The sequence below is a fragment of the Diospyros lotus genome, chromosome 4, assembly GCF_014633365.1.
Source record: "Diospyros lotus cultivar Yz01 chromosome 4, ASM1463336v1, whole genome shotgun sequence".
Classification (NCBI taxonomy): Eukaryota; Viridiplantae; Streptophyta; class Magnoliopsida; order Ericales; family Ebenaceae; genus Diospyros; species Diospyros lotus.
In genome coordinates this window covers 16275045-16389580 of record NC_068341.1, presented here as the reverse complement: position 1 = coordinate 16389580, position 114536 = coordinate 16275045, and the positions used below count along the sequence as shown (strand labels likewise).

The following is a 114536-nucleotide window of genomic DNA, read 5'->3' as shown; positions in this document are numbered from 1 at the left end:
ATTTTTTCTTTGTAGGCGTTGCTACATTTTTATTACAGATAATTTTATTTTTGATTTTGTATTTCTGAATAACTTTGCCATGTACTTCCCTTATAATCAATCTATTCTACCTTCAATTTTTGAACAACATTCTTTAAGATTCTAAAAAAATCGCATCATTGCTACATTTTAGTAATATTATTATTATAAAAGTAATATATATATTTTTAATTTTTTTTTATAAAAATCACATTCTTTAATATTGAGTTCTCATATTTTAAAAGCATTATAAAATCGCATCATTATAAATATTATTGAATACATAATCAAACACTTTTATTCACCGAAGTGTCTCTCTTCCCATTCAATTTCACAATCTATTCTTTGATTATTTTTATCCAACTAGTAGTAAAATCAAAGTCATTAAGCAATAGATATTATTTTTCTAAGAATGGTAAAAAGCTATAAGCTATGGCTATCTTACTTATAACCCAAGTAACAACCTCTCTCTCTCTCTCTCTCTCACACTGTATACAATAACATAATACAATTCAACTTCATACTTCAAAGGAATGCAAAGTGAAGAAGAAAGAAACCTCTACTAAGAAATGATATTTTCCCCCCAAAGTCCTTTTAGCAGTTTATTCGTAATTCTAAATTCTAAGCATATTTTTAAAAAAATATTAAATACAAACTCAAATGATTGAACCAATTGCAAATGTCAATTTTACTTAAACCACTTTTTTTTTTTTTTCTAATTCTCAATTTAGAAGCGTCAATTAGAGATTTTTATTTTTTAAAAGAATAAACTATAGTTTATCTCTAATTTTGTATATAAATTATAAACTCAAAATAAAAAAGGATAATTTATATTGTCTCCCAATGTTCCACTTCCTAATAAACTGATAACTATACTTTAATTTTTGTTATCATAATTATAAAAACTTTGGGTTTTTTTTTTTTAAAAATTAATTTTTCGTCAAATTTTGTTAATTTAAAATTAACGTTGTATAAATTAATATAAATTTCAAATTTACTTGATTGTAAGGTTTAGGTTAATTTTAACACTAAGTGATTTTGAAATTTATATTAATATATATCATGTCAGTTTGAAAAAATTAAATTTTAACAAAACTAGAGTTTAATAACAGTTGTGATAAAATTTAAAGTATAATAAATAATTATTATAAAATATGAAATTTAGAGACAATCTAATTTATCCGAAAATAATATATATTATAGATCTGGCCCTCTTTAATCCAGAAATTTATAAGCAATTCTTTTTTTATTCTCCAAAATCATTGACATGATTTCTTTTGACTTTTTCCAAATTTCTAAACATTATATACAAAATTATAAATGCTTTTAATTATTGCGAATAAAGTTTTAATTATAAATGTTTAGTTGTGGAAAATATTTTTTAATTTTTACTTTTAATTTTATAATTAAACAGACTCTAATATTTTATTTTTCTAAAATTAATAACATTCATTTTTAAAAAATTTAGAAAATACCTTTTTGATATTTTTAATTTATAGTATAAAGATAAAAAAATAAAAAAACTAAATCTTCTGAACTAAATAAGACAAAAATATATAGAAAATTAGAAGGCATTTTTCGAATTTGGCCTTTCTATAACTTTATGAAGATTTCTTTATTTTATATAATTAGACGTTAAGAGTGTAAGATATTGTGATGAACATGTAACGTAATTTAATTTGCCAACAGAGCCCGATTCTCATTATCCGCCCAAGCCCAAGCCCAAGCCCAACTGTAACCTTCAAACCAACCCCCCGAGCCCAAGAGAAAATATGAGCCCGACAAGACAACGATCCCAAGCCCAGAGAAAATCTGGATTTTCCGGGAAAAGGAAAAAAGGGTGTGCCGACCCAACACCGTAATATAACAGGTTTAAGAAGTCGTATTATGAAATCAATTTGCAGCGACCCCACGCACAAATAGTTGATGAAAATGACAAAGAAAGTCGCTCAGTCAAAACATTCACATTTTGTCAGTCGAGAGGGACCACCCATTTCTTCCAAACTCTTTTTTTTTTTTTTTGAATTACCACACTTATGCGATCCCAATCGCTCGTACCCTCAATTTTGACAGAATAAATATATTACAGGTAGAGATTTTGACTCACTGCGTAAAATAAAAAATCAAACTTACAACTTATTAGTGCGAATCTCAACTTATCGTGACCCAACCACTTGACATGTATCTTGTAGACAAATTCTTTCTTTTCTTGGTTTATGCTAAATTATTATATGGGTAAAAGTGATTATAATTTATACATTTTTTAACTTTTTTCATTTATTCTTTATATTTTAAAGTTTATCTAATTAATTTTTTTAATTTTTCAAAATTAACTTTGACCTTTAAAGAAGTATTATGGTTAATTTTAAAAAAATTAAGGATTGACTGATGAATTTTAAAATTTGGAAAGTATTTTAAACAATAAAGATAATTTTATATAAATAAAAAGTTTAGTTTAAACAACATTGCATATATTTATTATTCAAATTCAAAATAAAAGTAAGTGCCAGTCTTAAAGATTTTAAATATTTAATAATTAAAAATATAGAAAATAATCAAAAGATACTATGAATGTGTAAAAAAATATAGAAAAAAGAAACATGATCATTGAATCAACATAAAATGCATGCATATAAGGTAAAAAAAAAAAACAAAAAACAAAGAGAGATTAATTATATGAAGGTTGTTGGGTTTGTGTTTTCTATTGAGGCTCAAGGCGATGACGATGGTTCGAGTTAGCTTCATGAATTTCGGTCTAAAATTAAAGCGACAATTTAACACTCTTTATTGACAGCTCAAAATTTGAAGTCGGCCCATAAGCCATTAATCTTCTCCTTGGAAGAGAAATAAGCCTTGGCCCATTTGCTTAAGAGAGGGGGAAGCCCTTGAAGCTCAAGCCCATTACCTTAGCCCATTTCTTTAGTGCTCTAGGCCCTCAATATAAAAAGGATTATTCTTTTCCTTTTTGTGCCCTATGTGTGTGGTGGTCGATTCTCTTCCCTTGGGCGCCCTTGCTTTGGCCAATTGCTCATTCCTTGTATGGCTGATCCTTCTCAGGTTTTTTCTTTCTTGGTCCGATGCTCATTTCCTTGTTAGATGTCGCACCTTCCTTGTGCGTTATGGTTGTCCATCAATGGCGTTTGCAATGCCTATTTAGTCTGAGTTGCTGTCTTCTCTTAAGGAAGTGTTCTCGGCTATTATTAAACCCATATCCTCGTGATTACTCTCTGTTCTTTGGTGGATCCTACTATGTGTGGAAGCTTGTGTGACTTGGGTGAGGGGTATTGATTGGTTGAGAGGCTTGGGTGTTTGAGGGTTTCGGTTCTTGGGAGAAGAGGGGTTTGGGCTCCTTTGTGGCTTGGTATCCCTATTTTTGGTTGTTGCCTAAGTGGTGATTGGACGAGCCTAGATCCGAGTCTTGGAGTAGTCTTCGTGACTGGTATTGTTGCCAAAACAGGGAGTTTTACTTTGTGTTCATCTTCTTGTTATTTTTGATCCATTCTATTAGTTTTGATTTTCTGCACTAATTTTGATTTGCAGCGTTTTCGCCCCCAACAAAGGTTATATTGTTCATCAAGGAGATTGTTTTTTCTTGTTTGAATTAACAAATAACAATGATTTACTAAAGTTTTAGTAATAAGAATACAACAAATTTATTAAATTTTGAATGTTTATTGGGCACATGTCTACTAAATTGAGTGTGAAAATAGGGTGATTTCAAACATTTGATAAGTGGAATACCTAATCTAATTAAGGCATTAGTGTTAGGATCTCAAGTCTCAACCCTTGAGGCTCAGGCCGCACCCGGCTCGGACAGCAGCACGGGAGTTGGCGCAACTGGCAAGAGTTCTCAGCGACCCGATAGCAGTGACAAGCATGCTGCACCAAGTGAGGCCCCAACCTACCAAGTAGTGCACCAGCAGGCGCCATCTGGGGCCCCAGCCCAGCACCAGCATGCACAATCAACCCACAGTGCAGCCACAAGGGGCCAGCCTAGCCCAGCATGATGAAGCCCACCAGACCTGGCCCATCACAAGCCCAGTCCAGCAGGCCCATCAGCCCATTTCGTCCAGCCATCAGATGAAGACCAAGAGCCAAGTCAGTTCACTTGATCTGGCTCTTTTAATAGATACATAATTGCATACATTATATACTTCCTTTAATTGCTCTTTTATTTTCAGCATTCATGTATCTCTTTATTTCTAGCATTATTGCTTGCATTCATGTAGCTGCTTAAGTTACATTCTCTGCATTCATGTACTTAGGCATCTAAGGGGTCATTGCCAGCCACTATATAAGGCTTTGATCTCCTTTCATTTGAGGCTAATGAGAAATCAAAAACGTAACTAGTGAAGTGTTCTTCACAATCCCGATTTCTACCTTCTATCCTGTGATAGTTAGGCAAAAATCACCCTTCCGGGAACCAGGGCATCCATCAATTAGTCCAAGAAGACTTGTGCTTTAATTCTACAAATGTCCTCAAAATTCGGACACAACAAATAATACTGGTTTTTATATGTTTTTATGATGGGCATTTTGTATGTGAAGTTTATTTTAATTAAAATATATATTTGGCGATGCTAAATTGTACATCACTAAGACTTTGGAGCATTGAAAGTCATTATAGTTATGTTGACATTATTACGAATGCGTTTTCTTGATATTTCACAAATGTTAGAAAAAGTCTTGAAAATTTTGAGAATTTTATTTTTGACATTTGTCTCGACATTTGCACTAACTAATATTTTTATAAATATCGATAAATTCAATTATAGGGCATTTAGAAAAATGCCACTACACTTTTAAGTTGACGCTTGAGCTTCGCAAACGCTAGGGATGTCAAAAACAAATGTAATTGATCTCACAACATTTGCCTTTTGTTCCTTACATTTTGGAAAGCATTGTTAATTGTAGGAGTTCATGCACTTTTTGAAACGTGGGAAGAATACTAAAATGCTAAGATTGCATTTTCTTTACTGTTTTTAAGTTATTTTTAGTTTTTAATTTTTTAAAATAATAAAAACACGTTCTCTTTATTATTTTTAAAAATATATTTTTGAAAATAAAAAAAAATTATAAAAAAAACTCAAAACAACCAAAAATTATTTTCATCCAAAATAAACTCTAAACTCAAAACACATTTATTTATGTATTTATTCATATTTTACTATTGTAATGGGAAAAAATATTACAAAATTCATTAACTTTAAAATGTATATATATTTTTAATAATATATTAACATTAAATATTTTTTAATTTATTGAATAATTAAATTTTTTTGTATAAAATATTATTAAAAAATTATTTTTAAAATAATAAAGAGAACGTGTTTTTAATTTTCTAAAAATAGACTATCAAAATGAAAAATTGAAAATGAATTCATCAAAAGTTAAAACTAAAAATTAAAAAGTAAAAAAAAACGCAACTTAAGATTTTTCGAATCCTCAAGTTCAAAAATGCCGGAGATAAAAAGAAAAAAAACACTAGGAAAACTTGAATACCAGGGTTTTAAAATGCTACAAAATGATTATATAAATGTTGGAAAAGTAAGAGTTAAACAGCATTTTTCATAGGACAGGAAGTGGCTCCAAATTAATCGACATTTTACAAACATTATTATTGCTAAGAGTTACAAATGCCAACAATGTGAATCCCTGTGGGTTTCCATATTATCATTATGCACGTACGTGTTCCCGCCCGCATTTATAAAATGCCATGAATTCATTCTGAGAAAACTCCAAGAATTATTATAAGAAAATACCAACAATACTTGTATACTTTTATATATTACCATCCCAACAAATCAAATCTAAAGAAAAATAACCTTCAATTAATTAAGAATGTCCAATTCACCAAAAACAACTACAGTCAACACAACCTATATATGTTCAACACACTTACATTCACTGATGACATGAAGAAACTAAACAAAACTATTGAGTTTATTGCATCATCAAAAGGTTAATATTACATAGTCTTTTCGCCTTGTAGGGTCTACATTATTTGCTAGAAAATACTTTGTATACATATTTTAAAATAAGAGTAAAAGTTCTACATTAATGAATATATATATACATTGTGAGAGTTGCAATTGTTTTTCAAAAAAAAAAGTAACCTATACACATTCAATTTAGTATCGACATTGTAATTGTTATATCTCTAAGTGTTTTCACCAAAAAAAAAGAGTACAAGACGGATATATCTATGCTTATATTTTGTTTTCAAATGAAAATGAATTTTCAAAAAATATGGCATTAACCACCAAAAAGTAACGCTGACATGTGCAACATCATCTGCGCCTAATTCTGTTCGTTAACTCTCCCTAAAATAAGACTATCTTATGTGAGATAAACTACAACAATAACAACATACATACCCATTAGAAATTAATGAATTTATTAGACTCGTTACTAGCAAAATAAAAATGAGAAAAAATGAAATAACAAAGAAGACGACATACAATGCAAGTGGTATTCACCTAATATATAGGTTAATTATTGATGCAAATGTTGTATGTATATATAAATGAATGGAACAATCATGAAAGCTTACTATTTTAATAATTTTTACCCATAATTTATTGCCTCAAAGACTAGCATTTACCTATCATCTATAGTGTTATGGGGGAGAAGAACCCCGAAAGAGAACTTGTGCAGCGCAAACGTATCTATAATGAGGCTCAATTAATAATACAAGTACCAAGATGTTGGTGAACTATACTTGTTTCCCAGCAACAATAAAAGGTCCCACAAAAGAGAAAGGATAAGAAAATGATGAAAAAGAAGGGGGTGGCGAGAAAGAGGGCAAATGTGAGCACATTTTGAGTCCTCATTTGGTGAAAAGGGACCATAAATAGCTAACAATAAAGTATGAAAAAACATTAAATCCATACTTGAATTATTTGGATAATTAGTCTACTTAAAAAAAAAGCTTGAATCTTCCATAATTACTCAATCCCTATCGTTGACACAATAAATGTGATGAACTGAGCTAAGTTGTTTTGGAGAATCATTTTGAAGATCGAGGTTGGTGATGACAATATGTACATAGATGAATCTTAAGAATGAAGAGAACTAATTAGAAATTTTAGTGATTAATTAAGCATATTTAATTGGAATGAGGAAGATGAATTTTAAATAAAACGATATGAAAGAGGTCATAATTTTTCAAGTTGTAATCTCATGACTTGTCAGAGTTAGATATTTATAAATTTAAACTACCAGTCTTAAACCATTTATATATTATGCAATGTTTAATTAAATGTAGTATTGTATTTGCTCATGGTTGTATTTTGCCTAAAAAATAAGTTAAGTAATGACTTGGGCCATTTTGGGACAAATTCTCCTATCCTTATGTATGGGAGCCTAAAATAATAACAAGTGAAAAGAGAGAGTTTAGAAATTGTTGAAGAGAGACTTCATTTATATCTGATCGGATCCTTGATTTTATCAATTTATACAATTTTTTTTTAATATGGGAGTTAAAATGTCTGACATGATAACTTTATCAATATAATAATTAATTGTATGATAATATATTCAAAATAATACTCTATATTGTTCAATATATATTAATAAAATATATGCAATATTTTGTGTAATTTAATTAAGATTTGTTTAATTTCATAAATTTTTAAAATACAACTATTTTTACCACCGTGGTGGTACCCTAGTGCCTTAGGAATTTTTTCGTGTCTTCTAAATTTTGGGGTTTAATACAACTATTTTAAACATGTCCCCCCCTACGTACAAGATGACTCAAATCATATAAGATCTAAAAAAAAGCGATAAATATAGGATTTGATATTGTGTATTGCAATTAAGGCAGGGTGATAGATTTATTTTTTTAATAATAGTTAATACTCAAATTGAATATTTTTTAACGAGATGAAAGACTCTCTTGGTCACGTGGTCACGGTTTATTTTTTATTTAAGTTTTTTAAAAAATACTGTTTTTTTTTCAAAAACAGGTTTTTTTTTTTTTTTTAAATACAGTTGAAATTGCTCCAAAAAAAAAATAGGTTAAGTTGCTTTACATCAAAAGTAAAGAACTGTTATTTTGAATTAAAAGTAGAGTAGTTTACAATGTGACTCGTTATTTTAAAAAAGGAATACATAATATTAAAATATTAATCCCACACTACTTGTACTTTTAATAATAATAAACGAAATATTGAATTTAGCAGTCAATTTCATTAATATTATTTTTATGACACATCCACGACATTGCCTTAGTTCGCAAAACATTGACCGACCATTGGAGCATTCTTTTTTTTTTTTTTTTTTTTTAAATTCAGCCTTCAATTAATTTAGCCGTGACTTGGATCGCCAACCACGCTCATGGGGCAAATATTGGCCTATTTTGGCTCCGTCCGACACGGCCCCACCAATTCTTCAATTGCGGATCGTCAACCGCATCAACGCGCTCGTGCTCTTCCAGAAAGAATGCTTCCTTTGATTTCAAGTACAACAGTAATACTTAGCTTAAATGAAAGTTATAGAGTTTATTTTTAATATTTTTAGATATAATTTTAATTAAAATAAATTTGTTGTGGTAGTTAAATTATATAAGAAATTAGTTATTATTTAAGTATCATAAATTAAATTTTGTTAACGTAATTAAATTTATTTTTAAAAATAAAATATATAAAGAGTTTCATATTCTTAAAATTCTCTATTTGGTTATATAATAGAATAGATAGATATTTAAATTTTATTTATTCATTTTAAAATTTTAAAACAATTCCTCACGAATTAAACTCAAAAAGGGTCCTTTTGTCATTTTTGGCGTGCCCCTTTACGTCATATTGTTCTTGTATTTTAAAAATTGATGTATAAATTCTCATATGTATTATATTAAAATGAAATTTAAATAATTTTATCATAGGTATTTAATTAATCACTGTTTGTTTTAACATAAGATGTTTTACCTTGAAAAATAATTTTCAATGAATATGTTTTATACAAAAAAAATATTATCCCTAAAGTAAGACTAAATTGAACGGACATTCTCCCCATTTGGACAAATTATAATGATCTCCAATGATGTTATATAAATCATATATAAAATAATTTTTTAAAAGTATATTTTTGGTATAACTAAAAATATTTAGCATTAAATATCTATCCAATTCGATTTTACTAAATCTTTCTCTCTTTTTGTACTTATGTTTAATATAATTTTTTTAAAAAAAAAATATACACACATACAATGATTCAAACTTAGAGGTATAACAAGCAAAACAACAAACCTATCATTTGCATCACAAGTAACCACAGAGCCACTTTGAATTAACAACTATGCAATGCTGGACCAAGCTTGATAGCAACAAACTAATTGTGTAACACGTTTTTCCATCCAAACAGAAATTAAAAAGTCTCGGCCGCATGGGCAGCTCAGCTGGGGGCACAAAGTGCCTCCAAGATGAAGTTTGGGACAAAAAATTAAAAAGTGTCGCCCCTGCGAGCGATTGAGGGCAAACATGATTGGAGAATTTTATACTATAATCGCTATATAGTCGGTGAGAGGTCTCGTATTTGATAATTGGTTGTTAGATTTCGTGATTTACCTCTTCTTTCTCTGTGGGACCGGCGAGGAGAGAGCCCTTAAGGTGAGAGATTTCATCTTTTGAAAAAATTAAAAAGTATTACTCCTAAGCATAGGTCAAATGGTGAACAAGTGATACGTTAAGATTAGTACTAATGTTTGATACTTAATTTAGGCAAGGCTTAAGACTCGTCTATAATTTATCTCTTATGTCAAAATTAAGAGTATGATCGACTAAAAACTGTACAAGAATAATAATCCTAGAAAATCAAAAAGTGCTAACAAGCTCTATTTTTCACCATCAAGCACCCAAAATCAAATGCTAGCGTCAAATTTCGTCTAGTATTAAAATTTAAGTAGTCTTGAAGAAATTGTGAGAAATAAAAATTATGATGACTTTCAATGGTTTGTAACAAAAAAAATTTGATATTTTCTTGTCATATTAAATAGATAGTGCAAATAGAATAAATTACACCCTAAAATTTTATTAATAGTAAATTTCTTATACACTAATGTATTTTGACGAGTTTTCGATTATATCTCCGATGCTTAAAAATTAGTTTTAAAAACTATGTATATATGGTAGATGTTGTCTTTAGCATCATTAACAATGTTAATGTTTCAACTCCATTAACCTTTTTCTTAAGCAAATCCGCTTCAATCGTGATGATGAAGAGTTGCAATCACTCATATCAAAACCAAATCTAAATTCAACGAACCTACATAGTCATAAAATTTCAAATCCAAATTTGAAAAAAACCCCCCCCACATAATCAAAGCAACTCACAACCAAAAAATCTTAGATTGCAATCACAAAATTCTCTTTTTGCCTAGTGCGTTTGAAGTCTGATTTTGGATTCAATTTTCAAATTAAGGTTTGATTGAGATAAAGTTAAAGTTATTAATAAAATTAAAAAAATATTCATGATATTAAGATGACATCAATTACAATGACTAACAGGGCACAAATTTAAAAATATAATAATTTATTTAAAATTTTTAAAATGTAATAATTAATTTCACTTCAAAGCTAAAAATTATTGTTCATCTCATACTTTAGCGGAAAGTGAAATAGAAAGACAAAAATTTATTAAAAAATTTACATATTTTTAAAGTTAATACATATTCCGTGTAGAGAAATGAAACTGTTCAGAATAATTTGATATAATTTGTTAATAATAGTTTCTGAAGAAAAAACTTTTCTACTCACCGGATGGAGCGTGGGTTTGTTGGGAGGCGGAGGAGGCGCCGCAATTAAACAGCTGTCCGGTGGGCGCGGCAATCACTTGAGTATTTGTCGTTATGCCGTAGGACTCACCCCCCACGTGACGACCTCTCCTTTCTTTCACGCTTCGCCGCCGTAACCTCCGCCGTAATCAAACCCCCGGTTGACTACAAAAACTATTCCAAGTGGGGGAAGGATTGCACGTGACACATTCTCTCCACTTACATTTTCCATCGTCTTTGTACAACTTATCTATATTTTTTAATTTAGACAAATATTACGTACCCTCGTGTAAGTTAATATAAAAAAATGATATTTACACATTCAATTATAATATTTTTAACAATATTTATATACTATTTAAAATTCAATATATGTTGAAATATATAAATATAAAATTTTGACATAAACAAACATAAAATCAAGTTTAAAGTGATGTTTAGATTTAGGGCTTCTGAAAAATTTCTAATTAGTCCAGTTTTGGCTAAGATCTAATAAAATTATAAATAATCAAGCTTTTACCTTAATTTTAAACCCAATTCAAGCTTGAGTGCACAAACAAACTTAGACAAAGAGCCAAATAAATGAGTTTGAGACTTTGTCAGGTCAATTTAGTATAACTCAATTTGAATCATTTATATTATTAAAAATCATATTATGTAAGGAAGGTTATAAATGAATTGAACTGTTTGTGCTCGGTTTGATGTTTGACTCGATAAAAATTCGTTCGAATTTGTTTATTGAGGTACATGAGTTAAGTTTAAGTTTAATTACTACAAGTATGTTCTTCATTATTATTCAATCAAAAGTTAATTTTGTAATTCTTTCATTAGAAATTAGCAAATGAAAATCTTCTTCTTTGTTATAGACTGTACACACATATAAATAGATAGACATGGAGAGGGAGCCAAATTTGGATTCGATCGTCACCATTTTTACCATTTTTGTTAAAATATATATGCAAAGAGAGAGATAAGATTCGAGAAAGTTGAATCCAAATGATTTGTGTTCGAGCCCTTGCGAATTTCTTGATGAGCTAAGATCAAACTAAGCTTAAACTTAATCCCATATCCTTACTCACTTAGTCGAGTCTGAATGTAGCGAAGTTTGATTCTTCTAGACTTGATTATAACTTTATATGTAAACTTTCTATAATTTTGATTGAAGTTACTGTACTACTAGAAAAAAAAATTAAAAGAAATATTATGTATTTTTTAAAATAATAGATGCCAAATAAAAATACATTTTTTCTTATAATTTGCTCCGTCTTATCACCTAATCATATACGATCCTTAACAAATTTAACGGTCATTAAAATAATCGTCTCCTGCCTTGTCATTTATAATTATTCTAAAATTTAATGAATTCTTTTAAAGTTTATAACTTAAGATATTAATTTTTTTATAATTTTATCTTTGATAAATAATTTTATTTGACATCTTTTTTCAGTTAGAAAGTTAAATTTACACGTAAAAAAAAAAAAAAAAAACTATAATGTCCCAATTAATCCAAGTGAAAGAAAGTGGTATCAATTGATAATTTGAGAAATAGATAGATAAAAAAGTAAAAAAGATTATATTATATTATTTTTTGTTTTTTCTTTCATTAATTAACACCATTATTCTCAACTTAAGAAAAAAAATGGTATTTTTATTTAATCAACAATAGAATTATATGTAGACATTGTGATTTTTTTTTTTTTTTTTTTTTTTTTATCATGTAATCTAATTCTTTTAGTTGAGAAATGATATCCAAGAGAACTCCCGATCAAAACAAAACTATATCAGGATTAAATATTCTAAATTATAAATTTTATCCTCATAATTATTTATGCATTGATTAATTAGCTGTCCATTAGATCATGGAAGGGATTGGACTTTTTTTTTTTTTTTAACTAAAAAATTAAATAAATGTCAAAAGACTCTAAGCCTCTATATAAAATGAGTCTTTTCCAACTTTGCTTGTAGATGAGATTATATTTTAGGATGATAGTTTAATATTTTATGATTCATGTTATATAAAAAATTTATTTAGATCATTAAATGGATAATATTCAATTAATTAATAGTGATAATATCATTAACTTACTTATTTTTAAAATTTATAATCAGAGTACAACATATGCAAATGATATTGCAAACAATTTAAGAATTTCATGACTTTTAGCTTACCACAAGACAAGACCACCTTCATTCCAACTTTTTAGCATAAGGGATTCAAATTAGACCTTAGTTTGATTTAAAGAGGTTATGATCGATGATGAATTAATCATGATCGATCATCGACGCCAAACAATCATAGAAATTGGGGAGTGATATATCCAGTGTCCATCCATCCTCCCTCGAAACAATTCACTAATAATTGCTCATCGATCGTCTACTTCTTAAAAATCAAAGCAATAATTGAAAGAATGGGTCAAAGTCAAACTCTTGCAAGAGAAAGAACTTGAAACTATTAATTTAATTTTAATTCAATTAATCACCCAACTGCCTATTTATCTTCCGGGTCCCTTGCAACTTGCAAGTTGGCAACCACTTTCGATTTTCAACCTTTAAGTTTCAGACATATCTGAGCTTTGCTTGTATGCCCATGCCTTTATTATTGTGAAGCCGAAATAGTATTTAGGTTTAAGACAGTTGATGACATTTTTGAGCAACCAAGTCATTAGCTTAGGCTAGCAATTGGGGTTTGGTATTGTCCTTTCGAGAATTTTGAAGAGATCTACATAAGATATTGTCTAAAGGGTCTAAGTCAATTGTGATGTAGCAAAATAGTAATGCTGCTGGAAGAAGTTAAAAACTCAAAAAGAAATTAGACTAATTGTGGCATGCATTTTGTCACTATCCTTCGTATTTAACATGAACTGACAGCTTGTTGATATTTGGGTCTCAATATTGACATAAGGGTATTTAACTTGATTTTTTGCTTATCATCTACCCTTATTCTGAATTAAATTAGATTATCTTTCTCAATTATGATTATCATTAGTTTGTGTTCCTTCTTGGCCAACGGGACCGAACACTGGAGCTCGTCGTTTGCCGATTGCAGCCCCGCCTTCGATTGCCCCCTTTAATCTGGAAGGAACGGTTTCTATATTTAGGGTTTGATTCATTTGCTTAAATACCTTAACTATTGTTTATTTATGGGTTTCCCTACAGGCTTTGGAAGGAAGAATTTTACCATAAAAATGTTAGCAATCGTTTCTTATTTAACAACTATATATTTTTTTAATTTCAATATTCTCCTAAATAAAAAAGAAAAATAAATTACATTCTTTGTACCACTTCTGATCTCATACCTTTTAAATCAAATGAAATTCTCTAGTTACCAATATATATGTACATATATATATATATAAATAATTTACTAAATAAATTATTATAACTATTATTGAGGTTGCCTTAATTGCAGAAATACCTTGACATTTTAAAAATAGGATTTAAAAATGAGATAAAAAAGACCATTTACCCTTGCTTTTCTCTCTTGTTCCTTTCTTACCAAAGCATATTTTCTTAATTAATATTTTTTCTGATAGTAAAACATACATTTTAGTGGCAAAAATATATTTTTCTACATTTATATAGAATATATATAATGTAGAAATTAACAAATATAGGCCATTTCCGTGAAAAAAACCCCATAGCCAAGAGGGATTTTGACCATTCTAAGAGGTAATTACAACTTAGTTTGCTTAATTAATGATTTTTACAATCTGTTTTAAAGAATGTATTTTTTTTTGTATTTTATTTAAATTACGTTAATTTCCAATCAAATAGTGATATTGATTAAAAATTGAGAAACCGTACAAACAAAGCAGCCATTTTCATTTTCACACTAGATCACCATCCATCCACTCCATTCCATTTATCTCTCTCCCTCTCCCTGTCAAAGTCAAACACAGCCTACGAGCCAGGCAATACAAAGACGTAAAAAGATATTTTTTTTATGATAATATTTATTAAAATAAATATATAAAAATAAAATTATAATATTTTTTAAATTAAAATATAAAATAATTAAAATATGATTGAAACGTATTTCAAGATTTATATTAGATTATTTATTAAAATTTTAAAATTTATTAATTTTTTTTTCATATGTTTGTTATATACATATGATAAATACTAAGATAGGAATTTTTTTATTAAAATATTTTTATTGTCAAATTTATTTAAAATTATATCCTAACATCAATAATAAATTTAGATTAAATAGTATTTTATGATTAATGTGAATTGTAAAAAAAAAAATTAAAAAAGAGTTTTATTTTCTAAATTCATATTCAAAAATACATTCTAAAAAGACTCAGTACGTAGAAATAATTATTGATGGAATTATAATAATTTCACATAGATAATTAAAAATTATCAAAATATATTTTCATAATAGATAATAAAATATAAAATTAAATAAAATAATTTTAAAAATTAATGAAAGAAATTTTTATTAAATAATAAAATATAGATATAAAGAGAGATTTAAATTTTAAAAATCGATAAAAGGAATAATTTTATTTAAATTTTAAAAATTGTCAAAATATATGGTAATTTAAAAATATATTAAATGACATTAATTATCCTATAAAGGGTATATGGGTAATTTATGTTTATTTATAAAATATCAAATAAATTTATTTGGAAGAGATCCAAATAAATTTATCTGTAAAAAGTGAGATAAGAAATTACATGAGAATTTTTTCGAGAAAGATTAGATATGTTTAACAAATGCGTTGAAAAGGATAAACATTTAGAATGCTTTTCATATTTGACATTTTCCACCCTATATATTGGTTAACAAACATTACTTAAAAAGATAAGAAAAGGAAATGCAAAGTAAAAATATATATAAAAAAAATATAAGAGTATTTTTGTAAATATAATTTTAATATAAAAATTATAAAAAATAGTTATTCAGTTTAAAAGTAAACATAAATTCCTTCCATAATGTATTTAAACAAACATAAATATAAATTTTATAATGCATTCAAACAAACATAATTATAAATTATATAATACATTCAAACATAAACTATGAACTTATCCCAAGTAGATTCAGAGTGAACAATTCAGTAATGCACAGTGTGATAGAGTAATCGAGCATGAATACATAACATAGAACGATTGGGATGAGATGGAACAACTATAAATAGCGTGAAAATAAAATCGACAACAACACAAGTACTGAACATTGAGCAATTGGCAACGAGAGGAAATGATGACAATCAATATAGGGCGTGAGAATGATGATGGAATGATTGAGTCGAATTTCAAATTTTAGACAAGAAATTAGGACTAAAACATCAGTGAAGAGAAAGAAAATTAGAAAAGAAAAAATAGATAAATATATATTTATTAGTTAGAGATGAAATTGATTTAGTTTCTAATTAGTTTTGGTTCTACAAAACTTGTTTCCAATAATTTAGTTTAATTAAAAAGCATATCTCGAAATATTTTTAAAATGATAAAAATAACCTAAAAAATATTTCACTTTCAATGTTTTCAAAATGAGAGAAGTCTAAAACACGTCGAAACGGGCCCCGAATAAATATCGTGCATCACAGCCCAGGAGTGTTTACCTCGTGGGAAGACTTCCAGAGGCCAACCAGGAAATCGATTCGTTATTGGCTAGTTGAGGAAGGACAGCTGGCGGTAAAAGGGACACGTGTCTGTGGGAAAGCCGTTCAAGCGTTCTGGTTTGACGCAGAGACTTAAAGCTGCTGATCGGTCACCCAAAATAATGCAGAAATAAATGAAAATTAGAGAGAAACCTAAAGAGGCTTCATAATTACTCAACACCCACATTCTCTCTATAAATTTCCAGGTGGGCTGCCTCCTTCCTCAATCAGCTCCACGCTAGCGAGCGAGAGAGAGAGAGAGAGTGGTGTGTCGACAGCTTTCTTAGTCTGCAAGTCTTCGTCTTCTCCCCTGCTTCCCCCCCGCCCCCCCCCCCCACACACACATTGAAATCCCGCTTCTCTGTATCCCTTTCTGTAAATCATCGGTTTTCAAAAAGTTCTGGTTTTTGGGTTTGTTTTTCAAAAACAAAAGAAATGGATCGAAAGCAAACTTAAACTGAGGATCTCTCGAAAGCCAGGTGTTTTCCAGAATACAGTAGATCCACTTTTCTGTTTACACATGTGTTCTCCGTTGTATTCGTTTTCTTTTTCTTTCTTGGAATTTAATTGACATCTCTTTTTCTTTCTTTCTCCTGATCAGCCGGGTGGGTTAATTTTTGTGTACCCAAAGGTTGGTCGACCAAAGAGGCTACTTTTTTTTCCCAAACCTCTTTGTTAATTTCCTTGCAAAAAGTGAAAACATTAATGAATTGTAGTTGTGTTTCTATGTTGCTGTGTTTTGTTTAGGATTATTAGCACCTGGGTCTTAGAATTTTGGTTAAGAAACAGGTGGGTTTTTTGTTATATAATTTTTATTGGATTTCTGTGACGTTGAATGGCAGCTACAATGGAGTTTTGGAGTAGCGAAACAGATTTCCTAGAAGAGTCCCATCCGGTTATGGCCGGTGGTGAGCTCATGGAAGCACTCGAACCTTTTTTCAAAAGTGCTTCCCCTTCTTCTTTTCCTTCTTCTCCTCCTCCTCCTCTTCCTAATTTTGCTTTTCCGAATTCTGCTTCTTCTTCTTATTCTACAGTTCAATCTCTCCCTCCTCCTCCTACTTCCCCTTACTTTACTCCTCTCTACAGTTCTGGCAATTCGTATTCCTCCATGGCTATGTCAAGCCAGCCCATGCCAGGCCCAGACGGTTGCTCTTCATCGCCGGCCCATATGTTTTTTCAAGGGTTTTCGGTCCATGAGCAATCAGGCCCGTTTGGGCTTGGCGGGCTTGGTCCAAATCATGCCCAACAGAATCATAATCAAATCAGCTTCCAGCAACAGCAACCGGTAGCGCTGGGCCCAAGGCCCGTTACAATGAAGCAAGTTGGCTGTCCTCCAAAGCCCATAAAACTCTACAGAGGGGTTAGGCAAAGGCACTGGGGCAAATGGGTCGCCGAGATCCGGCTGCCCAGGAACCGGACCCGACTCTGGCTGGGCACCTTCGACACAGCCGAGGAGGCCGCGCTGGCGTACGATACCGCCGCGTACAAGCTCCGGGGCGAATCCGCCAAGCTCAACTTCCCCAATTTCCGCCACTCCGGCGAGCACAACCCGCTGCACGCCACCGTCGCAGCGAAGCTCGAAGATGCCTGCCGGAGCTTGGCCGAAGGGAAGAGCCTCGACGCCAAGAAGAAGCCGCCGTCGTGGTCAAAGCTCCCTCCGGAAGCAGCACCGGCGAGGGCGGTGGTGGAAGGCGGCGAGAATGCAAACTCGTCTGAGTGTGAAGAGTCGTCGAACGGGTCGGACCTCGGGCTCCCGGATTTTACGGATGAGGACCCGGCTTGGAATTCGTCGCTAGTATTGCAGAAGTGCCCATCTTCGGAGATTGATTGGGCTTCTTTATAGAATTCTCTTATCTTATGGCCGATGCAATGAAATTTTTGACAATTGCAGGGCTTATCATTCTCCATGTTTTTTTTTTTTTTTTTTGTGCAAATTTAAATGTAATTTAATTGTGGGTAGTTTTAGTTTTGATGCTTAGGAATTTATTATTATGTTATTAATATATAATAATAATTGATATGAGGATAGTATCGTAATAATCTCCACCAAGGTCAGCTGGTTTTTTCTTTGCTAGGCCAGGGTGTGGGTCATATTGTCTAGGTTCTATTTTTTGTGTAATTGATTTTTATTAATGCTATTTATTATTTTACTTGTAAGAATTTACAATGTATTGTCTACTCCATTTTGTATGGTGTTCTCGTTGTTAGTTGCAATTAATAGCAATACACACCGTGGGATAATAAGTTTTAATTTCTAAACAAAAATGTAAATTCCATTCAAAATATAATAATAGGTGTGATAAATCATAAGTACAATCATGGCAAAGCAAAATAATGTAATATGTTAAAAAAATTCATAATATAACATGGTTTTTTTTTTTTAAAATAAGAATTTCATTAAGAACAATCAAAAGTGTATATAACATTAAGGTAAGACATATTCGGAGGCCTAATAAAAAATTACATTAAAAGATCAAAATAATTAATAAAAATATACAAATGTACAAGTCTTCTAACATCAAAAGAAATATACAATTATCATTTATAGACACCCTTTGAACACATTTAGAAAAATAAGTTTCTTAAAATTATGTTAGTTTTGATTATTCAAAATTAACAATTATACTGTCGATCGCCAACCTTAAGACACAAAAATAATCACTTAGTTTGCATAAATATACTCATAACTCAAGTGGTCATTTAACGTGAATGTTAGCATTTGTGATATTAACCCTGTAACGATCTAAATTTTCATCTCAATTTTTATTTACATCAACAGAAGTAAATTGATTAAAATTATACATCTAATATGCAAAAACGCATTGGCAATTGTCACCAGACAAAGTGGTCGGTGGTTTTCGACAATCAGAGGCAATCACCGAACACCCTTATCCTCATCGATCAATATACTCAAAATTCATAATTTTTTAAAAATTCAAGATGAACATTTAGAAAAAAAATATTAAATTATTATATATAATATATATATTTTTTTAAATTCAGGGTGGGAAACTGCCCGCCCACCCTTGACTGTATGTGGCTCCGCCACCGGTCACAACCATAGTAAGCCCGTAAGCATAGGCCATTGGTCTTGTGTGTGCCTATCCACAAGGGGAGTAACATCTTCAAGCTGTAAACTAGCCGAATGAGCATTATTACTTCATAGGAGATGCTGATAGTAGGAGCTAGGACAACAAATAATTAGATGCATGATAAAGAAGAAGGGATTCTCTTGAGCGGTGAGAGAGAGAACAGAGACTATCGTGTGGCGGAGGAACAAAGGAAGTAGAACGAATTAAACAGAGGCGAGAGACTGTGCGGCGGAAGAAGATGAACAGATCGGCAGAGAGAGAGAGAGAGAGAGAGAGAGAGAGAGAGAGAGTCGTGGATTCATATGATTCACATGTTAGAAGAATTACTTAAGGAAATAGTCTAAAGGGTAAGAAAAATAAGGAATAAAGATAGAACTTTCTCAGAGGACTCGTGGATTGCATGCGCTGTTGCGTTTGGTCAAATTAATATGCATGGAAGGAAGGAAGGAATAGAAACCATTCGAGGTCTTGTCGTCGTCATATCGAATGTCAAAGAAGATAAATTCTGACTCTTTGAGGGCCTCACGCTGTGTCAGAGTTCACACCAGCAAGGAAGAAAGAAGCCCCCACTGGGAATAGCATTCTTCTTCTTTTTAAGGTTGAGTTGATGGCACTTGTAAAAAGTTGCTGCTGACGTTACGCTTTTATGTTTTTATTGTGTTTGGTTGTTGAGCATGTGGGCCCCGGTGTTGTTATTAATGTTAAAAGTAAGTCGCAGTTAATTGGTTATTATTATTATTATTATGTTATAAATTTATAAAATGTTCGAAAAAAGATATTAAATATTTATTTTTAAAAAATAACATAATTATGAAAAATATAATAATTAAAAAATAAATAATCTATTAATGATTGCAAATCTCATTAAAAAATTTATTGTGTTTCTATAAAAGAGCATGAGATCACTCACTTTTGTTTAAATGTAGCTTAATCTATTTTTTTTTTTTAGAAGAAGAAGAAGCAACTCTACTTTAAAAGTAAGGTTATACATTACCAGATATTATTTTTTTTTTTTCAAAAAATTGATAAAACTCTTGTGTTTTAAAAGGAGGACAATATTAAGCTAATTCGAAATATTAAAAACACAGCTACTTGTGCTGGTGAGCATGTACTTATTATATTGTGTTGTTAAGTTACATATTTTTTAACATTTTTTTCTAATAGCAACCGCCGAGAGGGTGAAGTAAAAACTAAGAACCAGTACACAAAATAGTTCAATCATCCATAACCATAACCATAACTATAATCCTGTGTCTCCCCTCTCAACATGTCCCAAGGGCCATCTGTTTAAACAAATTTTAGGCCCAGTTTGATTGACTATTTTTTTCATGAAAAATGACTATCTTTCACTTAAAATTCAGATTTTCATGTGTTTAATTATCTAAATTTTTCATGAGAAATAATTTTCATCTTTTGGTCATGTGAGTATTTTTTTCCACTTTTGTTGGAAAAGAAATTTCTAAGGAAAGGAGGAGGGAGGAGAGAAATTATATTCTAGGCAATTAGACGCTCATTCCCAACCCTCATTCATCCTTGAAAACTCTCAATCTCTCTGTTTCACCAATAACAATAACAACGAGGAAGGAGATCAGATAAATGGATCATCCCCAATCTCCACATAGCACGCATGTGTGCAGTGACACATACACACCGACAGTTGCAGTGGCTATCGACGACAGTGAGCAGCGTGCTCAACCTCGTCTTCGTCGTCACTCGTTGCACCTGGATTTGCCGCCTCGTCGGCCATTCCCCACCTACGATGCTGAAGAACAAAGTGTAACATCCTGAAATTTGCAGGCAAGTAATTAATTTTGATATTTGATGATATTTTAGAATATTTGGGTATTTTGGAGAAAATATTTATTTATGATATTTTGAGAAAATGAGAAATTAAGGTAATTAAGTAAATTATTTGATGTAAATAATGATAAAATTAAATTGGTGGATTTTGGGGAATATTTGGTGTATGGGTGTAATAAGAGAAAATGAGGTGTGGGGCGTGTGTGATTTTCGAAAGTTCTGGGGCATTAGTGTAATTCCGAAAAAAAGTTTGGAAGATTGATTAAATACAATGGGATGCATATATAGGGTGAAGGTGAGCGCAGGCGCGAGTGGTCGCGTGCGAGGGCGAGGCGTGCGCGCTGGGAGGAAAAAGAATGATTTTTAATCAGCCAAAGTGCCCCAAAACGACGTCGTTTTGGGAAGGCCAGCTGCTGGCCTTGCGCGGCCCAGCCGCCCCACCTGGCGCGCTAGTGCTTCCCTCGCCACTCGTCCATTTTAGCCTCAATTTGGCTTCAATTACTTGCTAAATTGCAGCCACGTAAAGGGGCAGTGGCCAAGGCATTAAATTAACTAAAAATCTGTGGATTAAACCATGGTTTGTGGGAAAAATTATGGGGTGGTTGAGCCTATAAATAGGCAACTCGAGCAAATAGAGAGGATATAAGTGAGTGAGCAGTTCTCAGGGAAGAAGAGCTTCAAAAAGGTACGAATTCTGATTAATTGAATTTAAGTTTATTTTGTTTAATCAATTAATTAGTTAGTTAAATTAAATTAGTAGTTAAATTGAAGTTTATTTTAATTAATTAATAAGTTAATTAGTTAAGATGATTAGTGGGATTGGTAAATTAGTTAAACTAATGAATTTAGAGAGTGACTAATTAATTAATTACTTAGCCTCATGTGGTAAGGGCATTGGGGGTACGCTACCAGTCTATACAACGAAATAGAGTTGGTCATCGAGTAGCAAATAAATGAAGGTAAGGGTTAATATGCTTTGTGTGTAAATTTCTTTTGTCATGACTTATATAAGATGTTGAGGAAGTGCCTAGGCATGGGGCAATGGGTTTCGAACCGTGAAAGTCCTAGGACGGGGTCATAGATGAAACTACTAGAGGCCACCTAAAGCTTGAGATAGGTGCGGTGAACAGACTTACATGCACGCTGCACTTCATTATTATTTATGATGTTATGCTAATTAATTTATTGCATTGCATATTGTCTTTATTGAGTCATCGGACTCACTCCCCCTCACTCCCACTAACCCAACAGATGGCTCGGGGACTAAGAAAGGGAAAACGGTAGTGGTGGAAGAGTCGCCAGTTAACAGTAATGGCGAGCAATGAGAATGTGAGTCATGTACGTGTCATTAATGTAAATTATGTGTGTCTGTACTTTGTTTCAGAAGATGGTTGTGATTTAAATAAAACTTGTTTTGGACCAAGTTAAGGTTCCCACTATGAGTAACTCAGTGTGAACTAGTTGTGCTTGACCATTGGAGTATTGTATTGAGCATGTCGGTATTTATTTGTTTTATTTGAAATTGAATTTATATTTTAAGGGCCTAATTGGTTTTGAGAATTGAGTATGTACTCATTGCTTAAACATTATGAACCCGAATTTTCGATAATCAAAGACAGCGAAACCTGGACCCCACCCAGGGTGCCCGATATTATTTTAATATTTTATGTTGGTAGGGCATAGCTGACCTTCGAGACAGACCATGGTGGTAACCGTAGATTACGGTGGCACTCGATAATGGGACTGGGGTGTCACACAAAGGCCTCAAGAAGAAAACGCTCTTTGCTTGGCCGATTATGTTGCCAGAGATGAGGTCTGAGTGCTGTCGTAGTGTGGCCATGGCTTCCATGTTACTTGTATTGACACTTGGCTCAGATCTCATTGGTTGTGGTTGGGCGACGACTTGCAATGGCTGGGTGTATGTATGTATATTTATTTATGTATATTTGATTTATTTTTTGAATATTTTGTGTATATTTGATTTATTTTTTGAATATATGTATATTTAATTATTTTATGTAATTAATTATTAATTTGTGTATTTAATTATTGATTATCAATGTGTGTATGTGATTATTTTCATGAAAAATAATAACAATTAAATATCAAAAATTAGAAAAATACAACAATTTCTAAGCAAAAAGTTAAGTAAACCAAACACTTACAATTGATATTTTTTCTGAAATTTAATTCTAGGCAATTCAATAGTCTAGAAAATATTTTTTTTTTATACAAATTCCATATTTATAATCAAACACACCTTTAGAAGAATAAAAGTTACCATCAAATTCATACAAATGCTATTTTGGCATTTGAATATATAATACATAATTCAATAATATGTTTCACCAGCGTTTGGGAAAAATATATTTGTTACAAAAAATTTATATAAAAAGTTGATTTTATCTTATTGTTTACATAAAACATGCTTTTATGTAAACAATAGAAATTATTGCAATATTTTATAAGTACGTGTAATTTCATGAAAAATGAGTTACCAAAACTTTTTGGTAAGTTATTTTTTATGTTTTTTGCATAAAGAATATTTTCTTCAATTTTTATTATTCAAACACCAAAAAATAAGTACAATATTTAAACAATGACTTCAAAAAAGAAAACAAAGACTTAAACTTGACATCAGATAAACATTTGTTCAACTAGTGTTCAAAATTGTTTGTAAAAAAATTGTTTCAGAACTCCTAATTGGAAAAAAAAAAAGGTTTAAAAGCATCATAGTTTGAATTAAAAAAAAAAAAATCTTTTTATTAGTTGCCAAACTCATTGTCATGCAAGAAGAAAAACTATATTAAAACAGTGAATAAAAAACCATAGCTGAGAGTAAGGATATAAATGGATCCCAACAGGTTACAATTAAATCTATTTAAAATAAAAACAAATATAAAAATAAGAATTATTTAAAAATTTATTAAAACAAATATGCAAATGAAGTAATTAGAACTATTCAAATCCCTAGCAGAGAGTTTGTGTAAAATTGGCTGACTGGTTGAATTTAGTGTAAAACGGGGTTTAAAATCTTGTCCATAATTTCAAGAATCGAAATCATTCAATTACCTAATAAAAGAAGAAAAATGAGCCCAAACCAAATTAATCCACGATTTGTTCAATGTCTCCTCCAGTCGCCTAACAGGACATAAGCCAAATTACTCAGGCAATTTAAACAACCTTGTGATATTGCCAAATCTATTCCAACATTTTCCTTCCTTGAAATTATGGGGTTCCTTTTTGACGTTCCAAACCTAATAAATTTCTAGAAGTTTTAAGATTAGCAATGAGAAAGCCCACAACGACGTGAATACTAAAAAAACAGATCAATGATAAGTTCTGCACCATAGTAATTGTAAAACAATAAAAAGAGAATCAATTATCTAATTCATTGATGAAACAGAAGATGACAAAATATGTGTCCAAAGCAGCCCACCAACCCCCCACCCCCCACCATGGAGAGCCCGTTTTCTCAGTTCTCCTGCGACATTGATTCTTTCCAGAAACCATTTTTGCTGGGGAACCCACTAAAACAAAGTAGCAGTTGGTACATACCAGGCGGGCAATCTCTCAGCTAAACTTGCCAATTTCCATTTTCTTCTTGATTGCCCTTTGTCCGTGATATATGAAGGAATCTAATATCCCTGAAACTGTGAAAACACCTGAACAAAGTAGCCAGCATAAAATTTCATTGTACCAAAATGCAAAGACCACGGAAACAATGTAAGTAATGCATGGTACAGAATAACGCATAAATGTTTGAACATAGAAGGAATAAAACAATAAAAAAAAAAAAAAATCCAGCCTTAATCTCACTATGTGATGTTGGCTACATGAATTCTAGCTCTCCCATCAAGTTTTTCTTGGTTTTTCTCTACCTCTTACTTGTTCCATTCCATCTACTCTCTTTGCAACAGCTTATTAATCTACTTCTCATGTGACTGAACTACCTTAATTGTGTCTCCTTCATCAATCTCTGGAAGAAGTCAATTTGACCTTATTACTTGTAACACCATTTCTAGTTTTACCTCATCTTAATCTTTGCTCAACCACAACCACCCAATGTTTAATAGCTTGATTCCTCTATAATTTTCAATACTTTGAATATCTCCCTCATTCTTCTAAATGGACACTAAAGTGATCTTTCTCCTCTTGCTCAACATCCTTTTTTTTATATAAGCATCATATTAAATAATTTTTTTATTTGAAAAATGTCATATTCTTCCATGCATTTCCATGCTTCTAGAAGGATATTATCTGGTCCAACTGTTATACGATTCTTCATTTTCTTTTTCAATGCTTTATTTTATTTGGACACATGCATCTATTGAACATGTAATTCATGTCATCTTCAAGATTACTAAGATGCACCAATATAACGCTTGTTTCCCTCTTTCTTTGAATAACTTCAAGAAATAATATTTTCATCCGTTTTTCATAGACGATCTCCCCTCATTTACAAATACTTTTTAATTTTTGTCTTTTAGGCTTTTTTTTTTTTTTGGCTAAATTCTTTTATGCGTTTCACTTTGCTCAATTTTTTTGTTTTTCTTTCTATTGCTTTAGCTAGTTTATATGTATCTCTCTTCCCCATCTTTGGTATCAAATCTTGGTATAAATAATTTTTCATAAGCCTTTGACTTTGCTTCACTATCTTCTTTGCTTCTTTTTTGGCCAAACATACCTCTAGCTTTTTTTTTTTTTTTCATTATGACATTTATGTAAGGTAGTGTAGTAAGCTCTCTTAGTTTTTATTTTTTCTTGTTCCTCTTCATTTCACCAATAAGACTTTGATTTTGGACTTTTCCCTTTTGACTTTCCTAGGAACATTTTTTTGCCATATTTTGAATAGCAGTAACCATTTCAATCTACATTTCATTAGTCTTTCCTTCTACAGTCTGATCTCTTTTGGCACACTTTTTCCTTGAAAACACTTTGTTTTTCACCATTTAAATCACATAATCTCTTGGGTTTTTGTCTCCATTTTTGGATATGAACATTGATGACCATAAGTCTATGTTGAGTGTTTGGGCATTCTCTCAATATAACTTTTGAATCCTTACAGCATAAGCAGTCCTCTTGTCTCATAAAAAAAGTTTATTTGGGTAGTTGATAAATTATTTTTATGTGTGATCAAGTGTTCATCCTGTTCTTAAACTTTGTGTTGGCTATGCTAATCTGATACGCCATGGCAAATTCAAACTAGCTTCACCCTTGTCATTTCTTTCTCCAAATCCATATTCTCCATGGACATCCCCTTTCCTTCTCTACTCAAATGATCATTTAAGTTACCTCCTATAACAATCTTCCCTTGTCCAGGTATTTCTTGTACCAACCCCCTAAAATCTCCCCAAAATTGTCTTTTATCTCCTCTCTTAATCAACTTGGGCGCATAGATGCTAAAGTTCATAGTCAGATTTTGTCAATATTTTATCCTTCTCTCCAACCCATCTAGTCTTTTGGAGACACAAAATATTATTCTTTCTTGTAATCATCACATCCACCTCTTCCGTGGATCTCCCTGTTAAAGTTCTGATATTCCATGATCTAATCTTTAAGCGATAATCCTAGGCTAACTTCTTTAATCATATCCATCCATGAAAATGTGGGAATCCTTGCAATTTAACTACATTCATCAATGCAACCCTAGCTCATTTTTCACTATACTCAAGCAACACAGTGGATCATTAAGAAAGTTATGCCCCAACATTTTGCTCATTTGTTTAAGATTCATATTTTTTTATCTGACCAGTTTTATGTTGACTGTTGGCTACCTGTAAATAGGAATCTACAGGCGGATTTTTCAAAATTGCAGGAATACATTCCATTTTTCTATGTCAATACAACAACAAAAATGAAAACTTCTAGGAATTTGTATGTAAAGCCAAGGTGTTCTTGGCTAGCTGTTAGCTTCCAGCCATGGTGTTACCATAGAAAAACCTTGTCTCTTTCTATGTAAAACCATGGACTTGCAAGCAACAAAAAAGAATCCACAAAAAAAAACCCCACAAATCACAAATGTTTGTTTCCAACTATGATGGAAAAGATAAAGTAGTTAACCCTACATGGTGGAATTAAAGCTTGATATTCATATATTATTGTTTTATGGTGGAAATGATAATGGGATTTATTTGTTCAAGGCAGGTATACATTATTAATTAATTTTTCAATTGGGAAAAACATTGCCCCAGAATAATAACTGATCTAAATGAAGACAATATAAAAAATATAACCTAGTGTGCAACAATACGGAAAACTTATTTATCATTCATTACTTTATTTATTTATTTTGGGGAGTAGGGGAAGAGGTACGGTGAAAGAAATGTTACCTCCAATTATGGCACAGACATTTGTCAAGAAGTGTAAAAATGAAACGTGTTCCTCAGTGAAAGTCACCTGTACCATGAATTATAAATAATTGAGAATAATTATGGCATGCAAGGTATTTACACAACAATACCCCAAAAAGAAAAAAGGGAAAGGAAAGGAAAGGTTGATATAATAAAATCCTTATCATTTTATGTTCTAAGTTATCATAACTCCCATTCTCTCCTGGCTTTTTGGCATGGTCACTCTTTTGGTCAGTAAATAAGCTGTATTAAATAAAATTATGGCATAAAAATAATGAGCCAAAATGAATGCCTTTGGATAAACTTTAATCACCCAAGGATGTGTCATATAAGATTGCCCAAAAATTGGGAGATGTCCAGCACATGCAACCCCAAAAGAAAAAAAAAAGAAAGAAATGGTGGCCAGAGGAAACCAACCTTGATAGGAGAAAGGTCATAAAAGAAGAAAATTCCTGGAAGGGACTGAAGCTGGCCAATTCGTGCACCCTTAAAATGTTCTGTTACAGAGAACTGTGGAACAAATGCTAATGATGTCAACCCAATATTATTAAATACATGATAGAAGCCAAGAACCAAAAATAGGCGATAACCAAACCTGATTTGACTGGATAGTGTGTCCGTTGACATCTGTGTACACAGTAGGTACCACCTGTAGAGCAAAATGTCGTACATAACCACTATACCTGAAGCTAAGTGTGAAATTACTTTCTTTCATATCCAAATTAAAAAACATGCTAAAAGCTCAAATGCCAATGTCAGGTTCTAGTCCCACCCCATTATTGCGATAACCTTTCAAAGCCATTTTCTATGCAAGTTGTTACCATTTGACAAATGAATTCTACATTATTACAAAAATTGTTGTAATGCAGCTCTTGTTTTTACCCTTTAATCTTAGTTAACGGTATCCTAAGAAATCACCATTTGAGTTAGTAGGATACTCTGATGTCGATTTTGTTGGTTCCAAAATGGATAAAAGGAGTACACTGGGAATATGTCAAGTACTAGTCTTGTGGTTTTCAAAGAAGCAAAATTCAGTAATACTATCAACTACCAGAGATAAATATATGGCAACAAATAATTGTTCTGTAGATTTTGCGGATGAGACAACTAAAAGATTTTTGGAATCAATTTCAATGATGTTTGCCCAGAGGGTACAACCCAAGATTTTCATTATAACAAAACAACTCCAAGGACTAATAATTCTACTTGAGTGCATGAGCAGCTTAAAAGAGTAATTTAAGTGATGTTTGCACAAACTCAAGTGGATAAGCTTCAACAATGCATCAAAGATTAAGGTTCATTGAGGTTTTGGAAATGAGAAACATTGAGCTCAAATGACATATCTTATCAAATCTCTCATCTTAAAATCTTGTTAAAAAAGGAATCATTTCATGAGCTTAACAAGACACATTTTTTCTTTTCAAATGAAAAAGCCTTTTTTACTCGAAGAAGAATTCAACATTTTTTGCAATTCAAACATATAAACGAATGAACTTTTTCTCAAATTCTTTCAACTCTTGTTTTCGAGCTTAAAATGAAAATAACTTTTCTGTTGAAGGCAGGAAATACAAAATATCTACTGCTCTACTGCCGTGTGGTGATAAGAAGAGATTGGAAGGTGGTAAAGGAGATAAGATGATAAGAAGATATTGGAAAAGTTTTTAAATTAAAGATGGTTGAGATGATAAAGAAGGGATAAGAAGTTAGAGATAAAATAGTTCCATAAAGATAGGATAGAACTATCACTTAAGTTTGAATCCTATCTCATCTATTGTATCATATTTGAATTTGTATTTTGTATTCCTATATTCTAGGAGCAAACCGGGCCTGCTCATGTATAAATACCTCATCTAAGTTCAAATACAAGTGTGAAAACAGTTTGTTTTGTTCACCTCCAATTATACTTTGAGTTTACCTACTTTAGGTCTTCTATTTGTTCATGGTATTAGAGCCACCAATCTAGTGGCCGAATATCCTATTTTTATTTCACCAAACAGTAGTTTTTAAGATGGCTAGCAATCCACCAACAAGTGAAACCTCCACTACTGGTCCTGCACCCACCAGAACCACACAAACTCCAGCTGCTCCTATTTCTCTAGACAGCCATACCCTTCAAATTACACAGCATAAGCTAAATGGGACTAATTTTCGGGAATGGTCTCAATTAGTTTTGTTAGTCGTTAAAGGGAAGGGAAAAGTGGGATATCTGACTGGTGGTACTCCTATGCCAGATCATGAAGCTGCTAATTATGAAGTCTGGGATGCTGAAAATTCAATTGTTATGGGTTGGCTCATTAATTCAAAGGAGCCAAATCTAGGCAAAACCTATCTTTTCTATAAAACAACCAAGGAAGTATGGGAAGCACTGCAAGCACTCTATTTAGATATAGAGAATACAACTCAATGTTTTGAAATCCAGTTGACCATTTGAACAACTAGACAAGGTGATCATTCAGTCACTGAGTACTATAACATGTTGATTGAATTATGGTAGGAAATGGATTTGTTTTATGATATTTGAAGAATTTCGGTAGAAACTTGAATGAAAACTACCATGATTTAATTCATTCAATGGTAATCGAACTTTATACACAAAGAGTCCTAAAAATAGTTAACTTTATCTCCTAGATACCAGCCCATCTATCTCCTAAATATTAGCTAACTTATCTCCTAGATATTCTCCTATAAAATAGAGAAAGATTACAACTCAATTTACAGCTAACATGATAATCTACAACTTTTAAATTCTGGAAACCTTCTTCTTCCATGAGATTATCTTCCAAGACTCCTAATGGATTACAACTTCTTCCAACATCCTCCCTCAAGCTGTGGAATAGATGCTCATCATTCCCAGCTTGCTTCTAAGGATTTCAAATCCTTGTTTTTGCATGGCTTTAGTTAAGATATTTGCCTCCTGATTTGCTGTAGGGATATACATCAGTTTTATGCCTCCTTCTTCTATCTCTTGCTTGACAAAGTGCCTGTCAATTCTGACATGTTTCATTCGGTCATGGTGAACCGGGTTGTTCACAATGTTATGGCTGATTGGCTATCACTATATAACACCTTAGATGATGACATAGGCATAGACAGGTCACTCATTAATTTTTCTAACCAAATTACCTCACAAATTCCTTGAGAAATGGCCCGGTATTCCGCTTCCGCACTGCTCCTCGCTACAATTGGCTGTTTTTTGCTCCTTCAGGTTACTAAATTGCCCCAAACTTTGGTGCAATACCCGGATATTGATCTACTATCTTCAATTGATCCGACCCAATTTGAGTCAGCAAAGCCAACAATCCTCCTGTCTTGATTTTTCTTGAATAACAGCCCTATCCCAGGTGTCCCTTTGAGGTATCTAAGAATGTGATAGACTGCCTCAAGATGTCTCTTGCTCGGTTGGTGCATATACTGACTGATAATGCTCATAGCATAGGCTATATCTGGCCTAGTGTGAGATAAATAAATCAGCTTTCCTACCAACCTTTGATACCTCTCTTTATCTACCAAATAGTCTCCATTCTTTTCCTTATTTTTCCAGTTTGGCTCTAGGGGAGTACTTGTTGGTTTGCAACCCATTTTTCCAGTTTCTTGTAGCAGGTCTAGAGTGTATTTTCTCTGAGATATAAATATGCCTTCACTGCTCCTAGCTACTTCCAATCCAAGGAAGTATCTTAATTCCCTTAAGTTCTTTACTTCAAACACTTGCCATAGCTGTTGCTTCAACCTCTCAATCTCCTGCAAATTGTCCCCTGTAATGATAATATCATCCACATATACTATCAAGATAGTTCTTTTTCCATTTTCTTCGACTTTAGTAAAGAGAGTGTGGTCAGCTTGGCCTTGCTTGTACCCGAGTGTGTATAAAGTATCACTAAACCTTTTGAACCAAGCTCTAGGAGATTGTTTAAGCCCATAGAGTGATTTCTTCAATTTACATACCTTTCCTTTAGTGCTGCCTTCTTCAAAACCTGGTGGAAGTCTCATGTAAATCTCTTCTTCCAGCTCTCCATTTAAAAACGCATTTTTTACATCTAGCTGGTGTAATCTCCAGTCTAGATTTACAGCCCAGGACAGTAACACCCGTATGGAGTTCAATTTCGCCACTGGTGCGAAGGTTTCATCATAATCTAGGCCATGGGTTTGGGTAAACCCTTGTGCAACAAGCCTTGCCTTGTATCGGTCAATTGACTCAATTGTTCCATCAGATCTATACTTTATAGTGAAGACCCACTTGCTTCCCACTGTTTTCTTTCCCTCTGGTAGCTTGGTCACTTCCCAGGTATTATTTTTCTCCAAAGCTGTCATTTCTTCCATAACAGCTCCCTTCCAGTTCTTATTTTGTAGAGCCTGATTAATATTTGTAGGAATAACCTCCTGATCTAGACTTGCAGTAAATGCTCGGTATAGAGGAGACAATTTTGAGTATCCCAAGTGATTTGAGATGGGATATTTTGTACAGGCTCTTACCCCTTTTCTTAGGGCAATTGGAATTCTAAGGTCATCTTCACCTCTGCTCTCGGTTGCCACCCTGCCTTCTTCAACATTTTCTGGACTTATTCCCAAGTCAAATGAATGTGTAGGCTGAGGATTCTGAGGTCTTCTTGAGTAAACCTGGAGAGGAGGTTTATTTTTAGCTTGATCTTCCCTACAGGTCTCAGTATTTTCTCCTTCCCTCCTTGGATGATTTGAGAGCGGATTGATAGAGTCAGTCTTTAGATTAGGATCATCCTGAGAATTCTCAGGTTTTTTGGATAGCTCACGAAGAGAATTGGGATAAGGATGACCAGATATAGGCAATAGAGTACTCCATATATCTTCTGGGTTGTTGGTACTTTCTTGAGGCTGATGGTGTTTGAAGAAAGGCTGAGACTCTAAGAAGGAGACATCACAGGAAACAATGAACTTTCTGTTAGTAGGATCATAACATTTATATCCTTGTTGAGTGGGAGAATACCCAACAAACACACATCTCGAAGCTTTAGGGTTTAGCTTAGATTGGTTTGGTTGTTTTTGGTGTATAAAGGCTGTACATCCAAACACTTTTAGAGACAGAGAATTGAGGACTCTAGAATGGTGAGGAAAGAAATCAATAAGGACGCTCAAGGGGGTTTGGAACTTCAGAATTTTTGAGGGTAGCCTATTGATGAGATAGGCGGATGTCAGGACAGCTTCCCCCCAATAGTTGTTAGGAACTGATCTAGAAAACATCAAAGCCCTGGCTGTTTCAAGAAGATGCCGGTTTTTTCTTTCTGCAATCCCATTTTGCTGAGGATTGTAAGGACATGAGCTTTGGTGAATAATACCATGCTCGTTTAGGTATTAATTGAATTCGTTTGAAAAATATTCTCGGCCATTGTCTGTTCTTAGAACATGAATGAAGGTTTGGAAAACATTTAAGACCATTTGATGAAACCTTTTGAATACAAGATAGGTTTTAGATTTGTCTTTCATAAGGAAAACCCAATACATTATTGTATAATCATCAATAAAAGTGATGAACCACTGGGTATTTGTTATGTTGGATATCCTAGTTGGTCCCCAAATGTCACTATGAATCAAGTGAAATGGTTTAGATGGTTTGTAAGCATGTTTAGGATGAGAACTCTTAGTTTGCTTTGCAAGGATACAATCCTCACAATTGAAGTCTGAAGTTTATTTCTGGGAAGATCTGGATACAAAAACTTGAGATATTCTAAGCTAGGATGCCCTAATCTTTGATGCAATAACATCAATTCTGACTCTGAAACTGAAGCTAACATGTTTTGAAAAAATAACCTAGACTCTGTAGGAGATTCAAGCTGATTTATTTGATATAATCCCCTTCTTTCCTCAGCCTTGCCAATCATCATCCCCGAGGATATGTCCTGAAAAACACAATAAGAGGAGAAAAAGGTTACTGAGCAATTCCTTTCTGAAGTTAATTTGCTTACTGATATCAGGTTGCATCTCAAATTTGGTACATAGAGTACCGTATCTAAGCTTAAGCCTGATATGTAAGCCTTTCCCTTTCCTTGGGCTGAGGATTTCGGACCGTCAGCTAGCAGAACTATTATTTCTTGTTCCACAGGTTCAAAATTAGATAAGGTTTCTAGGGATCCTGTCATATGGTCAGTAGCTCCCGTATCTACAATCCAACAATTAGTATACGATCTTTTAGATGGGAGAGAGTAGCATATATTACCTTGCCTTGCCAAAGGCATCTCAAGATTATTTGTTACTTTCGAACACCCTTTTCCTTTAGAATGATTCAGTAATTGCCGAAGAGCCTCTAACTGATCGTCTGTAAAAGTAGGCATATTTGAGTTACTTTTCTCTGTTTCTGCAACATATGCAGATTGACCACCTTTCCGTTGATTCTTTGGTTTCCACGAAGCTGGCTTTCCATGTATCTTCCAACAGGTTTCCCTAGTATGATAGGGTTTATTGCAATGGTCACACCACTGTTTTTCTCTCTGTATTTCACCTTTTGTGGAGGTAGATGCCTTTCCTCGTGACATACTCAATGCTGAGTATCCTTCGTTTCCTGCATGTCCAGCATAAGGTAGCATCACTCGTTTCCTACTTTCTTCTCTTCTTACTTCAGCAAACACTTCTTTTAGAGATGGGAATGGTTTAGTACCAAGCAACCTGCCCCTTACTTCATTTAGATCCGAATTTAGGCCATATAGAAAATCAAATACTCTCTCTTTTTCCATCATTTTATCATACTTCATTCCATTAGTTGGACACTCCCAAATGATCTCATAAAAGAGATCCATCTCTTGCCACAATTCAACTAAGGTATTATAATACTCAGTGACCGAGTTATAACCTTGCTTTGTGGTTCGGATAGTGGATCGGACTTGAAAACTTTGTGCTGTGTTCTCAAGATCCGAATATATCTCCTTGACAACCTTCCAAATCTCGCTCGCCGTCTTATAGAACAAGTATGTCCTACCAATCTTTGGCTCCATGGAGTTTATTAGCCATGCTATGACTATGGCATTTTCTGCTTCCTAGACTCCATAAGTTGTTGCTCCTGCACTCGGTTTTTCTATCCTTCCGGTCAGATAGCCCATCTTACCTTTCCCTTTAACCATAAGCATAACTGATTGGGACCATTCATGAAAATTGGTTCCATTGAGCTTATGCACGGTTATTTGGAGAGTATGGTTATCGAGAGCGGTTGTAGAGACTGGAATCTGATGATTCCTAACTTGGGAGGGAGAATCAGAGGCTGAACTCTCACTTGGTGTAGAGTTCTCGGCCATCGTGATGATAGATGAGTTCTAGTTGAAGTAGAACTTCTGATATAATGCCACAAATCGTGGCTCTGATACCATGAAGAATTTCAGTAGAAACTTGAATGAAAACTACCATGATTTAATTCATTCAATAGTAATCGAACTTTATACACAAAGAGTCCTAAAAATAGTTAACTTTATCTCCTAGATACCAGCCCATCTATCTCCTAAATATTAGCTAACTTATCTCCTAGATATTCTCCTATAAAATAGGGAAAGATTACAACTCAATTTACAGCTAACATGATAATCTACAACTTTTAAATTCTGGAAACCTTCTTCTTCCGTGAGATTACCTTCCAAGACTCCTAATGGATTACAACTTCTTCCAACAATATTCAATGGGAGTGCATTGAAAATGGAGTTAAATATAATAAAATAGTGGAGAAAGAACGAGTGTTCGATTTTCTTCACGGCCTCAATTTTGACCTAGATGAAGTTAGAGGAAGACTATTGGGAACTAAACCATTCCCATCGATCCAGCAGGCATTTGTAGAGGTAAGAAGGGAGGAAAGCTACAAGAAGGTAATGATGAACTCTTTTTCTACAAGTGAAATAACACTTAGAATTCAGCCCTTGCTACTTCTAAACTAAAAACAGTACCAATGCGTGGTGAATCACAATGTGAGAAACAGTGGTGTGATCATTGTCATAAACCCTATCATACTAGAGATACTTGTTGGAAAATTAATGGGAAACCAGCACACTGGAAGGGAAAAAATCAAAAGAAGATGACTCAGGCAGCCTATGCAGTAGAGGCTAAAGGGTAAAATTATGAACCTCACCCTAACAATGGATCAATTGGAGCTACTCCAGCAGGTATTGAATTAGACAAAGGTCACTAAGCCATCTGATTTAGCTAAATCTCCTAAACCAACCATGTCACTTGCCAAACAAGGTACTTCCTATCAATGTTTCTACTCAAAAACATCCACAAATGATTGGATTGTAGATACAAGAGCTTTAGATCATATGACAGGTTTATTACATGAATTATCAACCTATAAAATGTGTGATAGGGCTATAACTATGACAATGGCAGATAGGGCAGTATCCTATGCTAGGAGAAGGATCAGTATATATAGCCGACTTGCATTTAAAATCTGTTTTATATGTGCCTAATTTGAAGTGTAATTTATTGTCCATTAGTAAGCTAACAAAGGATATGCACTGTAAAGTGACATTTCTTCCATCTCACTGTGTTTTTCAGGACCTTCAGGACCTAACTTCGAGGAAGATGATTGGCAATGCTGAGGGAAATGAAGGTCTTTATTATGTTCACGGAGCAGCCTATACTCCCACCTCATCTAGGTTTGTGAGAATGAAATAATTTCATTCATATCTTACACAACAATATAGCCCTAGTTATAGGGTTGAGGAATTACAACATATGAAAGATCACAATAGTTAAAATTAGAAAAGATTGCCTATACTAAGTTGAGGAAAGTATCCTAAACTGATTTTAACAATTTATAAAAACCAAAGACGAGTGTAGCGGATATGAGGATGCTAAGATGGATGTGCGGCCATACAAGAAACGATAAAATTAGAAATGAGGTTATTCGTAAAAAGGTAGGAGTAGTGCCAATCGAGGAGAAGATGAGAGAGACTAGACTAAGATGGTTTGGTCATGTGAGAAGGAGATCAAGAGACGCTCTTGTGAGGAGAGTTGGTGAAATAGAATAATTAGTCAAAAAAAGAGGTAGAGGCAGACCCAAGAAAACTTTGAGAGAGACATTAAAGTTTGATATGAAGTGTATAGATCTAAATGAAGATATGACAAAAGACAGAAATACATGGAAGCCTAGAATTCATGTAGCCGACCCCACATAGTGGGATAAAGGCTAGATATGTTGTATAAAAACCAAAAATTAGATCACCTTCAAATCCTAGAATGGATAATTAGTCAACCTTCCATATGATTTCCTTTGTGTATCCTACGGGAATCAACACTCCCCCTCAAGCTAGTGAATGGATATCTATCATTCCCAGCTTACATACCAAGTCTTCAAACCTTCTAACAGTCAGCCCCTTTGCCAATAGATTAGCTAATTGTTTTTCCGAAGGAATATAGGATATATGAATCAGACTTGCTTACAACTTCTCCTTTATAAAATGTCAGCCTATCTTTATATGTTTTGTCATGTCATGTTACACAGGATTATGCCAATATAATGGTCAATTGATTATCACAAAATAACTTGATTGGTCCATTGGTGATAACTCTTAGATCCTCTAGAACAATCTTTAGCTATAACAATTCACATAGACCGAGTGCCATGGCCCTAAATTCTTCTTCAACACTAGATCTAGCCGTAATACTCTACTTCTTACTTCGCCAAAATACCGAATTCCCTCCTAGGAACACATAATAACCAGTTGTAGACTGTCTACCAGCTAGGGAGCCTGCATAGGCAGCATCTGTGTACCTTCTAATATCCAAATCATTTTCTAACTTGAACAAAATTCCCTTGCCCGGTGTTGTTTTTAGATAGCATAGGATCCTCCTCACTGCCTGCATGTGTTCCTTAGTTGAACTATATATGAATTGACTTACCAGGCTAACAAGAAATGCAATGTTTGGTCTGGTATGTGAGAGATAGATCAAACGACCTACCAATCTCTGATATCTCCCCCTGTCCATCGACTAACTGTTAGGATTTTCTCCCAACTTGATGTTAGGCTCTATAGGGGTGCTAGCTCCTTTGCCTCCTAGCAAGCCTGTTTCCTTTAACAAATCTAGGATATACTTGCATTGGGACAAAAAATACCCACCTTAGAATATGCCACTTCTATTCCCATAAAGTACTTAACTATACAAAGATCCTTAATCTCAAAAATTCTGGCCAGACTTAAGGACTTTCTGTTATTCAATATATATCATCCACATAAACCACTAAAGCTGTCACCTTCTCCTTCATTGAGTTCTTAATGAATAGTGCATGATCTCCCCTGCTTTGGTGATATCCCAACAATCTTGTTGAGGCTTAATGATGTTGGAGGTCTTCGATGGTTGAAGATGATGTTGTTATCGCTTCTGATAGTCTGCATATTGTTGTTTTAATGATTTTCTGAAAGTTTCTAGGGCAGCGAAGATTTCTAACAGCTTTTAATTTCTGTCAGAAATTCTCAACTCCAAGAACTCAAGAAAACTGATGGTTGCTACTAGGAAACTAGATGCTCTGATGAATTCGTTGGCTTTGTTGAGGATGATTTGGTGATGTGGAACTGACGAAAGTCAATGAAAACTCAGAATCAAGTTTTGTTTTGATACCAAATTTGATGCAGGATAGTGGGAAAAATAGCTGAAAACAGAGAAGAAAAAGAAGAGAATGTAAAGACGAAGCAGCAGCTTGAGAAAGTGAAGAAGCGGGGAGAGGATTTCCAAGGGAAGAAAATCAATAATATTCAATCATCAAGTCTCCAAAAAAAAGGTTACATTATGTTGCACATTTATAGGCAATTAAAAGATAACCTCTCTAAAATATAACATCGAATCAAAATCAAATATAACCCTATCTAATCCCTAAATCAAATAAAATTCAAAAAAAATTCCATCATCTAAGTAACTATTATAAATCAAAACAGAATAAGATAAAACCTAATCCAAATCTTATTTTTAAAATCAAAATCAAAATAAAATATCCCTATCAATCATACACACAAAATAGCCATTGCTGGAACCCTTTTAAAGGGTTGTTGGGCTATAAATAATCTCTCATAAAGAACAAGCAATTGGAAGTGTACTAAAAGCTTACACTCTCAAAGAAGCAAGTCGAGTCTCATCAAAGAAAAAAGGAACAAGAAGCTCTTTCTCAAAGCTGTAAAGATCCTCTCGAAGAAAAGGCTTCTTTCACCCAAGCTATAAAGTATTTATTTTTTTTCTCTCATACAATTGTGACTGTTCCTTGAAGAAGTTTCATCATTGTTTATTTGTCCAAATGTGGACAAACTTGTAAACCTTTGTATTCAAACTATTGTTGTGGTGATTTTGCTACCTTGAGCCTGATCAAATCTAGAACAAGTTTCCGAGATGATGAGAAAAACCTCAGTAAGATCAACAGTGGAACACTAGGTGAGTTTGCCTTGTAGAGTAGAGGTAGGTGCAGTTGGCAGCAAACCACTAGAATTATCTCTGTATTGTTGTGCTCTAATTTTTCATTCAATCTTTTAGTTTATATACACAACAAATTAGAAGGATTCAAAGTAGAAATTAAAAGCATTAAAAAGTTCTTAATAAGTCAATTCACTGAGTTGTGGAAACAAACTCTTTGCAAAGCAAGGGTAAGATTGTGTACAAAAATGATCTTCCCCGACGCTAGCAAAGCAAGGAGCCTCATGCATTGAGGATGCCCTTTACTCAATTCACCACTCTCTTGTGTCAAACCACAAATTAAGGGACCAACATCTTGTACAACAATTTAAGTTTCTTGAATTACAAGAAAACAAGGGAGCATTAATAGCAAAGTTACCATTGAGCATTAACATAAACCATAATAAGAGAATATATGAACAAAATTGAGGGGGAAACATTGCCACTATCATTGCTCTCAGAAAAGTATACAGAGCTGTCAGATCCTTGAATCTAATTCTCGACCGAATTGGCGAGAATTGGGAAGGGATTAGGGGGAAATGTAGCAAGAGAAAACAGAACAGGGAATGATAGAGGGAAAGATCGAGAGAAGGGAGAGAGAATTTGGAAGTGGGAAATCAGAAATATCTCAAATGTACTAATCAATGCCCTTGAATTAGCTGGATCAGTTGTTATGTACTGATCCTAGCCACCGAGAATGGCACCAAAAGGCAGCGAAAATCAAATGTGTACAACTGCCCAAGCTACTATCTGAGTACAATCAACCACAGCCATAACTACCAATACAAAGTATAACCCCCTATAACAGTAGGTACATGAGAAGAGCCTGCAAAATCAATAAGGTTTTCAAAACTATGCTCATGAATACCATTCTCTACAACCATTTCCAGATACCACAGCGAGATGTGATCTTAGCCAAGGATTATACCAAGTCCAACACGGTCTCTCAATCTTCACCAACCATCTCTAGGCCATATGATGACTTCAAGAATAGCTCTTTGACCATTAAACAAGCCAAGACTAGTGTCCCCACAGCAGGGTCAAGCTCGTTTACAACTCAACCTCCTCCTAGGGACAAAACATCAACAAAAAGCTCTAGCATTTTTGTATCACTTCTACATTCATATTCCCTCCCTCATTTGGTTAAACATACTTCTCTTTTTTCCCTACACTACAAAACTCAAGTCTTCAAAGTTCAGCTAGGTCTTAGAAGGATAAAGTACCTCACTCCTACTTTGTTTATGAAACCACTGGTTTCAAAAGACATCAGGAAAGGACAGAACGAAATAAATATGCCATGGAGTATCTGTTTTAAAGAGAAAAAGAAAAAAGGCCACATATACCACATAATCTGAGGAGAGTTCAATGCTTCTACAGTTAGCAGAGTACCATGGGAAAAAAAAATGAGAGAGATATAATACAGCTATAGAGGCACCCATCTAGAATGCTGACCTTGATAAAATATTGATACATCCCACTTGGAGACTGTTGTGTCCAACGCACACTGCAAGTTAAAGCCATAAGAAAGAAGAAACAGGTCCCAACATGTGAATATAATAAAAAAACTGGGCATATACACCAACTGAACACTCAAATTATGATGGAATAATACCCATCAAGAGGATTCACAACGCCAGGGAAATAGTCTCCAAAAGCTAACCTATTGATAGTGTGACTTAACTGTATCACAAAAAAAACAATCAAATAAAAGATGGGAAAGTTATTGACTTACATATGTTGCAATACTAAGAATAAATGTACACATCTCTTAATAGTATATGGCAGCATGGCTGTAACTTACATTAAAACTATCCATCTGAAAAGCTAGCAGATCATGCACGTGGACACCTGATTGATGAAAACTTTTGCCAGGTGCAAAATGGAAATTTCCAGCCACCTTATTAACCTCCAAGAACCCATATACATTACATCCTTCACCTTCTTCAGCTTTGATCTTGTCAAGAAATCCTTCTCTTTTGCACTAAACATCAAGTGCCAAATTAAAGAACTCTATAACATCATCAAGTCAAAATCATGGAAAATGTAGCAAACATGTACAGAAAAATCAAGGGACAGTAATGGCCAGTCCATAATGTCAATGATAAGGAAGAAAAGGTCAATCATCACTTTCAAAGGTATTGCGTCAGAACAATATTAATAAACATGCCATAAACTGCAGTAAAAATAAAAAATCACAAGAAATCTGGGGCTTATTGCCCATAACATACTAGTTTACGGTAACATACATCCAGAGCCAATTCAAAAGCATGGGGGGTGTCTGTGCAAATGATCTGAATGACAGAGGGTTTGAGTGCAATTTACCCTATAAGTAAACACTTGTCATTGCAGCTGTACCACCTACAAGCCAAGGTCAACATTAAGGTACATTTTGTATTCTTTTTAACAATTATTAATGAATCTTTTCCTTGACTGCATAGAAAAAGTTTAAGCTCCCTTCAATCATAGGACTCTCAAATTAATAAGCAAAAAGGCTTAACCTTTTTTTATTGGTACTATCATTTAAGAGACATACACTGTTTTTAAGTTATTTAAGCCACAGAACCCTCTCTCTGACTAGCTTTAACACAAAAAATACAAGGTTGTGCACAAGGCTGCCGCATTGCAAGCTCTCGGAAAGGTCAATTATATGCAGCTAGCAAAGAGACTGGTAAAGACTTTATGTGGCCATATCATACTAGAACATAGCACTGTAGGCCAGATAGAGAAAGCTGTCATTTCATCTTAAGCAGCACAACACATAAACCTTATTAGTAAAAAACTAAGCCAAATGAAAATGACATAAATAGAAGGGGCTATAAAGGTGGACTGCTCTATATTCTGCAACAGCACAGGATGCCTGAAGCAATCTCCTTCCACGGAAGATGACAGCAAATTTGCCAGCTCTAAATAATGGATGAGCAATAACCTCAGTCTTAACAAGTGTAACACTTGTCTGTATCCTGGGATATTTCTCATATTCAGAAGCTTTATAGTAAGTGGCTAGCACTAGAAAGAGTTGCAGGCAAGTACTCTATACTTGTACTACATTAGTGCACCGTTACTTCCTGGTATATTTCTCATATTCAGATGCTTGTTCACTTAAACCACGCAATGTACTCTATACTTGTACTGCACGGTTACTTCCTGTATATAATTGACTCAACAGTATCAATAAGAAACATACAATCTTGTTGTCTCGTGTGATTTGGTTTATGAATTCTATACATTTCATTTCTGTTTCATTTGTTCTTGTTTAATCCTATCTATCTGTGTGTGCGCTTATGTTTCCAATCATAAAATAAGTGCATTCTAGTGCTCCCGGGCTAACATACATGTACACTATTCTAACACACCCCCTCAAGTTGGGGCATATAGGTCATATGCACCAAATTGTTACAAATGAAACCAATGCGAGAATCTTTGAGAAACTTAGTAAAGATATCAGCCAGTTGGTCAGCTAAGTTGACAAAACTGGTAGCAATACATCTGGACAAAATTTTTTCTCTTATAAAGTGACAATCAATTTCAATGTGTTTGATTATCTCATGGAAAACTGGATTAGTGTCAATATACAACGCCGCTTGATTATCACAAATTAACTTCATTTGCACCACCTCTCTATACTTTAATTCTTGAAATAATTGCCTCAACCGTATAAGTTCACACGTTGCTAAAGCCATAGCATGATATTCAACTTCTGCACTTAACTTGGCAACAACATCTTGTTTCTTACTCTTCCAGAATACCAGATTGCCACCAATGAGGATACAGTACCCTGAAGTAGAGCGTCTATTTAAAGGAGACGCTACCCAGTTTGCATCAAAATAACCAATCACTTGAGGATGCCCCTTATCTTCATACAATAGTCCTTGGCCTGGTGCTCCTTTGATATATCTAAGGATGCGAATCACAACATCCCAATGACTATCACACGGAGACAATAGGAACTAGCTAATTACACTCACAACAAAATAAATGCCTGGCCGAGTGATAGTGAGATAGTAGTTTAGCTTTCCAACAAATCTTCGGTACCTTCCAAGATCTGCTAAAGGCTCCCCTTGTCTGGGAATGAGTTTAACATTTGGGTCCATGGGCGTATCAATAGGTCTGCAATCTAACATGCCTGTTTCTTCAAGAATATCTAAAACATATTTCCTTTGCAAGATGACAACACCATTATTAGATTGAGCTACCTCAATTCCAAGAAAATACTTAAATCTACCCAAATCTTTAGTCTAGAAATGATTAAAGAGATGCTGTTTTAATTGCATAATACCATCTTGATCACTCTCGATGATGACAATATCATCTACATACACAATACAATAAATGCATATTCTATGTGATGAATGACAAAAGAAAATAGAACGATTAGCCTCATGGCAAATCATGCCAAACTCCTAGACAATAGCACTAAATCGCCCAAACCAAGCTCATGGAGATTGTTTCAATCCATAAAGGGAGCAGCAGGGCCAACATACCAAACCAGACTCCCCCTAAGCAACAAAGCCTAGCAGTTGCTCCATATAGGCATCCTCCTGAAGATCGTCGTGAAGAAAAGCATTTTTTATGTTCAGCTGATAAAGAGGCCAATTGTAACGCCCCGCTCCCACTTACGGGTGTTACTCGTGAACAATTATCCGAATTGTCCACCTGCCCGGCCTTAGGCGAAGGGTGGACTATGTTTCAAGATGAAACGCCCTAGGTGGGAACTAGACTCGTCCTTCCCTTCCCTCAACTCCAGGATTCACTAGAAAAATTGGGCTTCAACCACACCGCATTGGCTATAAAGAAAATCTCATTCAGACACCCAATCGCCATTTTCTTAATTATTTTTAATTCTTTTCCCATTCAAGAATTTTTATCGGACTTCATAAATCACCATTTAAATCAATCCATTGATTGATTACCAATTTTGGAGGAAAAATTCATCATTTTCAATTTTTCAAATTTCGACATTATTCCCCAAAATGCCTGAAATATCCCTTTATTTTGAAAATTCCTCCGGGGTCCAAAATCAATTAAAAAATGGCCCAAAATCCCCAAAAATCCAAATTTTTTAAAAAAATTCGACCGGCGGGGCCCACGGCGCGCCCCGGGGCCCGCGCGAGGCCCCGCTGGGCGCTGGCTACGCATGCCCCGCGCCCGCCCGTGCGCCCGCCTGCGCGCGTGGCAGCGCACGCCCGCTCGCGCGTGCGGCCTGCTGCTGGCTGCCCCCCCCCCCTTGCTGCTCTTTCACTTATTTCTCTTTTTTTTTTTTTTTTCTTGGGCCTTTAAAACCCAAATTTTCCAGAAATTCAAATGGATAAAAATACTTCACATTCCTTCAATTTTTGCCTTTATTTCTCCATAATTAAGGCTTAAACAACAACCTTGATGCTTCCATAACAACTCATACCAAAAGTGAGATTTAACCTAGGCTTCAACATTCCATAAACCTCAATCTCATTTCAATTTAAAATCCACACTTCAAAAGAAAATACACTCATGACTTTGGCTTTAAAAAGCCATTATTAATCAAATAAGTTTACATTTCTTAAATCAACACCACAACCTAGGCTTCCATAAGCCATAAATTTACAACAAAAAGTATAATACACCATGAGCTTCAACCACAAGCTTGTAACTTTTTCCTTTTCTCCTTTGACATAAGAACAACCTACAAGGGGAGGATAAAACCTCATGAGCTCAAAAGCTCAGTAAGGGTGCATATGCAAAGTAAATACAAGCATAACAAGTCTATGTAATGGCAAATGCATGCAAGCATGGTTAGGTTATTCCATCCTCATAACCCAACATGATTTGAGGCATCAACCTACCACTTCTTTCCCACCCCCATGGCCATAGGTCTCATGTACAATTAAAGCATGCAAAGAGATACATAAAAATTTATGCAACCTACTTACAATGCAATGCAAAGCCTCCTCCACATGGGGCCATCCCTTACCTTAACAATCTTCTCTTTGAAGCTTTAAATCTTCTTCTCAAGAGAGCTCCCCCATCCTCTTCTCCAATCTAGGATGACATTCCAACATACCACTTACTTTACATACTAACATATTAAAGTAAAGAGAAGGAAGAAGTAAACTTACTTTGATTCCTTCATCTTCTTCTCTCTTTTCTTCTCCTTGGAAGACAACTCTTTCCTTCCTCTCACTTTCTTTCTCTCTTTGAAATGGCAAAATTTGAGACAAGAGTTTACTTTCCCTTTAAATACTACTCTTGTCTTGAAATCTCCATTTCAAGACTTCATCCTAACCTTTGATTTCCAATTGCTTTTTTAGAGAAAATCCCAACCATCCATTTCTTTGGATTAAATACATCTCTCTTGGAAGAAACACAATCCATGCCATTTCTTTTCTTTAAATTTCAACCATTGGATTATTTTGCCTTTACAAGACTTAATCTCCACCCTTAGAAGGAAGCACAATCCATGTACCTTTCAAAGAATTAATCTTAGCCCTCCAAAATTAGTCTTTAAATTAAATCATTAATATGTTGGCAATCCTTGCCAACTTTCAAGACTAAATGGTGGCCCTTAGATCATTTCCAATTCCAAGAATCAATCTCATCCTTCCAATTTTTCATTTCTTTCCCATTTAAATTAATGGGACTATTTTCACCCCATCACATTTGAGAGACATAAAACATTTATTTCCTATTTAATAAATCCCACAATTTTCCATCATTAATGGGAGACTAATTTCCCATTTTCCTTTGAATTTATTTAATTCTCCATAATCATACTCTACATTAAATGCTTGAAAGACTAATTAGAATTTCTTTTAGCATTTAATTTAATCTCTCCATTTAACTTGGACCACAAAATGCCAAGTGTCATTACAAGACACAAACCTTGGCTTCCAAGTTCTAATCTCCTCCATCCATGTGGCATTACCACATTTATTCATCAATTTAGGGAAAATAATTATTTCCTCCAATAATTTCATATTCTCCATTTTCCCCTATTTTCCATAATTAATTTCCTCTATGGAATTAAATTCCAAAATTCCCAAAATACCCTTTGTGAATGTTGGGCAGTCAAATACCAGCATGAGCAAAAGACGAGTGTAGCAGAGATGAGGATGTTAAGATGGATGTGCGGACATACAAGAAATGATAAAATTAGAAATGAAGTTATTCGTAATAAGATAGGAGTAGTGCCAATTGAGGAGAAGATGAGAGAGATTAGACTAAGATGGTTTGGTCATGTGAGAAGGAGAGTAAGAGATGCTCCTGTGAGGAGAGTTGATGAAATGGAACAATTAGTCACAAAAAGAGGTAGAGGTAGACCCAAGAAGACTTTGGGAGAGACATTAAAATTTGATATGAAATATATGGATCTAAATGAGGATATGACAAAAGACAGAAATACATGGAAGTCTAGAATTCATGTAGCCGACCCCACATAGTGGGATAAAGGCTGGATATGTTGTTGTTGTTGTTGTACCCTTTGTGAATTTATTAATCCCATATATCTCCACCTAAGTATCAAATTGGGATTTTATTCACTTACACACCTAATTCCACATAAGAATTATTTTTAATTTATCAAAATACTCTTTTTCGGACTTCTCTATCCAAATTACCAAAATACCCCTCTCATAGGGTGCCCTTAATCTCAAAATCTTTCACATTCTCAAGGGCATTTTTGGTATTTTCTCACTTCCATTCTCATTCTCTTAACATCGGTTATACCGGGTGTTACACCAATGACACATAGCAACTATGGAAAGAAACAACCAAATAGAAGCAATATTGGCCACTGGAAAGGAAGTGTCGCCATAATCTAATCAATGGATTCATTCGTACTGTATCCAGGATTCTTGTTTCTGGTTTCTCTCAACCCCCTATTCCTGTCCTTGGTATTGGCGTAAACTCCTCCAACTTAGAGGTTTAGTTTGTCAGTACTTTGGTTGGTTTGTGGCCGACGAGAGTAGGATATTTTTATAGAATGATCACTGGCACCCCCTAGGGTGATTGCTTCTCACGACAACTTCCCTATCAGCTTTCTCTCCCCTCTTTAGCTAGGGTGTTTGCTATTATGGAGCAAGGAGCTTGCCGCTGGCCTGAGTTAGGCCCCTTTTAGGCTCTTCAGCTCATTCTCTCTTCTATGTCGGGTCCTCCTCGAATCACATCCCTAGATCTCCCATGGTGGCTCCCAACTTATGATGGTGTTTTTTCAATGCGATTTGCGATGAGGGTTTAACAGCCTCATCGCAACAAGGTCCCTTGGTTCCGTCTAGTTTGGCATGGTTCAAGTGTTCCCTCTTACACTTTTATTCTTTGGTTGGCTATCGGGAGCGTCTGTTTACCCTCGACAGGATCAACCTTTTATTATCGTTCCCTAATAGGTGCTATTTGTGCAGGTGTGCCTCAGAGCGCCATAGCCATTTTTTCTTTGCTTGATCCTTTTCTTGGCAAGTTGTTTCCTAGCTTCGTCGTCAAGTGAAGTTTATGTGGCCATGGAAGTGTTGGTCTTGTGGGATTTTCTAGGCCGCCCATAAATGGGGTGGTAAATCTCCATGGATTGTGGCAGCCTGTCTTACCCTTCAAGCAGCTATTTATTTTATATGGCGTGAGCACAATAATCAATGCGTTTGGGATAGTGAACGTTCCCCTTCTCAGATTACTTACCAAAACCAAACCTTTATTTGGATCTGCTTGTCTTCTATGTGATTTCCTCACACATTGCAAGGTTTGGCCTTTGCCCACTATTCCACTATTGGCATCTTCCGCCTTCTTGTGTGCCTTAGTTGTTTATCTGGTTTTCTTTCCTGTCATGAAGTTATAGATGCCACTGATCATCTTGTATGTGAGTTTGTTTGCTATGTAGGTTTTCTGGCTAGGCATTCCCTTGGCTCCTTTCCGTCGTTATGGGATCTCTCTTTGCAATTGTATGCATAAGGCCATCTGTATTGTTGGGAGGCTTGATGTTGTTCTCCCATTCTTATATGTTTCTTTCTTCTTTATGCCTTGCATGTTTGAGGCTGTAGCTATGGTGTTTCCTATCCTAGCGAGTGTGTTGTAATGTTTTTGTCTTTTCACGGGGTTTTTCCCGGATTATTTCTTGTAGACGCTTATGTGCTTTTTCTTGTTTATTGTTTACTTCATTTACACCAAAAAAAATCTAATCCATAAATATGAGTGTAGCCCTTGGCAACTAGACAAGCTTTAAGGTGATCAATCTGTTTGTCAAGACCAACTTTCACAATATAAATCCAACGACAACCAACAGTAGACTTGCCAGGAGATAGGGGAACCAATCCCAAGTGCCTCTAGAATGTAAAACAATCATTTCATCAACCATTGCTTGGTGCCACCCGTGATCTGAAAGTGCCTCACGAGTTGTTTTAGGAATAGACACAGAGGATAAAGAAGACATAAACGCATGGTGAAGCCAAACGATGATAACTAAGGAAAGTGTAAATGGGACGAGGATTGCATGTAGAACGATTACCTTTCCAAATAGTATCGGGTGGAGGGTCAAGAAGTGGCAGGGCCGTGGTAGGTGAAGATGCTTTGAGCAGGAGATGAGTCATCTGGAACATCCACAATACTTGCAAATGGGTTAGGATGCGAATGACGATGATAGACCTATAGGGGAGGACCAAAATAAGGAATAGGAAGAACCTCAAACATGGCAATGCCCTCAGTAGTAGGGAAGGTGAAGAAAGGAGAAGACTCGAAAAATGTAACATCAATTGTTGGAAGAATAACACCTATATCCTTTCTGAAGGCGAGAGTAACCTAGGAAGATGCACTTAATGGACTTGGAAAAAAGCTTGTCTCGCTTAGGGGTTAGATCATGAACAAAACAAGTGCAACCAAAGACACAAAGGGGAAGAAGATAGGTGTTCAGAGTAGAGAATAAAATGGAATGTGGAGTTTTGTGCTCCAAGATAGATGAAGGCATACGCTTAATCAAATAACCAGCAGTAAGAACCACATCAGCCTAAAAACGAGAAGGGACATTATTATGGAGCAAAAGAGTGCACACGATTTTAATGAGATGACGATTTTTACGCTCCGCAACTCCAATTTGTTGAGGTGTGTGAGCGCAAGAAAACTAATGAAGAATACTATGAGAAAACATAAATGTAGTGAAAGAAGTAGAAAAATATTCACAAGCATTATCACTACGCAACACACGTATAGAAGCTTTAAATTGGGTCTAAATTTTAGCACAAAAAGCTTGAAAAATAGAGAATAACTTAGAACGATTTTTCATTAAAAATAACTAAGTGCATAGAGAATAGTCATCAATGAAGTTACAAAATATTGAAATCCGAAGACAGAAAGGACACAACTAGGACCCCAATCATTGGTATGAACCAATTCAAAGAGGGACGCAACCCAATTATTGACTCGCTTGGGAAATGAGGTATGACAATGTTTACCAAGCTGACATAACTCAGAACGATTTTTCATTAAAAATAACCAAGTGCATAGAGAATAGTCATCAATGAAGTTACAAAATATTGAAATTTGAAAACATAAATGTAGCGACCCGTAAATTGTAATTTAATTTAATTATTGGTTTATTGGGTTAATTTAATTTAAGGGGAATAATAATATATCTTCTTGGCATTAATAATAATAATTTTTGATGTTTTAAGGAAATAGGAAATTAGGTTAATTAATTATTTTATTCTAGAATTCATGGGAATAGGAAAAATTTGAAATAAATTAAATTGTGAGATTTTTAGAAGTCTCGGGTGTTAGTGTAAATATTTAGTGGGGTGTATGTGTGAATTTCAAAAAATGGGAGGGGCGCTGGTGTGATTTCTGAAAAAGGGACCAAGGGTCCCTTTAAATTTAATGGGGCGCGCTATATGTTTGAAGGAGTTGACTGGCACGGGTGGTTGCGGGCGTGCGTGGCAGGCGGCAGGTCGCGGGTTTGAGCCTACGGGTGTGCATGCGAGGTTGAGAAAATTGGTTGATTTTTAATCAGCCTTGGGCGTCCAAAAACGACGCCGTTTTGGACTTGAGGCGGTGGCCTCCCAGTGGCCGTGGGCCGCTTGTTTTGGCCAATTTAAGGCCGTTTCTACCCGATTTTCTTCTAGCAAACAAAGCAGCAATAGAGGAAATTAAATTATGTGAAGAAGAAGCTCGAACTAGCGCTGGAGATGGTGAAAATTGGTAGAGATTGAGGTTTTAATTAGTTTTAATCAAGAATTTAATTAGCCAGGTAAGTAGAGAAGCTAGTAATAAATATTCTATACGGTTGGAATTTCGTTTAGAGCCTAATTTTATTAATTTTGAAAAATAATTGTGGTGTTGCAGTTTGTATAATTTTTACCGCTTTGGGACAGAACAAGCCTAAGGATATCTTCGTTAAGGCAAATTCTTTATTCCCTCTGCGACGTTTCGTTCGTTGTCAATTTATTCAACCTCCCTTCGTCTGTTTTGGCCCGTTTATTAATTATGGAATTTTGAGTTGTTGATTTAAATTTTATCTACTAAGCTAGCTTTGAGGATTTTATTTGTTGGTTGCCTTCGGGGGTTTGTGTCACCCCCATACCTATGGGAATGATGCCGTACTCACTCGGAGATTAGGTTCTTAGACTATGGACTCTTGACTGTTAATGGGCTTGAGCAGTGGGGGCAAGGGTCGGCTGTTTAAGTGACTTTGGGTTGGCTATCGTATGGTCCTTCTTAGGCCGTCGACCAGACACTCCTAGCCACTGACCGTCGACCGATGCCAGTCACTTCTGACTAGCTCTACCGTTATCTAGTTATAACATGACTGGTTATATTTTATTTCTGTTGCATGGTTTGGTATGCACATGGGTATGGGCTGCATGTTGGGGTTTTCATGATCTGGTTATGCTTGGCCACGAACATTCTAGTATTGTTAATTGCATCTGGCACGGGCATATGCATCGTGTGTGATTTACTATGTGGGCGAAGCATCTGCCTGATGCCTGGATGTATGGGCGCCAGTGTATCTAGTTGATGCTTACTACGCCTTGCATTTTATGTGCGCATTGCATGGTTACGATATGTACAGTGGTCTCGGACGGGAGTACCGTTCCGAGGGAGCCTAGGGCTTGGTTATTCAGAGGCTCGGGTGTCGGGAGTATCGACCCGAGGAGTGCGCGCAGGTTTGTTGAAGACTTATGTTGCCTTCAGGACAGCGACAGGTTGGTATGGGACTTGGGTGCCGGGTGTCTTGTGTGGGCCCCAAGGACCGGTATGCGTTTTCCTTATACTATGCTATTGTGTTGTAGCGTCTCATGGCTTGTGTGTGTGTGTGGGACTGTGTTTGGGGTGATCTCCTCTTCTATTCAATTTATAGCCTTCCTTTTCTTATAAACTTGTTGAGTCTTGCGACTCATCTTGCTTTCCATCATTCCAAATAAGGGTAAAGCGAAAGTCGAGGGTGAGGATCGCACCTAGCAGCCAGTCGTGTAGGTACGGTGTACAACCAGTCTCTCCCCATAGTCTTTGATGTTTTGATGGGATGTTGGTCCCTTTATTTTTGACTGTGCCGGGTCGTTCCTTGTATTTTCTAATTGTTAGCACAGGTGTCTGTATGTAATTATATGCTATGAGACCACTATTCCAGCGGGGTACTCGTGTGCGTGCATGTATATAGTTTTGCTTTCGTTGTATTATCTCTTATGTATGCATGCCAGGGTAATTTCTCGTCTGGTGTTCCATTCTTTTCCCTTCTGTAAGCGCTCCCGTTCGGGTAGTCCGGGTGGTTGGGATAACTGGGCGGGGGTGCTTACAATAAAGGACACAACTAGGACCCCAATCATCGGTATAAACCAATTCAAAGAGGTACGCAGCCCAATTATTGACTCGCTTGGGAAACAAAGTATGGCAATGTTTACAAAGCTGACATGACTCACAATCTAAAGAAGGCAAACTAGGAAGACCTGAAACCATCTTCTAGAGTTTGTAAAGACTAAGATGTCCCAAGCGATTGTGGACAAGGGCTGGAGACTCAATTGAAGTGCATGCAATTGGTGACAAAGGCATGGAAAGATGGTAAAGACCCTATGACTCACGCCCCATACCAATCATTCGTCCCATCCTGCACAAGAACAAAATTATCAACAAAGGTAACAAAACAATTAAGAGCACGTGTTAGTTTACTAACAAATACAAGGTTAAAAGGATATCTAGGAACATAAAGAATAGAATCTAGAGTTAATGAAGGAAGGGGTTGAACTTAACCAATGCCCTTGGCAATTGCTTTAGAGCCATTGGCAAGAGTGACACAAGGAAGACATGTGGAATGATTGAGATGGGAGAAAAGACGATGATTACCATATATATGGTCAAATGCACCGGAATCGAGAACCTAAGGGCCAAGTGAGAAAGACTAAGTGAGGCAAACAACAGAATTACTAGTGTGAGTTACTGAAGCAACATAGGATGTGGATTGCTTAGTGGCTTGATACCGGATGTATTCTTCATAATCAACTCTAGTTAGGAGAAGAGACAGCGATGACTAACCCTTTGATGCGTCAGATTCAGAGTCAAGATTAACAGCCTGAACCACATTAGCAACACGAGGAGATTGACCATGTAATTTATGACAATTGTCTATAGTGTGACCCCATCGGTGACAATAATTGCATTTGGGGCGGTTTCCTCTATTTGAATTACCATTTCGCCCTCCTCCTTGCTCTCCTCTAACACTAGTGTGAGAAGCCAAAATTGAAGAGTCTATAGAAGGGCTCTCTGGCACTGTGATTGGAGAAGTGACGCAAAGCAATCGAGCAAAAACATCCTCTAGAGAGGGAATGGTGGGACTGGCTAGGATCTAATCTCGAACTAGAAAGAGATCGAGTCTAAGGTTAATCAACCCTAGTACCATAAAGAACTTGTCTCTTTTGTTGCAACTGTTCCTCGACATTGACATTAAACTCCTTTTTAGTCCTAGCGGACATGAGAGAATTAAGCTCCTCTTTAAGAGATTCAAGTCTACCAATAAACTCAAACATGCCGAGATCATGCTGCTTCAAGTGAACCATGTTAAACACAACATTATAGAACCGTTGTATATTATTAGTGTAAAGAATCTTGGCCTTGGTCCATAATTGATAACAAGTCTTGTAAGCTTTATAAATAACATAAAGTTTAGGGTCAATAGATTGCCATAGTAAATTGCAAAGGAGAGCATCAATTGTCATCCAAAAACCATAATCCTCATTCAGCTATAGGAATATCATCTACCTTTTTACTCAAACAGTCCTCATATCCTTGACCCAAGAACCATAATTCAACAAATGTAGCCCAAGACATAGTTGGCTCTACCAATCAACTTTTTAGAGGTAATGGCTGGAGAGAGAGTTATTATTGGAGAGAAAGTACCAGATTTGGAGCCTGAATCAACAGAGGAATTGGTGTTGGACATGATTTGGATGAAAGGTAGATCTAAGTATGCTGGAGCAGCAAATGACTACAAATTGATGGTCGTAACAACGTCACCAGTGAACGAACCAATGAACAGTCACCGGTGAATGGACCAATGAACAATCGCCAGAGCAACCTCTCGATCTGGATCAACAACGCTGGAAGGGGAGACGTCAGAAAGCGACAAAAGGGGAATGCTGACACTGGATCTGGTGAAGGCTGCGACGGACAGGGGACATTGATGCCGGATTTGGTGAATGTGCCGGATTTGGGGCCAGTGGTGTGGTCGAAATCATGAGACGACCACTAAAAAGCAAGATCGAAGGTTAGCGTTGACGGATCTGGAGTTGGATAATGTGACACCAGCAGCGGAAACAACGATGCATGGCGGTGATTCCGACAATGAGCTTCTAGGGTTAGGTCGATTAGACCTTGCTGAGCACAATGGCGTGGTTGGATTTCTCAAATGGCATCGAGAAGTGGGTGAATGAGCTCGGACAAGTGTGGGAAGAGAGAGAAAATCGGGTTGGGATGCCACTGGAGAGAGAAACACCCTATGGGTGAATGATTTGTATGTTTCTTATTGATACTGCTGAGTTAATTATATATAGGAAGTAATCATGCAGTATGTGTAGTACAAGTGTACTAATGTAGTACAAGTATAGAGAACAATATATATATACACTATTCTAACAGATATAAAAGATGAATTTGAAGCCAAAACTCCAATTGTACAACTAGGGCCAGTCCATCTCCAAGCTGGCATCATCCATTGGACACCAGAGATAGAAAAAGATACACAAGATGTCATGAACTATTGAACAGTGAAATAGTTTGATCTAATGTCCTCCTCACAAAGATAACACAGGTTAGTCACAAAGAAGCCATCTTTCTCAGATTATTTGTTGTATGAATGGTTCAAAATGAAGCAATCCACACAAAAATTGTCACTTTGGAAGGAGCTTTCCATAAATTTCCAGGTGAGCTTCCATCTACCCTTTCATCACAAAGAGCCATACAGAAAGAAACAACTTGAAAAGGTTCCCTAACCCATTTGTCCCTTTCCTGTCCAATCTAGGAGTTAACGTGAAAATTTCCAACTCCAAAAGCAGTCCACACAATACTACCACTGTTAAGGCCCAGCAATATTTCTGGCAAAACAAAAGAGCTACCCTGGCAATCTAGCCAAATCATTCCAATCTCTCATAATTCCTCTTCATTACCCCACTCCAAGAGGAAATATTATTGGACCTGTAGACCAACCCCCAAAAGAGAACCATATTTCATTCAATGGCCTTCTTTTTCTTCCCCCCAAAAATACTGTTTTCACTAGCAAATTTTGTTAAAAATTATCAAATTTCTGTCTAAACCCCCGTTTGACCTAAGGAGAAACCATAACCCAGCTAACCAAATAAAACTTGAATTCTACACCTAAACCTTCGCACAAAAAACCACTTTACAACTTTTCTATTTTCAGAAGCACGGAGGATGGTATCAGCATTAATGGCATAAAGTAGGGATATCAAAATGGCATTCTTAACAAGGGTCAATGATGCAGAACCAAGAGGAAGAACACAACTGTTGGAATATCTCCCAGCTTCAAATCACCCAATTACACTCAAACAAACAGCCGAAACACTCCCTGAATCACTCACCCGAAACACACACACTCTTTGCGATAAAACAGAAAACAAATCAGCAACTAAAAACAATCAAGAACACCAAGAATTTATCCTGGTTCGGTCTTTTAGAAAGACCTACATCCAGACTGCCCTAGGCTCTTTTATCTTCACTATCTTGAATGAACTTTGAAAAAGGATTACATGTACTAACCAATCCCCTTAGCCTTATACACAGACTGCCCGAGAGATTGCTCTACCAAAATTACAAAGATATCCCCTCTAAGAACTCAAGTATAACACCAGCGCATACTCCTCTCTTCCTCACTGCCCAAGATAGAATAAAAGAGTACCCCTAAAGCTAACACCCGACCTCTATTTATACAGCATAGAGGCGGTAACAGAAAGCTATTCAAAAAGACGGAAGTTACAGCTAACTAACGGCTTTAACAAACTGCTAACTAACATTCTAGAAACAATCCTTCTAGAATAGAAATACCAAGTGATATAACAAATGCTTAACAGAAAGAAAAAGACACCTTTCTCGAGATATATAAGCTAATCTAATACAAGTGATTTCTAACAACAACAAAAAAGAAAAAAGAAAAAGAAAAACTCAGTTGGGAACTCAACTCAATATCTCAATATCAAAATCAATAACTAAAGTCTCGTTCCAATTGCATATTAAGCAACTGTAAATAGGCAACTAATAGATATAATCCTACTCTAAATAGGATTCTGTCACAGATAATTCCAATCAAATTAGGATGCTAATGAAACCTAATAGCTAAAAGATTAACTAAAAGGTAAACAAAAGAAATTAGAAAATAAAGTAAACATTAAAAAATCTAATTCCTATTTGTAAGCCTAGACTAATATTTTACAAAATATCTACTTCTTTGTCCTACATCAAACTCCCCTAATAGGAGAAAACTCATCCTCAAGTGCTGGGGATCTGCCTGCTCAATCTAGACGATTCACCCCATGAATAAGAAAACACTGAATCTGTTCATCCCTGGCAAGAATATCATCAAATTTATGTGTGATTTTGATGGGATCTTAGAACCTAAAGCTAGTTCACCTAATGGGTTAACATCAGGTTTATTGAATGGAAGGATCACTTGTGAAACAACGAAGGGAGGTTGAAGAACTGACAAAGGGCAAAGAGGCTTTGGGAATTCCTCGGAGACAATATCATTAGATTCTTCTACTGGATAAACTTCTTTCTGAGGTTCCTTAGCGGCTTCCTCAACTTTCCTAACAATATCTTCTATTACCTCCTGCTTAGGCTCATCTTGGGTAGGAATCTAAATTCTTGTTCTTCTATTACCTCTTGTTCAGAGTACTCCAAGGGCTCAATTACTTGAACATCATGAATAAACCCTAGAATGAGCAGACCCAAATGACTCATCTCTGATAGGTTGTATCCCAATAGTTGCAGGAGTTGATCCAACTGATTAGAAAGTTGTCAAACAGTAAAAACTTCAGTTCAATACCTTTTATAGATTTGTGCAAAGATTGAACATCAATGGCTATACTGGAGGAATTCTGGTTGTGTTTCTTTGGAGCCATTGTTGGTCAAATAAGGTTTGATATGTTGGGTTCCATGGCTAAGAGTAAATACGTCATTGAAAATCTAAGTGCTCAAATTAAATTAACATTACCTTAGAAAACAGAATATCAATTGGTCTTTGATACCAATTGATGCAGAACCAAGAGGAAGAGCAACATAACAAACAAAAACCCAATTGAAAACTCAACTCAATATCAAAATCAATAACAGTCCCATTTCAATTACATCCTAAACTATAAATAGGCAACTAAGGGACATAATCCTACTCTTAACTTTTGATAGAGATAATCCCAATAAAATTAGGATTCAATGAAACCAAATAGCTAAAGGATTGACTAAAAGATAAACAAAAGAAACTAGGAAACAAAAAAAACAAAGGAAATAAACAAAAGAAGTAAAATAAATAATGCTAATTCCTATTTCTAAACCTAGAATAATATTTTTGAAAATATTTACTTCTTTACCCTACAGTGAACCTCCAACCCTATGCTAATTATTATCTTTTTCAAGATGCCAAACTCAATTGACACTTCAGTTCCATCATCCCAAAATTTTTTCTTTTAAGAAAACTCAAAAGCTTCATAGGCAAAGTCAAAGATCTCTCCTTGCAAACAAGGTTGCAAAACACACATATATCACTAATGACTCCCACAATCTCTCAACTCTAAAAATAAATTGACAGAAAGCCTTCACAGCCATTATGAACAGCAAAGTAGTTAATGGATCTCCTTGCCTTATGTCACGACCCCAAGGATCCCCAAGGATATATTTGTAAATATAATAGTAGTTAGCTTAGATGCATTACTATATTGTTCAACTATTCTGAGAGTTTACTAGGGCAGTAATTGTAATTTTCTTTTCTTTTCTGTTATAGATATTTGTCCTTACCTATAGGCAGTCATGCTTATTGTTGTACTACACATGGGTGCATGTGGGAGGCTATTAGGCTATATATAAGCCACAGCTAAAGGATGGGAAGGCATGTTTTGGAATGATAATTGAATTCTCTGCCAATCCCTCTGATTTTCTCTCTAATCTCCCCCTCCTTGCTGTCCTGTTTGTAATCCTTCCCCATTTCTTGCTGCATTTCCCTCCCTTTCAGTCTAATTCCCCCTTGATTTCTTCCAATTTCCTATCAAAACCCTAGGTAAACCCTAGGTACATGACACCTTATACCTCTTCGGCAGTTAAAAAAGCATTTTAGGTACACCAGCAACTAGCACAAAAATTTTACTATCAGCAAACAGAACTTGATCCAGAAGAACATTTAGTCCCAAATTCCATTCTGTTCATAAAGTAAGAAATTCCAACAAAGGTAGAAGCCTTTTGCTGAGTCCATCTTATAAATCAGACCTGAAATGCCATCCTTGTAAGCAGTCATTCCCCAGCTATGTAGCACCAATTTTGGGAACTCCCACAAAAACAATCTCATGAGACAGAAATCATATTATGAATAATTGATCTCAACTTTTTCGATAGAATTTTGGCAATGATTTTATAAATACCTCCAAATCCAATCAAGCTTAGGTTCTAAAGTCTTTAAGCTCATCAGATCCTCCTTTCTTAGGAATTAGACAACTACTAGTCACATGCATCTGTGAACATTTTGCTATGTGTTCCACAAGCCAAAAGGGCCTGAGGACTTTACCAGTGAACATCTCACCGAGGAAAAAAACACCTAATCCAACTCCTCCATCTAACAGGAAGCACATCCTTGAAATATGAAACAAGAAATACCAAACATGTAATCATTTTTTATTAAAAAAAAATGAATTACCATACTAACTTATTGAAATAGAATAAAATGAAAGTAATTTTGAATTTTCCAATACAAAACATAAGCAAAAAATACTTAAAGGGAACACTATTTTTCAGAGCGATTTTTACTTATTGAAAAAATAGTAACAACGTTGCCAGTCCATTAAGGCATTAAAACAGTCTCCCACACAGACAGTTCTATGCAAATAATAAGAATATCCAAGCACCAATGCCCTCATTTATGGAAATGAAATGGCCAATTTCAACACTGAATAACAAACTCCAAAGTTATGCAATAGTGCTTGAAGCAATGTTGTGCCCCAGAAAACGGAGGGTTTCTTAGAAATAAATCAACAAAGAGCAAACAATAGCACAAGCCTCTTGCTGGGACCTATGAAGGGTTAGATACACAGCCTTAAGACAGGATGCAGAGAAACCATATTTCCATGCGTACAACAATAAAATAAAAAATGAAAGCAAAACACTAGCAGACCTGGTCAATCAAATCAGGATTTGATAGTCCCCAACCTTTCTTTTGATATGCTTCACGAACTTCTTCACAAGAATTACAGCAATCATCATCTGACTGCAAAATAGCAAGAAATGCTGGAATCCATTAGCAATAGAAGTAGCAAAGTTCTTGGCCCTACTGGATTTTGGGCATAATATTATGGATACCAAAAATAATGAAAAAAGGAATAATATTGATGAAGAAATTGAATTTATATGCAGTAATAATTAACAAGAGGAATTTATATGGAAGGGTAATGCATGAAATCTTCTATTATAACTTGAACCAAGGAGATAGGTGTTAAAATTATGTCAATATTTCAAGTATACTTGTCCCGAAGCTTAATTCCTGATTTTTAAGCATTTCCCTTTGAAATGTCTATATCATTTCCTATGTTAAAGTTATGTCTAAGTTGTATTAATGTCCTGTTTGTAAGTTCAAATTCCTAGTCCAAGAAAAAAGAATACCCTAAAGGCTCCTATGGACATTGAAATAATAAGCTTCAGAAGAACATGATTAGCTAAGCACAAATGAATAAGGCAACAGAAATCATACCGCTTCTGCACCATAGCATGAACCACAGTATGTCTCATTGTGTTCAAGCCTCCCACCATGTCTTTGCAGAGGTTTGTCAATCTGTATATTTATGAAAATGCAAGCAAAAGATCTGGATTATATCAAAGAAAATAAGACAAAAGATGAAAGATAAGCAGAAAAATTTGCTCAGTAGGCATAAAAGGGGGAACCTTTTTCAACATCAAAACAATGATCTAAAGCAGGCTGCTCTGTGAAAATGCAACAGAAAGATCCTGATGATTTGAAGTAAACATGTTGTCTCAACCCAAACAAGCCCCTTCTAGCATGAGGACCTCCAAAGAGTTTCACAAATCCCCCTTGCACATAAAGCTTGGATGGGTATGCCTTGTAATGGAAGAGTACATATTCCATTGAAATCTTATTCTGTTGATCATTTTTTTGGAGGCGCTTATGACATTCTTGAATTAATAAAAAGGAATCTTTCAATTTTGTAGAGAGCTTTCGTAAAACAAATACTTTATAAGCTTCTCTTTTATTGCATAAGGGTAGCATGCCCTTGATCAGCTTTTCCAAAAGCATAGTAATTTGGTGGTGCAATAAAACCACAGTATCCAATGAAGAAAGGTGGATGAATGGTCCACTTTTTTCATTTTTACCCTCACCTCCCAAAAACATTGAAAAACACAGAAGAAAGCCATAATACATAGAGAGGTAACAAATTTAGGAATTGAGAAACAAACTTATTACTGACCTTGGGAGCACCAATACCATCCTGTTTTGATTCTATTACATTGCCATGGGCATCAATTCTTTTCTTGAAAATGTCATGTTTCTGCAAACAAATATAAATGTGAAGGGTTAAATGTGTTTAGGAAAGAATTGCAGTTGAGAAGAAACCCAATGCACAAGGTCTTCGATTTAGTGTAGGGATGGAAATTTCACCACTATTCTTAAGCAAACACCTTCTCCATTGCATGACCTTTTTATTTTTTTATAACCTCTTTAGCTTATCACCCAAATGGTAGAAAAGGTATTTATTTACATCTCTAAACATAACACAATCAGCAATAAACCCATTCTTTATGCATATTTAATGCAAGATAAAGTAAAAGAAAATGTCATGATAGTTGTGAACAAGTAATATATGTCCTTTATTTTTGCATGAAATGTAGAGTTGCTTGACATGATTGGACTGAATTTTCTGCCTAAATCACAATACATCCAACATCAAGATAATATGTACCACGTCAAGATGTTGCTCCCCGCTGATATCCATGGCATCGAGGCTGAGAATTGAACATTGAAGGGCTGGAAAAGTGACATCGAACTGAAATTTTGAACAGGACAGAGAAAATGCATCAGCTATAGAAATACAATGCACCAATGAAATGAATAAGTTAATTATGGAAGAACCTACAGCCATAAATAAACAGTCTGAATGCACATTTTGAAGGACAAGACTATGGCAAAAACATCATCTGACGCAACTTATATACAAAAATTATCCAAACAAGACACACAGAATCATTTCACAAGTTAAAATTACTCAAGATGCATAACCATGAACATTATAGAGTAATTCCAAAAACCATGTAAATGGTTTAAGTAGATGTCATGTACTAGGGTTTACCTATGGTTTTGATAGGAAATTGGAAGAAATCGAGGGAGAATTAGACTGAAAGGGAAGGGAATGCAGCAAGAAGTGGGCAAGGATTACAGACAGAACAATAAGGAGGGGAGATTAGAGAGAAATCAAAGAGATCAGGAGAGAGTTCAGAGGGAAATTGAGAGAGAATTCATGAGAGGAAAATGAGAGAATTCAATTATCAATTCAAACATGCCTTTCCATCCTCTAGTTGTGGCTTATATATAGCCTAATAGCCTCCCACATGCACCCATGTGCAGTACAACGATAAGCACAACTGCCTATAGCTGAGGAGAAAGATCTATAACAGAAAATGAAAGAAAAATTACACTTATTGCCCTAGTAACCCCTCATAATAGTTGTACGATATAGTAATGCATGGAAACTAACTACTATTATATTTACTAATCTATTCTTGGGGATCCTTGGTAGTGACAATTCTCTCCTCCTTGACAGAGTTCTTGTGCCCAAGAACTTACAACAAGTCGCCCTGCTCTTATCCAATACTAGCTTTCTCTATTTGTTTTATTCCTCTTTCTTTCTTTCTTTCTTTCTCCTTTTAGGCCTCTTCTTCTTCGTTCTTAGGTTCTCAAGATCAATTCCAGGCAGAAGTTAACCCAGAACTTCAATAGAAAAAACCTTATTGAGTTCAAGCCCAATATAACCCCACCTCCTGCAATAGCTGTCCAATCAAGATTGGTCTCCAATTTAAGAACATGGTTAGCCACTCCCGGACTGACATAGTTAGCAGCTGAAACTTGGAGTCTAGAGGAAGAACTAATTGTGTCCGTGACTTCCTTTAATAGTTCATCACCATCTAATACAAGGATGGCAGGCACACATCCATAGCTGCAGCTAATGTATTCCCAAAAGACCAACTGTTATTCTCTACTACAAAAATATCGGCAATAATTTGGAGATGCAGCAATGGTGAATTGTAGACTCATCTTGGATACTAAAAAAAAAAGGTTGTCTATGAGCATCAGATCTAGGAGCTGCGGCGACACCAACCCCAACCATTGGTCCATTCTTCAATACAATAGACAAAAATTCGAATTGGCCAACTAGAGTAAGTGTTAAAGATGAAGGAGCTAATCTTGTCCTCATTCTCGGGCAAGATCAGATCAGTTTGGTTGTTATTTGATTACCTTTTCTTTCTAAAACGTGAGTGTGTATCTTCTAGAAGATAGATTGTTGTAACTTTCTATAGTTTGTTGTATCCTAAATTGTATAGGTTTCCAAATTCAAATTTGGAAACTTTCTTATTCTGTTTTTTTAGAAATTTCCTAGTTTAGCAGGAAGTCTTGTATATAATTCCATCTATCCCTTCAAAGGGAAATAAGATTGAAAGCCTTTTCACGTCTTTCTTGACATGGTATCAGTCTATCAGAGCCATAGGATTGTAGTCACCGTTCTTTGAGACTATTGTGGCCTTCATCAATCTTCTTCATAGGACAATATGTCTAATACTCATAACCCTATGCTGAATTCAGCTGATTTCAGCAATACAACGGAGATTCCGTTGGCTGGAACCAATAGTGGAGGCTTAGGGGGAGAATTATAGAATCTTCAAGCAGCTTACTGGTTGAACGGTAAGAACTACTTAAAGTGGTCCCAATTAATCCGCACGTTCCTAAAGGGAAAAGGGAAGCTAAGCCATCTTTTGGGAACCAATCCTAAGGAGGGAGATCCCACGTTTGCAGCATGGAATGAGGAAGATTCCCTAGTGATGTCTTGGCTATGGAACTCCATGGTCCCAGAGATTAACGATATTGTGATGTTCCTAACAACAACCAAGGATATTTGGGAGGCAGTAAAGCTTACCTACTCCAAGGTTCACGATGCATCATAAATCTATGAGATAAGGACTAAAGTGGCAGCCACCAAGCAAGGTACAAGGTCCATAACAGAATATGCAAACTTGTTGCAGACCCTATGGCAGGAATTGGACCATTACCAATGCCTGAAGATGAAGTGCAGTGAAGATGCTACATTACAGAAGAGGTTTGTGGAGAAGGAGAGGACATATAACTTCTTAGTTGGCCTCAATATGGAGTTTGATGCGGTAAGGAGGATTTACCTTCTTTAAATGAAGTTGTTTCTATAGTTCGTGTAGAAGAAGGAAGAAGGGGAGTTATGTTGGAGAATTTTCCAATAAAAAGCTCTCCCCTTGTGTCTCTGAAGGCTCCTAATTAGAGTAAAGGATCTAGAGAGGAAAAGAAGGCTATGGACATGGATTCCTTATGGTGTACCTATTGCAAAAAGTCCTGGCACACCATAGAAAAATGATGGAAGCTCCACGAAAAGCCATCCAAAGGAGGATAACCGATGGGCTAAGGGCAAGGACAGGCGTGCATGGTCAATAACCACCAACAACCTAAGCAGAAAGGTCCAGAACAAGGAGATGCCCTAGAGCTTAACAGAGTTGAGATTGGAAAATTGAAAAGTGTTAAGATTAGGAGTGCTTTTGATTACTCAATCAATACTTTTGTTTGCCAATTCTCTCAACACTCCTCAACCAGAAATCAACCAATGCAGAAATATAAAACTGAAATAAAAAAACAGTAAAGAGATTAAGGAAAGAGACAACCAAACCACAAGAAGAGACCAAGATTTATCTTGATTCAGATTGCAATATGCAATCCTACATCCAGCCTTGGTCCGAGAGCCATCCATTAGAAATCCAATGATAAATCAATACACAAGAATTCCCTCTCACACGAACACTTCAATCACGAGATTACAAAGGCTATCTAAGTAGACTTTTCTCTGTGTTTTTCCCAGCACTCGATTTCAATGAATGAGTGAATCAGTTTGAATACCCGATTGTCTCGCCCTAAGCCTTCTATTTATATAGGCACATAGGCGATAATTACAAGGTCTTTTATTTTAGCCTTTACAAAGACTAAACTAACCCTAAACACCTAAGCTAGCTTCTGCCTAACTTAGAATTTCCAGCTGCTTCCATTCACTCGAGGGGTCTTCTGATCTCTTAATCTTCTACACAAATTTTTCAATGCACAACATCAACAAAAAGTTTTTTGGAATTCCTCAATAAGAAGGCCGAGAAAGGTACCTGCTATTGTACTCACAGGTATTTCTTCCGCTTCTTTTACTCTACATGCTTCAGAAATTGTTCACCCTAATTCTTGGATCCAAGACTCTTGAGCTACGGATCACATGACCCCTTTCTCCCATCTTTTCATCACCTATAGCCCTTATTCAAGCTCCAGGAAAATTACAATGGCAGATGGTTCTTTAACCATTATTGCTGGCCAAGGGGATGTTCTTTTTAATAAACATCTCACCCTAAAAAACGTCTTTCATGTTCTAAATTATTCGCCAACCCCATCTCTATCCAAAAACTCATCTTGGACACTAATTGCAATGTTATTTTTCATTCAAATCTTTGTAAGACTCAAGAACAGGGCACGAAGAGGATGATTAGGCTTGCTAGAGCTAGGGTTGGACTTTACTATCTTGAGGAACCTAGTGAGCAGAACAAAAAGGAGAAAGTTCCCCTTGTGTCATGCCTAGCTTAGTCCAACAAAGATCAATTGTGGCTGCACCATTATCGACTCGGTCACCCTTCTTTTTTGACTCTTAGGGTGATGTTTCCATATTTATCTAAGGGCCTAGATGTTAGAAATTTTCATTGTGTTCTATGTGAATTTGCAAAGCACAAGAGAGTGTCCTTTCCTTCATCTAATAAAAGAGCTAATCTTCCTTTCTCTCTAATTCATAGTGATATTTGGGGCCCTTCAACTGTTTCCCATATTTATGGGGCACGTTGGTTTGTTATTTTTGTGGATGATTGCACAAGGGTAGTGTGGCTATATTTGTTGAAAACTAAATTTGATGTGGGCAACATTTTCCTACATTCTACAACATGATTAAGAATCAGTTTGGGGTAGAAATAAAAAGATTTAGGTCTGATAATACCAAGGATTTCTTCAACAAATCCCTATCTGTTTTATTTCAATAGAAGAACATCATTCATGATTTCTCCTGCCCTTATACTCCTCAACAGAATAGAGTAGCTGAAAGGAAGAATGGCCACCTCCTAGCTGTTACTAGAGCGCATTTATTCCACCATAATGGTCTGAAACATTATTGGAGAGAAGCAGCTCTAAAGCTACTTTTCTTATCAACAGATTGCTCTCACAAACTCTTGAATCTCACAGCCCAATTCAACTTTTAACCAAGCACTTTTCTGATGTTCATGTTTCTAGTTGTTGGAAACCTAAGATGTTTGGGTGTGTATCCTTTGTTCATGTCCCCACTACTAACAGACGTAAATTAGACTCTCGTGCTCTAAAGTGTATATTCATAGGATACTCCTATACTCAAAAAGGCTCCCAGTGTTATCACTCTCCTTCCAAGAAATTTGTTATCTTGGGAGCACTAGAATGCACTCAAGCGGACTTACAGAACACACACACACACACTTGTGTAATTGTTATAGAATAAGAATCAATAAAACATAATAGAAAATTTAAAGAACAGAATATCAAACACTCACATGACACCAAGAGATTTATCCTGGTTCAGATCAAGAAGTAATTGATGATCCTACATCTAGCCTTAAACCGAGAGCAATCTTCCTTACGATCTTGAATGAATCAATACATCAAGGCAGTCTCACTCGAGTACACACTTTACCGAGATTATAAAAACTATTAGTATCTAGGCTTTCCTCTCAAATTGCACTTGTTAATTTCATGCCTCTAAATGACTACCCCAGCCCTCTATTTATAGGGGCGGATTTTACAATGTTTTGAACACTAGCAGTTACCGTTAGAGACCTAACTAACTACTACTTGAGGCTTTGACTGATCTCGATCTGCTCTATTTGGGCTTTACTCGATGCAAACACATAACAATATTCTTTGTGTCGGCTAATGTAACATTTGCAGAGAATATCCCTTATTTTGGCCATCCTAATCCTTAGGGACAGAGTCCATTTTTTATTGATAAGAATCAGTTTCCTACCCTTCTTGATCCTAATCTATCATCCTTCTCTCTCCCATCAACTATTCCAAAGGATTCACCGAGTATGACACCAGAGGAGCCTTCACCAAATATTCCTTGTCCATTGTAGGTTTACTCAAGGAGAAAAAGGCTAGCCCCTTCCCTTATGTAAGCCTCGGCATCCAATTCAAGTCCTAACCTTGCTATTGCCAGCATTGACAACTTTGACAACCCTCTTGACAACTCACCAGGTAATTCATTTGCAGAACCTTTAATACCTAATGATGAGCCTATTGAACCTACTGAATCCATACCTGAAATAAAAAGCTCTAAGGGTGATCTTGATTGGCCTATTGCACTTAGAAAGGGTACTAGAACCCGCACCAAACATCCCTTACACTTGTTCTTATCCTATTCCAAATTATCATCACCACACAAAGCCTTTCTCACCAATCTTCATACCATTCCTATTTCCAAAACTTTTTCTGAAGATATATGGAATAAGAATTGGAAGAATGCCATGGAGGCCAAGATGGAAGCCCTAGAAAAGAACCAAACATGGGAGCTTGTTCAGTTGCCTAAAGAGAAACACCTGGTGGGATGTAAGTGGGTTTATACAGTGAAATATAAGTCTGATGGGTCATTGGACAGGTAAAAAATAAGGTTGGTGGCTAAGGGGTACACACAAATGTATGGGGTAGATTACCTAAATACCTTTGCACCGATTGCAAAGTTGAATACAGTCAGGGTCCCTCTATCCTTGGGTGCTAATCTAAGCTGGCCACTACAACAATATGATGTAAAAAATGCATTTTTGCATGGGGAACTAGAATAGGAGGTTTACATGGAATTACTACCCGATTATAGCCCACAAAAACAGGAGTAGGTAGTGTGCAAACTGAAAAAAGGCCCTATATGGACTAAAATAGTCCCCAATGGCTTAGTTTAGCTAGTTTACAAGAGTGATGCTTAGTATGGGGTACAGGGAAAGCCAAGGGGATCATATCCTATTCATCCACCACTCTTGGCCACAGGAAGAGTGACAATGCTAATAGTATATATGGATGACATTGTAATCACCAGCAATGATAAGTAAGGCATGAATAAGCTAAGGGAGTGTTTAATCAATGAGTTTGAAACTAAAGACTTGGGGAGATTGAAGTATTTTTTGGGCATAGAAGTCACATTCAAAAGAGAAATTTTTTATTTTTCAGCAAAAGTACATAGTAGACCTCCTAACTGAAACTGGAATAATGGGTTGTAAGGCAATAAGCACTCCCATTGAACCTGACCACAGGTTGGGGGAAGTTTCAGAAAATAGTGTGGTTGATAAGGGATCCTATCGAAGGCTGGTTGGAAGGCTGATTTATCTGACTCATACTCGGCTAGATATTGCCTATGCAATGAGTGTGGTCAATCAATTCATGCACAACCCAAAAGAGACTCACCTAAGGGCAGTGTATAGGATACTACACTACTTGAAGGAAACACTCGAGAAAGGTATTCTATTTAAGAAAGGAGAGACTATGTCACTTGAGGCTTACATGGATGTCGATTATGCAGGATCTATTGTGGATAGGAGGTCCGCATCAAGCTATTGCACTTTTCTAGGGGGGTAACCTTATGACGTGGAGAAATAAAAAACAAAGTGTAGTGGCTCAATCAAGTGCAAAAGCTGAATTTAGGTCCATGGCTATGTGTGAGTTACTATGGCTGAAAATATTATTGGATGATCTTAGAATCAAGTGGACAGCTCCTATGAGGCTCTACTATGATAATAAATCAGTAATAAGCATTGCTCATAATCCAGTCCAACATGACAAAACAAAACATGTTAAAGTGAATAGACATTTCATTAAGGAGAAATTGGACAGTGACCTAATTTGTACCCCATATATCTCCTCAAGTGACCAATTGGCAGATGTATTAACTAAAGGATTACCTGCAGTTGTATTTCACAGGTTGATCAACAAGATTGGAATGTATGACATCCACTCGCAATCTTGAGAGGGAGTGTCAACGATGAATGAGCTAATCTTGTCCTCATTCTTGAGCAAGATCAGATCAGTTTGGTTGTTATTTGATTACCTTTTCTTTCTAAAACAAGAGTGTGTATCTTCTAGAAAATAGATTGTTGTAACTTTCTATAGTTTGTTGTATCCTAAATTGTATAGGCTTCCAAATTCAGATTTGGAAACTTTCTTATTCTATTTTTTAGAAACTTCCTAGTTTAGCAGGCAGTCTTGTATATAATTCCATCTATCCCTTCAAAGGGAAATAAGATTGAAAGTCCTTTCACATCTTTCTTGACAGTAAGAACAAAAAAATCAGCCAAAGCTTTGTTTCCCACAGCAAAACTTTTGACTTCTTCAACTATCTCCTTTAGCTTTCCTCCAACTACCAACTATCCCCAAAATTCCTTACCAAATCCACACACCTTCACAACATTAGAAGATATTTGAGCTGAAGATGTATCTCCAATCATACCAATTCCAGTAATAGTAAGGAACTCAAATTTCTTTGCCAACCAAGAGCCAATCTGACACTGCCACTCACTAATTGGAATTTGAACAAATAAAATAGTAGAAAACTCTTCCTCTCGAGTTGTTTCCCGCTCACTGCCATACAACCAAGATTTATCTTCCACAATCTTCTCCTCCAATGGTGTCCCAGTGTCCATCCCTACAATTTCCCTTTATGTCCAGATATATTGATTGCATAGGAAGGGATGAGAAAGTTCCATAGGTTCCTCAATGGCTGAAACATGGCCTCCATCATGACTTCTCCCTAACATGATTTTTAGCTGAATTATCTGATGAAACAATATCCCTGCTCAAACTATCAAATGCATGAAAGCCATCTTCATAGCATTTCATCTCCAATATGATTTATAGCCTCCTTATCAACCAAATCATAAGCTTCCCGCCCTTGTAAAATGTGGTCTATACAAATCTCCTTATCCAATCTCCTTTCGTCTTCGGAATCCTAAGTTACCATTGATAGGTTCACTTCAGTTGGTTCCTCAGATCCTTGCAAATTAGAAGGACTCCAACGCCAACTTCCTTAATATTGGTTGATTTTTCAATCAGAACTTCCTAATTCCATGCAAATAATTCAGCAACATATTTTTCTTTCTATTTGCAGGAATATTGCTCTACATGAACTTCTTTTTCAAAAGGACCAGATGGTTCCTTTGGATTTGCTGCCCTAGCAACCAGATCGTTATAGTTTCCCTTCAGAGAATGCATTTCACCGCCAATATCATCTTTAAGATTACAGTCATCCTTCTTGTTAATACTGCCTAAATCAAAATACTTCTTCTGCTCAAGCTCGGAAGTAAGCAATGAATCATTTTCCCATAATCTTGACTTCTCCTTAGACTACTGCATTTTAAGGAACTCCTGAGACTGTAATACTTCCTTAACCATGTCTTTCTTCCAGAACTCTCTGTTACGATCATTCAATCCTGATGATTGATTGTCTGAATCAATCATCTCTTGGTTAGAACTTCCGAGATAATCATCGAAAATGTCTCTTCACAGGCTATCAAAGAATTCAGTTGGAATGTTGACATGATACCTCTTAGACAACATCATTGCAAACTCTTGCAGTTGCTCTCGTAACATACGGCTATTTCCTCACACATTTTGTGTATCACACGGATTGTTCCCTTATGCATTTGACTGAACTTATTATCAAATTTATTTTCTCATGTCTCATGATTCTGGCCAAACTCCTGATGATCATAGTTCTGAAAGGTGATAGGCGCATCAAGGCGCAAAGGGTCCTGGAGCCTGAGGCGCGAAGCGCACGAGGCGAGGCGTGCCTTTGAGAAGCGAGGCACACCTTTTAGAAAAAAAAAACTCAAAATTTTGTAAAATCATAAACAACTATCAAATTATCAATAATAACACATGTATATCATTCATGATTCATCATCTTCAAATTCTAAACTAACAACATCAAAATTGATTCATTTATCATGTAAATTCTAAACTAGAAATATTATCAAAATTCAAACTCAAACTCAAACAAGTACCAATCATCATGCAAAGTTCTAAACAAACACATAAACACTACAAGTCCATAATCAATAAACACTACAAGTCCACAATCAAGAAAATATTTTCATTTTGAAAAATGTTATTTTTCTAAGTCTGGAAGATTAGCGCATTATAAGGAGACATATAAGAAAATGTTTTCATTTTGAAAAACTATCTTTCGGTATTTTGATAGCTAATATTCATTGTTGTTAAAATGATTTTTAATGAATTTTTCAAGAAATAGTAGGTATGTATTTTAAGGGTGGTAAAATCATTAAATCTCGAGTTTATACTAAAACTAAAATTCTATTTTTTTATTGTTATATATTTCGATTTTTTAGATATTTTTATTAAATCCAAATGGAGGATACTTTCTTATTTACATTTATGTATTAAAGTAAATGGAAGGTAAAATATAAATTAAAGAAAATGTGAACATTTATGTATTAAAGTAATATATACATGCTGGAACCGAGAAGAGATGAGGCTGGAACCAAGAATGGCAGCTGGTTTTGGTGGGCAGTGGGCTGCTTGACAGTTGGTTTCATGAGGCTTGCCCTAGCGCCTCGCCGTGCAAGGTGCGTGCCTCCTGGAAAACGCCTCACCTCGGCCCAATCGAGGCGCCGAACTGGCGCCTTAAGGCGCCTTGTGCCTAGGCGTGCCATTAACATCTATGCTCATGATTTCTATTGTATCCAACTAAGACTGTAGCATTCTTCTGTAGCAAATAAGACTCCAATTGTTTCATGCGTGCACTGCTCCCCATGGCCAACATCTCACGAACAAGACAAGTTGAAGACCATGGAGCAGGAGTTCTATACATACTAAATCCAAAACCTTCTGTGAGCTAATCGGCTCTGAATTAGAATCACCTCTAATCTGTTGCAATCTTAGAATTCACCGAGATCTGACAGAAATTAGCAGCCTAGAGTGCCAACAATCAACGAGTAGGAGAAGTTGGAAGAATCCGCCTCTCAGACGAAATCCGAGTTGTGTCTGCTTCACAGTAATCGCCTTAGGTTGCTACTTCGTCGTTCAATTTTTCTTTGAATGAGACTCACCGGATTTCACAGCCAAGAGTCGCCCGTAGCTCAACTTACTAAATCACTTCCTGAATTGCCTCTAGCTCATTTCCGAGAATTGCTTGCTTGATTACGATTTGTCTCGACTAGCTTCAAGTTAACTCAGAATGTAATGCAGAAATTATTAGTGTTAGAAACACAACAACCTATTATAGTCGGACATTAACAACCGAGGAACACCAGCTTTGCTTTGCCTTCACACATCGCTTGATAATTTCTATTGAATCGACGGTTAGAGTCGCTGCTAAGAAATTACCTCTAGAACCGTCTCCTAAATGGATCAACTCCAATCGCACCACCTACTTTGGATCAGCAATCCACAATTCCAAGCCGATCACGGTGGGTCACCGGAATTTGCTGATTCGATCGTGATCGCTAGGATCCTAATGACTTGAATTTGCCTCCAATTCGTGACTTCTTACTCACTGCAATCTTAACCATTAGCCGGTGGTCACTCATCTTTGAAATTCGAACAAGAATTTCTGATCAATCGAAACTGCTTCTTCAATGCCGAGCTGATTATTGTTGTGCTCTGCTTCCTGTGACTTGAGTTGAATTCACTACTAAAATCGACAAAATCACAACCGAGAATCGTTGGCTCTGATACCAAATTTTCATATACCTAGGGTTTTGATAGGAAATTAGAAGAAATCGAGGGGGAATTAGACTGAAAGGGAAGGGAATGCAGCAAGAAGTGGGGAAGGATAACAGATAGAACAACAAGGAGGGGAGATCAGAGAAAAATTAGAGGGATCGGGAGAGAGTTAAGAGGAAAATTGAGAGAGAATTCATGAGAGGGAAATGAGAGAATTCAATTATCAATTCAAAAATGTCTTTCCATCCTCTAGTTGTGGCTTATATATAGCCTAACAGTCTCCCCACATGCACCCATGTGCAGTACAACAAGAAGTATAACTGCCTATAGCTAAGGACAAAGATCTATAACAGAAAAGGAAAGAAAATTACAATTACTGCCCTAGTAAACCCTCATAATAGTTGTACAATATAGTAATGCATGTAAGCTAACTACTATTATATTTACTAATCTATCCTTGGAGATCCTTGGGTTGTGACAATAGAATCTCAAAAAAACCTTTCACAATAAGACAAATGACCAAAAAAGTACTTTCCCAACTGAAAAATTGCAGCAAAAAAAGACATAATAGAAACAAAGGCAAAATTACATTGATGCGTAATGTTTCTCCCCTTGAGGTATCTACTACTAGCTGCGTTTCAGTAACAGCATGGAGATATAATCCTGTAATGAAACAAAATTTAAATGACAAACTAGTACAAAAATAAAGAGGTACACTTTAATAATGGGAAAAGGTAAGAAATCAGAAGAAACCAAATGAAGAAATATGGTTTAAGAAACTCAAAAGTATCATATATGGCGAGATAGTGCATGTGCTAGGGTGAACTTCTACAAGCAAAACATCCTATAAGAAAACATGACCATAAAAAATATGTTCCATAGAAAGAGAGATTTTCTCTCAAATTAGCCTATATTGTTGTTAATAAGTGAAAGATACGCAATGAGAAAAATGTTGTTGTGGGTCTAGGTTGTGCTTAACAATAGTAGATAGAGTACTCCCTTAAATTTTTACATCCAAGATGTTAGATTGGTTATAAATGTTAAACAAAGTTCCATACCCACAAGCAATTCCTTTAAAACTAAGTTTCATACCAAGATGGCCTAGTTCTGAACTAAATCCTTCTGTGTTCCAAACCCCAGCTCCAAGAGGGGAAGGGGAACCCAACCACAAAAAACTGCTATGTTTTCCAACAGAAAGATTCAGATACCCTCTTTGTGGCAGTACATGAAATGCACTTCAACCTGAAGCAAATATCTCAACTGTAACCTCAAAAGATTCAGAAACTCATAAACCTATGATAATTATCTTGTCAACCAAGAAAGTTAGTTGCCTCAATACAAGCTAGAACCATCTGTATTAGGGAATTGTTCAATGTGAAAGTTGTTTACACATAAAAACATCACAAAGTTCTATAAATTTAGGACAAGTTTTAAAAGAGCAACAGCTAGTTTCGTAACTCCAACATCACCCAAAAGGCCCAAACAGACTAAGAATGGACTGCAGTATAGGACATCAAGAAACAAATACCTCACATTACAGAAAACATTAGCACCATCTCTTGTGCTCAAAAATTCTCCATGATTAAGCATGCAGAGAGCCTTTTAATCTCATCGCTTGTGTACGGTGTTACCACGTGTAACATCCTTATTAAGCAGGTACAATGAAAACATTCTGGCAAGGGAAAGGTCCCTGGGTTACTATTTTACCCAAGCAATTTGGACTCATTTCCTCCCTAAAACCCTCAATAAGACTTCTATAAGAACTTTGTTATAAGCTTTTTCTAATCTATAAACACCAGATATAATTTTTTTTTTATCTCTATACCTTTCCATTAGGCACCTTAGCAAGTATATAGCTCCCATTGTTGATCTACCAGGCATAAAACCAAATTGGTTTTTACCTTTATTTCTCTCCATAATCTTTGCTTACTCACTCTCTCTCAAAATTTCTTAATATATGTTACAGCTTTCCTCTATAATTTCCACAACTTAGAACATCTCATTTATTCTTGAAAATAGGCACTAAAAGTGGTATTGGTCTACTCATCCAGCATCCTTTTTTTTACTTAAAGATCACAATATAATTTTTGTTCCTCTTCTCCCATGCACTTTCATGCTTCTATAAGGATATTATCTAGTCCAACTACTTTACCATTCTTTATTTTTTTCAATACTTTCTTTATTGCGTCTAAACATATACGCCTATAGAACATGTAATTCCCTCTCAAATTCTTTTAAACTCTCCCTCCAAACTCTCCTCTCTCCCTCAATCCTTCTAATTCTCTGATAATTCAAGTCTCATCCGAGAGACTTGACAAGCTAGTTTGTATATATCTCAATCTGCATCTTTTGAATCAAGCTGTTGGCATAAATTTTCATAAGCTTTAGACTTACTTCACTGACTGCCTTTTTTGCTTCTTTTTTGACCAAACTGCCTCTTTAAGTTTTCTTCATTATGACATATGTGTAAAAACTTGTAGCAAGTTCTCTTAGTTTCGATTTACTTAGACCTCTTCAGTCCACCACTACGATTTGGGACATTTCCCTTCAACTCTCCTGCACCATTTGTGTTCTATTTCAAATAGCAATGGCCATTTCAATTCAAGTTTGGTTTTTCTCCTTTTCTACTATCCAATCTCTTCTGCCATACATTTTTTCCTTGAACATAGTTTATTATTCATCTTTTAAATCTCATCATCTGATTCTTGGACTTCATTTTATAACATTTTTTTCTCCTCCAATTTTCAATATGGGCATTAATGACCATAAGACCATGTTAAATGGTTAGGCATTCTCTAGGTATAACTTAACAATCTTTTCAACAAAAGTGGCTTTCTTGTCACATAAGGAAGTAGTCTAGTTGGGCAGTTGATAAACCATTTTTATATGAAATCAAGTGTTCAACCCATTTTTTAAACCTAGGGCTATTAAGAGCTCATGCGTCCGTGACAAACTCCAAAATAGCTTTACCCTCATAATTTCTTTCTTAAAATCCAAAACCTCCACGTACACCTCTATACCCATTCCTTTATCTACCCACATGACCACTGAAGTCACCTCCAGCAATGATCTTCTCTCCTCTAGGTATTTCTTGTACCATCCCCTCTAAATCTTCTCAAAGCTTTGTCTCTCTAATCTCCTAACCCAACCTATGGTATATAAGTACTCACAATATTTATAATCTCCTCTCCTAAAATTGCTTTAGCTGTAATCATTCTATTTTCTTCACATCCTTTAAAGTACTATCCACAACAATTTCCACTCCACTCATTGCCTGACCCTTTCTTGAATACCAAAGTTTATATCTAGATTCTGTCAACAATTTAGCCTTTTATCCAACCCATCTTGTCTCTTAGATGCACATAACATTAATTTTTCTCCTAATCATCGCATCCACCACTTCCATAGATTTTTCTTGTTGAAATAACAATATTCCATGATCCAATACTTAGTCTATAATCCTTGACTAATTTATTTACTCGCATCCGTTGATGAAAATGTGAGAACCTTGTCAATTTAACACTATGTCTGGGAACCAATGCTGCAATGCTAAATCATTTTTCACTGTACTCCGACAGTTCAGCAAGTAGCTAAGAAGAGTTACATCCCAACGATTTGCCATTTGTTTAGAATTCGTGTTGTTTGATTAGATGGAGTTTACACTGACTGTCAACAGCCAGTTATGAATAGGAATCCACAAGCGGAGTTGCCATCTAGAACCCAATAATAATAATAATAATAATAATAATAATAATCTAGTGTAGCACTAATAAGATACAAAGTGGACGTTCCTATTGAGAAAAAGTTAACCTTTTCATGCAACCTCTCTGAGGGCATGCAACATGGACGCCATAAGATACACTGAAACAATTCTCAAAAGAAAAATGTAAGACAACATTCAAGAACCTATAAAAATCTATGTATTTTCATATGTTCTTTACAAGTCATGTTTTTATATTTTATTCAAAGAAAACAAACAAAATACAAGATGATACTTAATCAAAAAACCATGTATTTTGCAACTTAAAATCCAACATAGCAGTCGCTAACTACAAACGCTTGTTCCATCAATTCATACATTAAATGTTATTAGAATGCATCAAATGGAAGGAAGTGTCAACACGACATCCATACAGATCTAGTAAATAAAGAATGCCCCTTCTAGAAGTTTGCACTGCTAGCCTGAGGAGACACAGTGCCAATAAGGAGAGTCGAATTCAAGTTGCCTTTTAAGTTCAACCCTACAGTTGTGGTTTTTGAATTAACATCAAATGTCAAGAGTATAATGTGAGCAACCAATCATTACAATTCAAGAAACTAATTCTAGCAGTTCTCAAGTACAGCAGAAATGGAAACTGATCATACCATCATATATGTCATAAGAAGTTCCAAAAGCAATCAAATTAAGAACCAATAGCAAAATAACCGGCCAATCCTAATTCACACACACAGACATATATAGGGAGTGAGAAGAAAAGGGACAAACTGAGTTCAGAGAGGAACAAGAGGAGCATGAGAATGGAGGATGCGAGAGTGATGACGCCGCCGGAGAGGGTCCTGCTATAGAAATCCTCATTAATCTTAGGGTAGGCGTCGAAGTTCCGAATCTTGCTCATCACATGTTCCATCTCCTCTCGGTTGCACTCTTCAAAATCCCCCCCACTCTCTCTCTCCGCGCAAGTCTACAAACCCTTGATTGAAACCAGAAATCGAAACAAAACCAAGTGTAGAAGGCACTGGACACCTCGTTGAGCTAAATTGATCTGATTTATATATTTAACGAGGCGTTTCAAAGAGTGCGATCAATCGATGTCGTCCTCTTCCTTTTCTCCCCCAGCCCCTTCTCCTCTCTCTCTCTCTCTCTTTTCCGATTCTGATCCGAATATATATATATATAATATGTGTATATGGAACAATGAAATAGACAAGACCCGCCGGAGAACAGCGTCGCCCGCTATTCTTCCGCTGTTGAATCCAACGACGGCTACGGATTGATTGATACGCTTCTATTTCGCAAATGTTTCCGCCGCACACTTCTACGTATTTACATTTTGGCCCTAATTGATCGTAATTATATAATAAAAATATTTCGTTTTACCCATTAATAAATGTTAAATGTTTGCTTCGTTTGATTTAGGGTGAATTGCGAATTTGGTCCATGTAAATTAGTTTTTTACTTTTAAAAATGTAATTAAGTTTTTTAATTTTTAAATTGATAATCATCTTAATCCTGTTTATTTTATAATCAGTTAAATATATAAAATAACGATATATCAATTTTGTCAATTAAATCATTATATTTTTAGGCTAAAAGCCATATTAACCTTTGATCTAGATGATCAACACCATTTAATCTATAAATTAAAGATAAATTTAAGTTTCAAATCAACCTTTAAGCCCCAAGTCATAACCAAATTGCACCAAACATAATTTATTAAGGTCTTTTAATTATGATCAATAGAGTGAAATTCTGATTAGTTTGACTTGCGATCAATTTTGCTAGGATCATCACTCAAATTGATCGTGTTTGTGCTTATCTTATCACAATAAGAGAAAACCTAGTGAATTATGTCTACTGCAACTTGGTTATGATTTGGGACTTAGGGTTTGATTTGAAATTTAAATTTACTTAGGTTAATCTAATATAAATAACATTATACATTGTTCAAACACTATTCGTCTAAAGGCTAATGTGACCAAGATAAGGTTGTTCAAACACTATTCACATTCTCTGCCATCTGCCTCTATCGTTTTGCCTGTTCGCCTTCATCATTATCCCCTGCTTTTCAACTATTCATTTTTGTTCCTCCACCTATTCGTCTCCTCATATTTGAAAAATTACCCTTTTCCCTTTTCCCTCATATCTCTACTCTTTCACCTCCATGCCTTTGGTCATTGTTACTTCACCTGTCACCTCGGACTGCCACTGCTTCACCTATCTCTAAGAGACACTACTCCTTTGCCATTTACCTCTACCTTTCCGTCCATTGTTGCTCCACCACCACATTGCTCATTTGTTTGCCACTGCTTTGCCTATCTCCTTCACTTGTCTCTGCCCGGCACCTCTGCCTATTAGTACATCTCATTCAAGTATTTCTTTCTTTTCTCTTTTCTCTCATCTCTCACATTCTTAAATAAAAACTCTTCTTTCCCAACATCGTGAAAATTTCCTTCCAACCACCCCACTTCTGTCACTTAATCGCTTTGTTTGCCACGCTCTTTCATTTTTTACGCATACTCTGCTAAAATATTTTGAATTTTTTTTTGAGTTTGATAATTTGTTAATTAACATGTTTGTATATGAAACTGAAACTACCAGTTTTTTAGTTGAATTAGGATGATCTTACATTCTTGTCTTCTAGTTTAATTTATGAACTTAATTAGATTTTGTGGGGTTTTTAATTTAACCTTTTTTCACATATTATTACAGTACTACTAATTTAACTTTGATTACTTTGTTCATTAAATAGAAATTCTGCGTTACCCATTTCTGAAAATATGCAATTTGCATCATCTCAAATAACATCAATTATGTAAAGTATATTACTTATAATGATTATATTGAAACTTCAAAAGGATATATGGACTGGGTAAGTAAAATTGATGGTGGTAGTAGTAATAATGAAAATAATTATGTTGGGTGGGATGATGATCATGCTTAGCCAAACATAGGGATGGAGATAGTTATATTAGATGATGGATACGATCTGTATAGTAGCTATGCACTAAGAAAAAATTTGGGATCCGCATATTTGGCACATATAAATCTAAAACTGGCAGTGGAATATATAGGAAGGTATATGCATACAACAAACAAGGATATAAAATTCTTCTAGATAAAAGGCAAATTGGAAAAGACACGAAATACATTCGGACACTTGAACGAGTTATGAAGCAGATATAGAAGTGATTTTAATAGTCTAGGAAGTGGATTGTTAATAAGTTTTTTTATATCCATAATCATGGCTTATTAACACCTTCAAAAGTGATTTGTCATCACTCTCACAATAAATTTTATTGTTCAAGTGCATGCAAATGTCTAATATATAAGCTAAACCATGTAAGACTTAGGCCTTGTCCAATTAAAAAAGTAGTGAACTCTATTAATGGTACTCAACATGCAAATGTTGTTACGTCACAATATATTCGTGACTGTTTGAAATATGTAAGACAAAATAATGCTAGAAAGAAATGTATTGATATAATTAAGCATTTCCAACATATGGCGGAAGCTGATGGTGATTATTTTTTCTCAATTGAATTAGGATCAAATGGAACATTAAAAAAATGTATTTTGGGCTAGTGGGAGATCACAATCATCATATGCATTATTTAGAAATATTGTTGTGTTTGACATGACCTATAAAATGAACGAGTTTAAATTACCTTTTGCACCATTTGTTGGTGTGAATCACCATAGACAAACAATCTTGTTTAAGATGAAATTAAAGCAACAATTTACATGGTTGTTTCAATACTTTCTCAAGTGCATGTGAAATATGATACCCAAACCTATTATTATTGATCAAGATCATGCTATACGAAATGCAATTGAGAAGGTTTTTCTCATGACTCGTCATTGATTTTGTTCATGGCACATTAGTGAACATTTTATTGAGCATCTTCTAGAGAAAAATATCACATTGAAGCATGGTTGTTAAAACTCTCGATTTTACGAGTACGATTTTATGATTTTTTGTATCGAAAACCCTTACGATTTTACGATTTTGAAGTTGAATTATACTCGATTTTACATGTCGAATACCCTTTTACGATTTTAACAACTTTGCATTGAAGATAATAAATGGTTAACAAATATGTACAAGTAACAAGACCATTGAGTAAACATATACATGAAAGATACATTTTTTTGTTGGCACGACTTCAAGTGGGCAAAGCAAGAGTATTCATTCATATTTTAATGGTTGTGTGAACTCATCTATAATGCTCAATGAGTTTGTTATCTAATATGATAGGGCAATAAAGGATCATCGCAAAGCGAAGAAAATTGAAGATTTTATGACTTCAAATTCTAAGGCTATCACTAATTCAAGTCACTTAATAGAGCAATAATTTGGAAAATGTTACACCAGAAAAAGTGTATGGTAGATTTTTAAAACAATAACACAAAGTATTGAACTATTTTAACCAAGTAGTAAGCAATTCAGATAATGTTGAAACATTAATTTAAAGTTGGTCAACATGGATTCAAACCATACAAGTAATAGTAGAGTATGATTCACGTGGACATGTAATGTTCAAATTTGGTTGCTACAAATTCAAGACAAAAGGAATACTTTGCAAGCACATATTGTGTCTCATAATAATGAAAGGAGTGTAGACCATTCCCTCTTATTATATCTTATATAGATGGACAAATAATGCTAGATTTCAATTCAATAGAAATGAATACAATGCAACCACACCAGATGTAACGGAAATTAATCCGCTAACTTTGTGGGGGTGTTCGATCAATATTTAACAAGTTAATGAATAATGCAAAACACTTATCTGTTGCTATCAAAGAGATCACATGTATTACTGCTCTATATGAGAAATTTGGTGAAAATAAAGAAACTGATCATGTTGAAGAAATGCATGTCAAAGTCAAAATGCAAATATGCTTTGTGGAGGATATATGTCTCAAGTAATTGTTCGTGATCCTGATGGTCTAGAAAAAAATAAAGGGCATCTTAGAATTGCGACACAAGAGAAAGCTTTAATTCAACTTTTAATTAGTTGAAGAAATTGTTATGATTTTGGATTGAAACAAACTACAATCAAACCATCAATCATATAAACGAACATAGAATTTACTACCAAAATAAAAAGCGTAAACTTTAGCGACAAGACCGCCCCCATCGCTAAAAAATAAAATAAAATAAAAAGCGTAAACTTTAGCGACAGGGCCACCCCTATCGCTAAAACGTAAAATTTAGCCACGAGGTCACCCCATCACTAAAAAATAAAATAAATAAATAAAAAATATAAAATTTAACGACAGGCTACTTAGTAGCTAAAAAATAAAAAAATATATAAAATTTAGTGACGGGCTCACACTTGTCACTACAAAATAAATAAAAAATTTAAAATTTAGTGACGGGGTAATACTCGTCGCTAAAAAATAAAAAATTCAAATTAAATTCAAATGAGTGATAAAATATTTTAAAAATAAGTTTGAAAATTTTTGGGATGCAAATGTAATTATGAAAAGTTTAAACAAAAATATTATAAAAATAAAAATAAAAATAAAAATTATTTAGTATTAAATGCATATTTTATATATTTTATATACAAATCAAAATATGTAAATTGATATGATACTATAAAATTTATAATAACAAATATGTATTAAACTAATTTTTAATCAAATAAAATTTAAATATTTAAGAGATTAATTAATTACAACATTTAAATGATACATTAGTTGAGTTAAAAATTCACAACATTTATTTTTTTAAGTACTAATTTATGAATTTAAAAGATTTAAAATTTAAAATCTTAATTTAAAATAAAATTAAAACAGTGACAGCTAAACGTAGTATATAATTAATATGTGTAGTGTATGTATTAAGGAGGCTCGCAACTCGAACTGTCGCGCGCACGCGCACACGGAAGACTAGGGATCGAAACTGAGCAGAAGCGAAAAGAGTGCACTGAGATTAATTTCCTAATGCTACATGTGGTAGCTTAAGGGGGAGCCGCTTGGCGTTTAGAGGAGAAGCCACCTGCCGCTCGCAAGGTAGGGGCGTGCTCACGCTTCTGCTCGGCGCATGCCACAATCATTTTATTTTTTTAAAATAAAAGCCAAAGATAGAAATGTCGTCGCTAATTAGTGACGAAACCTTTTCAGTAGCTAATTTTAATTTTTTTAATATTTCATTTTTTTATTATGTATTAGCGACGGAAAACTTTTTGTCATTGAATAATGAAGGAATTTTTCGTCGCTAAAATAATTTTTTATTTTTTTAATTAGCAACAAAAATTTTCGTCTCTGATTTGTGTCGTCACTAAAATTTAGAGACGGGAAGCTGTTTGTCGCTAAATGTTTTAGCGATGGATATTTCTGTCACTAAATGCCATTTTTGATGTAGTGATTTAACGTGAAAAACTCAAATTGAGAAAAATCATGGGTAGAAACAACTAAATATCACTAAGTAAATATTGGTACAATAAAAGTGATATTGCCACACTAATTTCAAGGCATTAGACACCTATTTTTAGGTCTAAACTCATTTGTGGATGTATACAAGAAATTATATCCTAATCAGAAAATGAGCTAAGAGGATATTTTTCCATATAAGATAAATGTCAATCAAAAGTAAATTTGACTCATAGTCAAATTTGAAGTCTTAATCATGGTCAAATTAGGAATCCCAATTACAGATAAATTTAAATTTTGGGTCACAATTATCACAATCTCCATTTCGATACAAAATTCAAATATGAAATTATCTAAAATTTTTTCTTCCAACAAAATCAAGGAGAATTAATCTACCTGAAAAATACCAATCAAATTCACACCACGAGGAATATCAACTAAATCCACACAGCGCTCACTACAGTGGATGTCTTTAGCCATACCTAAAGCATGGGCAACGAGATGAGGCTCATCATACATTTGAAGGGATCTAATATTTATTTTGGGTCTATCCATAACAATACAATATTCTGATGGATCGACACTTTCTTTTGGGTTTGCCTTGGGACTTAACTTAATTTGAGACAACTTAGATGTATGGTTTTTATCAATTTCAAGTTCCATTGGAATATCATAATTCTATGACCTGTAGGGTTAAATTTTTTTACAGACGAACCACGAAACATAATAATTTCATCAAAAATAATATTTCTATTAATTAAAACTTTAAATGCTTTTGGATCCCATATAACCCTTAACATTAGATTTATAACCAATAAAGAGACGCCGTTTAGACCTTGGTTCAAAATTTTCATCATTAACATGAGCAAATGCAAGGCATCCAAAAAATTTTAAATTAGAATAATTTGTAGGTGTACCAGACCATAACTCTTCTTGAATTTTCTTATTAATAGAAAATGAAGGAGACTGATTAACTAGAAAACATGCCATGTTAGTTCCCTCAGCCCAAAATGACTTAGATAAATCAAAATTAGACAGCATACATTGTACATTTTTCATTAAGGTTCTGTGCATCTGCTCGACTACACCATTTTTTTAACGACCCTTTTAATTTTGAATTTATGTGAATTTGGGTGTGAGGAATTTATTGAAGAAAAATTAAAATTTTCAAGTGAGTTTTGGTAATTATTCGAAATTATTTGAGGTCGTTATGGAATATTTGAGAATTTAAGAGAAAATAATAGTTTATGTTATTTTGGAGAAATAGGTAATTAATTATTTTTTTTGAAAGTATTTATGGAAAGAATAAAATAAATTAATTTGAGTTAATTTTTGAACGTTATTGGGGGATAAATTTGGAAACCTGATGTCACCTTAAAAATAAGTGGCGGGGATTATTTCCCAAGAAGGGCTGTAGGCGAGATGGTTGGAAGTGCCAAGGAGGAAGGGGAGGTCGCGAGATTGAATCCGCGGCTAAGCAAAACACAAGCTGGGTTTTTGAACCCAACTGGACGGCCAAGCCACCTAGGTGCGCGCGCCCGCTGGGGCCCATGCGTGCGTAGGCGCGCACAGCCCCGCAGGCCGCATGCGAGCGGCTACCCGACCACACGGTCGCATGTGCACTGCTAGAGGCACACGCGCGGCCACGCGCCACACAGGGCCTTGTGTGGCCCTGTAGCATGCCCAGTCACTACCACGCGGCTTCCAACGACTGCCACCTGTCTAGCAGCCATGCCACTTGTTGTTTTTGCTCAGAAATTTCCTCTCTTGCTACCATGATGCCCTTACAACGTTCCTTTCCCTTGGCCTATAAATAGGCCACTAAATGCTTGAGGAATGGGGGGAGATTTTTGAGAAAATTTGGGAGAAATTAGGGAGAATTTTAGAGGAATTAGGGAAAATTCTTCCGTTTGAGTTTGGGCTTGACATAAGCAACCCCGGTATGCTGCAAAGATTGAGAGGATATTTAAGGTAAGTTCTTCTTCCTCTTTGTTTCAATTAAGAGGCAAGATCTTAGTTTTCTTATTAATATGCAAGTTTAGTTTCTCCTTCTTCTCAAGTTCATGTTTGCAAGTTCTTCTCCTATTTTACAAGTTCAGTTCTTCTTTGCTCAAGTTATGTTTAAATTACAAGTTTTATTCTCTATTTCTTGCTATTGTAAGATCCTACCTCTTAATTTTCTAAATTGCAAGTCATTTTCCTATTTTACTAGTTATTTCCCCTTTTACTAGTAAATTATTTCATGGTTCTCATTTATACCCTTGAGTGTCAAATAGGGTTTTGTATCACCCTATCTTTCTTTGGGAATGGTGTTTTATTGAGGACATGCAAGGATTTGATGTTATCTTGCATGAATGTTGTCTTATTGTACTTATTGTTTCGCTATTTGCATGTTAGTTATATATGGAAAATTATTATAAAAATGCATGTTATGATAACGCATGAAGCATGTGCATAACAATGTGGTTTTGAAGAATGCGTAAAGGCCTCATGATGCGCGCAGTGGATAAGTTCGCAGGATATATCCACAGAGAAAGTTTTGAGCTCAAAGTTGGACTTCAGTCCCAAGTTATGATATGGACTTCGGTCCCAAGTTTATGTTATGGACTTCGGTCCCAAGTTTACATTATGGACTTCGGTCTCAAGTTTACATTATGGACTTCGGTCCCAAGGTTTCGGACTTTGGTCTTATGTTTATAGTTCTAAAAAATACTGCATATGAGCATGGATGCATGTATCATCATTTTATCATGTGAAAGTACCTTAAATGGCATTCATGTCTCTTTTGCTTCACGATACCCATGACTCTTATGCTCGCTTTCTTTCATGTTATACTTGCTGGGCCTTGTGGTTCATGTTTGCTTGCATCATTCTAGAAAAGGGTAAGGCTAAAGTAGAGGGCGAGCTAAGTGAATCAGGATCTATGGGTTAGCAGTGTGTACAGAGCCGTCTCAATCAAAAGTCTTTGGAGGGTTTTTGTGATGTGTGATTTTCAATTGTGCTTGTTCATGTTTTAGGTTGTACCCTTGAGGGGATATGATGTGTTTAAAGACCCTAATATGGTATGTAGTATTACGTTACATTGGTTTATGTGGGCATGTGGACCCTATTATGTATACTTATGAGTAAAAATGTACGAGAGTGGTTTCCGTATTCAATAAAAGAAGGATGTGTGTGATACTTCTAATTGGTTTGGCAAATATGCCATCTTTCTTATGGGTCCCTAGCTTGGGCACCTACAATTTTCTTGTGGTGTATCTAAAACTGTTAAATGTTTTAGAATTCATTATTTGCTGAAAAAATCATTAAATTTATGTGAACAAAATTTTAAACCATTATCAATGCAAAGATGCTTAATCTGTCTTTTAGTTTGTTTCTTAATTATAGTATTCCACTGCTTGAAAGTAGTAAAAACATTAGTCTTCTGTTTCAAAAATAATACCCAGACTTTTTTAGAAAAAAATCATCAATGAAAGTCAACATATATCTGACACCACCTTTAGAGAGTACTCTACCAGGACCCCAAAAATCAGAATGGACATAGTCAAGTATACCTTTTGTATTATGAATGTTTTTATTAAATCTAACTAGTTTTTGCTTACCGAAGATGTAATGCTCACATAACTTCGATTTTCCAATACGTTACATTTCAAGAAGTCCTATTTTGTTCAATTTAGCCATAACTATTTCACTCATATGTTCAAGACACATATGCCACAATTGAGTGATATTGGTATCAAATAAAAAAGAAGTAAAACAACAGCACCACTTATAACAGTAGAACCCTAAACAATATATAATCTACCATACTGCTTTTTACCTTTCATCACTGTAACACCCCGATCTTCTAGAAGCGTTTCTTACCTCGACATATAATGATTGCAACATCCATTTCCTCATTTTACCTTCTTTTTTTTCACTAGTGTAAACTATGTCTTAATGCGGAAACGTGTTCAGCTCGCAACCTAATTCATATTTAAAATCTCATAGTCATAATTTGAACAAAACATCAAACCGAATATTTAATCTGTTACATGATCGAAACCTGAATAGGTTTTTTCAACATAACCTAACATCATCCTTCAAAATAATACACACTAGACTAATATAGCCAACATTATAGATAACATAGCAGAACTTAAACGTAGCATGCTCATACATATAACTGATACATTTACGCATTTCCATAAGTGCCATTACATGTCTTCATTTTCTTTGTTCCTACTATGACCTCTATCTAGAACATTGAATATTCCAGGGGCATTATCCGGGTTAGATGATGAATCATCTAAGTAAGGATACATTTATAATTTGCATGCGTGTGTGCAAAATGCAACAATGTCCTTCACCATTTGGTCGTTTGAGTCGACAAAGCATTAACAACTTTCATGCCGGTTTGAGCCGACGAAACAACTTTCATATCGGTTTGAACCGATGTTGCTTGTCCATACTCTCAAACATATGCAATGCATGATAGATGATAACATTTATGTATGTGTGCATCTCAACAGAACATACCGATGCATCTACGTGAAAACACATAACCTGTCAACATGCCAAAACATACTTTAGAGCATACATCATACCAAACATATAGGCATACTATTTCAAACTATAGGGCGCATTTTTTAGAAAATACCTTTCATAAATAAATTAAGTTTGAGAAAACTATCTTACCTTTGAAATCTGCTTGAGCCTCGAGAAGTGTGCTTTTAACCTCAAGTACACGACTACCTCGATTTACATGAAGTTTTTAGAATTAAATTGCTCCCTGGCCATCAATCCATTCTAAAATCAATACTCCTAATTTTCTAATTTTTCTCCTAATTTTTTCTATTTTTTCTCCTTATTCTCCTATTTTCCATAAATTCTATTTCTTTTCAAGAAATCAAAAAAATTATTCTATAACTATTTTCCTCAATTAATTCGAACTAAATATTCCTCAAATATCTTCCAATTATTTCTCTATAACAATTCATAAAATAACTTTCATAATTTACTGGAATTTTTTAGGAAATTTTACTTATCTTAGCTTACCTTCTCAGGCTTCCTTGGTATGCACGACATGCCTCAATTTTCGTACACAACCTTGATTCTTGAGCCCTGCCTAGATTCTTGCGCACCACCTCGATTCTCGCACACTATATCGATTTTCGTGCACTATCTCGATTTTCGTGTCTAACCTCGAAACGCTTGTCAAGACCATTTTTCTCTTCAAAATCTCCGGAATGATCATAAATCTCCATTTCTTATTTTTCACAATTTTTCTAGCATTTCTTGGAATTCTTTCTCCATTTCTTTCCCATTTTTTTTCCTTTTCTTTTCTTTCTTTTTCCTTTTTCTTCTTTTCTTCTTCCTCCTACGCACCACCTCCATGTGCCATGCCTAGCCGCCGCTTGACCTCGCTCTGCCAGCCATCTCCGGCCGCTGCACGATCGACTCGACTCGCCACTGTAGCGAGCATCGGCCAGTTTCCTCGTGTGCTGCCATAGCCAACCCCTACATCAGGCAGCCTCCTGAGCACAGCCTCTCGGCCACTCGCTGGCCTAGCTCGGCTGCCGCACGCAAAGCTTTCGTCTGCCGCGCGTTGTTGTTTTGCTCCAGCTTACTCCGGCCGCTACACCTCGCTGCTTCGACCCACCGCCATAGCCTCCATGGTCACAGCTCAACACGGCCGCTTTTAGCCAACAACAGCCACATGTCGCTATTGTTTCAGGCCGCTATTGGCCACCTCCAGCCCTCTCTCTTGATCCCTCAAGCTGGTCTCGGTCTTTCTCTACCATTGTTACACCCAAGCTCTCTTCTCTCTCATTGTTCTCAGCCACTGCTTACATCTTCATTTTTATTTCATTTCTTCCTTCATTTTCCCTCCTTTACTTGTAATCTTTCCACCGACCTTAACTTGCCTTGTCCACCACTCCTTGGAATTTGGCTGCTAGGAAGCTTTACAGAAGCTTGCCACCAGCACACACGCACACAGGAAAAATTCTAAAAAGCCGGACGGGCTTACCAACTGGCTTACCGAAAGGAGGCAAAATACGATTTTGCCCCCACGCCCTACTTTATCCTTTCCCCTCCTATGGATTGCCCCACCCCTGCTCTATCGTCCCCCTTGCCATGGTCCCCGCTGCCCTCGTCTCTCTGTCATTGTCGCCTCACCTCACCTCGCTGACAGTCGCTGCATCGATTGTCGGCGAGGCGGCGATGGCATAGAGGCGACTGAGGCAAGGCGAGACGACAACAGCGATGCGCGATGGCGAGGCAACGACCATTGTAGGGGAGACGAGATAGCAGGGGCGGGGGCAGTAGCCCGCTTTACAAATTTGCAAAGTAGGCGAGGGCAAAATCATCTTTTTGCCCCCTTTTTGTGAGGGACTCGGTAGGCCTGTCGAGCCCTGTAGAATGACTCCGCACACAGACAACATCGGGCTACCCCTGTCCCCTCATGCGTGCATACATATATATATAATATATCTCACCCATTTAATCCCTATAATTATTCTTTATTACACTTAAAATTCCTTAAATTACAAATACACCATTTAACGTCCAATTAATTTGCATTACGATACTTCAAATCCACAATTAATAACTTTGAATTTACTCGATAGGGATGATTTCGCCTTAGAGACCTCATTGAGCCCTCAATTCGTCCTGAAACCACCTTAGGGTTGATCCTTGCAAAAAACTAGAGCCCCCCTAGGATTCCGTTGACTTCCCGAAAGTGTCTTACAATCATTCGATTTTTTAGCCTAAACCGCAGCTGCATTTTAGCTGTATTGAAAACCATCTCAATTCTGATTTTTTTTTTTAATACCAAAAATCCTATCTCGAAACGTTCATTGAGATCATATAATTTTTCTTAGACAATTATATTCTGGGGCATTCCCTATAGTCAATTCGGCACTTATAATTGTAAGAAATTATACTCAAGCCCCTAATCTTTTGATAATTTCACCTATGGTCCAATTTAAAATTATTCTTGAACCCTTTAGAAAATTTGGGATATTACAATCACAATAAGAGTACCTTTACTAACTTTAATAACTCTACATTTACCAATGAACTTGTATTTATTTAAATCAAGAGTACTCAATGGAATAAGATTTTTTATAAGATCAAGAACGTGTCGAACATTAATTAAAGTTCTAACAATGCCATCAAATATCTTAGTTTTAACTATTTCAATACTACCAATTTTACAAAAAGAATTATTTCTCATCAACACATCATTAAAAGTCAAAATTTTATATGTCGAAAATCAATACCTATTAAGAGACATATGAAATGTGCATGTTGTGTCGATGGTCCAATCTTCACTAGGTTTGGTAATTTCATTTGCTACCACTATAAGTTTGATAGGTTCGAAATGCTATAGCACACATCCAAGAGGGGGTGAATTGGGTAATTTAAAATTTAGTTTGAAACTTAAAATTCTATTGATGAAAAATAAAAATTCAATGCAAGTGAGGATTATTGAAATGCTTGGAACGATAAATGAAACAAAAAGCATAAGTAAGAGATAAACACGAGAATTTATAGTAGTTTGGCTTAAACCAAGCTAATTCACTACGTTAGTTCCTTACTAAGGATTTTGTAAACCAATCCACTATAACCTCCTACTTGAACCCAAATAGGCCCTCTAGTCCAAGATTAGGAATTACAACCTCCTACTTACACAAGTAGGACCTCTAGTTACACAAGATAAAAAATAAAAGAAATGTTTAATAGAGAGGTTCTAAGAGTATACACTCTTAGTTACAATGTCTCTCAAAAAGGTACAAGGCTTGAAACAATTAAATACAAATGAAGATCAAAGCATTTGAGAGAAAATTATGAAAGCACAAATACAATTTGAGAAGATGTAAATAATTTGTAAGATCACTTCACTTCATTCGCATCCATTAGTCTCTTCGAATTATCTTTTATTTGTATTTATAGGCCTCCCAAAAACTTCAAGAGAAATATAGTCATTTGTGATCATTAGAGTTGAAAAACTAGTTGTTGAAAGATTTCTGCGTAACAAACTATTAATATAAGTACATAAAATGTCAATGGAATAGGCTTAGAAATAAAAAACTGTCGACAAAATAAAGTAAACTGTTGACAGTTTTGTTGCAATGAATCTAACCATCAACAGATGAAGAAGAAGATGTCGACAGTTGCAAATGGAAATCATTTCACATCACTATATAATTTTCTTTGTGCATGAAAATAAACAAGGAAGGTTGCAGCTGGAGCGGTTGCGTGCATGCGCTTAAGATTTTGGTTTGTTGTAGGTCGAATGTTTGAGACTTGGCAGCGTTGGTAATCTTTTTATTTAATTCATTTATTATAAATCTGTTATGAATATGTTTGAGCACATAAATGAACAAAGAGGCTTCTAGGTGGAATGGTGCTGGTCCTGGGTTTTTTAAGGCCCAGGGCAAATTTTCTCAAATGTGCCCTTTTATATAAATTAAATAAAAAAAATTATCAACTAATTAATTTTATTAAAATTATAAAAATTTATAAAATATAAGAAATAATACTTTGGAGCTTTATTAAAACCTTGTTTGGAAAAAATTCAATGGGACAAAATCCCAAACGAAGGAAAAAGAATACCCTGCATTGTAAACATTGCATTAAAAAATAAAAACTACAAATTTGAGTTTACATGCTTCCTCCTGAATCTCCATAAGCATTTCTTGATTTGATTAATCTTCATTTCATCCTCCACAATTAATCGAAATAAAAACAATCATCAAATGTACCTACAAAATAAAAATAGCAATAAAATCTCAACCACAAAACATCATTTAAAATATTTTCTTGTTGCACTTTTATATGCAAAATCATCAATTATACTATCATATTTAATGTTTTCTAACATATCATTTTCAATGCATAATATCGCCAATCCATTTAGTCTATCTTGAGTCATGGTGGTCCGCAAGAAAGATTTTAATAATTTTAATTTAGAAAAACTTCTTTCAGCAGATGCCATAGCTAGTCACAGGTATAGTCAATACACTACAAAAAATTGATTTTTTGCGGCGGTTCTAAAAATCGCCGCAAAACATGGTATTTTGCGGCGGTTTTGAAATCGCCGCAAAATATTATTTTTGCGGCGATTTTTAAAAAATCGTCACTAAATTTAAAACATAATTAAATAATAAAAAAATTAAATTCTTTTTTGCGACGGTTTCTTAGAAATCGACGCTAAATTAAAAAAATAAATAAATTAACATTTGCGGTAATTTTCAAAAACTGTCGCAAAATTTAAAAAAAATAAATAATTTAAAATTAAAATAAATTAACATTTGCATATGTTAAGGAGTTCTTTGCAGATCAGGCAGTTCGTGTGCGCGCACGCGCACAAGAGGTCTTGGGTTCGAAACTTGAGGAGAGCATGCTGGGATTTAATTTCCAGCATCGCCACGTGGCGCGCGCACAAGCGGCCACGTGGCGCGCAAGGGCGGGGCGAGTAGGTTGGGCGCGGGGCAGGCTGGCTTGTGCGGGCCTTAAAAAAAATTAAATTTTTTATTTTAGCGACGATTTCAAAACCGCAGCTAAAATTAACAATTAAAATTTTTTTTTATTAATTTTAGCGACGATTTTGAAACCGCTGCTAAAATTAAAAAAAATAAAATTTTAATTTAGCGGCGGTTTCAAAACCGCCGCTAAATATTATCGTAACTGTCGCAAAATTTAAAATTAGCAACGGTTATTCTAGCGGTTGCTGAAAACCGTCGCTAAATGCAAAAAAAACTACCGCTAAATGCTGATTTTTTTGTAGTGATAATACCTTATAAGCAACCATTACATTAGAAAACATATCCACACTCTTTACAGACTCAAGAATTTTAATGGATGTCCATGGTTTATCTATTTCATATGCTTCTTTTGGTAACATCATTTGCAACACCTGTAATTTTGAAAATAAGTCTCTTGCATCAACATCAGAAATATCACCATGTTTTAAAGCATTTTCAAGATTCACACAAAAACCTTTCAATTCATCATCATGAAACGAAGTCAACTTTACAGTATCAAATAAGAACCCAAAAATAAATTCAAAACAATGCAATTGTTCAAACCTACTCTTCAATTCACTAAGAGCAATATCCACTATAACAAAAAAATAATCAGTTCTAAATGATTCTTCAGCTGATTGTTGTTCCCTATCACTATTGGAAACCTCATCAAAATGCCTTTTTCTACAAACTTGACTTTTTTTGAAAATACAGGCTAAATTCCCATATCAAGGAAAATTTCTTTAGCATCAATCATAGCAGAAATAAACCCATTTATTCTATAGTTTTCAAAAAATAAAACAAGTCTTTCTAATTGTCTTATAGCAGCATCAAGACGCATGTCTTCAGATTGTAACTTTTTACTAACTAAGTTAATCTTATGTAAAATGTCATGCCAAATAACCAAACTTAATATAAATTCAAAACTTGAAAGCTCTCATGATGTTAAACTTTAAGCATCCTTACTCAATTTGGCATCTTCACTAATTTCTATTAATTTATATAAAGCTTCTCTGATTTGGAAAACTTGAGATTTTATTGCTTTGACACTTTTAATGTGACTTTCCCAATGTGTAGTTGACAATGATTTCAAAGTCAAACCATTTATGTAATCAAGTAACACATTACATCGCTTTGTTGAATTAGAGAATACCGTATATATGCATTGACATGCTCCAAAAAAAGATTTTGCTTTAACACATGAGTTGGCCATATTACAAACTATTCAGTTGAGACAATGAGAACCACATGGCATGTAAAATGCTCTAGGATTTATATTAAGTAATCTTTTTTGTACACCTAGATTTTTTCCTTTTATATTAGAGTCATTATCATAACCTTGTCCCCTCACATCGTCAATATTAAGTGTAATTAAGGGACTCAATTACATTTTCCAATTCATTAAAAATTCCTAATCCAGATGTATCTTCCACATTTAAAAACTCTAGAAAGTACTCTTCTATATTTATTGGAGTACTTGAAACATTGACACACCTCAATATTAAAGTCATTTGTTCTTTTTGACTTGCATCAGGAATACAATCAAGAATGACTAAAAAATATTTAGCCGTTTTTATTTTTTCAATGATTACATGTTTAACATTTGATGCTAAAATAGCTATCAACTCATTTTGAATTTTATGGCTAAGATAATGATAATGAATCTTCTTATCTTGAATGAGTCGAAAATGGTGTTGCATTACTGGATTAAACTTTGCAATCATTTCAAGTATACCAAAAAAGTTACCATTACCATCTTCAAAATTTTTTTCATTTGTTCCACGAAAAGTCAAATTATGTATAGCAAGACATTTCACAATAGCAATGATTCTGACAATAACATTTTTTCAGTTTAGTGTATCTTTCTTGATTAACTCTTGTAATTATGTATCAACTGTTTGATTTGTTTTCAATTTGATTTGCAATTCAATACAAGACCTCAAGTTAGTGAGGTGTTCAATACTACTTGCATGTTGTTTAAGCTTCTCACCAAGATGTTTCCAAGCTCTAGTTCCTTCACTAGTTAACTGACTTCTAGAATTCATTGTTTTAAACAACTTACAACAGAAAAAAAAAAACACTTTATCCAACTCCTTTGAGTACACTAGCCATTTTCGATCCTTAGTTTCCCCATTTAGTAACATATGAAGATAATAATTTGAAGAAAAATGTCTATTGTGTTCGTCCATGAGGAATTTGAGATTAGTTTGTCTTATGGGACCCTTTTCTACAAGTAAATCTCTCATTTTTGCATCAAGATTATCCCAAACTCATGGATCATAAATGTTCAAATCAAATCTTGTTTCGAGACATCCATTTTCATGGCAAGGTTCATCAATATTTTCATTTTCCTCAAGGAAAGGTTCATCAATATTTTCATTTTCATCTTGATCACCAATTTCTTCATTCACTTCATTCTCATTTTCTACTAATTCTTCCAATTGAATTGGTTGTTCACATTCATTTGATAAATCTTCATCTAGATTTTCAAGTGAAGTATTGGTTTGTTTAATAAAATATTTATTCAAAGATCCTCTTAAACTTTGATCAATTTCTTCTTCTTTTTTCTTTCTTTGTCTCTTGAGATTTCTGGAAAGTTGTTTCTTAGAAAATATTTTTTAATTTTTATAATAAACACAACACAATAAAAAAAATAAAACTAATTAACAAAGAACAATAAAACCTGGATTTTGAGCATATTTTCTTCCACTTGAAACTTCCAATTATAAAGAACAAGAATCCCAACCAAGTTTTTTGTTGAATCAAATAATAAAAAAGAATAAGTCAAATAATAAAGAAGAAAATGTTTATACAAAATAATTCAAATATAATACAAAAAAATATAAACAATAAACGTTCAACAATGCAGTCAAATAAATATAAACATAAATTTCACAATGCATTCAAATAAACCTATGAATTAAATTAATAAATCAGTAAGTAAATAAAAGAATAGTGAATTGTCAATAACTAGTGTTCATAATTTATAATTTTTAAGTCAAAGCCAAAATTCCAAATTAGCTATTAACTTTAAGATATTCACAGGCCTTAATGCAATATGCCATATTATTAATATGAATAATTTTGCAAGCACCAATTTTGATATTGGTAGACTAAATAAAAGAAAATTTTAATGATTATTTCTTTATATGCTTGAGGTTAATAACACTTAAAGAAACCAAATCCAAACATAAACTACACTAATTGAAGCAAGTTGGTTTGGAAAAATATTTATTCCTAATACCGTCAACTGTAGGTTTACCTTTCTGGCATTTCCAATCACACTTGTGACCCCAATGACAGCAGTAAAATAAATAAAATTGTTAGAATAAATGTGACTCTCATAACAATGAATATTTTATTGCTTTTGAATAAATTAATTATATGACTATTTATAGTCTATAGAGAGACTGAAATATCAGAATCTCTCAACAGAATTCAAAATATCCTAATTTTAACAAAAATAAAATAAAAACTTGCTTCGTACTATACAACAACATCGAAGATGTAGTTCCAATGGATCGAAAATAGTATGAATCGAAAGGAACATGCTTGATGGTTGAATCAAGTGGAAGCTAACAATCGAGCCAGAGCCATCGTGCTCTATGCCGAGCAGAAGGCCATCCTTATTGTCTTCCTTAGTGGAAGACACGTCTCGTGAGGCCGGAAGGCCGCCTTGGCTTTCATCACTAGAGAGAACATAACATAAACACAGAACACATACACATGTAGTAATGAATATATATATATATATATAAAGATTAAAGAACAGAATATACACACAGTCACAGAACACACACACACATACTGTAATAAATAAATATATATATGTATATATAAAGAACATAACATATACAAATAACACACACACAGTAATGAATATATAGAGACAGAGAGGACAGAACATGCACACAAAACACACACATACAGTAATGAATATAATTCAATATATATATATATATAGAGAGAGAGAGAGCGAGAGAGAAAGAGAAAGAGCGGCAGCAACCTGAGAATGAGCGAGCGACGGCGGCAATCGACTGAAGGAATGACGGATGGCAATAAGGCTAGCACTAGAAGCAGCAACTTAACCGAGTGTCGGGCAGCGAAGGAGAAATAACTAGAAAAATGAAGAAGAAGAAGAAGAAAAAGAAGAAGAAATGGAAAATGGGCATTGGGCAGATTTCAAACTTTTGGGTTACGTGAGAGGGTGGCCACTGGTAGAGCAATTTCTGCTGTTATTTTTTTTTTAATTTTTTATACACATATATTCATAAACTTAAAAAAAATTTTGGGCCCCTCTCAATTATGGGCCCCATAACCCTGGCCCAAGGCCGGCCTTGGCGACGATCAATAGAGCTGGGTCTGGCGGTAGTGGCGACGATGACAAAGAAAGAAGAGGGATGAAGAAGGGTAGAGGTTGAAAATATGTGTTTTGTTTAAGGGAAAATTTGTCATTTACTTGGTTAACAAAATAAGCTACCAAGAGCTTATTTGGAAAAGTTAGGGGTAGCTTATCTCAAACGCTGTTAAAATAACTTATAAGCTTGGTAGCGTTTAAACTCTTAAATTTTAACAAATGCGTAACTAAATAAGCTATGTGGCTTATAAACTAGAAATAGAACTTATAAGTAGTCAAACTAGTAAGCCAAACACCATTTAGATGAGAACGGAAGAAAAGTAGAAAATGAGCAGATGAGTAAGGATAAGAGGTAGAGAATGGGGGTTATTTGGAAGGTAGAAAATAGAGGGTTATTTTTGGAATGAGAGGGTTGTAACTTGGGAAATTTTATTTACAGCAAAGTCTTTTCCTCTCTACAGCCACTTTCTACTAAAATTGAATATGACTAAAATAACCTAATAGGAAAACCCATTTTTACCCTTTTAAATATGCAACCACCTTATACTCACCCTAAAAGGTATGCATTTTGGGACTTTTTCGAATAACCAGTGCCGAAAACAACTTATCTTCCCGTATTCTAGAAATTAAAAAATTCAATGCATCTCGAACGCCATGGTTTAGGAATCTTCTCCCTAACTCCAGAGTTCAAGAGTTTTGCAATCTCCTTAACTATAGAGTTCGGGAGATTGGCTTTCTCTCGAACTCTAGCAACATTCTCCTCAATTCAACGTACAAGTATCTCCTCTCTGATTATGCCTTCTACCCTCTCATCAACAACTCCAGCACCGTCCGTTCCATGTTCGCTTTCAAGTTATAGGAAGCTGTTCTCAACTAGCACGTCTCCCCTAAGAGTGACGTCTACTGCTTTGGCATCGTCATTCTTGAAATCCTCATTGGAAAATTACCATCGCAGTATGGTGATGGCAACATCGACATGGTGTAGTGGACGTAGTTGGCGATGGCAAAGAAAAGGGAGAGGGAGATGATCGATCTGGAGATAGTGGAGACTAATTCGGTGGTGGAGATGGAGAAGCCCCTACAACTTGGAGCTTCTTGTACTAAGAGTAATGTGAACTAGAGGATTGACATGGCGAAAGCCATTAGGAGGGCGGATGAGGTGCAAGCTTGAAGGAAGATGATCAACTATGATTAATTAAGTATTAGGAATGGAGATTAACATGTATGATTCATTTCTTAGAATTTTTTGTCATTTGGGTTACATCATTTTGAAGAGAAAAGGTTCAAAAGGATATGGTTAATGATCAAACACATTCATAATAGATCCATTATAGTATATATCCCTCCATTTGTTTGCTTATTTATTTATTTACTTATTTATTTGTATTCTTTCAATTCCATGACATCTTTATTTAATATCATATGGTTGAAGCAGAAACAACATTCAACATATAGAAAGACGGGTTATAACCCAATCCCAATAGTTATATTTTATTAGCAATTCTTGATGAGAACCATGGTATTATAAGTGGTACTCAAGACTACTATTGAGTTGGGCATCTGAACCTAAGGGCTCGGATGTGTTTGAACGCATCTGAACCCAGTGGTTCGGATTCTGCAAAGAAATCCAAACCCAAGGGTTCTGGTGTCCTACCTCTTGTGTCTTCGTGCAAGTCTTTGTCATCTTGAAAGTGTGTCTCTGTCGTCCTCACAAAGCATTGGCAAAAGGGCAAGATGTTTAAAAATGTGTACATTACTTTGTGTACATTAGACGGCGATAGGATAAAGCAGACAGACAAGCGATTCAATTGGGTTGTTAAGGTTTGAAGGAAAAAGTGCCTGTGGGATTGTTGTGTGTTATGATAATATGTGAGAGGGTATTTTGGGAAAATAATAGTTGTAGAGAGTAATTCAATGTTGTTAAATAGAGCAAATGTTGAAAGTGGTTGTAGAGAGGAAAAGTCGTTGCTGCAAATAAAATTTCCCTTATAACTTTAATAGTTATACTAGGTAGAGAAGGGATTCTACCAAGTGATAAAATTCATTTTCCCATATAATTATATATATATATATAATATACATAGGAAGCCTGCCCAGCCTGGCCCTCCCAATTGGATAGGGTCTCTTGGTTAGGGAAGGGGATGCAAATAGTGATAGCTGCTCGCTTGTGCACCAAAGGGGTTGCCTTGGGAGCCCCCCTTGCACCCTTGAAGCCATCCTCCATGATCCCATTAACCCTTTCCTCTTCTTCCATTCACCTATGTATATAAGAATATTTCACAAGAAAGGTAAACATAAATCCATGATATTAATTGCCTTTTTCATGGAAAAAAAATTAGGAATCCTATAAATTGAGAATAATCTCTCACTTGAAGGAAAACAAGTGCGAGAGATGAAATTAAACAGAGGAGAATAGAGAAAGAACGAATGAAGAAAGAAAACTAATAAAGGGAAGAAGAAGCTTGCCATTAAGGTAAAAATGAGATGTTGGGAAACTAGGAAGAGCGAGCAAGATCTTTTCCAAAGTGACCCCAATGTGAATTTTCCCCTCAACACAAACTCTTAGTTCATGGTTTTTTCATGTTGCATAAGAAATCGATTTTGAAAACGTATTCTGTTTGGCTATTCATTTGCAACTGTAATCATGTATAGCCAGTTATTTTGTTCCACCTTACTTAGATCTGAGATAACATGCTCAAGGACCTTCCAAGAGGCGTTTAAGGCATTGGTTGAGAAAGCTCTTGAAAGGTTTACAGTACAAGTAGCACCATAGAGCAGAAACTACATTTTCTTTCATGTATGCATCTTATATAAATGTTTTATTTGTAAAGATTTCTCATTTAGAAGAATCATCTTTTAACTTAAGACTCATTTATCTAGAATATTCAAACATTTCAGGCGAGGTAAGTAGTTCAAAGGGAAAAGAAATCCTTAAAGCACAAGTTTTGGAATCTTCGTTATTTTTAGGCATGTCATGTTTTGTAAATGTTATATGTGTTCTTATGTGACACACTAGAAGCATACATAAGTTTTATTTTAGTGATATCAAATGTATCAAACATGTCAAACTCGTTGTACGAATTAAGTTTTTCATTTTAAGGCATGTTACTTTATTTTAGTGAAAATGGATGACATTTATGTTCATATCTTAGGTTGTAATGAGTAGAGACTTAAAAATTTATTCTCAGGTTTTCATCTAAAAACTTTTGATCAAGACTCTTGGAATGGTTTTTATTTTTTTTTAAAAAAAACTTGGTATTTTGAAATGAATTGCAAATTTGGACTTCTTAATACGAATTATGAATTAAATTAGCTTTGATTAGTGAAAATGAGCATACACACAAAAATCTTTCCTTGATAAACTGAACTAAACACAAAAATTTAGGTGAAAAGACAAGGTTGCTAGAGGTAAATCTCCCTAAACATTGTGTAGGAGAATAATCTCTGGTAAATTTGGAGAAAATAAATAATGAAAAAGGAAAGACAAGTGAATGAAGGTTTTAAAAATAAGACGTAAATCATAAAGGTTGTCAAAGGATTTTTACAATGAAATGTTTTCAAGAAAAGAAATCCCAAATTATAGCGTGAAAACACACTTAAAAGAAGTGTTTTTAAGTTAAGCCTCGTAAAAATAAGGGTTAGTTTGATTTTAAAATCAAAGTATATAGGCCAATTTGACACTTTGCTATTTTATATCTAATGAACTTTAAATAACGCTAAAGATTGTTTGTGTGAAAGGCTAAATTAGTATTTATTTAAAAATAAAATGGGTTAAGTAACCCTTTTAAAAGTAGAAGTGTCAATTTTTGGCATTGAACCAAAATATATGGGCTAATTTGACATTTTCCTTGTTGATTTAACAATAAATAAAGATGATAATCAAATGGGTACTCACATGATGAGGTTAATCATATGCCCTTTTATTTTTATTTAGACAATATATTGATGTGATTAATGACATAGGATAATGTCATAATATGTAAATTTCATTACCTGAATATAATGTATCCAGTTATCATGTACTTTCACACATAATATCCCCTTAGCCACCTAAAAAAAAAGTGAAATCATCTCAGGCTAATCTCAAATATTATATATAGAAGATAGACTTCGTTGATTATGTCTACCCATAAAAAGATAAAAGAGATCCTTGTGATCAGGGACGGATTCAGAAATTTATGCAAGGGGAGGCTAAATTTTTTTTTTTTTTGAGGTATAAAATTACACATCATAAATTTTGGGGTGGGCTGAAATTTTTTTTGACTAAATTATTAGTAAAATTTATTATTTTTTACATAAAAAAATAATTTTTTATATTAATTTTTTTTAATATTAAAAAATAATTTTTATATTAAAAAATTATTTTTAATTATGAGCTGCCTTGAGCTTCGTATGGATCCGCCCCTGCTTGTGACCATACAAGAAAAAAGGGAATTTATCCTGAAGAATGTTGCTGGTAACAAATTATTATGCAATGTGGGATCTATAAAATATAAAACAATTATCCTTTACCTTATAAATGTTCAAAGGTATTTGAATTATACAATCTTACTTGTTCTAGTTCCTCTATAATCACGGGCTAATTTAGACATTAGAGAACTCTCAATGGGATTGACTCAAGACAATTATTTGTTGTAGGTTATTAGCGAAAACATTTATAGCCCTCTTTCAAAATTGATTAGAAGTCTATCCTTAGTTCAAAAAAGATATATTAATTGAGATAAGAATTTTTAATTTTATTAATCCTAAATTTTGTATATTTTCCAGTTCTACTTCTATAATTAACACATAAAATATCTTTAATCCAAAAAAAAAGTGTGCATTTGGTTGGAATGCTAGAAAAAAAAAAAAAAAAAAAGGCTTGTGAGATCGCTTTACCTTTATCATGTGCTGCTGTGGAAAAGCCCACTGATATCAGCCCAACCTAACTCGTCCCATCTGGATAGGGCCAGGCCCAATTATACTTTCCCAATCTTCCAGTTAATCGCAAATAATAACAGGGGAGAATTCATTAGCCCATATAATGATAAGGTTGGGCTTAGTTTAGTGGGGCAATAAAAAATAAGAGTTGGGCTTTGAACTTTTTTTTTTTACATATCGGGAAATAACCTAAAAAAAAATGAGTGACAAACCATCAAATTTAAGATACGGAATAACCTCAAAAAATAACAACTTTTTTTTATGGGTAAAAAAATTACAAAAACTAAGTGTAATAATTCATTTTCCCCGGGAGTTTAATGAAAATATATTATTTTTTCATATAGAAAATATCATAAAAATTTTGTTCAAATTTTTTGCTTCCAATTTTATTAATAAAAATACTATACATGTGTATAAGGAAAGGAAAAATCACCAGCATGCAGCAGAATTTCTTGCTTAAATTTGGCATTGAAATGTATTTTTATTTTCATAATTATTTTTCCCAAATATTAATGCTTAAAAACTATTAAATATTATAAAAACAAACTGAGAAAATTTCAGTATCATATTAAAGTGATTGATGGGTCGATAACAACATAAAATGGTGATAACAGTGGTGAGGTTTAGCATGCATCAGTATCCCATTGAAGTGACAGATGAAGAAAGATGGTGTTGGAATATATATCCTTTCATTGTCGCCTCCTTGCTTTGTACTCAGCCGTACGCATTCATGCTTAATCTTCAAAGCTTAATCATCATGTTCAATCAGGGTAATTAACACATTTTGTGAGGTATATTCTTTGTTCTGAAGTGGGCAGATAATTAAAACCTGTGATTTTATTATTATTTTTGGGTAACTTCTTCATTGATTTTGACCAAAAACGTTTAAAAGAAAACTACATATGTGATGGACTTGACTAAGAAGATGTCAGCTAGATATTTAAGTTAGTAAGAATATTGGAGGTAACCTATAGACAATTGAGAACAAACATATGATGTCATACTTAACTCATCTCTCAAGATCCTTATATATCTTTCAATTTGAGTTTCACGTTAAGAATTACGATAAGAATTAGCCAACCCTACCTATGTCATAAATGATTAATTGATTCTTCCTGATTTCATGAATCTAGAAGTGATTTGAATTAGAATTGTTCGATAAGTGTGGAATATTATATTTTGTCTCAGGTTTATGGAGATTAAGACATATGGCACCAAGAAGGCTTGGTATGCACATCTTATGATTCTCTTTACTAGGCTTGAATTTATTTACTTTAGGGATTGTCAAGATATATTTGCCTCGTGATGAGAGTTAATCCTATGGTAAATGTCTTTGAAAGAGGACTTATCGGCTTAGTACTCTAAAGCCTTGTATTTGAACTGTGTTTTGTGAAGATTATCCTTATCTTTTTTGAGAGATTACTTCGGTAACTATCTGTTATTTGGATTGGGTTTCCTTTGAGCTGTCTATCTTCAAATATCTTACAAAGTTTTGTTTACCTGAGATCTAGACTAAGTCTTCTGACTTATCTACCTCTAGGCATTTCAAGAGTATAATTCAACTAGGTTTTGGATTCCTCAGTTCACCGAGTCACTCGGAATCAACCTCTGTGTTGATTGGTGTCTTGACTTCCAACATGGCTTAGTTAGGGTGGTCATATGTTTTATGTGGATGTTCTTATTTTCTTAGACATCATTAGGACTCCTTCACTTCCTTAGTTTATATGTTCTAGTGCTTTTGGACTTAGGAAGTTAATAATGTGTTAGTCATGCCCACTAATATCGTGGCCACTTTTGTCACTTCCTAAGTACATCCTCTAATGTTGGCGTGTAGCACTAGGTCTACAAACATAGGCAAGTTCTCCCAAACAACTGAGGTGGTAAGATTGGGTATTATTCCCCAAAAGCTAAGTGTTAATCTTGGTGATACCTTGGCTTGAATTTCTTCCAACCAACCTACTTCAACTACTTTACTTCACTGAACCTTGTTGCTTTAACCTTAGGTACCAACCTTTGCAAACTTAATCTAGGAAATAGCTTAGATCTGAAGAGCCACTTGGGGTGTTAAGTTTAAATGTTGAAAAAGGTTTTAGTTGCACATTCTTTGAAGGTAAAACACTTGATATGTTGTTGTTCACCTTTTAGCATTTCTAGTTTTCGAGCCTTTTGGCTCTTAATGGATTTTTCACATAGAATGTTAGGAATGGTGGTATGGCACCATGAACACAAGGATTTGTTGGTATTAGGACTAAGCTTTGTTGCTACAAATATTGGATTAGACCACTACTTAAGGTCCAATTTTGCCAATGTAGGAGCCAGACTTTATTTGTGTTACGGCCAAATTTTTGTTTGGCCATTTCAAGGCTAGGCTTTGCTAGTGCAATGACCATTTTGATCATGCTCGTGTGAAGGCCAAACTTGAATCTAGTAGAATTAGATTTTGTTGATATTAGGATCAAGGTTTGAGTAATATCCCCTTGAATTATGTGCCTGCATGGTTTTATAGCTAACTAGTCACAACCTAACAAGGATGCTTTGCACATCCTTCTTTAAAGTTTAGAAGTATAAAGAGTTTTATAATTGAACTTCAAACCCTAAGAAAGGGTTTCGATGTTAGCTCCTTAATAGGCAGGGCATGGCCTGACTTTATCTTTGAGAAATTATGCTTGATCCTAGAACTTGCTTTCTTGAGGATTGGAGCTTTGTTTTGAGGACATGTTAGGGTTGGCTTAGATTTTTGTTTTATCATCCAAACTTATGATTCCTTATATTTTGGAGTTGGAACTTTAGTCTTTTGGAATTTTTTATGCTTAACGCCATGGTGATTGAGGATATTAGTTAAGCTTTGGGTGTTTGTCCTTTGGCAAAGAAGGATATTGACTAGACTTTTGCTTGTGTAAAGCATTGAATAGGTCCCGGTGACCCATGTTTGGGGTTTACACATGCTCTTGAGGATGAAATAACAAAATCTATTTTATCGTAGTTGTATGAGAACTTTGCATCGCTTTGTATAGTGATAGGGCAAGAGCCCAAAGTAAGATTTTATTGTTAAAGGGTTACATTTTTCAAAGATTAACACTTAAAGCAGGTTGTAGTGGTAATCTCTTTTGCGATAATAAACTAACTTGCTAAAAATCATAAATAATTGCAAGAAAAATAAAAAGGCATAAAAACCTGATTAATTATTGATAGTACTTCTTAAAAGTTGTCCACAGTCCAAGTGTGAGGAAGAACACTTTTATCCAAACTTCAAATTTTGTAAATGTTGAGTTGTATGACCTTGTAGATGTGATATGGATCTTCCCATTTAGCAACCAATTTTTCTCTTTGGGGCATGTTGAAGAGCTAACTTTTCAAAGTACCTGCCCTTTCAATGAAATCTTACTTTCACACTCTTCGATTGTAGTAGCAGGTTATTCTTCAATGGCATATAGCTTGCTTGATGAAGATTGCTTCTTGCCTTTCTTTAAGTGTATCAATATTGGGCCAAAGATTTGCATTATTAGTTTCCTCACTAAAGAAATTTGTCTAGTGGCTAAGGAGGTTAATTTCTATTGAAACTAGGGCTTCGATACCAAAGGTTAGAGAGAAAGGTGTTTCTCTAGTGGTTGTTTAGGTTGAAGCTTGGTAAGCTCAAAGCTAGGGGAGAGCAAAAGTTTGGTTCACCTGAACTAATCGAATTGAACTGACTGAACTTGTCAGTTCAATTTGGTTTTTTTCTTGCATCAGTTTGATTCGATTAATTTTTTCTCAAAAATTCAGTTTTCAGTTTTTGGTTCGATTTTTTGGTTGGAAGAACCAAACTAACTGAACCGATCGAACTTAAAATGATATTGTTTTGATGTTTATAAAACAACATTTGTTTTCTTTGATTTTGTGTGTTTTTTATCAGTCACTTCAATTTTCTTCGATTTCTTTTGTGTTTCTTAGGTTTAATTAGTACAATTGGATTTATAAGGTTTGGTTCGATTTTTTAGGTTATCGGTTAGTTTAGTTTTTTGGGTTAATCGATCTGTTCAGTTTGGTTTTGCTACTCGGTTTGCTTTAATTAGTTAATGGATTTCGGTCAGTTCGATAATCAAATTGATGTTTTGCACACCCATACTCATAGCGCATGCAAAATTTATTCTACCCAGAAAGCTTTTAGTGTAATAAGTCGAGTTTTGAGTCCTTGCAAAATGGTCCTATTGGTGACTTCTACTTAGCTGATGGTTTAAGAGTGGTTTATTGTAGAAAATCATACTTCGATGTTATTGGCTTTGCAAATTTCTTTGAAAGATCTTCCATTAAATTGTGTTCCATTATCCACAATTATAATTCTTGAGACCTAGGCTGACAGAGGATTTACTAGTTTAAGAATTGCTTTCCATGCTATAATCTGTGAGTGGATTTGCCTCCTCCCATTTAGTGAAATAATCAATATCTATAATTAGATACTGCCGATGACTTTTTGCTTGTGAGAAAGGTCTCACGAGATCAATGCCCAATAAATAGAATGAGCATGACGATGGTAGATGCTTCATCAACTATGGCAATTGATAAATTTAATTAGGGTGTATTTCACAACTATTACACTTTACAACTAAATCCTTTTCATCTGCAAAGAGTATAGGTGAATAATAGCCTCACTAAAGTACTTTGAAGGCAAGAAAGTTCCCACCAAGGTGTTCATCACATGTTCCCTCAAGGATTTCATAGAGTGCATAATTGGCTTCGCTTAGCCTGAGGCACCAAAAGAGTGGAAAATTGTGGGATCTCTTGTAAAGTTCATATTATTTTATCACATAATATGCTACCTTGATGTGTAATATTTAAGCCTCTATAGAGTTTTTGGGGAATTTGCCCTTGTAGAGAGAGGTATGTATAGGATTGATCCAACTGGTCCTTTTTCGATGTATTGGACTTCTTTTTTGAAGCTAGGCTTTGCTAGAGTTTTTACCTGTACATCATCAAGAAAATTTTCTTTCAACATTGAGAACAAATGAGATAACTCATTTGTTTACTTATCCTGGGATTGTGATATTCATTTGTATAATAATAAATTGCTTTAATGTAGAGACCAATTTAGTTATCTAGTGTAAGTAGTTGGCCATCTTTAGATCCTTTGCTTCAAAATTGTTAGATATTTGGTTCACAACTAATTGAGAGTTGTTGCATGCTTTGAGCTTTTCTTCTTTGAGTTCATGAGCTAATCTAAGTTTGGCTAAAAGGGTTTCATATTCAAATTTGTTGTTAGTTGCCAAGAAATCAAGTTTGAGGGTGTCTCCTTTGGGACTTATGAACAATATCCTAACCCCTATGTCTTTCTTGTTGGATGCTTCATCAACATACAAAATCAACTAAGACCAGGCTTTGGTGCTTACTGAAGTTTCTTTTTCGCTTAAGAAATGTTCAAATCTAGCAAACTTGAACACAAAACCTACCAAAATATGAGACTTTAGGGTTGGTCGAGGTTCATACTAAATGTTGAATTCAGAAAGTTCAATCATCCAAGCCAACATTCTCCATATTAGGTCTAATTTTCTAGGCCATTGTTACAAGGAGAACACTAGTTTCTCAATGATGAAATACCTAGATTTAACTCTATGAAATACTTTGTTGATATAATAGACAAGTTGTTGATACTTACCATATTCTCACACGAAGACTCCACACAAACTTTGCTTTCTTGTGGACAAATACACCAATAATTATTTGTTGAACTATTCTAGTAAGGAGTAAAGACAAAATGAGATATTGCTTTAGTTACTTGAATGCCTTTTGACATTGTTGGTTCTATTGAAATTGCTCAATCTTCCTTAAAACTTGAAAGAAAAGAAGGCACCTATTTACTAATGGCAATATGAAACATCCTAGGGTAGTTATTATTCTTTTTATTAGGTGTTCAATATCATTAACACTCTTGGGCTCTAGCATAATAAAGATGGTTTCGATTTTCTTGAGGTTTGCTTCTATTCCTCGGTATGTTACCATGTAGCCTAGGAGCTTTTCAAAAGTTACTCCAAATGCACACTTCTTTGGATGGAGCTTCATTCCATATTATTGAAGTGTTTCAAGAGTTTTTTTTTTCCTTTTCAAATTGTTGACATGGTTTTCCACCTTTGCATTTTAAGATAAGAGATCATCAACGTAGACCTCTATATTTCTCCCTATTTGAGATTTGAACATTGAGTTGACTAAGCATTAATATGTGGCTAGCTCTTGCATTTTTAAGGCTGAAAGGCATGATAGTGTAATAACATAGTTTTTTGTCTATGATGAAAGCTATGTGTTCTTAATTCTTTTGGTGTTCCTTAACTTGATTATATCTAAAATATGCATCTATAAAACTCATAACCTAGTTACTTGATGTTGTATTTACCAATCGATCAATCTTCGAAAGTGGAAATGGGTCATTTGGAGAGGTTTTATTAAGATTGGTAAAGTCTATGCACATTCTCTAATCATAACTGCATTTCTTCACTAGGAATACATTGGACACCCATATTGGAGAGTTGGCCTCTTTGATGAACCCTGTTACAAAAAGTTTGCTCACTTATTTTTCAATGGCTTCCTATTTGGCTTAGGAGAAAGTTCTCTTTTTCTGAATAATTAGTTTTGCTTTGGGATTAAGCTTAAGACAATGCTCGACAATTATCCTATCAATTCCTAACATGTTAGATGGTTGCCACACGAAGATATTTGAACATCCACAAAGTAGTTGTGAGAGCACTATTGCAACCTTGAGAGATAAGGTCACTCCAAGCTTGACTAATTTTTAATGATATGACTCAATTTTGGATATCGAGATCAAGTCCTCTGCGAGGATTGGAGAAAATTATCGATATTCCTCTGATATTATTACCTTTTTCAATAGGAGATTATAGTATTCTAGACTCCGACTATAATTTCCATGCTGTTGGGGATTAAGAATTTAACCTTTAGGTGGAAATTTGATACCATTGCCTCTAGGGAATTTAAGATAGCTCTCTCTAGAACAGTGTTGTGATTACTAGGTCCCTGAACTATTACAAAGTTTGCCATAATAGTTATCCATTGGAGTTTGGTTCCCACGGTGAGGGGTAGAATAGTAACTCTCCTTGAGGTAATAGCTTGGATCGTCATGGAACTTAGTTCAAAATTCATCATAGTTGTTAATGATTATATTTCCAATAATTAGATCGTCATGGGTAATATCACGTCTTACAAATCTTTTTTAGAGAACAAGGTGGGGAAGCTGGGTTGACCCAAAGTTTCTTTTTGACATGCAAAACTTTTTTAGGTTGTGAAGCGAATTGTTTTCCAACCTTAACTCTTTGTTGCAAAGGAGGCCTTCCATAGATGGAATGGATTGTGCCTTAAGTGTTTTCTAGATTAGGGGGATCTTTATTAGGCTTATTAACAATTGGTTACTTTTTCGAGGACCTATTTCAAAGGTTGATTACAAGAAATGTTCTCTAGAGGTTAATGGCTTCATCTCCAATTTTAGGGATTTTCCCTTATTATTTCTTTGATGTTTCGAGGAGGAGGCTTACCCTCTATTTTTTTTCTTTATGTTGTTAAGTTGGGCACCTCTGCAAAAGTGTTGTTCTTTTGCACTAGTATGCCATTGAGAGCGGATATACAACTCGTTTAGTGTTTTGGGAGGATTCTTTAACAAGGACAAGTCAAAGCTAGTGTCTTTTAACTTGTTAGTTATCGCTGCAATAGCTAATAAAGCATTTACTTTGTAAACTTTAGAGGCAACTATTTAGAAAACCATATATTACTTTAATGTCTCCCTCGGCTTGTGCTTGACTTGAAGAAACACTGAGTTGGTTTTCACCGATCATTAATTTCCCTGGAACCTTCTAACAACTTGGAATTTTAATTGAGAGAATGCATTGATACTCTCTTCAGCAAGAGTATCATACCAATCTCATGCCTTTTTATGTAAAGTTCAAGTAAAGCCTTACTAAATCATATGACATTTGAGGCTCCCTCACCTTTCATGTCATCTTGATAGTAATGTATATGTTTGGCAGTGTTTTTAGTTCATGAAAACTAATTGATGCGAGGATATTCAAAACAATCAGGCATGGGTTGACTAAGTACTTGCTAAGTGGATTGAACAACTTAATATTGTTGTCTTCCTTGAAGGCTTTGTTCATGATTGCAGATGATATCCCAACATTCTTAGTCATCTAGACTTCGACTTTGAGATTGAGATTGACTTCAGTGGTGAGGGTGATCTCGTTCTCTTCTATATTCATCACTTTTAGCTTGAGAGTGACTCTTCGATTTTGGTGATCTCAAAGGTTTTCATAGTTATGTGGCACATATTGTCCAAGTAATGAGTTGCCACGAAGGATCCTCCTTTTTATTCTATTATTGGTTTGATTGCCTTCAACATAATTGCGAAGGGTACATTGCTTCCATGCCCTGATTGGTCCAAGGTTGATTGTTATTCATGGTGTTGCTTCTATTAGGATTAAAGTCCTAATCCTAAATAGCAGAAGAAAGAAAAATAATCAAAGCAAACATCAAGAACACACGAGATTTATAGTGGTTTACTCTCAATGTAAAAGCTACATCCACTTTATCGTCGTTGTAAGTTGCTTCACTATAACCTAATTGGAGATTACAAGAGAATACACCCTTATATAAGAAAAAATTGGAGCAATGAAAAATACATATGTGAAAATCCAAAACTGCCCTTATTGTAAAAATGCATATAAAATTTTGCCAAGGTCGATCTGCGTACTGACTCTGCATAGGGCAATATGCGTCAAGGTGATAATTAGGCTCCAAACACACTAATAGCTTCCTCATCCTTGATTATTAACAAGGATTTGGACTTGTCTCCTTAGCTAGTCCAATTATATGAGAAGAGCTAAAGGGTCCATGGCTGCTAGAGGATCGTTTGGTTACCTCTTTTCTTCCTGAGTTTCAGGATTAGACAGGGTTGTTATTGATGATAGGATGATCAAATGTGTGGTTTTCAATCTCGTTAAGTTAAGGGAAAAACCTTCGTTGCCACAAACAATGCCAAATTGATGACATTAGAATCGATCGCCAATTAAATTTGTAAGACTCTCTCATGAGACTTAAACCTTGTCTTGAACTGATCTGGCTTTGCACTTTCTACTCATTTGAAACAATAGTGATTGCCTTGGGACTCGACTAGGAAGATGTCGGTTTTGATGCTTAGGTTACCAAGGATATTAAAGGTAACTTATAGATAATCAAGAGCACTATATGATGTCACCTTTAGCTCACCCTTAAGGTCTTTTCTTACCTTTCTAGTTGAGCTTCGAAATAAGAATCATGATTAGAATTGGCCAACCTTTCCCATATCACAAAGGATTAGTTGATTCTTCTTGGTTTCATGAGTTTGGGAGTGATTTGGATTGGAATTGTTGGATAAGTGTGGAACATCTTGTCCTAGGTTCATGGAGATCAAGACACATGGCACCGAGAAGGCTCGATATACTCTTCTTATGGTTCTCTTTACTAGGTTTGGATTTATCTACTTTTGGGATTATTAAGATTTGTCTCATGTTGAGGGTTTATCCTGTGGTAATTGCCTTTAGAAAAGAGCTTATGGGATTGGTATTATGAGACATTTTGCTATTTGAACTGAAATTAGGTTTCCTTCAAGTTGTCTATCTTATATATGTTAGAAAAATATTGTTCGCTTGGGATTCAAATTAACTAGGTTCTTTTGGCTTATCTACCTCCGGTCACTTTGAGAGTATAATTCTTTAGTTCACAAGGTCATTCGAAATTAGCCCATATTTGACTGGTGTTTTAACTTCTAGTATGGTTCAAATGAGACAGAACATGTTTTATGTGAATTTTCCTATTTTCCTAAACATTACCAATACCTAACTTCTTAAATTGGTATTACTTTTCTTTTACAAAACTACAAATTTGTTTAATATAGATTAGAAGCTACATTGTCTAATTTAAGCCAAAAAAGTACGTTATATGATATGTAAGAATTTAAGATTGAAAACAAACCACAATCAAACACACAAACGGACACAAAATTTTAATGTGGAAACATAAATAAAAAAAAATCACAGGCAAAGAGAACAGAATATCACTAAAATGATATTGTTACAATAATTCTAAGATATTGAACACCTATTTATAAACCTAACACTCATCTATAGATGAATACAGAAAATTATATTCTAATTAGAAGACGAGCTACAAAGATAAGTTTTCAATTAGAGATAAATCCTAAGCACGGTCAAATTTGAAGTTTTAATCATGATCAAATTAGAAATATCAATCACAAACAAATTTGAATTTTGGGTCACAATTATCACAATCTCCACCTTGACACAAAATTCAAATGTGAAATTATCAATAATTCTTTCTTCCAGCAAAATTACGGAGAACTAATCTCCCTGACAAATACCAACCAAATTCACACAATGAGGAATACTAATCAAATCCACACAACACTCATTGTAGTTGATATCTTTAGCCATATTCAAAGCATAGCCAACAAGATTATCCTTAGCATACATTTGAGGATGTTTGATATTTCTTCTAGGTTTATCTTTAGCAATACAATACTATGATGGATCAATATTTTCTTTTGGCCTTGACTTGGAGCTTGACTTATTCTGAGGCACGGACTCAAATGTGTATGGCTATTATCAATTTCAAGCTCCACCTGAATGTCAAAACTTTGCTGAGTTGTAAGCTCCACCTGAATGTCAAAACTCTGCTGACTTGTAAGGTTAGATTCATTTGGAGATAAACCACGAATCATAGCAATTTCATCAAAAATAATATTTTTGCTAATTACAATTTTAGATACTTTTGAATCCCATAACTTATAGCCCTCAACATCATATTTATAACCAAGGAAGACACACCATTTAGACATTGCTTCTAATTTTCCATCATTAACGTGAACAAATACAAGACATCCAAAAATTTTCAAATTAAAATAATTTGCAGGAGTACCAAACCATACATCTTCTGAAGTTTTCTTATTAATGGAAAATGAAGGAAATCAATTAACTAAAAAACATGCTATGTTTACAGATTTAACCAAAATGATTTAGGTAAACTAGACTTAGACAAGATATATTACCTATTCCATCAAGCTTTTGTTCATTCAGTCGGCTACATCATTTTGTTGTGGTGTACCTGGAACTGTTAAATGATTTATAATTCTTTCTTTCCGACAGAAATCATTAAATTCATTTAAACAAAATTCTAAACCATTATCTGTGCAAAGACACTTAATCTATCTTTTTATTTGTTTCTCAATCATAATCTTCTACTATTTGAATGTAGAAAAAACATCATTATTCTGTTTCAAAAGGAGTACTCAAATTTTTCTAGAAAGGTCATCAATGAAAGTTAGCATATATATATCTGACACCACCTTCAGTGCTTTTCATCCTTCAGTATAACAAGAGCACCTTTACTGATCTTAATAACTCCACTTTCACCAATGAACTTGTACCCATTTAAATTAAGAATACTCAATGAAATAAGATTTCTCTTAAGGTTGGGAACATGTCTGACATCAGTTAAAGTTCTAACAATGCCATCAAACATCTTAATTTTAACTGTTTCAATACTAGCAATTTTACAAGAAGAATTGTTTTCCATCAATACATCACCAATAGTCAAAGTTTTATATGTCGAAAATCAATCCTTATCAAAAAAACGTATGAAACGTGCATTCTGTGTCAAGAATCCAATCTTCACAAACCTTGGTAATCTCATTAGTTAATACCATAAGTTTCCCACCACTACAGTTATCTTCAACAACATTGGTGAAGTCTCTGGTTGTTTTCCTTTCTAGCTAGATTCTTATCTCTTAAGTTTGTTATGCTACTTAAAATACTCATTTTTTATGTGTCACTTCTTTTTAAAATAATTACAAGTTTTGTCTTTATTTCTAAATTCGAATCTACATTTTCCTTTGCCACCAGAATTTTTATCACGTGTACTCTCCCTCTAATCAACAAACCCTCTCCCTGATTTTTAGAATTTCCCAATAACTGCTTATCAATTTTCTCTTTTGAGAACAAAGTATCATAAACTTCATCTAAGGCAAGAGTGTTACAACTATTGAGTATGTTATCTCTATAAGTTGAATATGAGCCTGGTAGAAAACACAACAAAATTAAGCCTAAATCCTTATCATCATATTTAACCTCCATACTTTCCAAATCAGAAACAATTTCCTTAAAACTGATAAATGACTTTCAATAAACATATCTTCTACCATTCAATGAAAATAGAATCTCTGCTTTAGAAGTAACTTATTGGTTAAACTTTTAGTCATATACACCTATTCCAATTTTAACCATACAACGACAATAGTTTTTTCTTTTATATCATCTTACAAGATTTGATTTGATAAATGCAAATGTATTTGAGATAAGACTTTATAATCCTTATACTATTTTTATTTGGTACTCGATGACTGTGGCATTTTATCAAAGTCCAAAATTACATTATCAAAAATTCATCTGTGCTAAAATTGCATAATCCAATAACACCAAACAGTGTTAAAAGACAATAAACGAAGACATTCAACAGAAAACATACTAGGATAGTGAATTTGGGCAGCAGATCTCGCCAAATTTGGGCTAGATAGATCTAGTGGGTCAGATCTAGTCTGATTGGTTAGATTTGAACTAAACATATACACTACAAGAAAAAACGTATTTAGCGACGGAATTTAGAGACGAAATTATTCCGTCACTAATTAGTGACAGATAGCGAAGGAATTTCTGTCGCTAATTTTTTTAAATATTTTTTTAATTTAGCGATGGAATACCCGTCACTAAATTTAGCAACGGAATTTGCAACGAAAATCCCGTTGCTAAATTTTATTTCTTTTATTTAAATTTGTTTTATTTTTTAGCGACGGGTGTAACCTCGTCGCTAAATTTTAATTTTTTATTTATTTTTTTTTATTTTTTAGCGACGGGGATGACCCGTCGCTAAATTTTAGTTTTTTTATTTAATTTTTTTTTATTTTTTAACGATGGGAGTAACCCCGTCGCTAAATTTTAATTTTTTATTTTTTAGTGACGGGGTTGACCCCGTCGCTAAATTGTAATTTTTTTTTATTATTTTTTAGAGAATTTGATTTTTTTTATTTAAATTTTATTTATTTTTTAGCCATCAACCCCGTCGCTAAATTTTAATTTTTTTATTTTTTAGCTACGGGGTTGACCCCGTCGCTAAATTTTAATTTTTTATTAATTTTTTTTTATTTTTTAGAAACGGGATTGACCCCGTCGCTAATTTTAATTTTTTATTTATTTATTTTATTTTTTAGTGATGGGATGACCGGTCGCTAAATTTTAACTTTTTTTATTTTTTAGCGATGAGAGTAACCCCATCGCTAAATTTTCATTTTTTATTTAATTTTTTTTATTTTTTAGCGACGCGGTTGACCCTATCACTAAATTTTAATTTTTTTATTTATTTTTTAATGAATTTGAATTTTTTTATTTTTTAGCGACAGGTTGACCCCATTGCTAAATTTAAATTTTTTATTTAATTTCTACCGACAGGAGTGACCCCGTCGCTAAATTTTAATTTTTTATTAATTTTTTTTATTTTCTAGCGATAGGGTTGACTCCGTCGCTAAATTTTAATTTTTTTATTTTTTAGCGACGGGGTTGACCCCGTCGCAAAATTTTAATTTTTTATTAATTATTTTTATTTTTTAGCAATAGGATTGATCTCGTCACTAAATTTTAATTTTTTATTTATTTTTTAGCGATGGGATGACCGGTCGCTAAATTTTAATTGTTTTTATTTTTTAGCGACGAGAGTAACCCATCACTAAATTTTAATTTTTTATTTATTTATTTTTTATTTTTTAGTGACGCAGTTGACCCTGTCACTAAATTTTAATTTTTTTTATTTATTTTTTAATGAATTTGAATTTT

The 114536-nt window shown here is 34.6% G+C and overlaps 2 protein-coding genes across 3 annotated transcripts; one reads left to right on the top strand and one right to left on the bottom strand.

The window, feature by feature from the left end:
• Window positions 1-16626: 16626 nt before the first annotated feature.
• Window positions 16627-18564, top strand: LOC127798958 (ethylene-responsive transcription factor RAP2-13-like). Its single transcript, XM_052332617.1, has one exon. The coding sequence runs from the start codon at window positions 17240-17242 to the stop codon at window positions 18245-18247; it is 1008 nt and encodes a 335-aa protein (XP_052188577.1). The 5' UTR covers window positions 16627-17239; the 3' UTR covers window positions 18248-18564.
• A 6042-nt stretch (window positions 18565-24606) lies between these two features.
• On the bottom strand, window positions 24607-76756 carry LOC127799221 (uncharacterized). 2 transcript variants are annotated; one of them, XM_052333040.1, is made up of 13 exons: window positions 76222-76753; window positions 72325-72398; window positions 60643-60726; window positions 60151-60231; window positions 59418-59498; window positions 58845-58937; window positions 40830-41009; window positions 40641-40708; window positions 40481-40532; window positions 28245-28298; window positions 28067-28159; window positions 27629-27695; window positions 24607-24961 (listed from the first exon to the last, which is right to left on the bottom strand). In XM_052333040.1, the coding sequence occupies exons 1-13, from the start codon at window positions 76361-76363 to the stop codon at window positions 24870-24872; spliced, it is 1161 nt and encodes a 386-aa protein (XP_052189000.1). In that variant the 5' UTR covers window positions 76364-76753; the 3' UTR covers window positions 24607-24869. The 2 variants fall into 2 exon arrangements, with proteins under 2 accessions (XP_052189000.1, XP_052189001.1); XM_052333041.1 differs by lacking the exon at window positions 72325-72398 and having other exon boundaries at window positions 76222-76756.
• Between the last annotated feature and the right edge of the window lie 37780 nt (window positions 76757-114536).

What these genes read in the sequence shown, in the direction of transcription:
- LOC127798958 (XM_052332617.1), top strand. Translation starts at nt 17,240, where the DNA reads ATGGCAGCTACAATGGAGTTTTGGAGTAGCGAAACAGATTTCCTAGAA.
- LOC127799221 (XM_052333040.1), bottom strand. Translation starts at nt 76,363, where the DNA reads ATGGAACATGTGATGAGCAAGATTCGGAACTTCGACGCCTACCCTAAG. An exon ending in GAGAAACATTACGCATCAAT is followed by an intron (nt 60,727 to 72,324) that starts GTAATTTTGCCT and finishes TCAAAATTTCAG; the next exon opens with TTCGATGTCACTTTTCCAGC. An exon ending in TGTCTGTGCCATAATTGGAG is followed by an intron (nt 24,962 to 27,628) that starts GTAACATTTCTT and finishes TACTTTGTTCAG; the next exon opens with GTGTTTTCACAGTTTCAGGG.